A 144,179-nucleotide genomic window follows, 5' to 3' on the forward strand; every position below is an offset into this window, starting at 1 on the left:
CTGCAGCTTGTCACTGATTCACATGACCTCAGAGTGGCTGTTGCAGCGGGTGTTCGTCTATGAAAAGTTACAGTCACTTCTAAATGTCACGCGGCTCAGTGCTTCTTATTCTCTGCAGAGGTGGGTCTGTCCCGAGCACTTCAACGTGAGGCAGGGTTGTAGTTATGTTCAAAGATGGAGCCTTCTGTTTTATTACTTCTGTAATAATTCTCTCTGCTGAACATGTACATGTACATAAACACTGAACACACAGGACAGGCACATTTATAGATATACAGGTAAGCTCGGACGTTGTGTGAAACGTTCTAAAATTTCCAGAAATTGGCGTCCTGTTTTCATATTTTTCATAATTTTAGCAAAATAACATTGACCAGATTCTCCCCAGTGGGTTAGTCGGATAAAACCCTGTTGAAATACAACTCATAAATACAGAGTTGTGTTTTTAGGCCTCTGAAAACCTGACATTTCCATGACAGTGAAGGTGTGTTCGCCTTTGATATCCAAACAGGCATCAACACACACAGTGCGCCTGTTTCTGACTGCATTCATCACCCTGAAAGCGTGTCTCCACCATCCTGCAGTCAGCTTTCACCTCTGCAGCCCGAGTCAAGACGGATGTTATTACCTTATCAAAGGTGGAGGTGTCTGCAGCTCCGGGGGAAAGGAAAGAGAGACCAGGAGAGGGGAGGAGGGAGGGGTAGATGCTTTGCTTTGACTGGCTGGCAGCCGACGGGACACCGGGCGTATTTATCCCTCGCCGCCGGCTTATCAGCGGGGCCTGTAAATCTACCTGACAGGTCTTTACAGGTGCCGTTAATCCCGCTGATTCAATTCATTTTGCTAACTGCTCGATGCGGCCTCTCTCCGCGGGGAAGATCAAACCCTCGCTGCATTCTCGCCGAGGTAGTTTGTGTTGTCCTCGTGATGGAAAGCCAAATCCACTCTCTCTAACGTGGAGATGAAAGGTGTAATGCGGCCTCCGTGGCCGTCAGATTATTCCTCCGAACATGTTTGTGCTGCTTTATTTGCTGCACACTGGGTTTGGCTTCTTCTAACTGTTATTTACAGAGGAGAGATTTGCTGTGCAGGTATGCAGTTTCTCAGCGAAGCCCTGCTGCACTCTCGCATTTATTTGTACCTCGGAGCTGCTCCGTTACACTGCAGCCTTGTGCTAAAGATTTCTTTTCCTCCTACAAGGCTCTTTGGCTTGGCTTAGTTGTTGCCAATGAGCACACAGGAGAATTATATTATATTATAACCTTCAAGCTAAAGATGATTCCAGTCGCTTGAGATTTAGTGTCCATTCAGAGGTCGGCTTCTGCTGCCTGTCTGCCCGAAGAAAGTGACTGTTTTTATAAAAGTGACGACAAAACCTCTGTCACCTTTCAGTTTTCTTTGCTGTTAATTATAGAAATTGAATTTGTAACAGCTGGTCGGAGCATCATCAAACTTTGCTGTCATTGCTACGCTGGACTGGACTTGTTAGATATTTAGTTCTAGTCTGACACTTGACTGATCGCCAAAGCAGAATTTCCCCTCACGTGTCCCACTTTAAGAAAGGACAGAGGTCATGCACAGCTGCAGAACAGCAACCTTGCAGCTGTCCGGGTCAAGGACGCCTCAGTAGAAAAGAGAGAGAAGGCTTGGAAGTGACAGTAGAGGCTGCGGAGCTTCACCTCGGCTCACTCTGCGAGCGTTTGCTGAGCTCAGTAGCCGTCAGTGTTACGCTGAAGTAATAACCTTTGTCTGCCCATCGCACGGTTTTCTCACTTCCTTCCTAAATGCAGCTCCAAGCTTCCAGTCACTGATTCTCCAAGGCCCTTTTTTCTCATCTTGAGAAGGCCACAGGCGAGGAAAAACAAGAGCAGATTGAATCTTGGCAGGTTTGCGTGTTTAAACGGAGCGGTCACCTCCGCCCGGCTTCCTGCTGCAAACGTTAAGCACCAACCTTATCGTTTCCTCGCGGTGATTAGGCCGCTTCCTGGTGACTGCGTCGCAGGTTCAAGTTCATTTATGTTCGCTGCGCTCTCTTGATCAGCGTTTCTCAACCTGTTGGCGAGTCATACGGTGATGCCTGCTCAGAAGAAAAAGATCAAGAAGATGACCTCTACAAGTAAACATGACTTTAATTGGCTCCTTCCTTCCCACAATTCATAATCTTTTACATCTGTCTGCAAAGCCAGAAGTTCGTGGTTAATGTTTATGCAGCATGCAATTGTTCGCGTTTGATTTTATGATTTTTACAGCTTACACTTTTCTTTTACCCATGCTGCATCTCTTCTGCCACCTTGGCTTAAATGTCTGCATACAGATTATTTTACAACCTCCCTGAAAGTTTGTTTTGAAGGCGAGAAGAAGCAAGTTTAATGGCAACTTCTGCCAGAAATAATGATAATAAGATGAAAACCTGGATGTCTGGAGCGTTTGGCTTATTTTATTTGTCCTTTGGGACATTACGGTTAAGAGGATGTATTGGTTTCTGTCTTTGTGGTTTTAATAAGAGTCCCATCCAGTGCTGGGCTTTCAACCTGCAACCTTGCGCTCGCAGACCCGTGTGTCTAACCCCCCCGTCCGTCGCTGCCCCCTCAGAGAGCTGTTTTCCTGTGCTGTCTCCCCGTCTCTGATGGGACGTCCTCTCGCCGGCTCAGAGCTGCGCGGGGCGTTTATCTCTGACCCGCAGGTTCGGCCCTGCTGTCTCAGCTGCCAAAACAGTCCCATTCAACATTGTGCTGAGTTCATCAATGCTGCGCTGACACACACACACACACACACACACACACACGGAAAATGCATACACACAGATGCACACTGTAAAATGTTAATCTGTGAGAGTCTTGTTTTTTTATTATTTTCCTCGCTGCTTCATTATCACTTGTCATTGAATCATTATGAGCTGATGGCGTCTTCTGTCTCGGCTTTTCTGTCAGCAGCTTCTGTAGGTGGCGCTCTTTTCTCTGAACCAGACATTTGAAATGTGTTGACTGAGAATAGCAAAGTGGATATTAGACATAGTTAAATCCCACAGATGAGATATTTCTGTTCCACAAAAATAATAAATATAAAGATAAAAAGTTTCAAAACAAGATTACTTAAATGATTAAAAAACTAATTATTGTCATTATTGATAAATCAGTTATTTTTTCTGTTGAATTTACTAATTGTTTAATCAGTTTCACCTTAATTTGAGGCCCTAACCCTAACCCTTGTTTTGTCTGAGCAACGCACCGAAACCCAAATACATTTTTTACACTAATATAAAACAGAGAAAAGCAGCAGATCTTCATCACTCAGAAGCTGAAACCAGTTGTTTTCAACAGCAACACTCATTGAGTTTTCTGATATCAGAGCTTGATATTAAAGATAAATGACTTGGCAAAGCAGATATTTCTTGTAGTGTCCACAGAAAACACACACACATAAATCCCGGGCAGGAAAGACCAGGACAACCTCAGTCCTCTTGGCTGGATATCTGGGGACCTCTGTGACAACTCCCACCCCCTCCATCGCCTAGTGCCTATCAACCTCCGACAGGTCAGGTCCTCGCGCACATACGCAGAGGTCCCCCAACCCGCGACCTCTCCCCTGTCACAACTGTCACTTGACTTGAACGAGCAGAAACCCCTTTTATCAGAGAACCTGAAGCGCTGCTCTGACAAAGCTGAGGAACTGCCAGAAACTGACCCCCGTGTATATTTAGCAGCAGCTTGGCAGTCGCCCATCCCAACTGTCGAGGCTGTCAGAGCCTCACATGCACACCAGCCCCCCCCCCCTCTCCCCCTACCACCACCACCACCACCTCAGTTTCATTATGCAGAATCACATGGGGCGCTTCCAGTGTTCATTTAATCGTGTGCTTTCAGGTAAAGTCCAGTTAACACCTGGCTAATGTTTTCAGCTGTAAGAGCAACACTGCTCTTAGAAAGGCCCAGATCGTGTTGCATCATACATTTAAAGAGCCATCTCACAGATTATAGACTCAGTTAGTTCTCACCAACTCTTCTTCACCAGCTTCTCTCACCCTCAGCTGTTCTGTCCAAACCAGATTCAAGGTTTTTGTCTCTCTCTGACGTTTAAGGGTCTGCGACACCCAGAGTTTGGTCCAGAATCGCCCCAATCTTACATATGAACTGCTCACAGGTCATGAAAGGCAGTGGTACCAATAGGGCAGCCGGACCAGAACCCTAACACAACCAGAACCCTAACCCTGACGATTTAGTGCTGTTATTATTCCTGAAGGATTTCTCTGCCTCGAGGTTTTCATCATTGTTTGAATATATAAATGTATGCCAGAGTTTTGCTCATCCAGGATCACACGTCCTGTTAAACAGCACGAAACATTTTATTCATATTAGCGTCCCATAATTGCCTTAAATATTCTTTCAGAAGCCGCTCCGCTGTGTTAGTGATACAGTTCAGAGGAAGACATTGAAGAAGCTGTCATGGTTACCTTGGAAAAGTTAAAACTGGAAGGACCTACATCCTTTTATATCTGTTGTGTGTGTGACGTTAAAGCGTCTTTAAAGCTCGTGCAGTGCGTCTGAGCCCCGATGAAAAACAGCAAATGCTGTTTAAAATGACTGAATTTCAGCGTGTGATTTTGGGAGAGCACTGCAGATGTCACCTCCTCTCAGAACGTGCATATCTGACCATTTCATCTTTTACAACCCTCATAACCCTGCAGTCTTTTGATGAAGTAGGCCAGAGGAAAGTATCTAACTCAGACATTCAATGCAAAATGAACGAGGGACCCTTTGCACTCTGAAGCGTCGGCTGACTTGTAAAGATGTGATATCAAAAAGTCTGCACTTTGTGCTTCTTGCACTTATTTCTGGAGCAGAACATGGAGCCGAGCGTTACCGTGGAGGAATCTTTTGTCTTTTTGATGTTTCAGACTGCGTCTTACCTCGTTTTTTTTCTCTCTCTCTCTCCATGTTGATACGGCCTCATGCACCTGCTGCCAAATAGACTAAAACACTGAGTCGATGCAAAATGAGGAAGACGAGAAACCTTTGCTTTTCTAAAACCCCAAATGGGCCGCTTATCGCTCAAATTCAGCATTATCCTCCAGCTCTGCGGATGAATCAGGACCGTGTGTCATCTACCCGGCCGATGAGTCAGCGCTCGGCTTGTTGTTGCTCAGCCGGGTGCGTTAGCATACGAGCCTACCTTTGTTTGCCCTCTTGCATTTTTCTGTGTCAAATCGATGCCGTGTGACATGTGACTTTTGTAGTGTAAGAAAACGCATGAGGTCTCCCCGGCTTACCTTCGTCTCTGTAACCTTAATGCGATGAGCAGTGGTGCAAACTTTGAGCTTTAGATATGATGTTTGAACTCGTAGGCACACATCCTGCAGCAAAGAGATGCTGTGAATTATTACGGAGCGAGAGATGTCACCTTCTTCATCTTCCTTCTTCTTCACGTTTTAGCCCAGAATGAGGTCTGACGGATAATTGTATTTAGTTTCTGTTAATTTAATCTGCAAATTCTTGATTCTACTTATTATAAAATATACTGTTTATGTCATAAAGATTGAAATTATACGTACAATTGGCACATTTTACAAAGAAAGTGACTTTGGGATCCTGCTTCCTTTAATGTACCGCAGACAACAGAAACTTGTCGGAAATCATTTTTTAATAAACGGAAGCGGAGGCACGTCCTGATGATTTGCTGCTGCGCTCAGTGTGATGAGTTACCTTTCAGGCCTGGGTTAAGTTCACACACACATGAATTTCAGCGCTCGCTCTGGCTGAGTGCCATGCGCTGCTTAGCGGGAATCTCAAATTGAACCTAATCGGTTCTCCAGTCACCGTGTTTAAATGGTCTTTTCGCCAGGTTAATGGGATTTCCGCTGAAAGGTCTGCACTCGACGTCTAAAGTGTTTCAGACAATCGCAATGAGCTCTGAGTCAAGTGTGATTAACCCGCTGACCCGCCTGTAGCCATCGCGCCTCTGCTCCCTCGCAGCTCGACTGGAGCTGTGTTCAAGTCAAGTCAGATTTACTTATCGGGATGTAAACAAGGACGTGGGGAAACGAAGAGTAATGAGGACAACAGATAGAAGAGGTACATCCCACATCTCAGAGAAGGTGTGTGTGTGTGAGCAGTTATATGTCTTTAATCCACTGAGCTGTCTGTGTGCAGCAGTTATTGGGCTTAAAGGATAATTCCACTTCATAACAAGTCTTATTTCGTCTCCGTCTCCGATCAGAAACAATAACATTGTACCTATCTGTGTGTTTGCTGCTGAGTTCATTGGCTAAAAACGAAGATCAGACGGGTCGTAAACAAACCAGGTTAGCCGAAGAACTATCACAAAAACATCCGGCGCAGTTTACACACCAACTTCCTGTTTCTAGAGTCCCCACGCAAACAACTTTAAAGGATTTAGCTTTAAATAATTTTACTTCCACAAGCGTGTTTCAAGTCCTCCTCCACCCTGCGAGGAATAAAAACTATTCCTTACTTTTTGTTGGCCTGAAAGTATTCAGTAAAAATGCTGAAACTCAAATAAACACAATGCAAACCTTCTCAGGTAACTAAGACAGCGCCGTCCATACTTGCAGTGGATTTGGGCGCTCAGTTTTCCCGAACAATGTGGAACTTTTACCAACATGTAAGACCCAAGTTGATAGACACCAGACTCGTCCTCTAATTACCTTCCTCAAAGCCTTTTCGTTTCCTTTGTCTTTTCCAGACAGACTCCTCAACACTTTCTACTCAGTTCATTAACGTTTCTGTTTCTTATGTCATTGTCTGTGATGTTTCCCCGCTCGGCGGCTACGACACCGACTGCTACGATCTTGTTACTTAACGCAGAGTATGTTGTCTGACTACCCGACCCTGATAATGGAGCAAATTGTTCCGCATCGATCCACGCAGCTCCGTCGTGGTGGTAATCATCCGTTTGTGTGGGTCAGTGTCTGTAATGATTTTCTCTTCTTCTGCCCTCTGACCTGCATGTAGTGTATAAGTGTGTGTGTGTAGTGGTGTATTATTGTTGAGCATTAGCCAATGAACCGTCTTTTCACATGTCACGGAGGCAGAAACGAACGGTGTTATCACCTCTGATGGCTTCCTCTCTCTGAGTGTTCACTTCTCTCTGATTCAGCCTGTCAGTGAAGCTTTGCTGCCTCTGCACGCTCTCTCTTTTTTTACCTTTATTTGTCTGGTGAAGTCATGTGTCGAGTTTAATAAACTCTCTTGACACGTCAAAATACTTCAGCATCTACTAGAAACGCATGGCACATATGATCGCAGACAATTGGCAAGAGACATTTCGTCATTAATTACATTTGAAAGTGAGCAGAAGAGCCCCAGCGTTGCTCACTTTGAGGCGGTCGAACTGGATCAAAGTGTAGAAATGTTCCTTCCTTCTTGTCTCCCGTCGTCCAGAGGTGCGGAGGTTGAAGGCCGGTTCACCAGAGGTCACTGAACTTAGAGTTTTATCAAATAACAACCTGCTTTGTGTACATACCAGCAGGAAGATATCAGGTAACATCTCCAAAGCCCCGAAGCATCTCAAACATTTTGTCAGCCAAAGAGTTAAGACACACCTACTTTGCGTGGAAAATTGCCATCATTTGTTTTAATTTGGTGCTTTTTGATGTGGCTTCAGTTGTCAGTGGATATCTCGTTTGGGAGGAAATCTTCACATGTTCACTTCAAACGCTCCAGGCGAAGGATTTCTCCTCCCTTTTTGTCAAAAGTAGCTTGCTTTAGAAATTAGGGTTGATTCTGTGACAGCTACAGTACACGTGTGAGAACTAGGTCACATAGTATTTAGAATACTTACTTACCAGTGCTTAAAGAGGCTACTCATGCCCACCTCGTGTGTTAGGAGAGTGTTTTTAATTGCATCTTATTAGTTGTTCCAGCGACTGTAACTGTAACTGAAGGCTTTTATTCAGAAGAAGACAGACAATCACAACATGATGACTGAAGTCAAACGTTGTGGGTTTCATGTTAAGAAAGCTTTAGGAATGAAACCCCTCCAAACTAAACTCAAACTGTTCAGCAACGTCCTCTCGAAATTTAATCATTTTTTGCGTAACATTTCTGATGACCTGACATTATATCAAAGCTGCAGACGCTCTTTTTGGCGGCCATGTTTGAAGTCTTTAGGTCAAATAACTCATCAGTAAGCTCTTCGTAGGAGTCAAGTGTCGTGCTCTCTGAATCCATTCTTCAAACGCGAGCTCTCGTTACCTTGACAGAAATGTTGAACTCTTTACGTTTTGCCTTCGTCCAGGTCTTCCTCGCCGGGGCATTGCTGGAAGTTTGTATTCCACTGTAGTTCTGGACCGAATCTGTTTAATTCTCCACAGCTGAAGTCAGCCGAGCAGCTTAAGTGGAGAAAAGGATTTCAAATATAACTCCCGAGCCAAGTCTGCTGTATTCAGTTACTAATGTTTGCGTTAACGGTCCTGGCTCAGAGCGGGTGACATAATATTTGACATGAGATGCCAAGTGTGAGGAGCTCTGTGTGTAAGTGTGTGTGTGTTTTGTTCTCCTCAGGGTGTGAAGGTATTAAACCAACTGGCAGGATCGGTTGAGCCCGTCGACTGATGGGCCAGAACAGATGCACAGGTACACACACACACACACATACACATTCACAGTCCACATGCATATTATATTGTTGCTCATCCATTTCTTGTGTTTTCTTTAGTGTAATTTTATATGTTAGATTTTAAGGATCTGTTGGAAAGCGTCGCCTTTAAAAGGACTTTTTATTTTTAAACGTAACCAAAACTACAGATTCTTTTCCCTCTTAAAGGGACTGTTGTAGCCACGGCCTTCCTTTCCTTTCTGGGGAGTTGGACGCATTTCTATTAACTTGTGCAAAAACAAAATAACTTTAAAAACGTTTTAAAAAAAAGTTTTAAGAAAATGTGAATAGTTAAGAAAAAAACTGTTAAGAAAGCCCATTCGTTTTAGGACTGTAAAACATCAAAGCCAACTGTTATTCGAGAATATTTAAACGTGTATAAAACTATATTGAAGTGCTCTGTAACGCAGCCCTGAAGTGACAATGAGCTAAAATGTCATCACTTGCAGCGATTGTCCTTAAAATTCCTGTGAGCCAAGACTGAGGGCTCAAAAGCAAGAACACACACACACTATTTCCCAACAGGTGCAGAAGGAGATCAAGTTGCAACACCCCCCCCCCCCCCCCACCTTCCTCTTCTCCTTCCCGCCTCTCTCTTTCTCAAATTAATGCCAGCATGAGCGGCTTTAGACATTTCTGACGTGCATGTATGTGTATGTGTGTGTGTGAGGGGGGGGTCGCTAATAACCAGGCAAGGTACACTAATCTCCGATGGCAACATTTGGTTTACCTTAAGCTGGAGGGACAGCTGTATTAAAAGCAGGAATTATCCTAATCAGTTCAAACTCCATCCTCCTCCCTCCCCTCCTCCCTGCTTCACCTCTCTGCATATAAAACTTCCACATTAGGCTTAAGAGTACAACGGCTTAGCCGCTGTTCGCCCTACATCTGTCTTCTCTCTGCGACGACCAATCAGAAAGGTGGATGGAGGGATGAAGGGAGGGAGGAGGAAAAACAGGAAGGTGGTTCAAGGAGTGGAAGGGAGATGTGGGGGGGGGGGCGGTAAGAAAAGGAAGGGGAGAGGAAGGAAAGACGGAAAAGGAAAGAACAAAGAGGGAGGTGACAGCTGAAAGTGAGGAGAGGAAAAGATAAAGTGCTGAGCGTGATGTACAGCACTTTGACATGTTATACTACGTTTTTACACACCTGTGTATTAAACATTCTGCATGTATTAAAGTACCTGACCTGAACAGGGTCCTGACAAAGGAGCACGTTAGCTGTTAGCTCTTCAGTTTAATTCATGTCAGGTTTGTTGTCAGGCTGTTTGCTGGATGTCCGAGCGTCTGCACACAAAGTTAGGAGCAGGTTTTTTGACGTGAAGTCGTTTCCAGGTGTGATCGATTTCCCAGGAAAAACTCACATGAACACACGTTTTCATTCATTCAGTGTATTTAGTTATTTATGTATTATTATTGCAGAGTGGGAATGAGATCTTAAACCTGTTTTTTCTGTAAATGAGGGGTTTATTTTTTCAGACCTGTTCTTCTGGCTACACAGCAAACAGCTTCTATCTGGCTTTTTTTTTTTTTTTTTTTTGCCTCTCTCCGAGGCCCTCGGCACCATAAATCCGACTGATTACTCCGCACCCCTTTTGCTTGACTGAACCTTCACAATCAGCCGTGGTCGCCAACAATGAGGCCCTGATGAATCAAACATCCATGGCATTAGTTTCACCTTGCTGCCCCTTTCCCATGCGCCGCCGCCTCTTTGTCAGGCCCCGGTTTGATGAGAAGGACTACTGACACTGGCTGCACCTATTGATAGACAATTCTGTAAAGACGGACCCCAACAACCCTACCAAACCCCAAACGCTCCTCCCTCTTCTTCCCCCCTTTGCCCCCAAAAATAGGCGACAAAATGTGATTGGAGCGCTGCACTAAAACCCCTGCTGTCTGGTTTGCAGGAGGCTTTGTGTTTAGTTTTTGGCTGTAGGGGTGCTTTTTTTTTTTTCAGTGTCTCAATATTTGCCAAAGAGGCTACTTTTATGAAAAGCTCCTTCCACACACACATTAAAAAAAACTCCTCTTTGAGATACTAAACACATCCAGACCAGGTCTCATGAAACCTTTAAGTGAGCACGATGTCATAAAATGAAAACACATACGTGTCCTCATTAGACGGACGACAGGTGACAAGAAACAGGAAGTAGTTTGACGGTGAAACACGAACTCGTTTCTACTTTCATTTTTAGAGAAAGGCTTTATGGTTTAGCTGCGAACAAACCATAAATCAAAGTGTTTTCATTTAAATGAATTGCCTAACGAGAGTGTTTTACGGTTCCGGTAGACGTTTGACAGACTAGTATGATGAAAAGTTCTGGGAATAAGAGCATGTTGTAAAAATAAATCCAGGTACAACGCTTGGCAGAGCATATAATATCAATTATATGGTGTCTCCCAACCTTTAAAGCAGTCGAGCAAACCCACAACGTAGCAAATCCTTAAAAACTCTTTGTGACTTCCACCAAAAGGCTTAAACCTGTCGTTTATATACCTGAGTTTCCTTCCAGTCCTTGTGGCGTGAATCTGTATTCGCCTCTGCCTGCAGCACCCAGGTGACTTCCTGCGGCCACTTCCACAGAGCGGAGCTGCGCCATCGCATCGCCATCGCATCGCCATCGCATCGCCAGCAGAAGATCAAACCCTAAATGTGCTGCGAAACTGTTTTGGGGGCCACGAACAACGAGCACACAAACGAAGGAGAGGGGAAAGTTGCTATCATGCTCAAGGCTGCTTATAATGAGAGAGAGAGAGAGAGAGAGAGAGACACTCAGCAGTGAAAGCTCATCCAACGTGCTACCCACAATGTTTTATTCATTGAGATATATTTGATTATATTTGAATTTAATTGACATTTGGAGATAAATGAAGAGTTTCATTCCAAAATGAGACATCCACTATTTAACAAAATTAACACCTCTTCTTAGAAAAGTGATGAATGGCATTAAAGTAAAATCACATTAAAGCTTCTCGTTGAAGTCGGATGTCTTCTTAATATCGGTCGTTGCCAAAAATAAGCTTCTGTGAATATTTGTCACCACTGAAGTGATAGTTTGGAGCAGGTTGAAACTAATATTAGCTACAAAAAAACATTTATTGTGTACTTATATCCAGTCGTGGTACAAGTACTGTACTAGTAATGAGGTACCTTTACTGCTGCAACATTAAAGTGACATTTCTTTTTATGCAGATTGGAGCTGCGATCTCACGTGCAGAGGGGAGGCGAGCAGGTACATATCCGGAGGGGGTGAATTGGACAAATATTTTACATATTTCAGAACATGTAAAGCCACCTTTCAGCTGTAATGAAGTGATTTTGCACCATTCATCAGGTGAGTCGTGCCCAGCCTCCATCATTACTCATTTGCCAGTGTTCCTCAATTTACTCGCCAATTTATTCTCCATTTATTGGGCCGAACTTTAAATTGTTTTTCGCAATGTTGCAGGAAATGTTTTTATCAAATGTTGTCATTTGTTCCTATTCAGATGCTCTAACTGGAGTGTGTGTGTGTGTGTGTGTGTGTGTGTGTGCTTGACAACATGTGCATATGTAGAAATAGAAATAGCACTACCGCTAAAACAAGAGAATTTCAGTTAATTTAGGTGAAGTGGAAAAGTTAACCTGCGTCCTGTTCTGTTGTCTCTCAGACCTCCGAGGTTGGATGGGAGCAAAATACTGCGACTCCCACGGATCACTTCGGTAAGAAACATCCAATCACAGAGCGTTAAACTCACGATGTTTTGATCCCTTTTGCAGCGACTGAGCGTTGACATACTTTAAAACTGAGGGCCGTAACAGACCAACTTAACGATTTGATTATTCTATCAAAAAACAACATGACCTTGTTTCTGTTCAAACACGTTAAATGTTCTGTGTAGAACCCTTTGCAGCAGCAGCACATGCTTACGCTCCAGCTTACAAGCAATGGGATTGTTTCTGTCGCACAAACACAGACGTTTGGAGTTTTTCCACGGAATAAAAAAAAGAAATCCCTCTTTGTTCGGGATGATGGCTTCCCTTCAGTCTCAACATGTGTCCGGCCCAGTGAGGTTTAAATCTGCCCACCTGTCCACACACTAATCCTCCCAGCCTTATTACAAAACTGTGCAATTAATTAAGGGCTCAATCGTTGGGATTAGTAACCTACATTCAATTTGATATTCATATCAGAAACTCAAGTGTTTGGAAAAAGTATGTTTTCCAAAATGAAGGAAAAACAAAACGCATATAAAAACATACAAATATAAAAAACTCTGGGTGTCAACTTTGAATTGTTTCCAGGAAAATAACACAGAAACAGTTTAGTGCAACAGCAGTGCTATTCCCGTTTACAGTGGCATTACAGAGATTAAGATTATCTCTGCTGTATGTTTACAGCATAATGAAACAGGCCTGATATAATGACCATCAAATCTGGATTAGGTCATTCACAGCAGAGCAGGGAATTTGTCCCAATGATTATTGTGAGCAGGCTGTGCCCCGCAACACAATCCCTGTCTTGGCTGACGTACGCCTGAACACCTATTCTCACACACACACACACGCACACACACACACACACCTATGCATACACACACGTGGCTGGGCTTGTGCACATTTGTATATATATATATTTATATTTGCATGTCTTCCTCTTCAGTTCTACTCTATTGTATGAATTTAGAAACACACACAGAGGCGCTGCTGTAAAAATGAAATAGCAGGAAAAAATGTGTGTGTGTGTATGTGTGTGTTTACATGCGTGTGTGTGTGTGTGTGCAGGGCCGTTACAAAAGCAGGTTACGGCAGCACAGAAATGACACGGTGCAACAGATGATGGGCATTATCCCATCAACCTGCTGTTTCTGTACACACTCTGTCCCCTCTGTGTTCTCTTTGAAAGGACAGCAGGAGTGTGTGTGTGTGTGTGTGAGTGAGATGGGGGGGGGGGGGGTCCTTTCACACACCCAAACACACACACTTTCATGCACACACACACTCTGCACCTGTCACAAACAGCCTGTCAGAGCAGGAGAAAAGAAACTTCAGCCATGAGGAAGAACTGAGGGTTGGGGTGTCTGTCGGAGCTCAGAGGAGGTTTTTAAGGCCATAACTGATTAAACGGAAGCCATGAAAGATATTTTGTTGTTTTTAAAGATGCAAACACTGAATGTTGCGGTCTCCGACCTGGCGTCACTACATTTCTAATAGCTCGTATGGCGGAGTTACACTAGTTTGAGGAAAGCTGATGGAGCGATCTGTTAGCTGCTGACTGACAGCTTTGACTTTGGTATAAACTGAAGCACAATCCTGCAACAGCGGTGCATTCAGGCGAAGGTTGAGGTTCAACTTTGTCGCCGCACATGTTTTTTTGCTTTGGCACCCCCCCCCCCCCCCCCCCCCCCCCCCCCCGCTGAGTTGCCGGACTCGCCCGATTCACGCGGGGGGAAAAAGTCGGCAATGGGTGATGTTTCCACTCATTCAGCCACTGAAAGTTGAAAATATGAAGCTTGTTTGGTAGAAATCGGGACTCCCCAGAAGAGGTCAGGACTATATGTGAGGGCTGTTAATAACCCCCTCCCAGCAGGAGGGGCGACGAGGCTCCATCACAGCCCTGACTGACAGATATCCAGGTTTTGATGAAAGAGAGCAACATCACGCGAGTGTATCAGCAAACACAAGAAGATCTACAGACATACAGGTGTAAAGCTTGTGTGTAATGCACCTCGGCAGAAGGTTAACTTCACTGCCTGTAAATTGCCGCGCCCCCCCCCCCCAACACCACCACCACCACCACCACCGGACAATAGGCTCAGCAGTGGCCTGGTGATTGCCTCTTTTCAAATGGAAATGCCGGTCGCCTCTCTTCTGCCAGGTTCCCCTAAGCAGTGTACAAATTACAGTTTACAAGGCATGGAGGAATAAAAAAAAAAAAAAAAAAGAAAGAGCAGATAGACAGAAAAAGAGAAGGTGGGAGGGAGGGCGAGCAAAAGCAGAATATCTTTTCTCTCGCTATTTTTTTTTTCTTTTTTTAATTCGGCAAAGTGACATGTAAATTAGCCTTTAAGTGCTCCACTCGGGGACTGTGATCGTGCCCTAATTGTCACAGTCAATTGTGGCCAACAGTCTCTTCAATCCAGGCAGCTTTTGACAACAAGCACGGCAGGATCAAAAGACGAATCATCGACTCCCCTCCCAACACACACACACACACACACACATGCACTCCCTTGTCTGTGTTTTTAGGCGGCTACAAAGAAAAATGGTGGGAAGCGAGAGGTGAGAGTGATAGCTTCACTCGCTAAGGATAGAAAGATGGTGGACACAACAGCAATTTGCTTCCTACGCCAGCTTATATCAACATTCCCCAAAATCCTTTGAGTGTCGAGATAACAAACGCCGCGGATGACAATGCAGGAAAGGATGGTACGTCTAAAATGAGCAGTGGAGGTATACAGCGCATCCAGCAGACCGTGAACTGACTTTCTCCAAGTCCTACAGGGCCATAAACTTTAGCGGAGGATGAAACAGATATGTTTGTCTGAGGCAGCGCTGAAAAATAATGCAAACATTTGAAACCGCAAACAAGCAAGCTGCAAACTCTGGAGTCTTATCGAAGAGGCCAAGGGTTCAAAGCTGACTTCTCTGCAAAGTTCTGCAACAGTAGGTAGAAAAAAAAAAAAAAACAGTCTGGTGTAGTTGATAGTAAGCGATGTGTTGGTCAGACACACAAACACACACACTCTTCTTTCGGACATGTTTGGAGGCAGTACATTGAGTGATAATAAGTTTGGGTCGATCGTAGGCGAAGTCTTGGAAGTTTGTTGTACTTTACTATGTGCTGATTATTTGTGTGGCATAATGTGAGAAGTCCATGTCATGTTTCAAAGCCAGGACGTTCCAGCCACCATGTCTCCTAATTTATTTAGTTTTGGTTGTATATAAAAGAATATGTTTGATAAGAAATGTAACGTCGCTAAAGACACATTTGCAATGAACATATCTGCACCCGGCAGCTAAACACATGATTAATGTGTTCATGGCTTTGCTGAGGCAACTCGAAGCACTTGGTTACGTTTAGGGAAAGATTGTGGTTGTGGTTAAATATTGAAAAAGTCTTGCCAGCGCAGACTTTTTCAATATTTAACCACAACCACAATCTTTCCCTAAACGTAACCAAGTGTTTCATTAATCTAAACCTAAAAAAAACACGGAGCACAGGTCACTAAACCCTGTCATGGTCTTCGTGTGACCGACCTGACCGCTTCCACATGCGCGGTAAAAGAAAAAACAAAAAACACTTCCTGGACTGGAAAAAGCTGCCAGTGAACATCCAAAATGCATTTGGCAAAGCAAATGAAAGTAAAGGAACCTCTTTTGCATCCTTCTGATTGCTAATAACGTTTGCAGATTGATCTTTGGGTTGAACTTCGACCCTCTCGGCTTTGTCTTCGCGTCCAAATGAAGTGTTCAGATAATCTGGCTAAACTGTTGGCTTGTTTACAACCTGGCTCAGCGATAATGCTGCACCGCCTGCTCTGGACTCGGTGAGTGAAATGTTATGATAAGTGATAGGAATGAGTCTCGCTTTACTGGCAGCGCTAACTTGGACTTCCTGAATACCTTTGGACATAAAACGTCCCCATGTTGTCTGCAGCACCTGAACTTTTAGTCCTTTCAGTCTTAAGTGAATCTTAAAGTGATTTCTGGATAATGAAGTCCTCAGAGTTCAGTTACCTGTTGCTGCCATCAGTGTGTGTGTGTGTGTCGCAGTGTCACATATGATTGCCGGTCTAACTCCAGTACGTTTATGAGCTCTTGTCCTCTCTCAGCAGCTGATGCAGGGTTCACGAGGAGAGATCTGACTGAGTGGAACATCTCTGAGAGCCGGACACGGTTTCTGCAGATGTAAGTTAGATCTTTTAATTCTATCTTTGTGTCCTGAGAGGATGTAAACTCATATACAGTGGCAGATATTAAGGGCATGCCGATATGCAAATGCCTGTCGAGATTAGAGCTGTAACAATTATTCAAATGTTTGATTAATTATTCATCGGAGACGCCGTCAATTATTCATTTCAGCGAGCGATAAGTCGTCTTTCTTTTTTTTTTTTTCCTCCTCTCAGAGTAAAAAGTTTTCTTGTGGGATCTATCAGAATCCCAATCAAAACCATTTTATATGTCAAGTACAGTAAATGTGCAGCATTTGTTTTGGTGGCGCTGGCACAGAGACGGCGGCGGGCTCAGGGGCAGACGGTTAGACTGTACATATCACGTTACATATATGTACACGCTCCCTTACTGTCCGTTTCAAAGGCTTCAACTGATATTTAAGCAGCTGATTCTGAATCTCATCAAGGATCTTATTGGTGTCCTCGTCGCCTAGTGGTTTAAAATGCATGCTAAATAAAGTCTTATTAACAGAGACCTAACAGCATTAATTAAGATTTAACAAGTTGTTAAAAGTTAGACGTCATCCTGTAGAAACAGTTGGAATATTAAGTTTCTCTGCATCCATATAAAGCCGTTCAACACCATCACCGGCTCCGAAATATGACAGTTAAGTTGAATCAACACCTAACATCAGCTTCAGCCAGCTGGACTGAGAAAACAGCTGAAGATGAATTCAGGTGATGTTTCAGCCTCTCACACTCTCTGAATACCTGCTTACACCTGTTCACATGTGATTTACTGCAGCACGTGTTGTACGCTCACATACATGTGGAGCAGGTGGAGTTCTTTGGGTGGAGCTCGCTCAGTTGTCATGCAGATATATTATTAATTGGTAACTTTTCACAGCACAAAAAATAAGCATTACTGGTAAAAAATATATATATATGTATAATATTTATTGAGCAATGGCAGAAATTAAAAGGATAAATCAAGTATTGGGTAGAATAAAAGTTCTCACTTGTGGGTTTTGTTTTCAGTTGACCTCTTTCTCCAGGAGACGAGAAAAAGAAGGCTAACACGTGACATGTTTGTCTTTTTCTTTGTAAGTGTCTCCGTCATTTGCAGAAGCCTCTGCACAGTCTTCAGCTAACAAGAACAACATAAAAATCAATAGTTTTTCAGTGTAAGCATTTGTTTCTGCGGCAGTCTGCTATGCAGCAGTCTTGTTCTCTCTGCTAGCTTCCTTGTCCAACCGAGAGAGATCAGAAATGCTCAGAAAAAAGACTTTTTTTCCCCTCTCTCTCTCTCTCTCTCTCTTGCTTGTGGCAAATGTAAACTAAATTCATTTTGCATGTTTGAGGAGTTCTCGCAGATCACACGCCCGAGCCTTCGCCTCTCTGTCTCTAATTGTCCGTCAATCTCTGGAGTTGTTGTGGTGTCGAGGCTCTCGCGGTGGCTATCACAGAGCCAAACCCCGTCGAGAGATGTTGAGTTTGATGTTGCAGAGCTGGAAGAGCCACAAACAAGCGCAGAGAGGAGATGTGATCTCGGATACTACGGCTTCTCTGTCACGCCGACGACAACCGTTATTTTAATTAAAAAGAGGCAAAACTAAAGCACAAACTGTGCGCTGAGGGTTTCACACTCCAGAGGCCGAGCTGCAGTCACTTGACAGCTGTTTTGAATTGTAGAAGTGAATTTTCTAAATGTCCCTCCTCTTTTGTGAGACCCACTTTCTGGTCAAGCCAAGCTTTGTTTGATTTCTGCATGAAGTGGCTGTAATTGTATTTACACCGACTCCCTCTTCCTCTCTGCGCTCTATACTAATTAGTAAAACATAAATATATCATTTTATAAAGTCACTCAACATCTACTGGACAGATCAATAGAGATATTACTTCAGTTGGTGCTGATGATCTGTGCTGTGGGCAAATCTGAATCATCGTGATGACGCACTTTCCCCCAAAATAAAGAGAAAAGTCCCCTCTTACTTCACGTCTGAGAGATGTCGCATGTCAGAAGCATGCATGATGCAACCGCTGAGAGAAGCATCACCACCCAGCACATGAGGACACGCTGCTGCAGGACTGCGCCGTGTTAACTGTCAGGCTTTATGAGGAGCTACAGCTACACCAGGTCTGATATGTTACAGCTGACAATAGATTTTACAACATATTATCGCTGAATGTACAGAGTTGAACTGAAACTACAGCTGTTGTCTGTTAGAAAGTCCCTTTATATGAATGCAACGTTTTGATCCGACTCGGTACGTTTTATTCTTATTGATAGTCACGTTTGCGTTGAGTGACAAACCACCTTGAATTACTACAAATCTTATTTTTCGTGCTGCTCAGAATTCAGTTCATCCCGATAAAAATCAAAACTGTGGAGGAAAAGCTGAATCATTGTTTTGTTTGGAAAAGTGTCAGATTTGTTTGCCAATAATTAAAGTATTAACTGTTGGCACAATATATCAGCTCTCTGCAGCTTCAAGCCAAACACATCAGTGTCGGTGTTATATAACTTGCAGCCACATCAGTCCAGCTCTGTGTCACTTTGACCTTTGACCTCCTCACGACTGGTTGTGTGCAATGTTGACAGGAGCTCAAAGAGCTCACACTTCACTGCCCTTGAAACAGTAAAACCACATCCACGTAATCCTTGAAAATCCTTGAGGAAGCGTCTCCCGCAGCCCCCGCGCTCTGACGACGACCTGCAGCAGGAAACACCTCCACCTTCATGTCCGGAGAAAGAAAACCCTGTTTTAACAAGACTTGTTGACAAGAGTAACAAAGATGGGTCTGATGAATGTCATATCTCATTCAGTCTCTTAGTTTCCTGAAGCAAGGCCTTAAAAGTAATTAAAAAGTCTGGAATTCAATGTCACAAGTCATTGAGCACAAGTGAAGAGACGAATATTCTTCATATTGGAACAGGTTTGTTGGAGCTGCTGGGTGTTTCTTTTTCTCGAGAGCGAGACTGGGCAGAGATTCATCACCGGACGCACCACGATGTCATGTGACGCTCGGATCTAAATTAGGCCAATGATCAGAGACGCCTGGCGGCTGAGTTGTTGAATGCACGACATATACATGCGGCTGTGTTTGAGTCCCGAGGCGTGCTCTGCTGCGGCTCGTCTTCTCTAACTGTACACCAGCGAAAACATTTATTATAGATCCTCACTGGCTGTCTTTCATGTCGCTGTTCTCTTTATGAAACATCACATATGAGATGGTCAGCGGTGCCGACTGCACACATGATACGCCACTCCGGGTTTCAGCTTTCAGTCTGTGTTTTACGCTGATCTGAGGTCTGTTTTAGGGAACGAAGAGACACATGGAGGAAACAATAAAAATGTCAAGTCTTTACGGTGGTGTTGCAGTGACCTCTGACCTCCTGACTGTTGGTGGTGTTGAACTGAAAGCTCGCACATGAATATGATCGGCTGAGTGACTCACTGTGAAAGGATTGTAATTATTCAGCCGGCCAAAATGGGGATCTTTGTTGTTGCGTAAACTCTGAAGGCTGGTGAGACATTCAGCCGTGGAACAGCAGCTGACGAACATACAAGACAGTAGTGAGAGTGTTTGGCTGCAACTCGACGACTCTGTACGAACAGAAGTCTGACAGATTCTCTAAATACTATGAAACATTCCTACAACCCCACTGCACCACTGTGTGTTTACACTGTCAGAAAACTAAAAGTGGGCCTATCCTCTCCCTCTCTCACACACACACACACACACACACACACACACACACACACTGAGGCAGAGAGGGGGAGAAAATTAGGATTATAATCTTGGTAATCAGCAGTCATGCCTGAGGCAGACAGCTGCAGAACTGCAGAGCTCCAATTTAGGTGTTGGACATTAAAAACCATTAAACCCAAGTGAATTTCCACTTATTGATTTTTCTGGGGCAACAATTCAACTTCACAAAATAAGCCACGGCGGATAATGTGCTGCGAAAAGCTTCACATTTTTATTTAGAGAAATAAAAATAAAAATACAAACAGAGAGGAGAGATCAACATCGAGAGAAATACAGATCAATTATTTGTAAATAATTAAAAATGTGTGAGCCTGCTTTAGCTGACACTTAATCACCTCAGAAATTACAATTTCCCCAAAACATAAACAATCAGATTTTCTCATAATTCGTCACATTTTGCACTTTTAATCTGAAATTAACAATCAAACAAATCGAGTACAAAATTATGAATTCATGCATATGTTGTTCTTGGTGCCCCCCTCCCCTCATTTAAATCAATATATTCATTAAGCACAAGGTCCCCCTATAGGTCACACACCGACTGTAATCCGGTTTCACGGTGAATATGCGGCCCCACGTCGGAGAGCCTGTGTGCGTAAAAAAAGGCGAGAGGTGCCACTCCAGGCTCGCTCCGATGAATGGGACGCAGAGCTGGAGCTACGGTTCAAGTGTGTGTGTGTGTGTGTGTGTGTGTGTGTGTGTGAGTGGGAGAGAGTGTGTATGTGTGTGTGAGAGAGAGGGAGAGAGAGAGAGAGAGAGAGAGAGAGAGGGTGCTGGACTGCTTAGTTTACATGCAAGCACCGTGGCACTAAATTACGCATGGCAATTATTCACCCAGGACTGGATCCACTTTCGACCCGAGAAAAACGGGAGGCAAAGCTGCCTCACCCCGCTGCTGCCCTCCTCCTCCTCCTCCTCCTCCTCTTTGTTGTTCGATAAGAGGAAGAAAGAAATGACACATTTCATGATGGAAATGATTAAAAGACTGAAGAGAATGAGGTGAACTTACCAAAAAACTCAATTTGGCGTTTGAGTCCTTGGCTGAGAGCTCCGGTCCACAAGTTGGAGGGAAACAAAAGTTGATACGATATTTATATAATAATAATAATAATAAATATGTTATTATATGAATATTAAAAAATAATAACATTATACGAGTATTATTGTTATTATACAACAAGTGATATTCCTCAAAAAACAGCAGAGTAAAACTGTTTATATACAAAATTCCTCAAAGCTGAGAGTCTGTTGGTCTGATTTCTTTTTGCTGCTTCTGATTGGGTTTTTTTTTTTTAGGGATGTGTTGTGGAGGGGGGGGGGGTAGTATAAGGGGGGGGGGGCATAAACCAGTTCAGCCCCTTGATTGATGATTTAATTAGCCATACAGTGGCGAACTGCAGGAGGACAGGACACAAAATAATACTTTATTTACATAACCAATCACGGCGCTGCAAAGGTGGAGCTTCCTCTCTCTCCCTGTCTCTCTGCCCCCCCCCCCCCCTGTCAGACATGGCTGAGATGGTTGACTTCTTTAATAAATGCGAGATTCATCCTGTTAAGTGGCGTCCAGAACGAAAAATCACTGTAATAATCCTGAAACGTCCCTGTGATATTCCTCTAATGTTCCTGCGGGGAGTCGCGGTGCGGCTGCGGCTCTCTGTAGTGACTTTACACTCACTTTATTGTACTTTATGGTATTTTTCTCAGCTCCTTTAGTATCATCAGAATATTCCTACAGAGGCTGCCGTCGTCTCTGTCACTGCAGCCGTTGCTGCTGAATGCCCCTCACTTATTTTGGATTCATTTTGGCTCATTTTCGTTAGGGGGTGCAATTGGAAAAAAAAGACTTGTGCAAATGAGCAGAAGCAAAAAACAAAAAGCAAATGACCCCCCCCTCAGAGTGTAACTGTATGTGGAGTTTACATGCAGTCCTATTGTACAAACACAGGCAGTGATGAACCTGCAGCGCGTTGGTGTCTTCGTCAGGCAATAAAACAACAATTATTTACTGTTTTTCTACAACAACAAAAAGTCCCTCTGCAGAGATCTAATCCGGGTTTATTTTTGTTACCTTTGCAGTCTTATTTCCCCCCTAAAATTAAGACACACATTCTGCTGCAGGCGCCGAGGAACTCCACTTGTTCCCAAAACATTTTCACTGTCCTCCAATAATTTACTGAAAACACGTGAAATCATAACAAATCAAATGACCCCCCCCCCGACATGAAGTAAACGACGCTCAGCAACCAGAAAACGTTCATTTCTAAATGGAACAAGTGGAAGGACGCAGCAGCACACGTGCAGACTATTTAACAGAAAACACTGTTTTACACCAAATGATGTCCTGAAGGACATTTCTTGCAGCGGAGATAAAAGCCGAACATCCCCAAACCTTTTGCAGTCGCAGCCAATTACAATAATGAAGAATATGTGGAGCTGCCTCCCCACCCCGGCTCCTGCATGCTGCCGCACCAAGACCTCCATTTCTGCAAATTAAACGGGGTGGAAATAGAAATAAAGAAAAAAATCCTTACATGATTGCGGCCGGCGTGGACGCGTTCCAAGTTTCTCCCCCCTTCTACACTAACACACACTCTCACACACACACACACACACACACACTCACGAAGAAAGGAGGAAAAAAAACACACTGTCGCCTGTTCTTTGCTCCGCGTCGAAGCCCGACATAGTTGGTTTCACTCAAAAAGAGAAGAGATGGAGAAAGAGAGAGGAGAGTGAGGGAAAGAAAAGAGGAGGAAGAGGGAGGGAGGGGGGAAAAAACTTCACGTTCAACCCAGAAGATGCTCACGTTTGACTCTCCTCAATTATCCCCTCCCGTGAAGATAGGTGGCGTGCGTTTCAGGGGGCTTCTCCTCTGTGTTACACGGCAAAGAAAAGGAGGTGGAAAGAAAAAAAATGTCATTAGAAGAGGCGTAACACGTCAGTCCCTACCCAGGTTTGTTTCCTGGAGTGGGTGTAAGACATCAGTTGTAAACCTGCCCTAGCAGGAATAGCGGTCCCTCCCTCCTCCCAACTATTTCTAAGGCTTTATTTCTAAGGCTTTATTATCACCGGTGGAAAAGGATCCGCTCACCGACGCGCTCCGATATCATCCCTCCTCGCAGCTCCTATCCACGAGACCCCTCTTCCCACCCCCTAAAAACAGGTACGTGCCTCCTCACTTTTCATTTATTGCGTTTTTTCGGAGAAAGCTTGGACGATAAACTTCCACGCGCCCGCGTCGGAGTTGGGGCTCAACTTCGCCTTACCTGCACAGGTGGAAATAGGTGCGTTTGTTCTGCTGTTTTTCCTCTTTTTTTTAACCTCCGTGGCGCAGAGGCGTCCTGCAGGTTCCTGACAGCCGGGGAAAGTGTGCTGTTTGCGGGGCGTTTGGCGCTGTACCACTCCGCTATCCTTGGGAGGAAAAAAGGGCGACAGTGCATCCCGAGTCTCTCCAGCTCGTCTTATATTAGTGTCTGTTTGTGTGGCCACAACAAACACCACCTCTTGTCAATAGTCACTTCTCCTAATAACGGTATTTGCGCTGATAAATTAGCTGGCGAACCGAACATCCCACACAGGCGATCTGAATCTTATCGCTTTTGTTTATGCGCGAGTTGTGCCTTAAAGGTTTTCCTCCCAGTCCGGAGTCATTTGGCACATTTCAACAATTACTGCCCATCTGTTATTTATTAACTGTTGACGGGAGGCTTTGGATTTAGTTTATTAAACCTCCAAGTGTAATTTTCTCAAGTGTTTATTGAAGTTATAAGACTTTTAATCAGCCCACACAGTCAGGGCTCAGTCCAGGATCAGGCTCGGTCTCGCTTTTGCCGTCTATAACGTGTAAACTCTGGATTTGACCCTAAAATTTGATTTATTAACCTGCTTCGCCTTCTGTGCCAAATCCGGACTGAAGGCGCAAATGGGAACAAAATCCTGGCAGTTTTAATTAAAATCAGTAAATGATTTATTTTTCTTAAAAGTGAAGAAAAATACAAACCGGATGGGGAAACTTTTCTGAATGAAATAACTGGAAGTGTCATGTTTTCGCTGCAGTCCTCGCTGGCGGAGTGAATTGTGGTTTTCCTAATAAGAGAAATTACAATTCCCTTCTTCCTGCTGCAGTTTGCTGTGCTGTTAATGCCACAAAGCTGAGAGCCGATCAGCTGAAATCTAAATTAGATGGGCACGGATCCCCTCGCGCTGCTTCCCATACTTTCACCCACGGCTGTTTTTTCTTTTTTACAATCTGCTCCTCCATCCAACTCACATTTGCAGTTTCTTGTCGCGCGTCCGGCGCAAGTGGATCTCCACGCTAATACCCACATTGTTGGTGCTGCTGTGTGTGTGTGTGTGTGTGTGTGTGTGTTTCCCGTCAGATATCAAGCTGAAATCAAGGAATCGAGTCCATGCGAGCTGCCATCTGATCCCACACACACTTATCAATGAAGCAAGAGATCATGGCGGATGGCCCGAGGTGTAAGAGGCGAAAACAAGCCAACCCGAGACGGAAAAACGGTAAGAAAATCACGGGGGAGACAAACCAAGCAGTCGGGGGGGGGGGGGTATCTTTGCATGTAAGCCTGGTTTGAAGGTTTCCACTGCGGTTCCGGGGTGTGTGAGGGTCCGCGGCTGGTGCGCATTTCTGCTGTCTCCTTTTACGCAGGGATAAAGGGACCGCTACCCGGGGAGAAACTGTGCGTAAATGCGTCCGTGTTGCAGCCCCTCTCGAGCCTTTGGAATGCTAAAAAAATGCGGGTTTAAAATGTGTGTTTTCGGGGGAATATTTGGGGAAGGTTGCAGAGAGGTTAGTTGGAAACTTGTGGATGTAGGAAAGTTGGAGCGTAGCGGTGCCGGCTCGTTTCTCGCCGGGACAAAATCCGCCATGGGGGGACTGTGTAACGGTCCCTCACACCGTCGCTGGCTGGAGCAGACTCGCTGCTCGGTGTAAAAGTCCAATCTTGTGACTTGAGTTGTGATTTGCTTTAATCCACGCGCTGGCGTGCGTGAGCCGTGATGTTTCTGTCTCATACAGGCCTTTACGTCTCCTGCACGAGACCCATTTTCAAGTGATTTACCTCCAAAGTGTCGCCGCTGTGCGGGACGAGCAGAGCGGGGGAGGAATTCACAGGAGCTGGCAGTTGATTGTTGTTGTGTTTTTTAATCTGGTGCCTTTTTGTTTACCTTCATCGCGAAGTTTATTGTGTATATAAATAGGACGACATGTCCGATAAATGCTGGACATTAATTGGGTCCGGACTGGAGCGCAGGAGGTGGAGATTTGTTGGTTTTCTTTCTCCATTTGACTGCACAGTTTCCCACAAGAGGCAAATCTGCAGTGACATTTCCTGGCCCCGTTATTCCTGATTATTCCATATAGGCTCCAAACACACTGGCGAAGTGAGGCAGTGTGTGTAAAACATGGAGGCTGTGATTCAGCTGCTCAGATGAGGCTTTTATTTGCTTTCTCCACCACAGTTTTTAAATCTCTGCCCCCACAGGTTATTTATCTAGATCAGATTTCATTTATTGATTTCATCCGATCGATAGCAGACAAGCATTTTGTTCCACATTAAATAGCACAGGAGCAAAACAGTGGAGCTGGAGATTTCCAATATATGTGTACATTTGCAGAATTCATACTTAAAAGAAAAATGGAATAATAACACACGTTTGGAGACATGACAGCCTGTTTAGCTGTGGCCACCTGTTTTGTAAAGGGGGGGGGGGGGCGAGAGGGAGAAAACCAGCCTTGGCTTTTGGACCAAATGCAGCATTTGATAAAATAATGTTAGCAAAGCGAATATAATTTTCACACCCTTAAACCTGACGAGAGACGGCCGAGCTTTGGCAGAGTGTGTGGAGAATATTTTTAGCTCCTTCATCCAGGAGAGTGTACATTTAAAAATATAGATTTCATATCAGCCGAGTTTGAAAATGTGAAATGTCCCCTTTTTCTTTTTTTTCTGCCATAACAACTAGCTCTGTCTGATGACCCCCCCCCCCTCCCCCTCCCCTCCTTCCCTCCCCTCCCCTCCTCACCCCCTATCCTCCCCCCTGGGAATGCAGAGGCTTATTGAGGCTTGGCCACTCTCCTCTCTCTGTCTCCCTGCCTGTCTCTCTGTCCTCTTCCTGCCTGGCTCTGTGGAGGGATGGCAGGGCAGGGCGAAGCGTGTGACGGCCGGCAGGACAGACTCTGACTCCTCCAGCAGGAACTAACAAAAACGCCTCGAATGCACCAAAAAATGCAGCGTGCACAGACACACAGAGAGGGTTTTTCTAAATGTCTTACCAGATGGAGAGCGGATGCCCCCAGACTGCCTCTTTCTTCCCTTAACCAACAAATCAGATGAATATACACAAATGTGAAATATGTACAATTACAGCTAATTCTGCTGAACGCCTTTTGGAGGTGGTGCTGTACAAGCCAGCGTGTTTTGATGTAAATTATAATTTGCATGCCACCTGTAATTACTTTGCTTTGAAAAATAGTTTTACATCTGGTTCAGTTTTTCTGTTTTAATGAAGCGACTGAGGCTCGTTAGATTCTGATCCGATATTCAAAGCTTCCTCACAGACAGAAGAACTGGAATTGTTTGGATTATTTCACTGCTTTTTCAAAATGGAAGGGGCATTTCAGCATTCTTGCCAATTAGTATTAATGAGGCATTTGCTCACTAAGTTGTCTAACCAATGACATTCTCATCCAGATGACTGTTGGCCTTCAGGGTTGGAGGTGCTACAGTAGCTTTACTCACTCACTGCCCAGCCTGTCATGTGGTATTTAACCACAGTTCATGACTTATCCCCTCCTCATCCAAACCTCCTGCACGCCGCTGTGAAGCCTCTGTCTCACAGCTGATAGACTCTGAAATGGCAGCAATATTTAAAAGCAGCGAAACCTGAGAAATGACATTTTTCCCACCGTCCTGTTCCCTACTGTTCCACCGCTCTGAAACCCTTCTCCTCTCCTGGTGTGAAACTTGATCTCGGCAGCGTGAAGTGTTTGAGAGTTTGGCCCTCGCCAGGTGTTGCTTGTCACATCCAGCTGTGAGCGCCCAACAGAAAAGCACTCACACACCTGTCCTTATTTTCTTATTACTCAACCGGCACAAGCATCAAAAACATGGCTCCTTTTTTTTTTTCTTTTTTTTTTAGAAAAAAAAAAAACGTTCTGCTTTGTGATCACGTTGTTTTTGATTTGAACGTCACGGAGACTCTTTGCATCTTTTGTCTGAGAGGAAAAAAAAGATGAAAGAGGCGATACAGATGTTGCATTATTTTTCTCTGATTCCCCGTCACCAGTTTATGAACCGTTTTTAATTTTTCTCCGCGTCCCAGATGACATTTCATGTCGGGACATACCCTCGGAAATGCACTGATTACATAATCTGAAGCAGAAAGACGAGGCCTCTCTCTCCCTTTCCCTCTCTGGCTGCTGGAGTTTGATATAATAGTCTGAATGTGGTCATTAAAGCTATCACACATTCACGTTTAAGGTGGAGAAGAAATAGGGTGTGTGTGTGTGTGTGTGTGTGTAGGAGGGGGATAGCCTTGCTTTCAGACCCAGACAATGCCAGATTTCTGCCAGTCTAAACAATTTGTCCATCTCTATTATTCCTCTGCCTTTTTAAAGTTGTGTTCGCAGCTCACGCAGTAGAAAATAGGGGGGTGGGGGGGGGGTAAGACAAGGTGCTCCCTTTCTTCCTCTTCTTTTTCTTCTTCTCTCACCCCCCCTCGTTTTTCCTGCCATGTCCCATCCACCTCCCTCCCTCCCTCCCTCCCTCCCTCCTCCTCCTTCTCCCAGATTTTCCCTCCTCAAGGTAGGGGCAGCTTTTTGCCATCGTCACTGAGCAAAGGGGGGGTAAGAAGAAGAAAAAGAGGGGAGGAGGAGGGCAGGTTTCGCAGGGCGCTCGCGGACAATTGATTGTCAGTGGTAATGTGTTTCATTTACATGTTTATACCGTCAATAGTGGCGGGGGGTTGTCCACCGCGCCATTCACTGCTGCCATTCCCATACGGGTTGGCAATTGTGTGGAGCAGCCACAGCAGACACCTCACACTCCTGATGGCTTTTCTTTTTTTCTTTTTTTTTTTCTCTGCAGGAAGAAGCAGAGAAAAAGTGTTTTGCAGTGCATTCATGTTGAGGGAAATAAGGGATTATTTTGTTTAAGCAAGTGAAATAATTACTGTGAGATATTACAGGGGCCGGCAGGAATCAGTCTGCAGCAAAAAAAAAGGGGGGGGGGGGCAGGCGGGGGGGGCCCCGTTGTGCTCAGAGTGTCGTGGTGCACAGACCCGCAGATAGCCGGGGATGAATCTCACTGGAGTATTTTTATAACGTCGGCCTTGTGGTTGAATCAAAATAGACACATTCCAATTACCCCATGTAAAACGGCTAGCAGGTTTCCCTCAATGCCGGCTAATAAGGAGCCATATTTGTCCTGTCACAACTGCACATTGCACTTTGGCGTGCTGCGTGAGGCCTTATTATTTTCCGGAGCGTACGGTAGCTTTTTTGCATCACTTGATTTTTTTTTTTTTTTTTTCCCTCCCTCTCCCTCGGCTGCAGTCGTCACGAGCTAAATATATCCATCTGCTCAAAGTGTGTGAGTCAAGTGTATATAGCCAAGCACATAAAAATGAATGGACTTCCCTTACGAGAGCATTGTGATCTCAAGCATAGCGTTGGTATATAGGAGCAAAAGGATGTTCCCTTTGGGTAACAGTGTCATTTCTGAGAGGGAAGGGAAACATTTTATTTTTTTTCACGGGCCCGGAGTATTTACAGTTATTGTTATTCACATGATTTTATTTTATTTTATTGCACGTGTGTGTCGCAGAGAGACAGAGATTCAGTCGTCGCAGTGTGATATCTTCGGCTTTCAAGCTGATATGTTATTCAACAAATCCTCTAATATGTGCTTTCCACAAGGAATTAAATCAGGAATGTAGCTCAGCAACAGCAGCTCCACACACACACACACACACACACACACACACAACAGCAACACACATGCACAGGGTTTTTTTTTTTTCACGCTTTGATAAGGCAGATAAAAGCAAATAGCATGGCTTGTGGCTGTACACCCCCCCCCCCCTCAACCAACACACACACACACACACACCCAAAAAAAAAAAAAAAAAAAGAAAACTAATGATCATCTCAACTCCATCCTGGACACTGGACAGAAAACTTTCATGCATCCCTCCTCCTCTCCCCCCCAAAAAAATAGCCAAAAAACATTTTTGACACATTTTCTCCTTTTTTTTTTATTATTATTATTATTATTATTATTATTCAGTTGTTTTTTTTTCTACATTCTTCCTCCGTCGACCGCCCTGCTTGTGTGAAGATATTTTTCGCCTGGCGGCCAGAGAACACACACTTGCAGAGGCACCGCGAGCCCAGACCCCTGACACCGCGGGTCTTTGGAATGCCTTAGGTACGATTTCACTTTCGCTCACATCAATGCTGACCTGAATGCCTTTCATATCTGATCCGCCGTGTCTCTCCTGGTAAACATCCCCCGGGGGGAGAACAAAGAAAGGAGCTCCTCTTCTTCTTCTTCTCCCTCTTAATCACAATTCAGCCCCTTTCGCCGCCAGCAGCAGGGCTACACATTTGCATTCAGCATCAGAAAAAGGGCCTGAGATGAAAAGGGGGGCGAAAAAAAAAAAAAAAAAAAAAAGGAGAGCAAGAGAGAAGAGGAGGAAAAAAAGAAGAGGAGGAAGGGAAAAATAGGGAGAGAGGCAGAAAAGGGTGGGTGGGTGGTGGAGAGAAATAACTAGGGTGTTTGTGGTTGTTTGTTGGTCGTCCCCTGGTTACAAGCCTTTTATAGCCTCCCTACTCTAGCAGGGACCCAGGCCCCTCCTGACAGACAGATAGTGTTACGAGATGGCATGCCCACACTATTCGTGGCAACTCATACTTAAGAAGAAGAAGAAGCAGAAGAAGAAGAAAATCCTCGCTTAAAGACGGCGATAAGAGTCGGGAGCAGGTGTCCTCCCCTCGTCTTCCAAAACTTCTTTGTAGCTTTGAATGTCAAAAAATAAATTTGCACTTTTGTGGTGCTCTTTTTTTTTTTTTTTTTTTTTGAGAGGGGTGGGGGGAGGGGGGGGGGGCAGGTGTTTTTGTGGCCTTTCCTGAATTCTTTTATACACGAATGAGGAAAAACAATTACGTTACATCCCCTTATGTAAACATACACATCAAAATGATTAGCAAGACGTCTTTATCACCCGATTCCCAGGCTGGATGTATGCAAATCTTAAGCAAAGATGGGGAGATGGGGGGGGGGGGTACCTCAGCTCTTTAAATGGCATCATGTGATATGGATTCCAGTTTTCTTTCTTCCCCTTTCTCTTTCTTTTCCTCACCCAGAACTTTTTTTTTTTCTTTTTGGTTAAGAAGAAGGATTATCAGTACACCTTCCCTCCCTCCTCCTCCTCCTCCTCCTCCTCCTCCTCCTCCTGGCCAAGCTGCGCAGGATTTAGGCAGATTTACTTCAGCAAACACCTTTGGACACTGGGGGAAAGTAGGAGTCTGTTTGCAAAAGGGGCCTTTTGTTCCGAGAGGTTCTGGATAATGCCTTACCAGGCAGCCATGATATTAACCCGTGCTTTGGAGAAATCGGGTGGAGGTGGTGGTGGTGTTGGGGGGGTTAACTCTTTGTATGACAACTCTTTGCTGTTTGTGGCCATCCCTCCTTCTCTCCCCTTTTATAAAAGCTACTTTCAGCTGCACTGCTTGGTTTTGCGTGTGATTTTTTTCGTGATGGGACATATTGGTTTGGAAAAGCAAAGCTGCAGAAGTTACAGTGTATTTGGGGCGATGCACACACACACACACACACACACACAAACACACACTCGCACACACAGAGCAACTGCCACTGCCAAGAACGATGAAAGCGAGAGCGGTGGCTGGGATCCGTTGCCTGACTAACACCGAGGCATGAATCAGCCAATAGTGAGCCAACTCTGCCCCTGTGACTTCCCTTTATGTTTAAACGGCAATAATGATGTATCGTCTAAAACAATGTGGTGACACAGGCAGCGACGTGGCATTCCCTGCGTGCTTTTGGCCTTAATCTTTTGCATTTTGTTTACGCATCATAAAAGAGGAGGCAGCCTCACATGCAGCCAGAGCAGAAGTCAGTTTTTACTGCATGGCAGCTGAACTGTTGCTGAACTTCTGCTTCTTCCCCAGAAGGAATTGCCTCAGAAAAATCAGGTTTTGCTCGCCACGTGAAACTACAGCGAGAGCTCTGCCGTATCATCTTGAGACATTAAAGTCGGGAGTTAAATTGAGCTAATTTGGCCGCGATGTGAAACAGGCGAGGACGAGTGTAGCTCGGGTCCGTCGCTCGGGTCGCTCGGACGCCGACGACTCAGGACGGTGTGAAAGAAGCAGAGATGGAGAGTGATGGAGCAAAGGTGACAGACTTAAAGGTGTTTCTGGCGGCGGCGTTCTGCCTGTCAAGCTCTGACCCACCTCCCTCCATCCCGTTCTTTTTCTCTCTCTCAGGATTTGACAGGTCGTATCAAATCCCCCCCTTCGCTGTGATGAATGCCTGCTCTGCGACACGCTAGTCTAAGTAAAGTTGCAATGCAGTCAGATGTCTTTCTCCTGCTTCCTTGACTTTATTTCATGCCTTCTTGCTTGCCTTCCCTTTTTTTTTTCTTCTTCCTCTCGTCCCCTTGTTTTCTCTGTTTTCTCCTTTCGCTCCCTGCAATTTTGACAAAAAAGCAAACACAGAAATTGAAACTTCAGTGGTCCGGCAAATAATTGCATGCATTTGGGCTTTTCATTTACGTGTGTACACTCTTTACCCTAAGCCGGCATGTTTTATGCATCGCATAGGAGGAAAATGCATTTTGAAATATCATGCCTCATTTGAGTCTTTCTCAAGTGAAAATGCAAAGTCTTTATTTGGCCCATCCGTTCCGTCTCGTCCTGCTGTTTGCACTTATTCAGTTGTTGCGCCGCGTCTCGCCTGTGATTTTCGACATTTTCCACGCGTCGACTTTTCCCATTTGCGAGGGAGTCTGGGCGCGACAGACGACAGGTTGCTGAGCAGGTGTAAACTAACATTCAGATTTCCAAATCAAATGGCAGGGGGGCGAAAAACAACTTTAAAAACACCTTCTTTTTCCGAACAATGATATATGTGTGCATGTGCATCCTCGCCTGGATGCACGAGAGGAGTTTGGATGGCAACCGTTCCACCAAATTAAATGTAGTTTCCTCATGTTTTAATCCAAGTGTATCATGCAGATTTACTCCTCTAGGACGGATATTCTCAACATTTCTCTGGGCTTAGTTCAGGTTACCAGACATTTATGTTTTCTGGAAGGATTTGTGTAAGATGTCGCACCTTTTTTCTGCATCACTCGCGTGTTATTTGTCGTGTCCTCTGCAGTCCAGAAAATTCAGTAATATTGATCACAACGCGGAGCGACCTGTCGAGTCAGATCTGTTTTTAAAGTGCTTTTAACAAACAGGATCGTGTCTTTATGGAGCAACAAAGGAACATATATAGATTAAATCAAAGAAACACATCACAGCTGCTGTGTGTGTGTGTGTGTGTGTGTGTGTGTGTGTGTGTGTGTGTGTGTGACTTATCACTGCTGTCAACCATAAAAAAGGCCACAGCTTCATGACGTTTCTGTGGAAAAGGAGAAAAAAAAAGTAATCACCTCAATTGCCCATTAAAATGATTTTTCCCCCCATTTGTCCCTCTGCGGCAGCTGCTTCAGAGACGACACCTTTGTGCAAACAAGTGTTGAAAGCAGCCTCCAGTTTTCTGCTCTGATGTCGGCACCGCCGATCTGCAAGCGCCGCTTGCTGCCACATGTGCACACACACACACACACACACACACATTTAGGGAAAGGCACACACTCTTTGATGTATGTTTGATTGTCGGGTGGAAGAGCTCTTCTGGCAAGGTCACGGCCGCGTGGAACAATCAATAACAGATCACCAGATTAAGGCACGGTGACATCTGGAAATCTCGGCCTTTTCCACATACGACTTCACACATTTCGCAGCACGCCGTCCTACCTTTAATTCGGGATAATAGAACATGCTATTTGATCAGGGCTCGCTTTCTTACTGTAGTTCATTATTCAGAAGGTGTCCCGCTTCTCCGCCACCTAAGTGCACCCCTCTCGTTACCTTCTTTTTTTTTTTTTTCTTAACGAGGACTTCGTTCGAGCTCCGGTTTCCCCCCCGTCTCGCGTGGAAGTAAATTCAGATGTGTTATCTCAATTTAATTGCAGCCGATTGCCAAGCGAGATTAGGACAAAATTAGGTCATTTTGCGGTTGCACAAATTTCACTCACTTCCACGCTTTCATCTCGGCGTTGATCAAGCACCTTCTTAACCGGAGGTTGCAGCGAAAGAGGAAATGGTCAGAAATTACACTCTGGCCTCCTTGTTATTCAAACATACATTTAACCTTTGGCAAGAGTGAGTCAAGGAGAGCTGAAACACGGAGGAGGGGGGGGAGCACATCTTCCCCTTTAAATGTCATCTGTGGTGCAGTCAGTGGACATGTGTAGCAAGGTCGACCATGTTAAAAACTCTGAGAGGTGAATTCACGTGTTAATGAGTTCTGACTGGAGAGGGAGCCCCCTCTCCTGAACGCCTCGTGTCCCGCCGCTGTCAAACGCGAATGTCAAACAAACACCTCCTCAGGTAGCGGGGGGATAATCACACCGACAGGCCTGTCCTCAGCCTTTCTGACATGCAGGACAAACAGGGGCTGAGGCTGCAGCGGAGAGACGCTCTCCGTGGTTTCGGGCTGCAGTTTGGCTCTGGATTTTTGGGCGCGGTGGTCAAGCAGGAGGTCAAGGATTTAAGGGAAGCGTGTGAATTAAAGATTGTGAGGACTGCAGGTTGGAATCTGACGGGGGCCGAGCTCTTTGGGGTTGTGGTTGCAGTTTTGGTTTGGGTGACAAAGCAAGAATCCAGGATTTGGTTTTGGTTTGGACAAGGCAGTGAAGCTGAATTTCGGGGGGGTAGATGCATGTGATTATTGTCATTATCTGCTTTTTAGTCATGATGAAGTGATAAAAGTGAGGTTCGTGTGGTTGCAGCTGTAGTTTGCTATTGATGCCTCGTTTTTTTTGGCTGACTGATGTGAGTTATGGCTGAATTTGGTTTCAAGCTGGATTGCGGGAGCAGAAGCCTGGCTGCGGAGGGCTGGATGGGTATTTCCTGACCTAGAAACCTTGTGGGAGACGACTAAGATTGGGTCAGATACGGAGACTCCAGTTCAGATTTGGCCTTGTGACTCAGACGCAGCCTGGTCTCTGGTTTAGGTCAAGGCTTTATGACTCCTGAGCTTGTTGTTTGTTTGTTTTTTCATCACTAAGGTTTAAATGTTTCATATATTCTCAGTGATTTTGGTCGTGGCCTTACGACCTTTTTAAAGTCAAGGATGTGACTCTGCTTTTGTTTTGTAAGACTTGCAGATTTAGTTCTGTTGCACCATCGAGCTGTTAGTTAGAGGCCCTAAAATGTGAGTAACCAGAGGGAGGGGTGTTGTAGTTTAGCCAGAAGTCCATGCTGACATATTTTAGAAAATCTAAAATCCTTCTTGGACCTCTCTGCCTTGAAACTCTGCCTTTGGTGTGGCCCTCCAGTCCATTTCCCCACCTCTACCTCCATCTCTCCCACCAGTCATCTAACCAGCCAGCCCACTCTAATTACTTCTCCCCCACCCAAGGGAAGCTACTTCCTTATCGCCCGGCCGTCTTGCTCCGGCATTCCTGAGATAAATTCTCCACCACTTTGTTATTCTTACTACTTAGGGGTATTGGAATTAGCATGTCCATCAAAGCAGACCTTGTACTCTGCCTTTTTTCTCACACCCCCCCTTACGACCTTATCAGTGGTCATACATTACAGCTGGGCATGAGATGTGCCCACGGGCTGCAGAGGTGAATAACGGACAAAGGTATTGAGCCGTGTGTCTGACATCAAAGACTGAGGGATGATGAAGCGATGCAAATGCGCAGCTTGTGGCGCTTCACTGTAATCTGGCCTTTTGGAGGCGCAGGTACTTCAGGGCTGCGCGCTGAAGGATTCCTCAAATTGCACTTTGCGGTCCAGGTAGCTGTAGCACGCGTCCTTTCATATTCTGTGTTTGTATTCATCGGAAAACGGTGTATTAGAGAGCTCCCCGTGTTGCCGAAGAGCTGTCATTTCCACGCCGAGTGAGTTTCACAACCTTGTCGCCCCTTCATACCTGTTAAAACCTTCACTTGGCAATTTCAAACACGCGCTTGCATCCCTGGGTAAATAATCAGAGCTCCATTCATCCCCGCAAACCCCACTTTTTTTGCAGATGTGTGGGTTTGATGGAGACCGAGCCCTCGCTTCCTTCCTTCCTTCCGCTCCTCGCCGTATGTTTCCCAACATGGTTTATACCTCAACAGCAAGCAGACGCCGCCTTATAAACTGGCAATCACAGTATCCCTAATGTTATTACTTTTCATAATTAGTTACAGCAACACTCATTCCACGACTGGCGGAAAGGAGTATTCCTTAGTAATTAAGGTAATGAAATATTCATTTATGCTACCTTTTCAGCAGTCTCACAAATGAGCCAGCCATGCTTAATGTCCGCCCTGCCTCTGATTTTATTATGATGGCAGACTGGCACATCTGCAATTAGTACTCGCACTGACAGTTAGCGTTTTGCGCGGGGCGGTAAGCAGAGGGAGGTGAGGTGAAGCGGCAGAGGGTGGGTGCACCCTGGTGCGATTACACGGCGCCTCCGCCACCCCCCCCCTAGACCCCACCCTCCTCCTCCAGCACCCTCTACTCCACTAACCTTGTCTTTTTTTGCTCTTTTTTTTGTTACCTTCATCTCCTCCTCCCCCACCATCTCCTCCCCGACGGAGAGGTTACCTTTTCCCAACGGTGCAAAATCGACTTGACATAACTGTTCATCAGCCCCCCCCCCCCCCCCGCCTTTCTCTCCTTGCAACCCCCCCCCCCCCCCCCCCCTCACACCGAGGTAGTTTGCATCAAATCAGGCCCAGTCAAGCTTCAAGTAGAAATTGGCAGGCCAGAACCTGACAGTGGAGGAGAGGAGGAGGGAAAAGGCGAGTCACAGCTCTAGATGCCTGAACTACATCCAAGATGGTGGCCGTCAGGTCAAGCTGCGGGGCTAAGTGCTAATAAGTCCATTTAAAGTCAACCCTAATTGAACTGGAGAAGATACGGGCTGCTTTTTGTCCCGCGCACCCTGAATAAGACTGACAGTGTCATGTTTTATTGCCTGCTAACAACTGTGGATTGCTTGACCATGTTTGCAATTTAGAGGCCAAATCGCAAACTGCCATGAAATCCCACAATTTCTTTGATACTCATCATCATAACCACGATGAGGCTGACGAGAGCAGTTTTTCCCCTCAGTGTGAGTTTGGAAAAAAAAAAAACCCCATGCAGCATTAGTGAGGAGTCATGACGTGCAACTTTCTGCTCACCAGAAAAATATTTTTAAGATTTCAGAAAAAAAAAAAAAAAAAGGCATTCTGAAGATTGTGATCAGCCAAACGTCTGTTATTAGAACATTTCCATGAATATTAATTACCAGCTGGGGAAAAAAAGTCAGCCTGCTTTTATTTTGGAGTTTGCGTCATATCTTTCGCGAGCCATTAATTTTTCTTGAGGGCGTCGGACGGTGGAAGGAGCCGGGTCACGAGCAAACGATTTGAAAATGGCTGACACTTGCAAACAGTCACACATGTTCGCCAGGCAAGTTCACATCTGCACACACACACACACACACATAACCCTATATATATCACACACAGATGTACACACACTTCACACACACTCGCACACATGCTAATTGGCAGACAGACAGGTCACAGCAGACGCAGATGTGCCGTTTCTTTCTTTTCTCTTTTTTCCTTCTCCTCCTGAACCTCACTGTGGCCCTCAGAGGGAAGCAGATAAGGACTTTGTGATGAAACTTTTAGTGAATCTCGCTGCTCCAGTTCTGTCGCCGCCACGTCACAAAGCTCAAAACGCTGCCCCCCCCCACCCTCCCTCCTCCCTCCTCACAGCTGCCTATATATTCTTATTAAGGTGGAGTGGGAGAGGTGAGTATTATTGTGTTTTTATTCATTTCTTTTCCCCCTCTGACCGTCCACAAGTGCATATTTCGTCTGTTTTGGCCCCTTTGAATCCTTGAAGGATTTTGACACTCAAGTCTCTTTTTCTTCACTTCCATGTCTCTTTTCTGTCCCTGCTTCCATCGTCTGCCTTCCCTTTTTTCTGCTTTTTTGCTTCTTGGCACTTTCCTTGCCACCTTCTTCTTTTTCCCTGCTTCTGTCTTAATCTTTCTGTCCCCTCCCACCTCTCCCCACCCTCATATTTTTCTCCCTTTCCCCCTGTCTTACTCCTCTTCTCCTCCCTCTCCTCCCTCCCTGCCTGTCCTGAGCTTTGCATGTGCTCTGATGGGCTGATGGCCGTTTCGACAGGGCAGCATTGAGGTAAAACGGTGTGACGGCAGAGTTTTGTTAAGCCGAGAACAAAGGCTCAGAGATGCCGGGCCAAGCCATTGTCCCGCGCCCATATTGGCCTTGCCACAGTTTTGCAGGATTTAATGCTCTGTTTACCTCCAGCCAATCGCCACTAATATTCAAAGAGGAGCTTCTTCCTTTTAGACGCACATCAGGATGATTTAAGATAGATCCATAAAAAACTGCAGCTTTGCTCGTCGAGGAGCGATTCAGAGAGAGTGAGAGTGACGAAGCTGCACTTTGTGAGAACACACTTTTCTTTCTGTGCCGTTAAAAAAAATCGTAATCTGAGTTTGTAGTTCAGTATCTTTGAAATAAAATGCCCACCAAGGCCTGAAGTTATATCGTTTTGTTATAGCATACGTGTCGCATCCAACATTTATCTCATTTTCTTTTTAAATCATCACTAATTCACTAATCTGGATCAGAATGACTCCAAAGACTTCAGTTGACCCTCTCTCCCCCACGCTTACGTTAAAGATGACCAGACCAGTTTTAGACTGCAAAGCCCCCTCAGTAAGTGTGTGTCGCTGTGACTGGGAGAGAGATATGAAGCAAGTGTGTGTGTGTAACACACAGAGAGAGGGAAAGAGTGTGTGTGTGTGTGTGTGTGTCTGGTCCGTTGGAGTTCCCCTGCATGGTCTTTGGGCAAACTGAAAGCAGCGCTCAGTGGGATTAGAGAATGAGTGTTGCTGGGGGTGGCAGAGGGCGGAGGACAGAACACAGGAGGATTCTGGGAGTTTTGTTCTGGCCTATAGCAGGCCCTTTGCAGTGGTCTCCATAGGTCTCCTATAGAGGAAGCCCACTCAAAGCAACACTGACTCTTTTACTGTTTCCAAAAGGGTGCGTATGTACAGAACTCCTCAAAATACTTGAAATAAATTTTTAACCTGCGATATTCCCAGTTCAACATTTAACTTTAAATTCTGCTGAAGACGTCTGACTGACACGCAGATCCTCAATCCTCCACATTAACAGGGAAGCTCTCGGAGTAAAAGCTGCGACTCAACGCCAACGTAAGCTTTTTACGTAAAAACTTCTCCCAATAACAGCTAAAGACGGCGGCAGTATTTTAAGGAAGTGCGCCACAGCGGTGTGTTTTTGTTTTTACTGCAACAGTCACTCTGACATTAACATAAAAGCGAAGTTTCAGAGAACAAGGGGCAATAAACACAGTCGAAAGCGCCGTCATCGAACCCAATGATATTTTCACGAGCACATAAAGATTATGAGTCCATTCCAGTAGCACCCATCTGTGCTTTCATTTGCAACTATATGCTCAGTAGTTAAAGGGGAGGCTGAGGAAAGAGAGGGGATGACTTTCATTTGGTTAAATAGTTTGTTAAGGTCAAAAGAGGGGAGTGTAATCCCCCCTCCCCCCAACAGCAAGCCCTAAAACCTTGGGATGATTGACAAGCGAGGAGGACGACAGTTGTTTTGGGGGAAAGAAAGCAAATAAGACACTTCCTGACAAATCCTCTCCATGCTGCTCCGGCGATTAACGGGTTAACTAAATGAAACAATTTGTCAACAGACAAACTCAGTCTATCCAAACCCTTTCTGCTGCTGCTTCCCCTTTTTTTCTTTTTTTTTTTGCAAAACAATTACAAAATTACAGTAGATAAAAATTGAACGGCGCCAGTATTTATGCAATCAACATAACGAAGAAACAAAACAATTTAATGTGGAAAAATCATCATTCATCTGCATTATAATTGCTTCTCTTTCACATCTACGGGGATGGTTAATTAAAATTGTGATTAAATGCGCCTGCACTGCCTAAGATGTCTTCTCCCTAAACAGGTGCTACAGAATTTAAAAGTAAAGAGAAAAAGCTAATTAGCATTGGAAATTGAGAAATTGCCTGCAAGAATCAGTGTTAATTTCAGTCACTGATGAGGTAATTTATAAAGGGGGAGCGCCGAGGAGTCTGTGCAACACGAGAGATTGCAACACAGACCTCCCCTCCCTTCACCCCCCCTCCACATCCTTGCTTCCTCAGCGTGCAGGTGAAGCTGTTTGGAAAATATTGAAGCTATTTGGTATTCCGTCTTCGTTAGCGTCGCTTTCGGAGTTCATCTGTACCACAACAGCTAGAATAAACACCCGAGACTACATAATGATATATAAGGGCATTACACACACACACACACACACACACCTTTCCCTTCGCTCAGATACAAACAGTCATTTGCGAGCGCCAACACGAGGAGTAAAGAAATGCCTGTAGATCATTAAAAGCGGAGGTTTATCCAGGTGTAAAAACATACACGTCGCCGCTGTCGATGCATCTTCTGCTGTTGTTGGAGAGACGCCACACATCTGCGAGAAGAAGAATAATAATAATAAAGGGACTCACTTCCTCATCGACAGCCTCGCAGTAGTAGTTTGGGTTGTGGCAGCTTTCAGGGTCGAGCAGCAAACGACAGTTTTAAACTTTTCAATTCAAGTTAGGGAAAACACAACATCAAAATTGCGGTGCGGTGGTTTTTTCCTATTGGACTGCGATCGGAGCGGAACCCGCCGCTCAGGATGTTGGCCGCCGTCTTCTGTCCCGCTCAGAGTTTCCAGAAACTCAACAGATACTGCTGATCTCCAGCTCTCATGTGTGCTCCCCCTAGTAATTACCTGTCATTGTCCATCATTAAAGATGGCCTTGGAGAAACGTCAGGCCTGGAACAAGACTCGGCCAAACTGTTCCATCGTGTTCTGGACTTGGCCGCAACTGTGGTGCCACTCTCCCTGAATTCCCCCCCAAGACAGATAGGTCATCTATCTATCTTGAAATGTGATGGTCGAGCTGATTTGTCATCTACGTTGATTTTGGAAAAACTTTATAGAGGACTTGACACAGACGGCGGCGGCCAAAGTTGTCACAGAAATTGGTGTTCTTGAGCCACGAGGGGGGGGGGGGGGGTTGGGTTGGGTTGGGGTTGGACAGGTGGGAGAAAGGGTTGAGCTAGCAGGCCGGAGGTCATTAGGCCTCCATGCAGCTGAAGCGTCAGCCAGCACGAGGTTAAAAAGGAAAGCCAATTTGCTGAGACATACTCTGTCGACCTTTCATCATAACTGGGGCCTTTTTCTTTTAGATTAAGTCCAGTGAGCAGAACTCAGCCGCCTGTCAGCCCCTTAAGCCCAACACCCCCAACCCCCCCCCTCTTCCTCCTCCTCTTCACTTTTTAACAATCGCCTCTCTCACTCGGCCTCAAAGCTCCCTCAACTTTCTACGGCGGCTATGTGACAAATCATGTACTTTACCCCCCCCCCACTCACTTCTGACATCCAAGCTGCTTGTTGCGATGCTGCATTCGTTGGTTTACATGGTTTGGAGGGGAATGTCAGCCCCCACCCCACTTCCTCCGTGAATTTGGATGAAAAAGCGTCCAAAGAAATCAGGTTGCGTTTGACGATAAGTGTGTTAGACTTCACTCCACATCCTGTAACCTCGTGAACCCCACCGACCCGCCCATGGGTCGGCCATTACAAACTCGTGCTGCGCAGCCAAGCATTGTTCAGAGCCACTGAGCTTTATTTTAGAACGGAGATCCAAAAGTGTCCAAAGATACCGAACGAGTCAGGAGGAATTTGTATGAAATGAGGCACAAATGAGGCTCGAGTGTTTCCATTTGATAGTCTTGGATTTGAATATTTCATTGTGTGTGAGCATCTTGTAGCTTTCTGAAGAGTTCAAACAACGTGATGCATGGAGATATTTTCATATAGGATTTTTCCAGCTCCTAAATAAAAAAGGAAAAACTGGACTAAACGTCTTACAAATGTGTCACTGGTTTACAGCAACAAACAAGAATAAGAACATAAAGGAATTCGTCTGAACTCTTTCATGCACATCACCCACAGCAGAGCTCCTTCATGATTATTTTATTTTATGATCCCCCCTCCCTCCCCTCTCCTCTACATCCTTCTCCTTCCTCTCCCTCTTCTTTTTCCTCCTCCGAGTCACTCGGCTGAACAGGTCAGGCAGTAAGTGACAAGGTATTTCGTCGTTTTGTGAACCTTTGCCAGACTGATTGTTCGGTGCAAGTGTAGTGTAACTGAGCCGCTTGTAGCTCGCCGGAGTGTGGAAAATAAGATCGAGGACTGATTTTTTTTTTCCTCCCTCCCCCTCCCTCCCTCCCTCCCTCTCTGTCTCTCACTTGGTTTTACAACAATGTGAGATAGTAAAATAGATATCTAGTGGCTCAGCGAGAGCGCCCGTGCGCCAGCGTTGCTGTCGCTCTTCATACATTTCCGTTCCACCTGACAGCTCGCTGTATTGCTCCAACATTTACACTCGCACCAGTTTGACCCGTGACCACTTGTATGCTATTACCGGCCGGGCTGTAGCCGTACTGACTCCTGTGTTTTCACCCAGGTTATGAATGTGAGCCATCCCTGCACCGCCAGCGCCGTTCAGACACTCTTTAAGTTGTCGACACGTTTCTGCACCAGCGACACCGAGACAAATTCTAGTTCTGTTTCTGCTTATTCCCTGAAATCAACTGGTGATTCTGGCCATTTTATAGACTCCACTAAATCATGAGTGCGTGCTGAGGAAATCACTGTAGATGCTGAAGAGTTGACTCACCATGTCAGGCTAAAGAAATGACTGTTTCCAATAAAAATCTACTTGTTTCAAGTATTTTCTGAAGTTCATTTCTTCTTGATTCTAGGGCTCATTTCTGGAAACAGTTTAAAGTTTTAATGTTGTGGCAGAATCTTTTCCTCGTTGTAAGAAAGTACAAATTTTGGGACACATTTATAGACATAGTTGACCTTTGGGAAGCGAACCCCCAACCTCTAGCAGAGTTAGTGCCTTGCTGCTCTGCTCAGAGCCATGAAACAGTGTTTATCTTGCAGCAGATGAAGGAAACCTCTCGTGTGTCGTCCTGCAGAGTCTGCATTGTTTATTACTTAAGGCATCGTTGGGAGATGAGGGAGTATTTGTCAAAGAAAACCATCCTGTAGCTTGCAACTGTCTGTCTGTGATTGAAGAGGTGAAGAGGATCCTTAACACGGATATGATGTGATGTTTGGGTTGATGTAGCGGCGGTAGAGGAGTAAAAGGGATTTCTACAACTTCAAAAACAAGCCAGAGAGAAACAGAGGAAAGACCTCCCTAAGACCCTCCGGGAGAGACTCATACAACGACACCGGGGGGGAGAAAACAATCGCTAATATTAGGAGGGGAGGAGGGGGGAGAAGACACACACACACACACAAATAAACAAAAAAAAAACCTCCAGTTTGTTTATGTGCACATAATGCGAGTCTGTGCGCCCGGTGAAGCGCTGCAAATGGGAGAAGTATGCGTGGGTTTCTCAGGTAACAGGATTACGTGGGCACATAATTGATCCATTTGGGGGAAAAATGACAGGGCTCTAAAGAGGCCTCGGCTTTGGAAATGGAGTTTATGAAACAGGCATTCGTAAATTCAAAGGAATCAATATGTCAATTTTATTACATCTCCGGGCCAGATGGGCATTAAAGGCACAGCTCATCCCTCTGCTTCTCACCCTCTCTCTCTCTCTGCTCTGTCATCTCGTTCTCGGGGTCTCTCTATCACTGTCTTCCTCTCGCTGTCTTTTTCATTTTTTTCCTGCATCTTTCTCGCTCTTATTGTTCCCCCTTTTTCTCTGCAAATGTCTCTCTTTCTGTCTCATCCGTCCGTCCTCTACGTCCACACTGAGTGCATCCACCTCAGTGTTTTCAGGTTAATTTGCATGAAGATCTGCGTCCACGCTGAAACAAAAACAACCTGTGTTTGACAGGTTAGAAGCTTCCCGACTCGGCCGCCACACGAGCCCTGACCAGGCGTACGTCATCGTTGTCCAGATGCTCAGTTTTTCATGAAAACATGAGATTCGTCCGATCTGGAGACAGTTTTCATTAAGCTCTGAAAACATCATCTTTGCGTTCGCGTGTCGACTTAGTCTTGCTTACTTTTCTCCTCTCTAACCCTCACTTCCTCTCCCTGTCCTTCTGTCTTTTTTTCCCTCTTGTTATCTCTGTTACTATCATTTACTATCAAGGTCTCTCTCTCTCTCTCTCTCTCTCTCTCTCTCTCTGTGAGGCAAAGGTCCTCAGTGGCCATTTTGTCTGTGTGTGTTTGCATCCATACATGTGCATGTCCACACACATTTATGTCTCTACATTTGTGTGTGTGTGTGTGGAGGAGGAAGCTTGGTGTGTGTGTGTGTGTGTGTGTGTGTGTCTCAGAGGTATCAAATATCCCTGCACAGGCAAATGCATCAGCTGAAATATGTTTGTCAATGCAGCTGTTGACTCAACACTATTATTCTTGAGAAGAAGCCGTTTAAAACGAGCGGCGGGCACAATAAACAGTTTCAAAGCTCGGCCAATAGTCGAGCTTTTAAAAGGCAAAAACAGGCAGAGAGAGTGGGTGGGGGGGCAGATTAAGCATTCTGCATTTCCCTCGCTAAAATATTCACGTTTCATTTAAATACAACGGCATCCCAGGCAAGATTTAATTACCATCCAGCGCTATAATGCAAATGAATAATGCAGCAAAGACTGATGCAAACGGATAGAAATATAAGACTCCAGCACTCGATACGTCCAGGGGAATGGGAGAGAAGAAAGTGTAGGGGGGGGGGGGTTAAAAAAATACCTCTTGATGCTCCCGACTTAGTTGGGTTTCTGAAAGAGAGAAAGAGACGGACAGGAAGGAGGAGAGAAGAAGGGGAGGAAGAGGAAGAGAGGGAGTTAAGGAGGGAGGCAGCAGCACAATTACAGGCCCAGCTTCCCCGCCGTTTGCCAGGATTTTCCTTCTCCCATTCCAGTAGTTCATTTTTGGAGTAAGTAAATAATAAGAAGTTGGTGATGCTTGCATTTTTAATTCCACCCCCTCCCCTCCCTGCACTTTTTTTTTTGTTCAGTTCACTGACTGACATCTGCTATCAATGCTAAGCAGGTGTTCCCGTGCAAACAGACGTGCCCCTGTTTGTGTTTCGCCATCCCCGCCACCGTGCACCCAAATGAGCAACGTGATTAAGAATCCTGTAAATTTTTGAAAGGAAACGGATGGCTGCCCGGCTAGAACGTAATTACACCGCCGCCGACATCCGCAGCTCACCGCTGCAGCAGCCAGAGCCAAAGCAACAGCAGAGAATTAATAATATATAATGGCATCTTTCCTTGTAATTCATAAATGAAATAAAATGAAGGAGGAGTAACTGCTGATAAGTTTTTTTTCTTTCTTTCTTTTCCCTCTCTCTCTCTCTCGGGGGGTGAAGGGGAGGGGAGGGGGGGATGCAGCAGCAGTGGCAATTTTCAGAAATTGAGTCGAGACGATCGTCTTCCACGATGCGTTAACTCAGTGTGTGTGTTCGGGGAGCTCTTTCTTTCTTTCTTTTACTTTCTTCTGGTTCTTCTTTTTTTCATTTTTTAGCTCATTTATTTATTAAACGAGGCCTCTGCGTATGTTCCCGCACTCTTTCACTCTCCCTGTTTTGTCATTATCCGCTTTCACTTTGCTGTATGATCATACATGCCTTCGCAATGGACAATTAGCTATGATATCTCAAGTGGCAGCCAACTTCCTTCCCTTGAACTTCAAAGGCAGTCGGCACATTAAGTTTGCAGTTTCTTCCATTTTTTTTTTTTGTGTTGGAAAACGGGCGCAGTGTGTGTCTTTCACCTTCGCTGATGTTTTCAAACGTGAACCTGAAGGAAAAAAAAGTTGGAAGATGGTTCATTTAATCAAAAACTGATTCGAAAATAAGTCGAGAAACAGGAGAGGACAAAGTACTAGATGAGGCTGAAATGTGCTGAGGAGGAGGAGAAGGGGGGGGGTGCAGATGGTAACCTCTTGGGAGGAGAAATGAGGTGAAGGGAGTGAAGCAGGAGGAGGAAAGAGGAAGGTAGCGTGACACACAGGCCAACTAAAAACCTCTGACAAGACCAATTTTGACAGAATCCGTTTCTCCTTCCTCATGTGAGAGAAAGATGATTATTTTTTCTGTTACCTCCGTCCAAAGATTATAATCACTGGAGCTGCCAGGTACAACATAATCTGGCCTTATACAGTCTGACGCGCCGATACACCGTAGAAACCTGGTGTAAGTGCAAAGGGGGACGTTGTGAGACATGTTCTGGGATGACGGCCGCTCCGCTCCACCTCCACACAGGGATTTGTGGAGTTACCAGAGCCTTGTAATGCACTTTTCACCCAATTTATATCCATTTCTCAGTCTGCATCGCGGCCCAGGCACCTTGGCTACTGTTTCCTCCCACGGCAGCTATTGATAGCGGCTGACAGACATTGTTTGGACAGTGAAAGGTGCGCCTCCCCGTAAACGCTGGCTTGCAGAAGGGAGGCGACACTCCTCTCCTGTCCCCTCTAATCAGAGCCAGAGATGGTTGCATCCTCCCTTTCGGATACACGATAATTACCCTTCTCTGTGAACGCTGGGGCTTCACTCTGAGACGGGGAGGGACAGACTCTGACAATTATATTAGGGATGTGTGTGTTTGTTTCCCTGTGTGTGTGTGTGTGTGTAAATCCCTGTGCACTGCCTCGTAGCTATCTTTCCCCTTGCCACAGCTGAAAGAGTTAGTCCGCAGCTCATGATATGAAATAATAAGGTGTAGTTATGTGTGCGGCTCCTGACTGTAGCAGGACAAACATTGTTTCTGTCTGTTTGCTATCTCTATAAAGAAGTGCTGTGGCAGAGATCAGTGGGTTTACTCTATGTGTTGCTCAGTGGGAAGAACAAGGCTCTGACACAGCTGGGGTGAGAGAGTTCAGGTCTATTTGGGAGAACAATGCTGAAGATGTGAACATTTTTACATAAATTTATTGCGGCAAGTGACGAGATCCGTCCTTTAGAAGTTCAACTCTCTGTACTCTAACTGTGCAGCAGCCCCGCGTATCGAGACGCCAACAGACTCGAAGTATTATCTCGTATTATCACTTGTCTGAAGCCGGTGACCCCGTGGTTAGGACAGCTTCAGCAGCTGGATGAAGTTAGCTTTGTTAGCTGTTAGCTGAGGACTGTGTCCATCAGATAGTACTATATAGTGTGTACTGTAGTAGTATGGTACAGAATAGTATAGTGTAGGACACTGCAACATATATTATCGAATAGCATGCTAGTATATTATGGTTTTGTATACAGTACACTCTTAGCCTGCTGTAGTATTAGTACAGTGTATTATTGTGAGTAAAGTACTGTTGCAGTAGCAAGCTTTATAAACCAGTTTACTAATCTGAAGTGTAGTATAGTATCCAGTACCTTTTGTAGTACATTGTGTAGTAGTGTTGTAGGCTGCATGTGTGACAGCAGTGTTAATGGGGGGCCGGGGGAGGGGGGTACACAGAGTCCTGCTGTACCTATAGAAAGCCTGTACAATAGCAGTGACAGTCTGAGCAGTGTTGTTGGAGGACAGAGACAGGACAAGTCTGTCTCAGCTATCTCTCTCTGTGGTTGTCATCGAATGCAGACGATGTTTTCCTCCTCCAGCTGCTGGGAGATGATTCGGGTCACCGCGGGCTGCTGGGGGGTGGAGGGGGGGTGGAGGGCAAACTGACGAATCAAGGGGGCAATTGTGTCTGGTGCCAGTCAGTCGTAATTAAGAGCAGGATCAGGGGTTGGACGCGCTCATGCACGCCGAGACACATGCACGCTGATAGACCTCGGGACGTGAAATCACATAAATACACACATGCACGTAGACACATACATGGACGCTCACACACATGCTTAAGCCGGGCCCTCTATACAGAGCAGCTCACCTGAAAATAATCGCTCCGAGGGGCAGCAGGGGATGCAAATGAGGCCGGAGGTTAGCGTGGGAAAAGTGGAGCAGCGTAGCCTGGGACTAGGTGATCCTCCGGGCAGGGGGCCGGCCTCAGGAGGGGCCTTTGTTTCCAGCCTCCGTTTAAAAATGCCCAGCGTGCACCTCCTCCTCCTCCTCTTCATCCCCCACCCCTCTATCACCTCCCCGGCCCTCCCAGTCCGGGCCAAGCAGATAGAGAAAAGCAGTGATATATGGTTTGTTTAACAAAGGGAGGTGTGTGTGTGTGTGTGTGTGTGTGTGTGTGTGTGTGTGTGTGTGTGTGTGTTCACATTCATTCAGGTTATTTTCATCTGAAGTGACAGATTTGTTTTAGCAGTCAGACGTGGAAATATGGAGACAGAGACTCACGTTCTCAGACTCAAACTACAGATTTTAAATATTTCGTTGTTTAAAAAAAAGACATTCATTCAGCAGAATTTACTCACAACAATCAGGGGTTCCCAACCTAGGGTTAGGGACCCTCCAAGGGGTCGCAAGACAAATATTAGGGGTCGAAAAATGATTGACAAGTTAGGAAAGAAGGCCTTTTTTTTCCCCCTTGTCTTGTAAAATATATTCGTAAAAGATTTTGCCTTTTAAAAACTATTCAAATGAAGTAAATCACTGTTTGGTTCGAATGGCTCAATGTTTTGGAGTCACCGGTCTAAAGAAAACTCATTTATTAAGTTCATTTATTAACGGTTTTCCTTTTTTCTCTTCTTCTTCTCGGTACCAATCCGCCTCCACCTGATCCTCTTCACTCCAAAGCAGGTAAGCACTTAAACTCCAGCCCTCCATGCATGCATGCTACATTATGTAAACAGCACCTGCATTACCTCCTCACACGCGGCAATCATCGCAGGAACCCATCATTTCACATAATACACGCGCGGATGTCGGCGCGCATTCAAACCTGGCCATGTAGCCAGAGCCCCGGTGAATTCTAAGCTATAACGAAGAGGGAAATATTGCTTTGTGAACAACACGTTCTCATAAATATTCAAAGAGGTGAATACGAGTGGAGCTGTAAAAACGTGTGTATGAGGAGAAAAAAAACTCTCCAAACAAGATGCTCGGCGGCGGCGTAAATGTAAGAGCGCGGTTGCAACCTGTTTGAGGGCGCCGCAGTGGATGCTGTTCACACCGTCCTCCAGACACCCGGCCGCTGTAATACCTCTCTCTCTTAATTATTATTTATTGGCAGTACCTCTGGCTCTGCTCGCCTCTCCTCTCGCCTCCTCTGTCCCCTTTATCGCCTTTCTAAATAATTTCTACAAATGAGGAGGTTTTCTCTGCTGCATGCATGCGCGCCCGCACGCATGCATGTACGCAGCGCTCAGCTTTCACTCATCAAAGTTTAATCGAAGCCCGCGTTTTAGTTTTTTCGAATAAAGCACACTTAAAAAATTTAGATGCAAATTATTTTGCATTATTCATGCATTCTCCCAGTCCTTGTAGATTTAAACATTTCCGAGGCCACCTTGATTCAAGTAATTACCTATGCCTCGGCAGGCTCCGTCATGAATAAGGTATTTCCTACAAGCAGAGTATGCGCCTGATGAGCTTTTAAAGTGGCTGTACACCGAACTTGTGTATTGCTTCTCCTGCTTGAGTGACTAGAACATGCATCGCAATTGCTCTCAGGTGGGGCGGGGTGGCCGGGAGGGTGGGGGCAGGGGCGGCCGAGAGTGACAGCACTCTCACTTTCACGCACTGGGGGCCTTCAAGTCTCTATCTGTCGTCTTCCTTTGTCTCCGAGTCCTCCTCAGTCCCTCCCTCTGCTCCTCCTGGTGTCACCGGCCTCATGGTCTCTGGTTGCACACAATGCAAGAAGATCTCCATCTTAGCAAGTCATTTCTTTCTGCAAGGGAGTCTCGAAAACCTCATTTTAGTTTCCGATAAAAATGTAGTTGCTGCAGAATAGTCAAGACGAGTGAAACTTGCAGTTGAACATGTAGACTTCTTTGTGATTTTCCACTTTTGTCGTCTCAGTTTAAGATGACGTTTTTTCTTCACCACCAATATTCACTTGGTCCAGATCAGAACCAAAAACCTGCAACTTATTGCACCTTTGTGCCGCTCACTCTGATTAGAAAACACCAGGGAAACCATCAGATTTGCAGCACATCAGCTGCAGCCTGTCTCTCTGTCCCCCCCTCCCCTCCCCGCCCTCGGCTCTTTGTATCTTTATCCATTTCAGTCTGAAGGATCCCAAAGTGTTTCAGATCTGAGCAGGCTAATACCTACCTTTAAGCCGGCAGCTTTGAAATCTCTTTTTGACATAACAAGGGAACTTAGCTTCCCCCCACTTTACCTGAGTGCCGGTGAAGATCCGTCTAAATCGCACCTGGCTTTGTTGGGCAAACACTCCCCCCCCCCCTCCTCTCTTCCTCAGTAACACCACTGATGTATGAGGAGCTTCATTTCAAAATGAGATCCCTTTTATTGCAAATTGCTGCATGGAAGTAGACGTTATCAGCGATCTTGAACCATTTACATAAGACGTATTAACATTTTACAGAATGTTATCTCAAGAGCTAAGAATGTAGAAATGAGCATCAGGTGATAATTACTTTCTGAAATTTATTCATAGTGTTTTTGGAGTGAACCCTCTTCATGTCCGCTCTTTGAAATGACAGTCACCTTGACAAAAAGCACCTTTTAGCCGCCCTGAGCAGCTCTATCTCAATAGGAGGCTTTTACATCAAGTGCATGTTGTTATACCTTTAACTGTCAGCGGCTCAGAGCTCTTGAAATCTGACCTCACCTTCGGTCAAGACAAAGACGCAGAGTATTGATTCTCAGATCAACGCCGGTCAGATGGCACGTTATACCCTTCGGATTCTTCCTGTAATATCACGTGCTGAACAATATTTTGTTTAAACCTGAAAAATGAAGAACTGTAACCAGAATCTGAAGAGTGGCCCGAAGAGCGAAGAGGAAAGTGTGTTTTTCTGCAGGAATGAGGAACAAAGCGAGGTTAGATGGGAAAAATAATGCAGCTGTGGCCCACAAGCAGGGGGAGGAAAAACAAAGTAGTTGACTCTGCGACTCCATCATCTTTACTACCCGGCAGAAGAATTAATATTTAAACATTCTAATAATGTAGCTCGCCTTGCATGCACTTTTAAGCAAAGCAACAATATTTTTCACCTGGGGTAACACAATGATTTTTCTTCCCGCTGTGCACAATTTCCCTTTCTGATGATCTCCTCCAAGCTTCCCACCTCCACGCTGCAGCCAGGCACGCATCCCCCAAACCCGTTTTGTGATTTCCACCCCACAAGAAAAAAAAAAAAAAGAAGAGGAGGAAAAATATTCATGGAGATAAATATTGAAATGAATTTTCCCTGTATATGAGCGGAGACGGCCGAGGCTGTGGCTCTAGGAATGCACAATGCGTTCCCTTGAGGAGCAAGCAGTGATTCATAAAATCGAACCTGTTTGAAGGAGGAACTCGGTGTGAGGAGAGAATAGAGAAACAGCAGCATAATGGAGGACAAACTTGTGGTTTCCACATGTTTTGTTTATTTTTTACATCTGCTGTTGTGTTTGCCCTTTCATACGAGGAGCTGTGAGCTTCAGCTAACTCAACTCCTGGTGTTTATCAGCTGTAAATTGCACATGTTTCCTCCGGATTGTTCTTCTTGTCGGGATAAACCTCTTTAAAAACAGTGTTTAGACCTTCGCTGGGCAACATCACGAAAACCACGACACATGAAGCGCTGTTTGTGTTTGCAGCTCTTCAAGAAACTACAGTTTTTTTCTGCAGCTGCACCCAAAGAACTTGACCACGCGATATTTTAAGTACATGCTTAATACGTTGAATAAGACGTCAGCGTGGGCCTAATATATCAGCCTGAGTGCCAGATCAAACAAAAAAGGTCAAAGTGAGGTCAAAAGACGAAAGGTCAGGATTTGGAAAAGCCATTAAATCTGACACCAACAGAGAAAAACGTTTGCTTCTTTCATCCAAGCTCTAATTTAGTCATTGATTATTGGGTTTATTCATTTGTAGGGTTATTCCTTTCCATCTGTTACTCTGGTGTTTACCACTTCATTCCCTAATATTGGTTATCTGGCAGTTAAAGCTTATTTTGACTGTAAGTTTCTTAGGATACGACCTTTGTTTCAGTTTGATTTAGCTCTGGGAGTGAAATATAGAAAATGTTATTATGCTGTAATAGCAAACCCTTTTCCCAGCATCTTTCCCCGGTTGCATCTCCAGCTCTCCACCACACAAATGTCTCCTTTGCAGCCTGTTTAACATCAGCGCAGTAAGCTGCAGACACACCTCGCACAACTGTGCCAGTTCAACACAACACAAAGCCTGCTATTAGCATCAAAGGTGTAGGTAACTGTTGGCTCCCGGGGGATAAATACAAACAAATACACTCTGAAAAGGAGGAAAATTAGCCAATTCAACGTATTCTCAAAGGCGCTGGGGTTGAATATTTTACAGCAGTGTGTTTGAGCGAGCATCTGTGAACGCGCCCTGCCAAGCCCAATGCATTACAGATGCCTTAAGGTTTTGTAATTGATCATGAAAATGAATTGCCGAGCGGCCGGGGCTAAATTGAATGACATAAATAAGAGTTATGCATTGAGCTTCACTGCCTGGATTTGTTTACGTGTATCTGAGCGCTGACGGCTCGTGATCGGGAGGTGAGGAGGATGTTCATCTTTCATGGATCACAATGGCGTTTATTCTGTTCCTGCGCATCTCGCAGTGCACACACCTTGTCTGAAACCTGCACACAAGAGCGAGCTTTCTTAAAAGATCATGTCGTAAGCTGATTTCGACATCTTATGCAAGGTGCCTCGCAGAGGAAAGAATAGTTTGTCTGGCGCCTCGGGGCGGAGATTAAAGTCGATGCTAAGGTGTAGAAGCACCTTTGTGTCGGTAAAGACTCTTTCCCTTTGATACATGGTGTAACCGAGTGAAATCCAACAAGCTTGCCGCTAAACGGTGCAGAACGAGGCTAAAACCCTTCCCACCCTTTCCCACAGGTTTGGAAGTTTTGGTGGCGAGCGATAGAGTGATATCAGATGCGAGTTTTAATGAACACAACGCAGTCTGAAAGGACCAGAGGGCAATTTGGAAAGCGGCTAGTGGTTTTAAATGGAGGGTGACAGGGTGAACCAGAGTTCATCGGGAATCCGAGTGGAAGAACTGAGTAGAAAATAGTTGTTTTAGCACCAGAGAAGTCCGAGCCAAATCAACTCAGCTGCTTTGAGTTTTAGATTTGAATTATCTCTGCTTTCAAAATGGATCCATGTCTTCTCCTAGAGCCACTTTCTGTTCAAAGTAGCGGTGTCAGAAGTTCAGAATCACGCAGGAAAGTAGTCGTCATAATTTTAGGCTCTATGTTTTACTCACATGTTTGGCTGCCTACACAAAAATCCCCAAAACTCCTCTAGAGAGAAGACCGGCACATCAAGGAAGCTGTGTTGAAGGAGGTGGGAGAGGAAGAAAGAACAGAAAGATGAGATGGAGGAGAAACGGGAGGCGGAGGGAGAGAAATTATACTTTCAACAGGTTTCAAAGGTCCAAGAGTCAATCGACACTAAAACAACCATGTAAACTTTCAAATCAGGCACGACGGCTCCGCCAAATTCGCAGTTATGTGGTTTGCTTACGACAATGGTGCCATTGAGGTGTGTGATTATGTGTGTGTGTGTGGTTTCTATTTAAACCCCATGGGACCTCCCCTCCCTCCCTACCTCCCTCCCTCCACCTCCAGCCTCCCCCTTCCCCTCTTCCCTCCCAGGAATAAAGCCAGACACTACGTCCAGGAATCACCTTTTTAAACCTTAATTGATTCCCTTAAAAAGAGGCCTGCGCTGCCACCCCGCATTAAAGCCCGAGAGACGGGCCTCATGTCAGATTGGCCTGCCGCTCTGCATTTGTCCCCCCACCACCACTGCTGCCGCCGCCGGCCCGGGACATTAGCGCAGGACCGTCAAGAATTCAGTCTAGACTGGAGAGCGGGGGGATTTAGCACGGTGAAGGTTGGAGCAGATGACTTTCACCAATTAGATTAAATCCCTGGCTAATTTAAGGTACCTCCCCGGCCATCTCAACTGCCACAGGATTAAGTAACTTGTTATTTTGGTACACACGCTCAGTGGAACTTTAAAGAACAGTTAGATGAAGACTTCTGCGTTGTTTTTACGTGTTGTTTATAGTGATAACCGAGCTAACAAGTGTTGGCATGTCTGTTGGCAGGTGGAATGACAGATTTTTGGAGTGTATCTGGGATGAAACCTCCTCCTCTAATATGTGTTTTTTCTGACTTCTCTGATAAACCAACAACATGAATATCAAACTGGATTTAAGGCCTCCCTCACAGGGAACTCGTAGATCCTCCGTCTCTGCCATGAAGTGCACAATTCGTTCCTGAGGAATGCAGCGAGACGTGGAGCTATTTCGGTCGCAGTGCAGCAACGTGTTGGGACACCCATCTGGTCTGAATCAATCAGACTCGTCCCCACGCCAGCGTCTCCCCGGGTCTCCCAGCTGTAATAATATGTCCCGGCTTCATCAAGAGCCCACCTCGGACAAGGGTCAGTCCCGCGCAGATGACCCGACACCTGAAGGCACTGACTTCCACGTCGTCGTCTCTCAGAGAAAAGAATCAACATTTAGACCAGAGATAGCCCTCTTACAACTAAACCCAGACCCGTTGGTGAATACTGTACTCTGGACTTCACAGTCAGTCAAAATAGCAAACCGTGACGGTGATTTGAGAATGAAATGAGAGCATGTCTCACCCAGTTTACCAACAAGCTAAAAATACAGCCTGTTTGATGTTGAAACTAGATCAATGCATCAGCTGGCCTCGTCCAGCCTTAAGGAGCTGCTAACTTCTCTTTAGTCTGGCTTCCAGTCCAGACTCTGACTGGGTTTCTCACCCTGACAAGAATAAAACAACCCAGAACTTTTTGGGCTGTTTTTGCATGAAAAGGCTCCAGATACAAAACGCAGTCAAACTTTTTTGAAACCGGCTTCAGCTCTGCGTCTCTCAACGAACCCGCAAGGACGCGACCAGAGAGTCGACCCGCTCGCTGACCGTCACGGCCGTCTCCGAGTCCCAGCGGCGGGGACTCGAGGGCGGCGACTTGGTTGCTTTTTCTCGGAGGTGTTGGAGGCAGAGGAGCAGGGGGGAGGTTGTTTTTTCTGCTCTCTGAGTGAAGGAGGAGGAGGAGGAGGGAGGAGGAGGAGGAGGGAGGGAACACTCTGCATGACAATACCTACATCTGTCTGCCGTTTTGTTCTTTGTCATATCAGGGGCTGTCTTTGTGGCAGAGCGCTGTCGTGGTAACAGGAGGTTAGAGGTACGGGGTAGCGGGGGAAGAGGTGGGTGGCTTGTCGAAGGGAGACTTGTGACTCAAACGCCCCTGTGACACAGCTTTTGTTGTGCTTCGATATTTGATCCTCTTAGCAGTTTGCCATGCCTCCGCCCCCTTACTACCCTCCACCACCAGTATTACTACTACTATTAACACACACACACACACACACTCTCCCACTTTCATTCGCTGTTTGTCTACCTCTGTCCCCCCCACTGTAATCTCTTTTGTTGAGCATTTCTCACTTTCTCTTGTCACCTGTTTAACTGTTAGCAAATCATTCAGGGCGTTTGTTTTAAGCTCTGTTAGCTGCCAGATGGGTGGGGTCTCCCACAAACTTAAAACCTCTCATTTTTGCAACAAGATAAGCACTTTTCCTCCCGGCCCTTTATCTCATAAATCTTACTTCTCCCTTCCTTGGTGGCGCCCGTGCTGCCATCAATTTGCACAGTTGGTTAAAGAGCAGGAAAAGTTTATAACCTGAGTTTTTTCCTCTGCCTTCTTCCCCTCTTCTCACACATTCAGGAGAAACAAAGTTGAGGCAGCAGGCCTCTGGAGAGGCCATTACAGGCCCTTTATTGTTTCAAAGCTGAGGTCATCCTTCTGCGCAGCGTAGTCGAAACAAAGGCCAAGGGTTTATTACAGGCTCAACTGTGTGAAAGGAAACGCACTCCAACATTGTTTGATTCTCGGAGATAGTAGACAGGCATTCCTGCTGCTTCCTTTGGATGGTATAGACCCATGTTATTACTATCAAGCAGCTTTGCATCTGGGCTGAAGGATGGAGGTTTGCTTCTTTTTATGTGTTCACATATTTTGCTTGACTTTTTGTTCAAAGCGCTTCGTGCCCGCGAGTGCCCCAGCCGAGGTGTCGAGCGTGACAGTTTGCTCGTGTTGGGATGTCATCCCCGTTTTTCCTGACATGTTGACGGGCATCAGAGGCAGGGAGGGAAAAAAAGGGGGCGGGTGAAGGGCAGCCGAAGTCAAAAGCATACAGCAGAAGATGTCGTGGTCTTTTTTTTGTACTTTTTTATCCAAATGAAACCAGGATTTTGAGGCGTGTTGTCAGTTTAGACCTCCATCAAATCAGTTAAGGATCCTCCGATTAACAAAATCCCTTCGAGTGGCATCTTCTCTGTGTGTTTGTATTCAGACATGTCAAACACACCTAATTCATATAAAACGTGACCTTTTATCTGCATTCATGGCTGTAATGTTTACAGTATCGCCACACTTATGATCCGGCTAAATAATAAAGGCTCATCAGGCTCCGTCGCTGTGGTCACAATGTCAGCCCCCTTTTGTTTTTGATGCGGTGACCTTGATAATTGTGATGGTAATTACAATAAGTGGCCATTATATTTCAAGGTGCAGCGACCTTCATTATCCAAATCAATTTGAGTCACTATCAATTTGATAATACCCTAAATGCGTGGCTGCATGGAAGATGCACACTCGGCACGGCTGTCTTCTGCCATATAATGGAATGCTGTTATTGAGATTGAGCCGCCCCTCTCTCGTCCGCGGTGGCAATCAATATTAACAGCTTGTAAAAAGTACAGCAAAGGATTACCCCCGCCCGCCCCCCCCCCACAACCCCAACAAATGGAAAGAGATACTTAAACAAAGTGCAGCGGATCGGGACCTCAGATAGAAACTCAACAATTCCTCTCTGCGATGTTTGTCTCCTGCGAAAGTTGCCCTGGTGATTTGTGGGTTTTCAGGAAGCCGCGCTGAAACTGATATGTTTGCTTTGAGGCTGCAGAAGGATGTTTCCTATAAAATGGCATCTTGGCCCTCATCTAATCCTTAAAAACCCCATTTTTAGTATAGATATATTACTGTTTACACTTCACACACGTCCGTCTTAACAAGTCTTTTCTGCCTGTAATGGAGTTCTATCCTCAAATGACCCAAAATACAGACAACAATGACTTTTGCTGTGTAAAAACTTGAACCTAACCTGTCAAACCATCAAGCAGTAGATTGGATTTATTGGCATTTAGCTCCTAAACCTCCCTTTGATTAACTCATGCTTGTCTTGATCCCCTTCAGTGAAACAATCTGCCAGACAAGCGAAGAGAACAACCTATTTTAAAACGATGTTTTGTTCTTCTTGCTCGTCCGAGATGAAGGCCCTCGTCTTTCTAAACACTTCCGTTAACTCTCTCGAGTTGCTACGATGGAGGTCCTGGTGAAGGCCTGTCCCCTGTCTCGACAGATCGGGGCCTCTGTGCAGCCTGACACATTATGACATTTTACAAGCCTCTTTATGCTTCAGGAAAACGCACCCCGCCGAGTGCAGGGCTGTTAAATTCTGCACCTGTATTGTGTTGCAGAAAAAAGTGCAAGCCAGGCACTTCTCCTGGCCTTGTCCAGCAGCAATATTCAGAGCTTATTAATAAAAAACAGACAATTGTTTGGCAGTTCTTTTGATGTATGTGCCTATTCGCCGGGTAAACCCCCCACCCCACCCCCACCCCCCATGTCTGACAATGCAGGAGAGAGATTGTTTTCCTGAAACAGACCTCCCCCCGCCATCCTCCAGCTGAAGCAACTCAGCCGGCCCAAGGCGTGATTTGCGAGGTACCTGACATAATTTACTGTCCGGGCGACTCATATTTCAAAAAATGAGGACAAACAGTATTGAATGAACTGCCAATGTAATTAATGGCAATCATGATCATGCGGAAATTGTTTGCCCCCTTACCCCATTCATGCATTTAACAGATGCAAAATACAGATCTGGCTTTGTGTTCAGGGTTACAAAACAAGCTCGCAGAATTACAAGATCTCCTCGAGTCATTCTTTTTCCTGTTGTTTACTTAAAATACGTCTTTTAGGACTCCACGTGATAACGGCATGATGGAGATATAAACAGTCCTGCTGCTCCTTGAGAACAGGCCATAGCAGGTAAAACATGTCGTTCTACAACAGTGAATGTGTGTTAATTCGTAGATGCTGAATTATTTTGGGTAAACTGCATGTTCAGAGGGGCACCGCAGCAAAGCAGCATCCTTAAGCCGTCGTTCTCACTTATTTGTACAGTGTGGAGTCAGAAAAAGACAAAAAAACAGCAATTATTTCAGTGACCTCATTGTCATCCGCTGGAAAATGTGTAATTAGCGCGTGTTTACAAGTCTGGCACACCTGCAGCTCATCTTTCGCTGTAATGTTTGCCTTCAAGAAGCCGGGCGGCTGCCAGCCACTGTCACTGGCTGTCACCGAGACGAGGGAGGAAAAAAAGAAAGAGACGAGGCAGCGAGAGGGGTGAAGTCGAAAAAAGAGCACCACTGTGTGTGCCATTCTTCCAGAAATCTCTGACTGGCTTAATGCCGTCGTTGCTGTGCATGTGAAGAAATGGGCATTTACATGGGTATACAATAGAGACTACATTACTTACACAGTAGCCTCATTATATCCCTGACGCCTACCTTCTGCCCCGCACTGGTTTACTCACTCCTAGCTCTTATTGTTGGGGTATAATGGCGCTTGGGCATTTCTGAAATTCCCTCATTATTCAGCTTATTAAGGCTGCACCAACTCGATAATCGTGCCGCATTTCGTGTCAAAGGGGGCGACTGTGCTGATTTGCCACATTTGAAGGCTAGACAAGGCTCCGAGCTCAATCCTCCACGCATGCAGGCGGGATGAAATTGCTCTGTAAATACAGGCGACGTGTAATGCTTTTTTTTCTTGTTGTTGTTGCTGCTCCGGCTGACACAATGCGCGCTCCTCCCGGGAGTCAAACCCAAGGCGAAGTGCACCTGACAGATAACCCTCCCGATTTGGATGTCATTACAGCGGGGCCGCGAACACACGGCGCAATCCGTCAGAAAAGAGAAAGAGAAAACACGGCAACACAACAGGCAGCTGTTAGGGAACGCGACAGAGCACCAACAGCGTCTGATGAGCGAGGGGGGGGGGGGGGGGGGGGTGACACGGCCTTGCCATTTGCGTCCTTTTTTCTGACGCCAAATGCTCCGTAGTTTCCAGGCTCGAACCTGAGGGGCTGAGAGGCAGAACGTCCTCAGAAGAGATCTGAGTGGACGCGTGTCGCACTTTGTGATCGAGGGGTGATCGTCCTACATTTACTTTGAGGCAAAATAGGTGTGTCACTTCTGCTAATGGCGCTGACGGCGTCCGTGAGCCGCAAACAGCCGCGTTGGCGGAGAATATACAGATTTTAAACCGCCACCGTGGCGAGCCGCTCTGTACATTAAAGGGAGCGCACACTCTCAGAGCTTTGTGGCCTCGGAAACAGAAAATGGGTCACAAAGAAACAATTGCCAGCCGTCGCACAAAGAATGTTTTTTCTTCTTCTCTTCTTTCTGTCTTCACATGCATTGAGTTTAATTATTGTGTGAGGCGCTTAAGCTCTCTTTGGGTTGAAGCATCCTGTCTCTTTTTGAAGAATATTCAGAGGCGGTTCAGGATGCCAAGAATATGTGGCCGCCTAGGGCTGGCCGAGGCTGCATTTTGCTATGTGACATGTTGTCATATACAGGGGGGAGAAAAATCAATTGGCAATTAAATGATACACCTTGTGAAGATGACAAGAGGCATTTGGTTGCACAGGAAGAAGTGGGTAGTGAGGGGCTTTGTAATGAAGGCCTAATGACTATTCATAAGCGATTTTCAGTCCGCTGATCCACTCGACTGGGAAGCTCTGCCCTGGAGAGTCGACGCTGTCACTTTCCCTCACCTCAAAAAGGCGCCGCAATCGACGGTGTAGGATGTGAGCGAGAAATTACCCAGAATCCTGCCCCGGGCCTGTCTCAGGTCACATGCAGGAGGATGGGAGTCGGGGTGTGGGGGGGGGGGGGGGGGGGGACACACACATCTGGCACACTATAGGTGCCACCGGGGGACAAAAAACTCAGAACCAGGAAGCTGCGAATACACAGGATTGACAGCGGTGGATACCTTTTCACACAAGAGCGAGTTCGGGGCTTTGTTCTTCTTCTCTGCCCGTATCCTGTTCGTATTATCGAGCTGACAGAGCTTTGAGGTGGCCATCTGCGGGGGCTACAGCGGGGATTTATGACCTTGCCGTGAACTATGGTCAATAGGTGATAAATTTGAGAGGCCCTCTTTGCAATAGAGCGGCGCTTTAAATGCGAGATCTCCGGGGAAGGATGCAGCAGGCCAGCTGAAGTAAAAGGACTCATTGATGACCTTTTACCCCCAGCGTCAGATCATCAGGTCACTTCCTGCCAAAATGCCTGACCGCCACCCTGCCCCCCCCCACTGGAAATATCATTTGGCAATTAGAATGCCCGCTGACCCCTCCTCTCATTACTGACGCTTCAGCCTTCTCCACATTTACAACACAGTTCCTCTGATTTGCGGCTGAAGCTGTAAGCGTTCCTGTCTGATCCTCTGGTATCACATTCCTCGTTCAACCAGCCGCCGTGTTTTGATACAACTGACAAATACCAAAAGACCCTCTGTGTGTACACATCCACTGTTCAGACATGACGTTATCTGGCTCTTATCGCCTCGTGGGCTCACCTTATCTAAGGTAAATACAATAATGTGCTCATTAGGCTCTGCTTCATGGCTACTTGGCAGGCGTGTTTGCTCAGTAATAAGAGCTTGTCAGAGGCAGGCCAGGTCAGCGAAGTGGGGGAGTGTGTGTGTAAATGGAGGAGGCTAAAACCCAGAAATTATGCTTCCAGTGCAGCTCTGTGGCGTAGTAATTGAATAAGTCCTGAGTACCTGAGCAAGTCGGCGGCCCTCGTGGCTTTTACCCTCGTCTTCAAGCCAAGAGTCTATCGCTTCTTTTCTTTTCTTTTTTTCCCTCCGCTGCACATGGCGCACCGCCAAAACGACTATTACATAATTAATCTGCATTGATCATCTGGTTAGCACATGAATCAAATGGCGGAATAATTGAGTCATGAAGTTTTGAGGACCCAGCTTGCTCTGGATGGTGAAATGCGGAGCTGTAGCAGCAGAAGTTCACCGGACAATGGTTTAACATTTTGAACTCGAGGTGAGAAGTCAGTCTCAGGCCTTAACAAGGTTACAAGTCTACTCTTTAAATTAAGGGAAGCTCAGAAGAATCAGATTGCTCCCCGGAGCATCGTAAAGATTTAACTTTTCTGCATCTATTTTCTTCTTGTAAATTGTCTCAAGACCCCGTGCGAAAACTAGGTCAGGTTTCCTCTCTTTATGTTGATTGTTAGGAGCTTTCACCACGCGCAATAAAAGTCATACATCCCAGTTTAAAAATGGTAACATATATTGTCTCATTACCTTTTATCACCCTTTTATTAGAATAACTGGTGGAACATGAGGTCAAAAGCGAGAAATTTCCTCTTTGTGTCACCCGGGTTGAAGCAGGGACCTGGATCGCACGTTACTGAGTGAATCACAGCTCAAATAGTGCTTGGCAAAGCAAGTCCTGCGTGGCGATCGGACCTCATCAGCAGAAAAACTAGAGCCGCGTTCACTGCTGCAGAATTTAGCAGGAAATTTACAAATAGGTGCAGTGGAGTACAGGCGTCAACGGCTGGAAAAGGTAGTTTGTACTGCAATGGAGGGGGGAGAGGGAGTGAAACTGAGACGTGTAAATCAATGCCTGGTCTATCTCATCCAGACCAGGCCTGTGTGTGTGTGTGTGTGTGTGTGTGTGTGTGTGTGAAATACAAAGGCAGAAACAGAGAGTGAGAGCCCTGCAAACAATGTCCATCTAATCAAGTCATTTCTGCCTGTTTTGGGACTAAACTTCAACCTGTAGTAACCCGACCTCTAGAAAGCTTTAAAGAGGACAGAATAAAGAGCAGAAACTGACTTCTCTCAAGATACTGGGACTGAAAATAGACAGAATAAGGCTGAAAAATGCACTAGAATTAGAAAAATGTCAAATTGTGCCAAGCTGTTTGACTTAAGAACTCAATAATAGACAACAGTGGCGCGATGAAAGGAGGATTTTCCGGTGGAAGAGGGCGGCGGAGCTCACCTCTCCCCGGCTGAGTCGGGGTCAGCAGCTGTAGTAGCTAAGTAGTTTTAATTGAAGTAGCAGTGCCATCATTAACATTGCTATCATTATTACAAAGCGAGCGGTTCGGATGATACTTCTGTCCCCAGCCGCCGCCGCCGCCGTTCCTCCTGCCTCCCATCCCCACCCCCAGACACCCGCACATCATTATGCAGTGGCATCTATCAGATACTGGCTTAATTAGGGCCTGTACAGCACATTAAGCAAGGGGAGTAGCCAAGCTCAAATATTTATAAGGTTGAGTATATTTATGATCTGTGTCATAATCCCTTATTGGAAGATTTCAGTGGAGGTTTTACAAAGCAGACCCCCGCTCCTCCCCCTCCCTCCTCTCCCTCCTCTGTTTTACATTTAATGTAATGAACTGATGCTTTCATCCAGAGCAACTTAGAGCAAATTTAGAGCAAATCATTTCCTAAACCAGCAACTGTAGAAGCTCCTGAGGACAAAGTGTTGAGGAAAGTGTGCGACAAGATGCAACAAATGTCCCTAAACAAGATTAGGATGTTAACTAATCAGCGAAGAAGTGAACTTTTACCTGTTGAAGCTTGTTATTTTGTCTGATACATTCTATCTACAGGCGGCACACTGTGCTCTGAGCTGCATGTGCAGTTCAAGCATTTATCTGATAGTCAACCAAACACAACTCTGGGATAAAGTTAATTTGTCATCTACTGAGCGTCACGAGGTTCACTTCCTGCTATTTTTAGTCCACGCAGAGAGAGCAGGTCTAAGTGAATGCCACTTCTGCCTCACCGAGAGCCCCCCCCCACCACCACCACCACCACCCCTCCAATCTCCTCTGCGATAACTCCTCTTGTCTCTTTTTGTTCAGGCGAAGGTATCGTTTTTAAGAGCCCTTCCCTTTCTCTCTCACTCCGGCATGCCTCGCCTTGGGAGAAACCACAAGGGTCATGTTTATTTAAAAATACAAAAACACACTTCTGTCCTTGTCCTTAAAAAACACGCCTCCCCCCTCTCTCTTCTGTGTGTGCGGGTGGGGCGGGGGGGGCAGGTAAGAGTGGAAGGGCGCTGTAATTAGGCATCCTGCTCCTGGTTGCTGGTGTACCATACTTCAGTCAAAAAACAGTGAAAATCTTTGGTAAACTTTCTGCAGCTAAACACACACCAATCTCCTCTTCTCTGCTCACAAAGGAGCCATGAGAGGATCATATAGAGGTCTCCAGCGTAACCTCCACCTACATCCATATAACTACCCCCCAATGCCGCGTCGAGGGCAGTAGCTGTGACCCCTATACCAGCCAGTCGTGATGAGGTCTCAGCGTGGGCGGGCCTCTGCTGGAGTATCCAAGGGATTCTCTCGTTGCTGGCGTAGCTTATCCAGAGCCAAAACCTGTCAGGAGGGGGGGGAAGGAAGGAAAATACTCCCCGGTCACTAAAGCCCATCCTTTAAGACGCTTTAATACAGATTGCGAGGCAGGAATGAACCGCGAGGCTTCAGCCGCAGTTTCTGCTGACCTCAACCGCAATAGTCTTTCCTCTCCCCGGGTAAGTGGAGTCGAGGAGTGCAGAATAGCACTGCTCTTAAGAGTTCGGCTCGCTGTTGTTCGCCAATCACTCAGGTGGGGAAGTGAAACGGTGTTCACCTCTGGGTGTAATTGAGATTAAGTCGCCCTCATATTGTGTGGGAGGAAACAAGTGCTCTCTTTACAGGGTGCAGCAGCATTTTAAGGCGAGCCACAGTTGGAGTGCATTAGGGGTTTTTATGTAGTTTTGCCATATGTTGCCAGAGCAAGAGAGAGGAGGGGGTGTTGTGTCATATTTTCATTTTAGTCATTCAGCTGATGTTGTTATCCAGAGAAGCTCATAAATGATGTCAGACAGGAATACACTGGAATGGCCGGTGGGACAGGATTTCTAGCTAAAATTCCTGTTTTACTGGAGTCGCCATGTGCGATACGAAGCATGCTGGAGGACGCAAGAGCCACGGAAAGAGGAAAGAACACTCTTAAGCCGAGAGTTCAAAGCTTTTATTTCATGGTTTGCTCATCTTTAAATCAGCTCCAGCTGGCTTTCCTTTCAACAGAAACGTTGAGATGGAGGTTTTTCTATCCGATTAAAGATGTGTTAACAAGGGAAGTCAGCGGTTGTAGTATTTGGTTGGACTGGAAGCATTTAGGGTCAGAATGGTGGTAAAAAACCTGCTGCACTGAACAAAATGTCCCTCTAAAAACAAGGAAAATATCATTTAATCTGGAGAAATCTGCCAGTGGGGTTAGCAGAGAAGACCTGAGGAGATTTCTTGAAAGTAGCATAAAAATCAGGCCCCTAAAAAACACTATCAGACCTGAGAAAGAAACTTCGGAAGTTCAAGACTTAAGTTGGTTAAGAGAACTGTTACGGCAGCTTCTGCAGTGCGGTTCGGCAAAGTGCTTCTGGTTTGGTGTTTTATTTGTTAGAAGTTAGGAAGACAGCAGGTCAGTTTGTGTTTTCTAGTATTTGACTATTATCACGACCAGCGGCAGATTTCTACAGGGTCCTCAGAAGTTTGTTATCGCAGCGCTCAAGTAAAAAGCTAGATTTGTTTTTTGATATTTGAGTAAACCGCCCGAAACTCCCGTTCGCTTCACCCACCTTTCATTTTCAGAGTGGAGTTCACGCAGCACCACCCACACGATTAGATTGCCAAGTGATCTCAGGGAAATGTAGAATGGCTGAAAATACCTCAGCGATGACCGCTCGCCACCAAAGATGGATGCAAAGTTTAAAAAAAGAAAGATTTCGGCTTTAAATACCTCACATCTCACAGTAGGTAGTAACGGTGGTGGTGATAGTGGCCAACTGCTCTGTGCCTCTTTGCCCTCCTGCCCCAACACCTGAACAACACAGCCAGCCCACGGGTAACACTGTGGGAGGAGCCCAGCTGCTCCTCAGGCCTCCTGTGCCCTGCCCCCCCCCCCCCCCCCCCCCTCTCCCCGGCCTCCTCCTCCTTGCTCTGCTCTGCTAAGGCTAGCGTAGGAAGGAAAAAGCTAGGAGGGAAAGGAGCTGCAACAGCGCGTATGAAAACCGCCAGCCTTTGGCCAGGTGGTTGGTGGTGGGGTCTCGCTTTTATTGATTTTCGTTACTTTTCTGACAAACATCCTCCTTCTTTGTTTGGACATCGAGGGCAGAGAGAGGAGCGAGCAGCGTGGGGTGTTCGGAGTTTGAGAGAAAGACGAGGAACCGACAGCGTTGCCTGGCCTGGGAAACCTTTGCCTCTTCATCCTGCTCTCTCCGTTCTCTGCGCTCCCACCGGAGAGCTCACACATTATTATGCATTTTGCTTTATTTTACTGCATCGATTTAAAGTAATTTGAAGGTTCTGCAGGGACGAGTACCTGGGTTCTCTCTCAGATAGCTCAGTGTGTGCTTGTGTGTTAAAACAGCAGGGCCTCTGCTAGATGCAGGGTCTATTTATCCCAGAGGGAAATTTAAGTGTCAGCAAGAAGCAGCAAGAAGGTGGGACACAATGAATTTGTTATATCTCTGAAACACAGATGATCCGTGCCGAGTCTTACTTACTGCCCTCGTGTTTCCTCTGGGTTAACTTTTTAAATCACGTACGTTACAAGACAAAAGTCTTCAGTTAGGGTTTCGTATTTCCGCAAATTCTGCACATCCAGTGTTGATCTCTGTTCCCAATATCATCCATTCCCCTTTCATATATGCTCAGGAGCCGCCACTTCAGGAGACCCACCAAGGTGTCCGCTCGCTCACGGTTCCAGCCCTTCAACCTGTCAGACACACTTTTGTGACGCCAAATCCCTCTATTCATTTTTCTCCTCTTCGGCACAAATATATTTTCCTTTTTTTTCCCCTCTTTTATCAAGGGCAAACCTGAACTCCATGGAAAACACACACACACACACACACATCCAGGGCAGGGAGATCTCCAGGGCCTGTCATTTTACATTTACATTTTAGCCATTTAGCTGACGCTCTCATCCGGAGTGACTTGCAAAGAGTGCGACGGCAGACTGAACCTGAATGTTCAGATGTAGGTGAAAACATGCAAGCGGAGGAGAAAAGGTCGGGTTTTTATGTCTGTATTTTGATTGGGCGAGTGCGTTTTGTGATCTTTCTTCACAATTAAATTTCATATGATGTCAGAGAGGATGCATCATTTCAGACAACCCACGCTTTGTTTAAGCAACACAACATCTCCGCTGCGGTTTGGCCCCCCTATCTTTACACCTATTTTAATCTTTCATGAAGCAATTTTGAATAAGAAGCCAGCTCTTTTTACTTTGCGGAAAAAAATAGCAGCAAGTATTCTGAGACTCTCCACCTGGCCGTCTGAATTATTCAAACGTGCAGGAAGTGAAGCCCACCCTGCTCTCGCAGGTTGTAAAGGCCAAAATTGCTTCATCATGCCCAAGTGAAAGTATGCATACATTATTTAGTTAAACCTGAGAAAAATCAGACGTCTCCCTCGGTATTTGTGCCGGCGCATAAAAAAATGCGGGGGGGAAATGCCTGGTCTTGAATTTCTCAGCGGTGGACATTTTCTTCACCCACCACTCTTCTTCGTCTTCCTCCATGATAGCTACATCCATTTATTGATGGAGCATTTTCCAAATACTACCTTGAGATTGAAAAAAAATAAAAGAAAGTTTGTAGGAAGCGATCAATTTTCCACATTTCTTCGCCGCTCGTCTCTTTGATACAACCTGTAACCTGGTTTTATGGCAAAACTCTCCATATCTATCACACACACACACACACACACACACTTAAAGCTGCACCTCAACAATCTATACTCAGTCCTGGAAGCTTTTCTCTGATTGTTTCTCTCTTCTATCGACCGCCTTATTCATCCTCTCTTCCCCATAATGAGAGATTTGTCGCCTCACACCGTCAAGCACCTTTCTCATTTGTCTTGCACGCTAACACACTCATATATATATATATATCTGTGTACAAACACACATCCTCCCCCCACTCTCTGACACATAAGACACATCCACACACACACACACACACACACAGCACTGGGCCTAAGGCCTACTGTATGGCGCTCTTATCTTCAACACACAGACTTAGCATTATGCCATTAACAAGCTAGTGTCTCCCAGACACCACCGTCGCACTGATCTCCTCTCAGGTTGGACTTCTTCTCCTCTTCCTAAATTGCCGTTAATTTAGCATTGCTAATCTAATAGGACGGCGCCTTTTTTAAAAACATCACCAAATTCGTTCGATGTCAGAGGTCCTTTTCCACACTGGCAATATTGTCTGTCTTTCCTTTTAATTCGCTATTCATGTATGTTATGAATATCCCCACACCGTGCATAATGTAATTAAGTATGGCCAATGCAGTGTGGGCAGCCATCCCAGAGCCAGTCAGTTCACTAACTCAGAATGTGAAACCTTCTGAACTGCCACTGCTTCGCTTTGCCGTCATTCAGCTCTTGTGGCGGTAATGCGCCGAGCAACATCGTGCTGAAAAGCTCCGAGGGCTGCTGCAGTTGTGACGTTTCAGATCAATCTCATTACTTTTGAGACGGAGTTATTGTTCCAATTTAATTTGGCTGCTTTGGCATCTACCTGATGTGTTGTAATGGCTTCTCTGCGACCAGTTTTTACTGTAGTTTTTTCTAAAGGTGGCAACCTTTCGGAGAGGACAAAGAGAATTGTCATTTTTATTGAAAGCCAACACAAAGTTCAGCAAAAAGGGGAAGCTGCCTACAGCAGCGGAGAATACAGAGATCAGCATTTTTGCTGATGAAATGGCTTTTATTGCTCAAGAACGAGAGAAAGGGTGCAAATTTCAAAACAGAGGACGAGGCTAAAGTTCACCGGGAAACTGTAAGAGGCTGTTAGCTCTGTCAAGGGAAAACTGGAGTTGAGACATGTTCAACTGCTTGTTGAGACAAAGAAAGAAAGGTGTAGATAAACGTGATCGCAGCCTGATCTGGGTTCAGTGTTGTGTTCATCGGTTATGTAAGCCCTGTTGGACCAGAGCATTTCCTGAATGTCTTGAATGTCACATTTTGCGAATTATTCATCATCATCAAGGAACTTTTAGTTTGTGAACGTGTTTGGGGCCCCCGCAGAAGTTGTAACTGCTCAGCTCCGGGGCCCGGCTGTTGGACGCTGTTCCCTCCAAATACTCGTCTAACAGAGAAAGCAGAGAGAGTGTCACCGTGTAACAACTCAAGGAATCCCGAAAGGAAACAGCTGCATGGACAGGCTGCAGCGTGTGTGTGTGTGTGTGTGTGTGTTTTACACAGGCCTGTATGCATGTATTTGCCAACATGTGTTTTCCCAGAGTTTCCCAAAGCTCCTGTGTGATTATGTGTTCTTGTATTTCTGGACCACATGTTCTCACAAGGTTTGAAAAAAACAAAACAAAGATTCCTCCATACATGTTAGCTTATTTCTGCCTTTTTGTGGCCCAAGTCTGGGGTTGAAGCTGACATTAGGGGCTGGTCTTGGGTCAGATTTGGGGAAATGAATCTTTTTAATGAACGTCCTCACAAGTATAGTAATAGAAACACGTGTAGTTGCATATGTATGTGTGTGTTTGGGGAAAGACAGTCATTTCCAATCTTGTCAGCTGTTGTTCTGTTGTTCCAAATGGGGCTCAGGAGAGATTTGGGGGTGGGGAGTTGAGGGGGGGGAAAGCATGGCCGAATGTAATTTCTTGCCATCCTGACAGCGCCACGGAATAAAGTGGCGCTCTCTTCCCGGGTGATTGGAGGGAATTGCTTCTCGAGGTGACAAATGATTAGCTGTTATCTTGGACAGGATTTGATTCCCACAAGCAGACGGCAAGTCAGCCAACCGGCCGGCCAGTCAGCCGCCCGGCCGACTGGCTGCCTGCGCTGAGTCAGGTAACTCCACGGGAGGATACAAGGGCGTATTCGCAGGAAATTAAGTCGCCAGCCCCGGTGTACCACCTCCTTCCCCCTGTGAGGCCCCCCCCAGGACAAAGCCTAATCCGCTCTGTCAGGGCCAGATTACGACTTTGTTTAATTGGAGATGGGCTTCGCTGACAATCGGGCCTGTTGTCGCCCAGTGGTGCAGGTGTTTTGTTTGTGCTCTTCATCGTGACGACGCATCCGCCGACGTTTCAGCGCCTTTTGTAATGGTGCATTGAATAACGAATAAATATGTCATAACATATATAATTTTTTTTATCATTTACAGCCTGTGAAACCACATTTTGAGCAGGCTGTAAAGAATTAAAATGGATGGTACAGACGTTGGCAGAAAGGAAGTCTGTCTCGTTCCTTAGCAAGCCCTAATGAAGAGGGTTGATTCCTGTGTATCACACGAGGATTTTGACACATTAATCCCTGGGTAGACTTCAAGCCTTTGTCCGTCTAATGGCTCTTTGGCACCTTGGATTCCTGTTGGAAGCCAATTTGTAGTACTGACATCGAGGCGGATGAGGCGGGTGAGGCAGCTCAGCGGCGGCGGCCACATTCGGAGAGAAGAGTCAAGGTGTTAAAGCCTGATTGGTTCCTCTCTGCAGTGCAAGGGGCGGCCGGTTGTCACCCCACGAACACATGCTTCTTAAATGGGGAAAATGTGTAGACATTGGCCCCCTTCGCACCTTACCGTGCCCTGTACAGATAAGAGAATTTGAGAGTTATAGTCACATTAGAGGAAGGCTTGAGAGGCAGGAGAAAAATGTCTGAGCTGAAATATCCCTCTGTCGCAAGAGTAAATAAGTTCTCCCCATGCCAGCGAAACCCCATGGGATCAATTAGCTGCCCATTACCATAGATACAGAGTTTCTTACGCAACAGCTTGCTTCGAAATTTGAGTGGAGGGAGGGAGAAGAAGAGAGGGGGAGAGTGTTTAAGGATCTTGTCAAACTTCACCTCTGTCTTGAACAAGCGTTGCGGGAGGCTCTGGCATGTCGTCCGGGTCACGAAAACAACATGAAAACGTCTCTGTCAGCCGCTCTGTTTTCATTACCTGAAACAACAAACAGCGGCGAAAAAAAAGGAGACGAGGAAGGAAAGAGTGAGTGCTCCCCTGGGGCGCCATTTACTTCCTGTGCAGATGAGAAGATAGGTGAAAAAGGAGTACTCGGCTCCTGAGATCGAGTTCAGGTTTTCTCTCGTCTCTGTGCTCTTTGGGAATGTGAGACAGCCTTTTTGGTCCCTTCGCCTCAATGTTAAAGTCATAGTTACGTTTTGAGGGTTTCGGTGTTCTGCATTGGAGCTAACACTGCCAGGGTTAAAGCTTCAATTCCACATAAGCAAGTCTGCCAGGCTGGTAGTCCAGGTCCCAGTGGGATCACCCGTGCTAAAACTGTATGCAGCATCGGCGCTTTGGATAAAAATGTCCACCAACTGGCTCAAGCTATGTTAACTACACTTGAGGGAATTGTCCCGCAATAACAACCACCCACCAGAGGTTCTGCATGAATCCTTCTCCTCTCCTACCACAGGGAAGAGGCCATTGTTTGGCAGTCCCGCCCTCGCTGGCTTGAGGTTGCTGATATTTTAACTAAGGTGATGATAGCCTTGGTTGTTTTGCTCTGAGGGGCGTTTCACCCCCGTCTGCTACCTCTCTCCCTCCGTGGGAGCTCGACTTTTTCAACTTCTTCTCTGTGATTTATGACCCCTCCATCAGATACATCCCATGGGTCCTCCCCCCGGCGCTCACAGCCTTGCCACAGTGACTCCTGACTAAAATGGATTAGGTGCAGTTATCCGCAAATGGATCCTCGTCTACCTCTGTCCTGTTAACTCGCTAGCTAAGACGTCGCCCGGTTTGATTGCAAAGGTGGAGTGGGCCTGAGCGGCTCGCTCTGATCCGTGGCGTCTCTGTTTGCCCGCCGTAATTACCTGTTTTGAATGAGTTAATAGCCATAGGAAACCAGCTTGCCGGGGATAAAAGGGACAGTATCTGGCGTTCAAAGCGATGAGAGGGTTTTAACTGCACTGGGATGTGTGTATATGTGTGTGGGAGGGGGATACTTTTCCTTTATGCACTCTCGAAAGGGAAGAAAAAAACTTTCCTTATCAGGTATGTACTTAAAAGGATCCCACTGCTGGAAGCGCACTGTCTTGGGGGAAAGCGGAGAGAAAGATGAAAGGCTTTTGTTAAAAGTGACGCTTGGCCCAGGTTTCCTGTGCCTTGCCTAGACTCCCCTGTCCCTCCCCGCCTGAGTGCTCGGCTCTCTTCCTCCCACTTTTGCCTTCTCCGCCTTGCAAAGCTGTCTTTGAGGGGGGAAAAGTAAACCCTTCTTGCAGCCTGCCGGTGTTAGATTAAATACCGAGATGGCGACAGGAAAAAGGCAGGGAGGAAAAACAAAAAAAAAAAAAGTGCCTGCCTGCGTTAGCTGGCTGGCTTGCTGGCTGGGCCGGGGTGAGGGATGTTGGAGGAGAGTTATCAGGTTGGCGACGGAAACTGCCAGTTAGTCAGCAAGACTCCCAATCTGGTGTAGTCCAAACATGCCGCCCCGGGTTTTCGATGACACGGTAATCTGTCCCAGGGAGTTCAGGGTTGATCTAAAAAAGAGAACTCATCTTTTCTCTTCCTTATCATACCGACATAGCAAACTCGAGGTGCCTAAGGCCACTAACGCAATAACAAGAGAATAAAATGATCTTCTTGGGGGAGGCTGTATTGAGTGCATTTTTCATGGCTGAACTATGTCCTGGTGGGCTTTAATTCATTGGTTAACACAGAGTTAACAGCATTATTGGACATCTTGCAGAACACATTTCCTTTCATTTACACTGTGCAAATCATTTGCCCCTTGCACGGGAAAATAGCAATGATACGACTTCCGGGAGCTGTGAAAATTGGAGATCTGTGAAGCCATTTGGGGGCTTCTTGAACCGTTGAGACGAGGTTTCTAAGGGATGTGAAGGAAGTATCAAGAAACAATGAGTGTAAGACTTTATGTCTTGGCTTAGTTCCCCTATCTCTCTCTTTTTCTGCTCCCTCTCTGCCCTGCCTGCCTGACTAATCAGGACTGCTATGAAAAATGGTAATAGCTTGCATGCAGTGACAGTGCCCTGGCAGGTTTGTAAGCGCTCCACCAGGGAGAGAAAAAAAGCAGCCAGCGCCATGCATCCTAGAAATGAGACTCAATAAGCACAATAATGTGTTTAACTTGTAAACTAGTGTGGGTGACAGATTACGGGCGGTCCAGCAGTGTGGCAAGGAGCCGACGTCTCAGCCGTTCACCTTTTGCCTCTACATCTGTCCTGCTAATGGGCTCCACTTCCACTTCTCTGCCAGCGCGATAGAAACCCAGCTCCTAAAATCCTCAGGCGAAGCTCTCATTCCTCCCCTCATTCTATTTCCCAATTAGACGAGAGGGCATGATTAGTTTATTAGCAGTAGCAAAAGCTCCGGCGAATGTGTTTGCGGATTCTTAGCCGTTAATGAGCAAATTCAAACCCTATTGAACGGTTGCGGGTGGGAGGGGGAGGTTATTCGCGTGCGCGCTCGGCTAATAATAGCGTCCCAAAGACAAAAGATGGAGGAAATAGCATTATAGGAGGGGGGGGCAGAACAATGGAAGCCTACCGGCGCTCTTAATGGCATGCTCTTTCATTTTTTAAATTGTTTCCCTTTTGGAATTATGTATGCTCGCCATCCTCTCCTTCAGGGTTTGGCAAAGCGTATACACACATACTCTTCTTCCACAGCCAGCCTTGCTAACACCAGGGAATAGAGGCAGGTCTTGAAGCACAGGAGACAGTAGTTCCACCTGTGGGAAATGAACTCCAGCGCAACCCGCTCTTTGTTTTCCCTCTTCCTTGGCAGGCTTAACCACCTCCTTTACAAGCCAGGTAAATTGTTCATTAGGGCTGAGGTAAAAGAGGGGTGGGAGGTGCCGAGGAGAGGGATTTTTTTTTTTTTTTTTTTCCTCGCACGGAGGCTGAGAAGTGCGAAGAACAAACAAGTCAGAGCATTTGTTCAACGGTGTAATCTACACATCAATTATCCTGCCGAGCTAATTAGCACCTCGGCGTACCCCAGGTACCTGAGCACTCACACATGCTCGACTCTTTCAAGCCACTGATCAAAAAAAGGAGAGGATTGACAGAAAGACGGGGAGGCAGAACCCAAGGGTAGGTGGGGGGGAAAAGCCTTAGATCAAAATTTCCTTTTTACTTACAGTATATGGAGACTACAGAGTGTGTGAGTGTGTGTGTGTGTGTGTGTTGCAGCCATTCACGTCATGCCAGAGGAGTTGCTCAAGTATGTAAGCAGCACAGATACATCTAAGCTGATTGGAAGAAACTGAAATCTTGTTAAAGCTGCTCTTATCTACTCGGTGCTGCAAATGACTCCAGAGTACATTATGCCCAAATAAATGCGCACAACAAGGCATCAAAAGGTCGTATTCCTCCGCTCTTTACTCCATCGTAGTGGTCGCTTGTAGTTTCTGTGATCTAGGAGTTTATGGTTAATGTTGCTCTGGGTAACTTCATCCAAAAATGACCAAAAACAGTCGCAGATTCTTTGACTTAATTTCTAGATTTTGCTGTTAAAGACCAAACTAATCACATTAAGGGATACATTTAAGGTGGCGCCTGTGAACATCGAGGTGGTTGCTGCGTTGACCTTTTCCAGTTAAGGTCTTAGCTTTCTTATTAAGGTGTAGCACAGTATGTGAGAGAGCCCTAGGTATCCGCATCCCCCACTGCTCCCCCCTCTTGCTCCCACCCTCAACTCCCACCATGTAATTAAAAGTGTAGTTTTCGCCCTCCTGCGGCTAGATAAGAAAGACAGGTACAAGATGAAAAAAATGCAACTGGCAAGAGGGAAAAAAGGAAACAAAATGCCTCGGTCTGCTCCTGTTTACTCCCTCCCACGTCATGTATAAGTCATGGGCTCTGGGGCCTCCGACTGCAGCGCTGCCTGTTTGTGCCGTTTACCGAGATCGAGAGAGAGGTTAAGTTGTGTCATCTCGCTGCTGTCTTACACCTGGCGTACCTTGCCGCTAGCGCTGTCTAACACACACACACACACACACACATGCACGCAAGATGTTGTGGTAAATAAGAAGGTGTGCGAAATCTCACATCCAGTCTGTGGTCACAGTGAGGCCGCGAATGTGAACTAAGATCGATTCGGAAAAGCAGTGATATACGTTTACATCCTCTAAATACACTTTCTTCTTATAGCGCGCAGCATTGTGTTATGTACAATGAAGCTGCTTCCCTGAAAAGGTGAGAAAACATGACTGTAAACAACTCCATACCTATAACACGACTATTTATGAACTGAGACGGATATAGAAGCCAGTTAGCCGGCTAATATGGAGAAACACTGCAGTGAGAAATCAAGTCCGCGTGAAGAAAGGGAGCTTCCAGGAGATGGTTTTGGACACTCAGGTCGTTGCCGTGACAATAAGCTATGCCACCTATCTGTCCAAACTCCACCCCCCCTCTCATCCCCTTTTAACCCCCCACCCCCCCTCTGGCTGGCTGGTAGCTAATTGGGAACTTGGTAACAGTGTCAGAGAGAGTCTCCTTTCTCCAGAGGGCTCTCCCTCTCTGTGAGGGCCCAGGCCACCTCTCCAGTGTGTGTGTGTGTGTGTGTGTGTGTGTGTGTGTGTGTGTGCGCTTTACTGATTGGAGAGCCCAGTTTGCCGGTTGCCTGCTGGGGACGAGGCACACACACACACACACACACACACACACACCATTTCCTGGTGCTTGTTTGATACCTGGTGGGGATGCTATTCAGGTGACAAAGATCTGCGCTCTGTGTGTGTGTGTGTGTGTGTGCGTGTGTGTGTGTGTGTGTGTGTGTGTGTGTGTGTGTGTGTGTGTGTTGGTGGGGGTAACAGATGTGATTTTACACTCTCATTACCATGTGAATGAGGCCCCGGGCCCCCAGATTGGCTCGGACTAGAGAGGAAGAAGAGAGCTCAACCCTCCTCATGCCCCCCTCCTCACCCTCCTGTGGTCCCTCACCTGGATCCCCCACCCCCCCGGTTCATCCTGTCTGATCTCTTTAGTCCATCTGAGGTCCCTGCTTGACTCCCCCCCCCCCGAACACACACACACACACACTGATCGACCTTTAAACAGCTGGTGACTGGCAGAGTTTTATGGCGGCGAGAGGTCTCACTCCCGCCTGTTTTTTCTTGTCATTGTCAGCCTCAGTTCAAGACGTTTTACTACTCTTATGTTAAAGACAGACAAAAAAACAAGAAACACTAGTGGTCATCCCCTTATCACAAAGGAACATAACAACCAGACGTTTCATTAGGAATATTTCCAAAGTCACACAAACTCCCCTTTGTTGCTTTTGAGGAGCGCTGAGGCCGGTGGTGAGTGGCGGCGGTGAGAAACGGTTGTTTTAGCTCTCAGGTGCTGTTTTGCTGAGATAAACGCGGCCATGGCCCCCGTCGCTGTGGACAAGAATGCAAAACAACCTTGGCCAGATCAAACCGGTTGTTTTCGCTGCTATCTGGCGGCCTGCTCGACAGTTTCGGCGTCTGAGGAAAAAAGGTGAAAGAGTCTGGAATACGTGCCCGCAACCTCTCTGACGTCTCTATAGCAACTGCAGGGTGAAAGAAAAGATGATTTCAGCTACTTTTAGTAGAGGAAAATGAAGCAGGCGTTGATCTCGTGTTGTGTTTTTGGGACGTGTGTGGGGGTGTTTCGGGTTGCCCTGGCAGTGTTGACGCTTTGCTCAACTCACAGACCAGATGAGGAAACGTTTCTAATTCATGTCCTCAGTCCCCCAAAGTGAAACATCCCAGCCGGGATGAAAGATGAACTTCAAGCGGTGATTAATTCTTTTTTTTTTCCAAAATAGATGCATAGCGTTGGAGAGGAGGAGCCTCCATTTGTTTCTTTTCACCGGCTGGATCTCGTCCTCTCTCCTCTTGGTGAAGGAAATCAGCATCAAAAGCTCCTGTTAGCTGGTAATTACAGCTCAGGTTCTGCTTAACTGTTATTAACAAAAAAGTACAGTAATCTGGCCTGGCAGTGCAATATGTTACCGTAGCTTTCTAATTAATCTTACAGGGAGCGTAATAAATTTACAATATCAGATTGCCGCAATACTGTATATAGATTTATTAAAGCTTTTAATCAGTTCTGGCAAAATTAATTTTGCAATGATTGCTTACATTTGAATTTGCATATACTTAGTGCAAGTAATTTATTTTTATAGATTCTTTTTTATTAAAACGAGGCACGTGGGGGCCGTCAGGGATGAAGAATTGCTGGATTTTGCCTCCCTGTGCTGCGAGGGAAAGAGTTTCCTCACAGGTGACGCACCACCTGTCCGACGTTTAGTTAGAACTTATTTTGTTGAGTCGACTTTTGAAAAGTTGTTGCATTTTGTAGTTTTTATCATTTGGACCTAAAACTGATTATCAGAGCCTGTAACAAGCGATTAATCCGACTGACCTGATATTTATGTCTTTAAAGCAATCTGTTGTAGCTTCACACAGATTTTTGGTCTCTGTTAGAAACACGTCACTGAACTGTTTTGCAGTAAAAACTTGAAAAATGTAGAAAATCTAAATGAAGTCAGGTACGCGTTGTTCCTCCTCCTCGTCTCCCTGTTTTCCTCCCTTGTAAATACTCACAATGACACAAGCCTGCAGAGGAACACACACACTGAGGTACACAGGAACACAGATGTACACTCCCACACACTCACACTTACACACACTCACACACACACACACACACACACACACACACAGGAGTGGTGTAGCACTTCTCGGGCAGATAAGAGTGATTCATAAACAGATGAACCCAAAGCAGATGTGTTATCATGGTGGCGCTGCGCACAAAGTACTGCAAGGCCACACCGGCTCTCATGGGGCCTTCAAACACACACACACACACACACACGAGGCCAGGTTCCAATATTAAACAGTCAGACCTGATAACAAAAGGCTGTGACTATCAATTTGGCGCCCCCTCGTCGCTCCGCCTCAAAATCTAACCTGATACGAGGTCGCGTCAGCAGATTCCACCACCTGAGTGTGTGTGTGTGTGTGTGTGTGTGTGTGTGTGTAGGTGGTGTGTGTTTGTTTGTGTGTCTCCGCAAGCAAGCGTGTTTTTTACATGTGTGAAAGTGTACGTTTCTATTTATAAAGCTGTTCCACAGCCGGCTTCGTCATGTGTGTTTGTCTATTTTTATGAATGCATGTTGCTGCTGCGTCCTACATGTAGGTGTGTGTGTGTGTGTGTGTGTGTGTGTGTGTGTGTGTGTGTGTTGTTGTGCATGTAGGCCAGGGCGTGGACTCATGGCATTGAGCCACGGTGTCCCTTTGAGACTGGGCAGGAGGAGGAGGAGGAGTGGAAACGAAGAGAGAGAGAGCGACTCTGCAGAGAAAGAGGAACGATTTAGATAACAGTCTCAGCTTTGACACACACACACACACACACACACACACACACACACACACTCGCTGCTATTGGAAACACATTATTATTGGAGAGAGCTGACCACAGGAGAACCCTGGCAAGCACCCTGAGATAGGCGCTTATATTTTTCTCCCTCCCCAGGGAAGAATTCATGAATTAAATCTTTCTATTAAAGGTAACCCGTCCCTCCTCCCACAAGAATACAAACAGAAGAGAGAGTTTCTTCATTTCAGGGCCGCAACTAGTGGCCACTCTCATGATCGATGGCCTCTTGATGGTTATTGTTGAACGCTTTAGTCTTTAAAATGTCAGAAGAGTTCAAAATGTCCGTTTTAAGCAGCCAGAGCTCGAAGTGACGCCTTTACAAACAGCCCGAAATTACAAGATAATTCATTCACAATGACGTTAAATGGAAAAAGCAGCAAATTCTCACGTTTGAGAAGCCGGTTAATGTTTCAAACTTGTGACTATTCATCCTGTTTGCTCCCAAAATGACTTGAACGATCTTATTTGTTGATCTTTAAATTATGAAACAGAATTGGACACATGATGTCTGGAGTTTACGTTAAATTTACAACTTGTGATTTATTTATTCTGAAATGTGTATTGTAAAATATATTCTTATTTGTGAGCACTTATTCCCTTTTGTGTGAGTATATATATATATATGTATATATATATATGCGTGTTTATGGCATCAGTATTCAGGTGCACACAGGCTTTATTATGGCCAGGCAGATTCCACACGTCTGCGTTATTAGCTGTGTTTTCTGCTCGATGTTAACGTGCAGGTGCTCTTGTCCCTGTAGTCGCTGCTGCTGCTGCTTCTTCTTCTTTACAATTTACATTTTATACACCGGCGCACACACAAAGCGCCGCAAATTTCAAATAGTTTAAACTGTTTGCTGCATTCATTCAGCTCGGAGCATAAAAAGGGCCTTTATAGTGGAGGGGAAATTAGCGATGGTCTCTCTTATGTGTGTGAGAAGCACCGCTCTGCCTGCGACGACTCCAAAACTGGAAGCAGTTCACCCGGCAAACGTTTTCTTTTTTCCCTCAGAGTGTGTGTGTGTGTGTGTGTGTGTGTGTGTGTGTGTGTGTGTGTGTGTGTGTGTGTGTGTGTATTTGGTTAGTTACAGTAATTACGGCCCAATAACTGACAGCCAAAACCAGGCAGGAGAAAGTAGAAGGGGGCTGTTTTTCCTCAGCCGCGCGCAGTCTTGCTGCCGAACATCTGCTGAGAGATTTGCATATTAATTAACCCATATTAACTCTAATTATTCGGGGAAATTATCAAATAAATTAAATTTTCTAATTTTAACCGTTTTTTTCCCCCCTCTTCCCGTTGCTTGACGTGTGTCAGGGTAACATCAGGAGGCAAGGGGAAGCTCACCTGAGCTGGAATAAAAAATATATATTCTCCAACCCCCCCTCCACACACACAGTCGCCCCCCCCTCTCCTCCCCACCAACATTTCCCTCCTCTGTTCTTCTTCTCTGAATCCTCCCTCCCACTCCCCTGGCCTGAGAGTCCTGAGGGCAGCCAGGGGAAGCTTTTGTGTGTCTTTTTTATTCTTCTTCTTTGGCTTGTGTGACGAGGAGGGGGAGGAGTGTTGGGGAGGGAGGGGGGGGGTTACTTCGAACATTTGTTGGAGGCAGGAACATGTGTGAACTGGGGGAGGAGGAGGAGGAGGAAGGGGGGGTGGGGGGGCACAGATGGTGAATCCATGCAGGACCCAGCAAAGGTGGGACCTCTGAGCTGTTGAGCAAACCTCGAAGCTTTCTCTGCCCCCCCCCCCCCCCCCCCAGCCTGTTGCTCGGGCCTCCTCTGCAAATAAATGGGACTTTAATTGAATTAGAGTCAGTGCTGCTGCGAGGGTCTCCTCGCGGACAAAACCCAGCGGCGATGTGACGGATGCGTGTCGACGTGCTGGAAGTTTGGACACAAAATGTTTCTCAATCTTTTTACATTTTAAGATATTTAGGCCCCCCCCCCAAAAAAAAGACGCAGCGGACGGCCATAAAGTTTTAGTTTTAGTGTCATATGACCAACAAGAAATAGAGCTGTACAGGTGGAGGCTGCATTTTAATTCTGTTTCTGAGGTTTTTATAACCTTATTGGAACTGAATTCCTGGAAAAACGTTTGTTTTTTTGTGGTTTTTATTGTTAATGTTAACTGTTGATGGACGATAAGTCTGCAGGATCCAACTACTTTTGTTTTCTGTCTGAGGTTTTTACACCCTGACATAAGAAAAATGCTGGTTCCTTAGTTTAAGGGGCTTAAAAATAGCGAGGTGTTGATTTAATACTACGTGCTTTAACGTTAATTTTCTGAAACTTAATTTAAAGAAAGCATCTCTTAAACACGTAGATTGTGTAGATTGTGTTGTCCTCAACAACTCATATCAGTCAAACACACACTCACTTCGCTTGTCAACGACACCCCTCCCCCTCTCTATAGACACACACACACACACACACACACACTGCCCAGACAGACACACATACACTCCCAGGTTGCGTTTACACTTCACTGAGTTTTCACCATTCATCGTCTCTCCCAAGTCGCCCCCCTCCCCTCCCCGGCCCTCACCCCTCACTCTCTCTCTGTCTCTTTTCAGAGCTTTTGTTTGCCCTCTGCCACCGTCCTTTCACCGACTTGGCCCTGATTTGCCCCTTGTGCTCGATCGCACCATTATACTGAGACAAGATAGCACAAAATATCCAAACATGTCGGCTCTTCTTTTGTCTGGCGTGACTTGGGTTTGAGTTCACTCCTGAACGGCTCTCGTAGACCCCGTTTGAGGGGAAATCACTACCTGAGGATACGTCGTTTTGAACAATCGAAGGCATTTAATCTATAAAAGTTACTTGAGGTTAACTGCAATCTTTTAATTCAGTTATTTCAACGGTCAGATCTGAATTTTATTCTCTTATAAAAGAGGGTTTCACTTCTTCATGGAGGCAAATGCAAGAATATAGAAAGAAAAATGTGATTAAAACTAAACTTGGTTACAAAAAGCAAAAGAAAAACCAAAAAGCAATCAGGACTACGTAAGAAGTAGTTGCTAAAGTCAGAATGAGGTAACTGTAGTGAGAAAGTGGTGCGAGGTTTCCACCACACAGGAGGAAGACTTACCCGAGGAAGTGCTTAAACTGTTGCAGACAGGAACAATGGCAGACAAAAGGTCATGATGAGAATCCGCAACCGCCGGCCGTAGCCACAAGGCAGCGACCTCGCTTCCACCTTAATGCCCTCCTACACACACACACACACACACACACAGAGTAACAGAGCTCTCCTGCTTCCCCATCTCCCTCGCAGCCATCCAGGTGATCCGCTTGGCTCACATTCATGAGACAGGGAGCGAGCGTGAGCAGTTATCGTCCAATAGGGAGAATGTCCCGGCTCATTATCGGCGTAGGAGGCCGAGCGTGTCACCTGGAGCTAAGCCTCGACACTCGACTAAAAAGTCAGCCGGGGTTAGCGTGAGAGCGCGAATGTGGGTGTTAGTCATTCTCCCCGCAGCGATCACCTCCACCGCTGGCCTGCCGAACAGAAAGAGATCTCTTTCTCTCGGAGACTCCGGCAGGAAGGGCTTTTAGTGCAGCCTCCTCTGGGCGCTGGACGGCTACTTTGGGATCGTTAAATAAATGTGATTATACTTGTTAGCATTGTGAAACGCTTCTCCTCAGCAGAGTGCAGGTGTAGCACCTCTGAGCTCGGCTTTCACGGCTGCAGAAGGGCAGACGTTCGAGTTAAAATACGCTGCAAATAGGAGAAAAAGTTTTAGGTATTGGAGAGAAATCTTGATGCCAGATACCTGAAACTCTCCTGATGATGTTGCATTACAGTGAATGTGAACATTTTATGCACACATGCCACACATACAGCTGGTTTTCTTTTTAATAAACAGACGCATGAGGTCAACATCAAAGGCACAAGTTGGTGGCCACGTATCCCTCCGAGTGACTTTGGGTGTCTTTGAATGCAGCATGCGCTCAGACAACTGTTGTCGAACGCGCACACGAAGTGAGTTATCTCTGGGTTTCGCAGGAGTCGATTATTAAAGGCGTTTTTGATCACTGGAGCCATTTGTTCACTGTCAAACCTGACGCTTTGTAAATATAATCATTTTAGATTTGGAGTTTGTTTCCCTGCACTAAATTAATTCCACCGGCTTCTCGGTATCTGCAGAATACAACTGTCACAGCTGAAGTATTGCCTGCGCCATTGTTTTTTTTCTTCTTTATTTATCTTCATCAAAGAAATGATGAGATTTTAATAAGACTTTCTCCCCTTGCTCTCTGGTTCTCTCTCAGGCTGTCACTGCTGATGCTTCTAGCCGTCCTAATCAATATACAATATTCCTCTCCCCTCTGTACTTTTTTTGGTGAGTGACAGAATAATGCCAGGCCTGTGAAAGGGTTATGTCAGATAGTTTAAAACCCGATATTAAACAAGAATTGCGTTGTTACATGTGTCATTTTAATTATCTGAACAACTCAAGTCAAAGAGGCTCCCTTTATTTACCTTAAATGGTGGGAGAAATAAGAACGAGAGGAGAGAAGAAAGCAATATCAAACAGGTAGCAGGAGTTTGTAAAACGTCAGCCGTAATTGCTTTTGTCGAGGATGACACTTAAGGTAAGAAAGGGAGAGCAGAGGAGAGGCATTTGAGAAGTAAACATTATCTTTTCTTTGTCTTTCTCTCTCCTCGGCGGCACAAAAGGCTGATTAAGAGCGAGGTTCGGGAGGGAGGGGGGGGCGGGCGAAATAACTGCCTGCAAAATATTAGTAGGTTAGAATTACTTTGTTGCGTGACACAATACCAATAGATGCTTCATGCTCGGAGAGGGAGAGGCTCTTGTCAGCGGTGGCACCTAAACAATGGCGTCTTTCTTGACGTTAATACTACGCGTTTGACTTGACGAGCGCCCCACTGTCATTTTGCCTTCTTGGAGGTATACGTTGAATGCGGAGGAGACAGCTGACGTTCGGAGAAGATTGCGTCTACAGTAGCTTTCAGAGACAGTTCGACGCCCCCACGCTTAAGATTTGTTCAGAAACTTGAGAACAAGACGTCACGAGAGATGAGGAGAAAAAAAAATAATAAAACCAGCAGGAGACAGAAACTGGCGACAGAAATAAAGACGAGAGCTCCACTTTGCTTCTCCAGGATTTACTTTGAAGACCTAAATTCTCAGTCGTGCCCTGAAAAGTTTGTTGCAGAAGGTCCACAATGCTGCGTTCCCTATGTGGGAGTATTGAAGTCAGAATGGTGCGCGTTGCTGCGGTGGATGTGTTGCTAAACAAAAAGAAGCTCCCTCGCTCCTTTTATTGGGGAAGAATAGGCCCTTTAAAACCTGTCCAGCCTTAGATAATTTCATTCAGCCGCCATCATTGAATCTGCATCCAGAGATCAGGTTCACAGCGACGGGTTGATAGCTTCCCAAGCCTCTTGGCCTTTTGTTCTACCAGCCTCGTGCGGCTGCCCCCTCCTCTGGAAGTTGGGGGACACAGAGCTGATGGGACGTTGCTGAGAAAAGTTCAAAACCTCAGGGGTGACGGGGCAGAGAGGTGAAATCCAAAATTAGAATTTTGTTGCTTTGAAGGGACGTCAAGTCGTAATTCTGACAAACTTTTAAGTGATTCAAACATCGAGATGTGAAGTTAAGCAGGTAAAAGCTTTTCCCTTCAAATAAATATACAACTTCCAGATGAAGGCACAATATCAATTGTACCAAGGTAGACGTGGACCACCCAGGAATTCCTAACGTCTCTCTCCAGTCCTGGGTCTCCAGCCTCGGTTGCCTTTTTTGTCATCTGCAAGGAGCATTACTGAGTCTGAACTTGCCTAAACCCTTGTGATCACACCTCTTGAAAAGGTTTTGTTTCTTCTGTCGATTGGTATTCGAGGCAGGTCACCGCACTCCCACCCTCCTTCTCCTCCCCCCTCCTGCCTGCCTGCCACCCCCCCTGCCTCCCCTCCCACGTTTGAAAGCCCTGTTTTCATTTTAATTTGCACCTGTTGTGCAGTTGTTCGCTGAAGGCAAGTGCAGACCAGTCAATCGTAGGGAGACGTGTTAGGAGGAGATGTGGGGAGGCTTATCTTTTCATATGTATAATGTCCTCAGAAATGTCATGCGTGGACTTCATCTGGTCGGCGCTCCGGATTCTGGGAAAGTTCAAGAGTCGGGGACTCTCGGGCCTCAAAATATGGCACATAAAACGGCACAATTAAGCTTGTCGATTCCTAACGTGGTCGCGATGTGAGGCGCTTTGCATATTACACACTCGTTACGTACGAATGTAACATGACATCTCAAAGCTATTAGATATAAATCTGTGGATTTTCACCAGACTTATGAGCTCGCTGCAGCTTTTTTTATTACTCAGAAGCATAAATTCAACTAAAGCACATTAAAAACAGCCTCCACCTCTTCACTATGGCGGCTCAAACTCGGGGCCCTCCCATGATTGGCTCCCGCCGCAGAACATTCTTGTACAAGCTGCCAATGAGGTGTGTCCCCATGTGATGCCATGCTTCTGGCTCGCCTAGCGCTCCATCTGCACTCCTCCAATACGTCTTCTGATGTCCTTTTCTGCCACAATTTACGCTGTGGCGAGAACGCGCTGAGAACCTGCCGACGGCGGTGACTAATTTGCACGCGAGCCACCTATGATTGAGTTCACAGCCCTTATTTACAGGCCGTCTATTTTAAGAAAAGCAGGCATATGTCTGGGACCTGAGTGTTGTGGAACCGGGCGGGCCCTGCTGATGCTGCTCTGGAGTTTTGAGTGTGTGTGTGTGTGTGTGTGTGGTATGTATATCAGCCTACCTCCCTGAATGTGTGCTCTCAATAGGGCTCGAGGCCCCGCCATGTCTCTATATTTTCATGTTAGGAAACATTTATATTTATGTTCATGGTTCACTGGCGATGCAAATGTGAAGACGTCCGAGGGCGACACGAGATGAATAATCTAAATGACTATAGGTTAAGCCTTTTGTGTGCACAGCCACAGCATTTGTAATATTGTATGTGCTATGCGGAGCATCTCAAACGTGACGGGTATGCTCCGCAGCAGAGCCGTCCTGAAAGGTGCAGCTCGTTGGCATCCGAGGCATGTGAGCAGGACTGAAAATTAGTGGCTATTTTGGCTCGCATCTCCTCGACAGCTGTCTGCCCACCGCTGTGGTTCAGTCACAGATTCCAGTCGCGGATGCTGTAATTGGGGTGTAACCCACAAAAAAGAAAAAAAGAAAAGGCGCCTACGCCTTGGAGCGAGCAGTGATGTGGGGTGACCTTTTTAATCTGGGAATAAACCTCAATTTCCAAAACAAGTCAAAATCCCTTTTCGGATTCTTCCTCTGTCATTTATGTGTACGGTGTAATCACTCAGCTGACACTCGGACGTCGTACACGCCCACGCTCCTCGATCAATAACATCGCGAGCTGCCAGAAATAACTGGCAGGACCAAGACGTTTAGAAATAAAAGAAATGTGAAACTTAACTCGAGAAGTAAGACGGTTATTTCTCCTTCAGTGGCTGATCATAAGGATCATTGCACCGCATTATTTTAAACTCTCCCGTTCTGACCAAACTCGTCCTCGTCTCTCTTTCTGTCACAGCTCTGAACTACGAGAATGTGGTGGAGACGGGCTCAGAGACGGAGGAGGAGGACAAGCTGCCGGTGTCCGAGGAAGACCCCCTGATCAACGGCACGGGCAGCCCGGCCAGCCTCACCAACCCCGAGGTCTCGCCGCGCGCCGAGAGCCACGGCCTGCTGACCAAGGAGGAGGAGGACGACGAGATGCGGGACAGCGGCGTGGAGCACATCTGGCCCGACAACGACATGCTGAGCGCCTCCGTCGACGGTACTGGTGAGTGTCTCGGATCGGAGGGTCGACCTCATTGGTCGAGGTGTAGCTCAGATTTCAAAACTATAAGTTAAAATGCGGCTTTTTGAGGGTTTTGAGAGTTGTGGTTCCGCCCAGTGAGGTTCTTCTTGCCTGGTCTGAAATGACAGAGAACATATGGAGAGGTTTGTTCCAAAAGGAGGTATCTGGAATATGAGAAACGTGACCTGCGCTCCTAAAAAGCAAGTTAAGGTTTCATAAAATGATAAAAAAAAGATTATTTTTTCAATAATTCTTCCAGATCTGGCTCAAGAAATGCATAAAAACAACACTTCTAGCTTTTGTTCTGTCTGCTTTACCAGATGTGTGGGGTTCAGGTGAGCTGTCAATCAAAACAACGACCACTAAGCTGACTTCCAGACACTTTATAGTGAATGTGTGCACATCCTGCCACTCGTGGTATCGTCTTATGCCGTAAACCCCACCCATCTGGTGCCCGAGTAGACTTAAACAAACCCCACGAAGCGTCTCGCAAACACTGCTTGAGCCAGGTCTGACAGCGAAGCCCCAGTGATGCTCCCTCAGCAGACAGACACGATAAACAGTTTCTTTGTGAGTGGCAGAGACCATTTGGTTCACGCTTAGAGAAAAGTCCTGCTCTGAGCCAAACAACAAAAAATATTTACAGTAATGTATAACCTCGCAAAAAAAAAAAAGAAAAAAAAAAAAAGAAGCCTGTGAGCTGCAGAAAATGAAAAGCTCGGGAGGCGGCTGATACGACTCAGTCTGCAGGACTGTATCAGTGTTTCAACAACCTCCTCCTCCCTAACAAGCTGCCTAATCCCCGGCAGGTGATACCTTCCCAAACTTGACTGACTTATTGTCTTTTGTTGAGCAACTCCGATTGCGGGGGCCCCGGTCACGGATGCTTGAAAGATAAATACTTTTAATTAGGGGGCAGGGTATAATCATTAAAGGAAGCCAGACTGCTGCAAAAAGTCATTAACAATCTTAAATGAAATTTTTATTTTTATGATAGCCATTTACATGTATAATAAGAGTCAATGATTCTTGGAAGCATGTGACAGGAACAGAGTATGGCGAGAAGTCATGTAAGACAGCCAATTTAAATGAGCTGGGCCTCGCTATTCATTTCTGCTAATGAACTAGCTGCGCACGGCGCCGAAAAACGGAGGAACATTCAGCAGTCTTAAATTTTAATATGGGGGAAAATTGCACATTTATTAGGGATGAAAAAAACTTAGTGGGTATCAACATTTGCTTCTAAATAACAGTTCATATCGGCTCCTTTAGGGGGGAGCGGAGGGGCGGGGGGGTGGTGGAGAAAGACGGTTTGGTAAATAAATCAAGATAAAGGATAAACAAGCTGTCGTTGCATACGGTAATTGTTTATTTGATAAAGACCTGCGGTGCCATAATGTCTGTAATTCAACTATGTTGCAATTCCCAGATAATATGCTTCTCGTGTGATAAAGTGTCTGACATATTTCAGAGAGCAAGTCAAGTTCATTAGAGCGTTTGGGAGTCTCTTTCCCAATCTTGCGGGTGCTGTGTTTCCCAGCCTGTTTTTTTTTTTTTTCTTCCTCGGTGCCTAAGTGTCTACAGTGATACCTCAGCACATAACTCAGGCCTGAGATAAGTTAGCAACCCCCCCCCCTAACCCAACCCCTCCTTTCTCTCTCGGACTGATTTGGTCGTCACTCCCCTATCAGGAGTTTCTCCACAGGTCTTGAAAGTGTGAATGTAACAGATTATAGGTCTGTCAGAAGTTTGGGGATTGCAGTGAGTGCGTGCAAACAAGACCGTGAGGATTCATTGAACGTATCTCGATGCTTTAAACTCGTCTTCACGCGGAGACATAACGGCCGCGCGTAAGAAAGAAAGCGAGAGTTTATCGCCGAGGCTCTTCTGATTCCAGGGCACAATCGGAGGCTTGTGTCTGGCGTTGTCCTTGACATTCCTTCATCCCACAGCGAGGCTGGACGCGATGTGCTGGAAAGCATGACATCATTATCACTGACAGACATTTTCAAATAAATCACCTGCGTTCTCCCTTTGCCCTTTTTAAACTCTTCTCAAGGGCGTCGGGAGGATTTCTGACCGAACATCGCAGCCATCGCAGGCCGTCGAGATCCCACTTTTGTTTCCTCACGTTTGCTGCTTTCGCTTCGTTCTCCAGACACATTATTTGAATTTCTTTCCCTGTTTTATGACATTTTGGCCACGTTTGGCCTTCTGTTTTTAATAAAACAGTGCTCCTTGTTTTCTTTGCACATTTATCAAGTTTTGGAGTCATTCGTTTGTCATTTAAACACCTCCTGCATCCAGGAGTTCCCCATGTTTTTCAATAAGTGCAGTGTTTCAGATGCTTTTCCATCCTGCCAAGAATCAAATTCAGAGGAGAACACTATTTTTTGGCTGTGAAACGCTCAAATTTGAAGGGATGGAACAAAATATCTGCTATTGACAACTTGAGTCTAAAAATATCAGAGAGGACATCAGCTTTTAAAAGCCCGTTTTAATCACATCTTGTTTTGCGTCTGAGACTCGGAGGCCATTGTGTGCACGCTGGACAGATTCAGGATAAATGAGGCTAAACGCACAAAGGCGGGACTTTAAAGCGCCTGCGACTGCGGTGACCGGCCATAAAAATAGGAATGTTTTCAAAATAAACAGCATCAGAGCTGCTATGAAAATAGGTGGAATTATGGTCAGGCCAAGGTATTCTGGACTCCTCGTGAGTCTGGAGTCGGCTCTCAAACCTCAACATCGCTCTTCAAGGAGGTGTGTACCTTACCGCCTCAGGTCGCCTGTGATTTACTACTGACAAAACACACTTTTCCTGCATTCAGCGGACAGTTTCATCCGAACGGCTTTCCACTACCTAAAATAAGCACATATTTGTGGCATAAATGACTGCAGAAGAAATCATATCCCTCTTTTTTTTCCCCTTGTTTTTTACTTCTTAAATCTTTCATATGTTGTGATATAAAGACATAAAGCCATGAAATTGGTCATTACAAGGAGGCTCTGCAGCAGCAACATTAGTGCCTCTTCTTACTATAGAACGAGCAGGCACCAAGTCATTACAATGACACTTTGTCCCATTTGAATGTGGCCCAGGACTGGCATGGATTTATGCACGCATGTGTGCCAGAGCAGCAGTGAGGTGTTCGTGGTATTAGCCTACCTCCTACTGGAAGCAGCCGTCCCTCCCTTCAGACCACAGATAACAAAAGTTTTCCAAGGTAAATAGGGGAGAGTGGTGGGCCAGCAAATCCCACTGGTCATCCCCCTTGCGTCAGACCAAAAGTATGCAGCCAAATTTGATTACCCAAAGCAAACACGGTGCCTACGAGGACACAGAAATGTGAGGGAGTTTTGACCGTGTTCAGCGCGAAAGAGGGGAGGTTTTCATACGTGCTGATATCTGATACGTGTGGGTACATTTTTAATCTTTTTTTTTTTTTAATCTGTTTTGTTTGGTCATAGCTTAATTTATGCTGTTTGAAACCCATTTATTTTCTCAAAGTGCAACTGTGGTTTCGATGCCGTTTGGCAGACGTGCAATCAAATGTACAGGAGAGAAAAAAGAGGGAGAAAAAAAAAAAAAACCCAGCAAGGGGAAAGTTAAACTAGGACATACCCCTCCAGAAGAGTCTGTCATTATTCTCTGAAGCCATTGACAGGGGTATTTATCATTTCACCGCAGAAGCCAAATCTTTCATTTCAAGAAAACTCTGAATTGTGAGCCACAGAAAGCATTCCACAACTATTAAGCCCATTGTTTTCAAGCAAAAATAAAACTGTGTTTTGTTTCTGGCTTTTGTGTCGCGTAATGTAAGCAGGATAACATTATTATCAACAACACACCCACCACCTTTCCTGTCATATCTCAGCCAGGTTTCTCTAATGTAGGCGCTCATCCTGGTTTAATAGCCATGGGAGAGTCAGATACATCAGATCCTGCTGTGGGGGGGGGGGGGATCACAATGCAACACTTGTAAAGTCCTTGCAGGAGCAGCAGAGCAACAACAGATGCGTGTAAAGCACACAATGCAGGTTTTCTGTTCCTTTTTTTTTTTTTTTTTTTAAACACAAAGCCCCCATGTTCTCGGAAGCACCTTGATTTAATTTTTACCGACGAGGCAGGAAGGAGGGACCAGGGACTGCTTAAGCTGATTGTCCAGTCAGTGTCCTCCTGTCGACCGTGGAGGGATTAATTTGTCAGAAGAGGGTTTGTTTATGAGCCTGTCAATCCGCCGCTTATTTACAGCCGCCTCACCTGTGCCAGGACAGACCGGGTGCCATTATCCTGATAGGCAGTAAGAACCAGCTCTGTTTGAACCAGAGGCCCCCGGAGGGTTAGTTACTCAAACAGGGTTTCTCTGGGAGGCACAAACAACCTGATTGGCTGATGTAAATCTCAGTGGGTGGAACCAAAAAGCCAGAGCCCACAAACTTAAATGTTGAAACAGCTCAAATGAACCCAGGAAGTAGACTCTGCTTTGCCTTGCAGTGGATTATTTCCACAATAATCCAAAAGGTGAGAGCCTAATCCATCAGTACATACATAACATGTTTGTTTTCATAGTACCAGAAGTCCATCAAAGTTACCAAATCAGAGCCTGCCGGGTGCAAACAAGCGATTTCATCTTATTACGGTTCAAGTGTCACAAGTGTGAGGCTCTGAAATAATAGCTTCCTCCTGTTTGAAATGTTTCAGTCTCAACATACTTTACCAGAGAACATGACTTCTTTGTCTCCACCCACCTGAGGTTTACCCCAACCAATGAGGTTATTTCTGCCTCCAGAGCAGCTCTGCCCCTGAGAAATGTTTGTGCAACTAAAACTCTTAATTTGTGGTTAAGGCTTGTATTCTTTTTAGTTAGCAGCGAGGCACCGACTCTCTGCTGGGGGGGTTTGTGGCAAAATCAAAAAAACGTGTGCGCTCACAAAACTCCTTTCGGATAAAAGCGTCCACCAAATGACATGTGATAAAACAAGCGTGATCCTGCATGCGGAGGATTGCAGCGGCGTCACAGCCAGGGAGTAATAAGCTCAGCCTGCATGTTGGCTGGAGCTCTATGATTGCTCAGGTGGATGTGCTCCGTGTTGTATTTAATCGCTCTGTTTGGCGATTGAAGCTTTCTTTGCCTCCCCCGCCGCTTGTTGTCATGTTAAAGGTAAATAAGTCACTGTCTGGCCCAGATGATAGCATTCATTAAGCATGCCGAACAAAGCCGCGGCGCGCTGCGATGCACAGCGGTGCCTTTATTGCTTTCTCCATACCTTCTTCTTAAAGGCCTCATTGTCAGCGTTTGTCGGTTTGGATGGTACACCGAGGTACTCACCCCTCCTCCTCCTCCCCCCTCACACCCTCTTTTCTTCTTCTTCTCTGTTCCTGTGCAGATGAAATAAAAGATGATTTTGACACCCTGGGGCCTGATGCCGCTCTGCAGGCAGTTGGAAACGGTACAGGTGAGTTGACTGAAGATGTTGAATGTTTTTATAGTTGTGTGCTGCTCTTTCCCCTCGCAGTCTGATCGACTTTCTGTCGCTGTACGTTCGAAGCAGTCCAGCCTTGTAATAAATCTTGGAACACTTTACATTCATTTAAATGAATCCCTGTATGTTTCTAGGCGGATGAAGTGATTCTACGTTTTTAAAATCCTTCATTACGCGTGTTTTCAGTGAGGTTTAGTGTGTGTTTGTGTCTCCTGGTGGAACCGAACCCTACCTGCCATTTTTCATTAAGCCACCACAGCTGATTTGCAGCCACACACACCCCTCCCTTCCATGATATCATCCTGGCCACCCTGACGATTGGCCCTGGACGCTGTTATGGTGAACCAAACTCGCCCCACAGAACGCCACGCAGCCCTGCCTCAAAAACGCTCCCTTCAGCTTTAATTACGATGACTTTCTGCTCGTCGTGGTGTTTTCTTCTTCGCTCTTTTCTCTCTCTCTCTTTCTCTCTCTCAAGCACGGCAAATGTTTTCCATTTTGTCTGCTTAAAGGAGTTTTTGGAAACAATACTGTGGAAGCTCCCCGCCACTAAGATCACATGTGATTTCGTTTAAAGACATGAGCAGTTCGATCACGTCCCGGTGCCAAAGCACACTTTGATCCAGGTGATTTCCTCCTTCACTGGGAGGAAAGTCGCTTGTTTCTCCTTAAAGAAACATTTTACTTTATATTTTTCACCCAGAATGACTCAAGAGAAGCTAACGTGGAGAAGAAGTTTATCCTTGGTAGGTTGCTTTGACTGAAAGTAAAACATAAAATAAACATTTCATTACCATGAAGGTTTTTAGGTTTAGATCCAGACACTGATTGCACCCGGCCGCGCCCGGTCAGTCATCCGTCAATCTTAACAACACGATCATCACAACATTCAGTCTCTCACAATTAGCTTAGCCGCCTTCAAACGCCACAAAGAATCATCTAATGAGAGCGCTGTATATTTTGCGATCACAGTTATCAAAAGCGATCCATTGGCACCGATGACATTTCTGTGCCATTTTTGACGACCAAATATCTACTACCTTGACCTTTCACAAATTGGCCCGCAAAGTCATCACGGCCTAACAAATCGCTCTTTAAACCTCACCTTGGCTCGCAGTCTAAAAGCCTAATTAACAGGGGATGAAGTCTGATGAGACGTCACTCTTTTTTTTTTTCTTTTTTTTTGGTTCGACGAAGCCAAACAGCCTCCAGAATTTCTTCAGGTTGTAAACAGTGTGTGTGTGTGTGTGTGTGTGTTTTGAAAGTCGGCCATCCCCTTGACTAATGAAGGCTGCTGATTTCTCTTAGCTCCGGTTTGTTTTTGGAGGCAGCTATCTCCACACTGCAGCTTAAGAGTTTCCCTGAAGAGAAGGGACTGGGAAATAATTTGAGAAAACGCATTGTGTGGCCTCAGCACTTTGGCTGGCTTAAGATACATTCTGCTCAGCTACTACGACGAGGCATGTCTCCCTTTTTTTCCTCTTCTTTTTTGCGCTGGTTTGTGGTTTGGCCCTGGTAATCTGTTCAACACAGAATCAACAAAAGCCACAGTCTCTTGATTGACCTTATATGTGAAAGTCGATACAAAGAGACGTGGCTCTGCTGCTGATTAAGCCTGCGTCTGTCTGTATGTATGTGTGTACGAGAGTGTTCTCCTTTTTTTTTATTTCACAGTCCTAAATTCAAAATCTGATTTTATGTCGTGAGTAAATTAGGTCAGGGAACTTTTTTTTGCACGTCGTTCCTCAGCAGCTCATGGTAGCGCGTTTATCTCCGACTTTTGGCCGGATTAAGTTACAATTCTTATTTTAGCCGGCATGGCGTGACAAGCAAACCCAGTAATTTAGATGTATTCTCCCCAAAGCACGGCTGTAATGTTTTAGGGTGGCTGTCTTCATCGCATTTCCACCAAGATGTTCCCAATATCCTCCTGTAAGACATTTCTCTGGGGAAGAAATGAATCCAATTTATTCCTCCCCCTCTCCCTCTATTGGTCTCCTCCTTCACCCTCTCTCTTCCTCCCCTTCAGTCAAGAGCGTCGATTGCACTTCAGAGTTCGAGGATTTCTTCGCCAAGCGGAAGCTGGACGACGGCGACAGTCACGTGGTGAGCATCGCCGAGTACCTGCAGCGGGGCGACACCGCCATCATCTACCCGGAAGCCCCGGAGGAGCTGTCCCGCCTGGGCACGCCGGAGGCCACCGGTCCAGAGGAGAACGGTACGAATCCTGTCAGGGGTTGGTGGGAGGGGTCAGAGGTGAAAGGATAAAGACTGCTGGTGTTGAGATATCTGTCTAAAGTTAGCTTATGTTGGCTAGCATTGTTTGTCTCATTAGTCTCATTTAAACTAATTGACGGCAGTATTGACACTTTTCAAACAACGCCACGGAGAGATTCAGGTTTTGTGCTCTGCCTCTAATATAGTGCTTCAAAATATTGCAGCAAGTTGCAGTCACACAGCATGCTTGCTCAGCCTTAAGTTAAAAAAAAAAAAAGAAAGAAAAGGAGTCTGGACGGAGCAGCAGCCCCCCCCCCCTGCTGACACGGCCGGGCAGCTGTTGGTCCCACAGATTCACCGGATGCCTTGGTGTTTACCTACAGTCTTAAGCAACAGCTGGGCAGGGGCTTGAAATCAGATAGTGCACCTCTGAAGCTCCCCGGAGGGAAAGAACTGGAGGGGTGTGTGTGTGTGGGGGGGGGGGGGTTGAATTGGAATGGGCTCATGATTCCTGCTGCAGACATTATGGCACACACGTGATTTTGTGTATGTGTCTGTGTGTGTTTGTTACCATGTTAAGGAAATGGAGTGTAAGTCTGCTGTCTGTAAACCAGTACAAGTGTAAGTGTAAGTGTGTGTGTGTGTGTGTGTGTGTGTGTGTGTGTGTGTGTGTGTGTGTGAGGAGTCGGGAGGAGGTCGTGGTGCAGCGGATGCCAGCCTGACACTGTGGCTCTCATGTGGAGCAGATTGCAGAGATAACTCCCATACCACTCCCGGGCAGCCCGCCCGTTAGCTGCCATTGATTCGCTGACCTTTTGGCCCGCTTTCCCTTCCCCTCCCTCCCTCCTCCTCCTCCTCCTCCCCTCCCTCCTCCTCCTCCTCCTCCCCCCGCTGTCTCCCGTGCAGACCTGCCACCTGGAACGCCAGATGCCTTCGCCCAACTGTTGACCTGCCCCTACTGCGACCGGGGCTACAAGCGTTTGACATCGCTGAAGGAGCACATCAAGTACCGCCATGAGAAGAACGAGGAGAACTTCGCCTGCCCCCTGTGCAACTACACGTTTGCTTACCGCACTCAGCTTGAGCGGCATATGGCCACACACAAGCCTGCACGGGATCAGGTTAGCGGGATTTTCATCCGTCTCCTCTCTTCTGTCCCCTATCTCATCTCTAATGTGCTCTGATCCCTCCGAGAGGGGAGATCATTTTTTCTGATTGGCAATCATTATTAATTTTTCATGGCATTTTGAAGATGCAGATCCTTTAATGGTAATAACTTTAATTGAGGCCCTAAATGGTTTTTTGATGGCCCTCCCTGATATGATTTTCCAGTCTCGTGTTCACGATCGAATGATTGTGTGAATTTCCAATTTGGAAATTTTTATCAGCTCCTTAACTTCACTTCACTCCTGGCCTTTAATGTTCTTCTGGTGCAGCCTGCAGTCGTAGCACTCCATCAAACCGCCACCCCTCCCCCCACTTCTAATTTCATGCACTGCATAAACATCTGTGTATACTTGAATTTTCTCGAGCGATTTATATCCTATATGTCTGAAATATAATGTGAATCTGCTGGCAGTTAGCATGAATCACCTTAAAGTCCTGTGAGGTGAAAACACATCCAGCAGTCACGGGTGTTTAACTCGCTTGTCAGCTTCAAGTTGAAGATGTGGGGTGAGATAGATTACGGCAAAGAAAAAAAAAAAATTGCACGCTTTTGGAGTTTTCGTACATTGGGGGATAATTATAACTTCTGAGTGAACTAAAATTGGAGCAGTAAATTTTAAAGTAGATGGAGTCTGTGTTTGTGCTTCGAAAGATGATTATAAGTGAGGAATTTGTTTAAAATAAGGCAGGTGATTCAGTCACACACTGACATGTGATATTCTCTTGTGTAGTAGCTAAGAGCAAAATTAGGTTTAGAAATTTAAATGAAAATGGACTCTTTGTTTGTTGGATGACTTTCTGACTGCAGGTTCTTACAGAATAACTACAGCGCAGCGATTAGCCTTTAAAAAAGGAGGAAAATAATTCAATCATTTGTGTTTCTTGGATAATTTCCTTCCTCCTCTAGAAAAAGCCGGTCATGTACAGTAGCGTTATAAAAATCAGCCACTCAGCCGATCACAGATGATATCAGGCACCCTGGTGCTTTGCGGTGTTCAGTCCCAGGTCGTGGGTGTTGTGTTGTGCTCTCTGAAGCGAGAATGACAGGCTCAGACGGTGGCTGATTTGATCAGATGTCAGCAGCCAGCACTTTCACCTGATCTACCAGCTGGGTGTAAACGTGAGCAGATGGGCCGGGCCGAGCGAGCCGCTGTCCCAATCCTCATATTACAATGCTGTTGCTGCTCCCCTCCAGAGTCAAGTCAGTGGCCAAAGACTCCCATTCAAGCGCTGCAGGTCCTTCCACAAAGCCGGTTATCTTGATTTGTAAATTAGCTGAATTGTTTAAGAGGTAATCCTCAAGACGAGACTGAAGTGATGTCTCACTCGTTTGCTTTTTCTGTGGATGCAGTTTCTGCAGGTGGCGCTCTTTTCTTTGTCCTTCCAGCCACGGCAGCCATCGCTGCTGGTGCTAAGCACCGAACACGTGCTCATGTGAAAATGCACATTTGGCAATTAACAACTAAGTCAGGAGCAATCAGATTAACATAAAGAATAACGTCCTGATAGGTAAACATGCGCTGCGCTGCTCTGCCTCGTATGTTTACAAGCCTTAATACTCCTCCTCCTCTTAACCAATTAGCCAAAATATGACTAATTAGAGGTTATACATATGCAAACATCCAGTCGGGTCCCCGCCCACAAGCAGCAGTGGTGGCGTTCACACCGACAACGAGCCATGAAGGAGAGATGGAGCATTTTGCCGGTGCCATTCACAATTAAGAGCGCAGAGCGATTGTGCCTTATTAGCAGTGGTGGCGAGACTAAACTTTACCGGGCAGGGGTCCTCAGGGGGGAAGTAAAGGGATGGTGGTGGTGGGGGCGGAGGCACCGAAGCAGCTGTTGCTGTTTGTTTATGCAACTCAGCAACATACGAGCGGTGGGGTCCCTCTCCGGCGCTTGGCGGGGCCCCCGACTCTCCCTGCTTGATCTTTGAAGGTTGGGGCTGTTTGAACAATTCCTCCCAGTCCTCCCAGTGTCCTGCGCGCCACCATCTGTCTCCCCAGGAATGTGGGTAGAGTCAGCACACACCCCAGCATTTGTCAAGGCTGAACTGGGAGGAGGGAGTCGCTGTGTTTCTCCCCCCAGAGAGCTCAGAGAAAATGTGTCTTTTTTTTTATTTACTAGCCGTTTAACGTCCTCAACTCCCACTTGGAAATAAGTGTTTGGAGAGTGACGAGCCAGGTTTACACACCCAGTGCTGCTGTTGTTGTTGTCGCCGGGTATCATATTTAGTTTTTTTTCTTCTTTTCGGGGAACGGGCTTTGTTTGAATTGCAAATTTGATGGATTGCAACTGATGTTTACCTTTGAACAGTGAATCAAGGCAGGGCCTATACGCTGTGTTCTGCATCCTCAGATTATTAAAGAAACATTCAAAGTTGAAAGAAAAGACCCAGCTACTATAGGAGACTTGTTGTGAAGAAGTACAAAGTGTAATTCAGATGGTGTGAATACAGGTACGCAGGGTGAACGAGCCCACAGACGATTCTGAATACCTCTCACACTGATTAGGCCCAAATTAATGAAAAGTAGATCAGATCGGCGGTTCTAATGAAGGGGAAACTCTTTTCATTTATTCTTTTTTCTGGGCTGCCAAATTCTAAAGGCATGCCTCCTCTGGCCGAGCAGCCAGGAAATTAAAAGGTATGTGATTCTCTCTGTTATCGCCGCCGCTGCCTGTAGTCGCTCGGCGGCGGTGGGAGTAGAAAGCCAAGATGCTTCGCTGGCGACTGGGGCCTTTTGGCTTGTTGCTTGTTGCCATGCCGACCGATTGTGATTATTTACTGAACTCTCACCCCCACGATGTTTGTGCAGTTTTTCAACGTGAGTCTCTCTCTCTCTCTCTCTCTCTCTCTCACAGCACCAACTGCTCAACCAAGCGGCCGGCAACCGCAAGTTCAAATGCACCGAGTGTGGCAAGGCCTTCAAATACAAGCACCATCTGAAGGAACACCTCCGGATTCATAGCGGTGAGTCGCTGGAGGAATGCTGCCCCGCTCTTTGAATATTCATAACCGTGATTTAAGAACGCCGTGAATCTGCAGAAATTCCTTCGGGTTTATTTTGGACCCTCGCTGCTGTTGACGGACGCTGAACTCTGCTGTGTTCAGAGTCAGTCCAGTTGCCAAGTACAATATTTGTCTAGAAATGCGTATCTGTGTGAAGCGTATCAGCAAATTTCATTTATTAGTTTATTTGTCAGGGACAATGTCCGTTGATCAACAGAAAAACTAAATGAGGCAGAGCTAGCTCAAAAGGCTAATCTTCATCTGCTGTTGAAATGACGTTGTTGTACGTAATGACATAAAACAACTCCAGGAACATGCGATACTTCACCTACTGGAGATGTTTTAATTACATAAGTTGCTTAAATTGTATTTCTGCACGTATTTTCCTGCATCTTTGATTGCTTATTTTTCTCTACCAAACTTTTTATTACGGCACTGCATTCCTTGAATATTATTTTATTTTGTTTTACTTTTATTGTGTTTTTTAATACCTTTGTTTACCTTCTGTGAAGCCTTCATGTGAAACGTGCAATGCAAATAATCTTTTGCACATTTTATCCTCTAAATAAGCAAATAAACAAGCCTCTAATTTGATGATATATTTTTTGTTTCAGGTGAAAAACCGTATGAGTGCCCCAACTGCAAGAAGCGCTTCTCCCACTCTGGCTCCTACAGTTCCCACATAAGCAGCAAAAAGTGCATCGGCCTGATCGCCGTCAACGGCAGGATGCGCAGCAGCATGAAGACGGGCTCCTCCCCCACCTCTGCCTCCTCCTCGCCCACCAACTCCGCCATCACCCAGCTGCGGCAGAAGCTGGAGAACGGCAAGCCGCTCGGCCTCGCCGAACACAACAACCACCTGAACATCAAGACGGAGCCGCTCGACTTCAACGACTACAAGCTGATGATGGCGTCTCATGGATTCGGCGCTCCTGGACCGTTCATGAATGGCGGCATGGGAGGGAACAGCCCACTGGGAGTCCACCATAACTCTACAGCCCAGAGCCCCTTGCAGCACCTGGGGATGGCCGGGCTGGAGTCGCAGCTCCTGTGCTACCCGGGGCCGCTGGGGAACAACCTGAGCGAGGTGCAGAAGGTTCTCCAGATCGTGGACAACACTGTGTGCAGGCAGAAAATGGACTGCAAGCCGGAGGAGCTCTCCAAGCTCAAGGCCTACATGAAGGAGCTGGGGTCCCAGGTCGAAGAGCAGAAACAGGTGCTGGCACAAGCGGGGCATCAGATCGGTCTTCCACTTGTCAATCACAACGGCGCCACCAAAAGCATCATCGACTACACGTTAGAAAAAGTGAACGAAGCCAAAGCCTGCCTCCAGAGCTTGACAACAGACTCAAAGAGACAGATTAGCAATATCAAACGAGAGAAATCCAACCACATGCTTGAAGGAGGTGTGGATGAGAAGGTGCAGGAAAATAACATGTTTACACCTTATGCTTGCCAATATTGCAAAGAGACCTTCCCCGGGCCAATACCTTTGCATCAGCACGAACGCTACCTGTGCAAAATGAACGAGGAGATCAAAGCCGTGCTGCAGCCCAGTGAGAATTTGATGCCCAACAAACCAGGGATATTCATGGAGAAGAACACCCACTTATCCTCCTCCATGTTGTCTGAGAAGGTGCTCACTGGGCCCCTTAACCCTTACAGGGACCACATGTCCGTGCTGAAGGCGTATTTCGCCATGAACATGGAGCCCAACTCGGAGGAGCTGCTCAAGATTTCCATAGCGGTCGGCCTTCCTCAGGAATTTGTCAAGGAGTGGTTCGAGCAGCGGAAGATGTACCAGTACGGCGCGGTCCGAACCCCACCGCTAGAGCACAGGAACAACATGGACATGGTTGTCGGAACAAATAACCACCACACTCCACCAAAAGACTCTATGGCAGCTAGGTCACCTGTGTCTCTCATGAAACCCACCGACCGCATCACGTCCCCCTCCATAGCCGAGCTCCATAACAACGTGAACAACTGTGACAACCCGCTCAGACATTTGAAAAACCACCAGTTCAGCGGCAGCGCCAAACCCACAGGTGAAAAGTTGGACCACTCCCGCAGCAACACCCCCTCCCCGCTAAATCTGTCCTCCACATCCTCCAAAAACTCTCACAGCAGCTCCTACACTCCAAACAGCTTGACTTCAGAAGACCTGCAGGCCGAGCCGCTGGACCTCTCTCTGCCGAGACTAATGAAGGAACCCAAGCATGCACTGACTGTCAAAAGCAGACCTAAAGTCAACAGCATTACCATTGACCATAACAGCGTCCCCTCTCCACGAGAGCACTTCGAAGAGCCTTTGAACTTGGCCTATCTCAAGAAGGATTTCTCAGGCTCCACCAACAACGGAAACCTTGAAAAAAGCACTAGCCCCATCTTTGGCATTAACCCATTTGCTGCCAAACCCCTGTACACCTCACTTCCACCTCAGAGCGCTTTTCCACCTGCCACATTCATGCCCCCGATGCAGGCCAGCATACCAGGTCTTAGGCCCTATCCGGGCATGGATCAAATGGGCTTCCTACCACACATGGCCTACACTTACGCAGCAGGGGCAGCTACCTTTGCCGAGATGCAGCAGAGGAGAAAGTACCAGCGGAAACCAGGTTTCCAGGTAAATAAGCCACCTGTGGTTTTGTAAAAGCCCAAGGCTCGCTCAGATTCCCTAAAATGATCTGAACTAATTTCTGTACTAATTAAAAAGGACTTCAGGCTCAGGAGAGACAAACGCTCACCTGACGTAGACTGAACGGGCGAAGGCGGTGGAGATAAACAGCTGTGACACCACCCCGGCGTAGAAAAGAGAGAGGCGTAGAGTGAGGGGAGTCCTGGAGGAAAGGTTCAGATGTATACAGAGCCAGACAGATGTATTAGTAATGATAATTCAACTAATAGCAGTCAATAAAGGAGGCGATGAGGCCATTAGTTGTACTTTTGTTTGTTTTCTTTTGTGCTAAAAGTTGATGAACAATCAAATCACTGCAGTTTGTAGATGCAACATTGGACTGGAAGCTTTTTTCTGTTAAGATGATCTACAGTTTAATGGAGGATGAAAATAATCATTAGATGTGTTCCTATTTGTTTTTGTCTTTTTTACAGCTGTCAGATTGTGAAACTTTAAAGCCACCTGCCTCCTCCCATAATGAGCCTCCAACCCTGGAGTTTGACTTTTAGATTTAGTTTCCACACTAAACTTGAACCCTGAATATCTGTAGTTTCTTTTTTTGATTTGTCCCCTCGAAAAGGTCCAACAGCATCAGGTTCAGATAAATAACAGGAACGATATCGGCCCTAAAATGTCCTCTCAGTGAAGCTGTAATTGTTACCACTCTCCACTTTAAATTTTACCCTCTGCTGCGTGTGGAATACATTAACGCTCGTGACTCCAGTCGGCTTCCAGCGCTGGCCTGAACTCAAGATATTTTGTTATTAAATATGGGTGAAAGGCCTTTGTAAAAATGACAAAGGTGAGCCCCGGAGCCGTGCACTTCTCTGAAATTTCCAATCGCAACTTTGCTGCATTTTAAAGAGCGCCACAGCCAAAATGAGCTTCTACATGTGGATTAATAATGCACAGTCTCCATGTTCATTACCACTGAATGCTGAAGGCTGTTTAACATAGAGGGAACCATTTTGATGAAAAAAAGTATTAATAATGTTTCCTATTCTAAGTTATTAAATTAGATTTTAAAAATACAGCTACAGGCGTTTAGTTCAAATTGATTGCAGAGTGATAGTGGTCCCTTCTTAAAACACAGTGCAGAGCTGTCGCCACATTATCACACACATATTCATTAAAGGAAGCTTTGGTGGCTCAATATCGGCCGTTAAGGTGCACCTTCTGATTTTAATCATTATATGAGTTTGCAATTTCAAGAATGGCTCACTGCGCCTCCTTAATGTTGTAATATTGTTCTCCATCAATTCACGTTTAAGACTAATCTTCATCATAAAAGAGGAATTTAAAGGAATGTGCAGAATTAGACCACACTGAATACACACCATTATGGCCGCGTTTCATAATGGGGAGCGTGTCAGTTATAGATGGGTGATATTACTCCGGAGCTGGAAGTTTTATAAGAGATCAACGCTGGTGTGTGCTGCTAATTAAACATGCATGAGAACATGCAGCAGTGTGATTGTTTGGGAGGTGCACTTTGCGCTTTATCTCGTGATTTCTTTTGACATTAAGTTGCTTTTATTTAAATAGAAAAAACAATATTTGCACACTAACGCATCATGTAATCGCACTGTTCTGACATAAGTGTCAAACGTCTTGAGTCTGTGTATAGAAATCAACAGATTATAAAGACAAAATCTACCAAAACGAAGACGTCTAGAATAACGTCACTAGCTTCAGTTAATGCAACACATAGAAGCGATTCATCTGTTTTTAATTCAGCACAAACAGTCAAACAGTGTCAGCTCTTTATTCTCAGATTATTCCAAACAATCAGTAAATATCCTGCCTCCAAATTCATTGTGATTTTTCTCTCTCTCTTTCTCTCTCTCTTTTTTTGTTTTCTGTGTTTTAAGGGGGACCTGCTCGACGGTACACCAGATTACATGTCAGGGCTGGACGACATGACAGACCCCGACTCCTGTCTGTCGCGGAAGAAGATTAAGAAGACCGAAAGTGGTATGTACGCGTGTGACTTGTGCGACAAAACATTCCAGAAGAGCAGTTCCCTTCTAAGACACAAATATGAACACACAGGTATATACTGTTCTAGACCCTTATTTTAAACCCCATGCTTTTTTATGTTTTAAATGTTTGTGTTTCCAAATCCTATCAGTATGAAGTATATATTTTATGTTACCCCCTTTTTTCTTCTTCTTTCTTTCTCTGTTTGACCCTTCAGTTGTTTCTGTAAACCAACACCTAACGTGCTTCTTCATTGACAGGATGCCAGCGAACGAGTAGAAAAGTTTGACTTTTGCTTGCGTGCGACGCGTTTAAAGCTTTGTGTGTTCTCTCCCGTAATATTAAGAGGTGTGAAAAGTGTAATCTGTAATTAATGCAGGTAGGCGAGCAAAGGGAGACTCCAGCTATCTTCTCAAGCGATTGTGCTCTTTATTTTCCAATCGCATCCTGCTGTATTAACCATTTTGCTATCTCAAAAGACACACATCAATTCACCTAGATGTATAAAGCCAGCGAAAGGCCCTAATGCCTTTATCGGCCCCATTATTGGTGATAGATCACATCAGCGGAGTAGTGCTCAGAAGCTTCAGAGCCCTGATAACAAGTCTTTCATTATAGTTATTATACAGAGATCCTCTTTCACTAGGTTGCATCATTTATTTTATCCGCTATCTGTAGCAGAGCGCTCAGTGCTTTATGCAGCCTTCATGTTATCTGGTCGGACATAAAAGGGAGGGAGGGTGCACCGTCGGAACAGTGAACTCTTTAAAAAAGGGTGCGTTATCTCCAGAACGCCCCTGCTGCTCGCTCAGGACGAGGCGCTTTCATGTTCGCGTCGCTATGTGTTGTTTTTAACAGTGTCGTGAGGCTCAGAAGTGCAGTGAAGTGCGGTAGAACTGGCCAGATGTGGGACAGAAGTGCAGCTTGAAAGCCCCGTTGGCTGGTGGACTGGAGTGTCAGAAGGGAGTCATGTGATTTGTGCGAGGCAGGCAGCCATATTTCCACACGTGCTGAGCAGCAGTGAACGAGAGAAAAAGAAGCGTTTCGGGCCAAAATGAGATGTTTGGAAAGTTATTAGCAGCTTTTAAAAAGCTGCAGGTAACTTTAGGTCTTAGAAGGAATCCAGAGGGAAGAAGTTTGAAGTGTTTTGGAATAAACTCTAAGTAAGTAACTGCAGCCGTGTGGCCACAAAACAAGCCGGAGGACATTTATTTAGCCAGACAGTTTATGGCCCCGTGTCATAAAACTATCTCACCCTGCCCTTGTGGCCAGCTCGGGTTTCTCATTTCTGCCTTGGCATCCGAAGCGTCCCGTCACATTTGGTCGACGGAGGAGCCCCAGCCCAAAACCTAACGGAGGGCCAGGCGTCACCATGAACTTGAATTGTGTCGGGAGATAAGCAGAGTCACCCTCCCCTCGGAGCCGGCCCATCTCGGCTTTGTTTACTCCTTTGTCGCGCCTTCTTTGTTTGTTTGCTTTGCAGTCGTTTATTTATGTTGCATTCATCAGCGTGGCACGCAGGTCTAAAATAAGTAGTTGTGGTTGAGTTTCTCCATGCTTTAACCACGGGAGGGAATTTCCATAATGTAGGCCCATGAATGCGAGCGCACTTTCTCATCGTGCTCGCAATTTGAATAAACAAATAGCCCTAAGTCGTATGTCAAAGTTGGATTTAATGCTCCGTGATGTCATTTTGCTCCATGCCATCCAATTCATCAGAGTTTTTCCTCAACGTTTTGCTTTCTTCTGACTTGTGTGTGATTTGTTGTAGCAGCAGGACGAGCGAGGCAGCCGACTCACGTCCCCCTTCTCTGTTTTGTGTCTCCGCAGGCAAGAGGCCGCACCAGTGCCAGATCTGCAAGAAGGCCTTCAAACACAAACACCATCTCATCGAGCACTCCAGACTGCACTCGGGGGAGAAGCCTTACCAGTGCGACAAGTGCGGGAAGAGGTTCTCCCACTCGGGCTCCTACTCGCAGCACATGAACCACCGCTACTCCTACTGCAAGCGGGAGGCCGAGGAGCGGGAGGCGGCCGAGAGGGAGGCCCGCGAGAAGGGCCACATGGAGCCCACGGAGCTGCTGATGAGCCGGGCGTACTTGCAGGGCATGACTCCTCAGGGTTACCCGGAGCTGGCGGAGCGCGAGGCCATCCTGAGGCACGACGCCGTGAACGGAGGGATCAGAGAGGGACGGAAGGAAGTGGACGGAACGTACGCGAAGATGGGACGGAGGGACGACGAGTTTGAGGAGGAGGAGGAGGAAAGCAAGAGCATGGACACGGACCCGGACACGTTGAGGGACGAGGAGGAGAACGGAGAGCATTCGATGGACGATAGCTCGCTGGACGGCAAAACGGAAACCAAATCGGATCACGAGGACACGATGGAGGATGGCATGTAACCGGCGGCGACGTTTCAAAAGCTTCCCATCTTAAAGAGTTTTAAGTTTCTCTCTTTCGGTTCAGTATTCTTACCTGCTCGGTTTAAAACACCGTGTTTTAAGCCGTACGTGCACGTGCCTGAAGCTTCCGGGAAGCTTTCTTTGACAGACTCCTCGAAGGGGGGTGGGGGGGTGGGGGGGGGGGAGATGTCTGCCGAACAAGACATGGACTCAAAAATCAATCTGGAGGAGGCGTTGAGGGAAGGGAGGCATGGGTTTGTGAAATAAGCTGCATTATGCAAACCGAACAATGAATAAATGAATACATTTCAAAAAATGTACAGTACTAAGGCCTAAAAATATGTGTGGTGCTAACCTCCTCAAATAAACCCCCTGTGTTCCATAGTATTTATAGCACAACTAGTGACTTGTACAAATTGCACTCCGCTTCTATAATCATGAACAAAAATAATAAAAAGTATTGCCTATGTATATATTTATACAGTGTTGGAAAAAGAGCAGTAGTGTCTGCACTACAGTCCTTCAGTATTACCTTTGTTGTCACCTACCTACCTACGGTGTCGTCTTTAGTTTTGCCATGTTGCCCGGCTACTAACATCTCCAGCCACACTATTTTAGGCCTCTTGAATCAACTTCAAATTAAGGAATTTAAACAAAAGACTGTATGAAGGAGCTTTGAGGATTTTTTTAAGAGGATGAAGTTTTAAAGAGACCTTCGTTTTAAGGGGAAATACAGTTTATGGACAGATGGTATGGGGGGGAAAAAAAAGAAGGAGGAAGCCTTTGTAAGGTGTTTTTGATAAGAAAAAAGAAGCCTTATATGCAAACCTTTTAACCTGTGTGTTTTCTGCAAGTGCCACCCTCGTATTGTGTAAAAGGAAGGTTAATTTTTTTCACCAGCTTCAGTATTATGAAATGGTTCACCGTTGTTCTTTGAAGCATCCGTGTCAGTATTAAGACTTATAGGCAGCAGTTCCTTAGTTTACATTATGTTGTGCAATGTTTTCTTTTCTTTTAACTTTGTCAGTATTACACCAAACCATTTTTTTTTTTTTTTTTTTTTTTTTTTGGAAACAACAAATTGCATTCATTTTATTTGTAGGTTGAAAAAAAAAAAAAAAAACATTATTTATGTGGCCCATTTTATATTTCCTAATTTTATTTATTTCATACTGTTGTGTACAGTACTATAGTTCTTCAATATATAGATATATTTTAGTAAAAAGGAACATGGTGTCGATCATAGGGGCAAATTTTACGTAAAGAGAGCATTTATTGTGTTTTGAAACATTGTGAAATGCGAAGTTTAATCTTATTTTATTTTATTTCCTTTTATTTTCCAGTTACTGGAAAATTCCAAATTTGGGAACTTTTATACAATTGTGAAAACACTGTATTTTCAACTGAAAAATTCCACTTTCTTCATCTTTGTTTCTTTTTTTAAGCTAAAAAAAAATGAAGAGGGACTGTTAAATACTATGTATGATATCATGACTGAAGAAGAATCTTTCCTGAAATGTCTTTGTAAAAGTATTATTGAATTCTTAATTTGTAATTTCTCTTGAAAATGACCCTGCTCGAATAAAAGTAGCCAAATTACAGAGTACCAAACCCTCGGCGCTTCATGTTTATTCACAGAGAACAAACTGTGAGGTTTGCTTGGCAGCGTCGGGCTCAAGTCACTCGCAATCCTCTCCAAAGAGAGAAAAAACTGGAACTCTCTCTCTTCTCGTATCCAGTTTGTACAGAAACCACTGCTTCTCATTATTATGTTAATTACATACAGTTTGAATTCACGTTTTCCAATGGATCAGAGTGAGTTGACCCCGGCCCTGCTGCTTATTATCGTCTCATTTAGACGATAAAGTAAAACCAAACATGTATTCCACATCTTTCCACTGTTTAACCACAATAACGTCAAGTATTTAAGGAATAAGGCCAGACGGATTCTATGTTACATGTGATCCTATCAACAAGTCAGTCCCACAAACACCATCAATACTGACCAGAGCACCAGACGTGTTAATCCGCCACTGAAAATAGTCCCCAACAAATGCACCAGTTGTGCCCTGAAATACTTCTTACAGTGCGACAACATTGTTTCCTGAGTGGGAATTAGTCGACTGATATATTAGCTTTTCTTTGTTTTATATCATTTTAAACTGAAGATCTTTGGGTTTTGGACTGTTGGTCAGACAAAACAAGACATCTGAATGCATCACCTTGGACTCTTCTCTATTTTATAGACAAAATGAATAATGAAATGCTAGTTGCAGCTCTTAAGAATAGACTTTTGCTCGCTGAATCAAACGGGATCTATTCGTTCCTCCGGTCTCCTTTTCCAAATCTCGTTGTGAAACTTCACCGAGGCCTGACAGGTGGACTCCAGCAGCGGAGTCCTCTCCAGTGAAGGAGACGCTCGACTCCATTAGCCACTCGCGCTGCGTTATGCAGATTAAAAGCAACATCAAAAGGCCGAGATGAAAGCGCTAAAGGTTGAGCGATGCCAAACATCAGAACGCGCTTTGCATATTCCGATTTTCCTATCGATCGGCGCGCAATCAGATCATTCGCAGACCATCTCGCAGATAAAAGAGGGGGTCTTAAATGATTAGCTGATGAATTTGATAATGTGCTGTGAACCGTCTCAACAATTACGCATGCGGAAAAATGAGCGCGCACGTCAAGGCGAGCGAGGAGGGAATCCTCCGGAGGATATCGCTATCATGGAGAGAGGAATGTTCACCCTTCCTCTGCTTTTACATTTTACATCTATTAGACTTGCATAAAAGCTTGAGTTCACCGGCCTCCGACTTCACAAGCAACTAATAGGAAGGTCAAAGGTCGGGATGTGATGAAATATTCCTGCAACCCTGGAGGAGATGGAGGCAGAGAGGGAAATGCTGAATTAGGAAACAGGAAAAGTAAAGGGGGGGGAGGGGGGGGCTGGAAGACAAGGACTAACTAAATATTTTTTACCACGAGGGCCGACTCATTAAGCTCCTCAGCTCGGGATAAGACCGCGAATAACTCTCCCGCCGTCCTTTTGTTCTTCTCTGTTGTCTGTATGAATTCCAGTTGTCACTCTGTGAATATTGGCTGATACTGATGTTGATCCAATCTAGTCTTACATTCACGGATCAATACTGTCTCAGACTATTAGCCCGGGCTCAAAGGAGGACGGCTTTTAATTGCAATCAGGCCGCTTGGCGGTGCCCTGAATTGATTTTTTTTCCTGTATTTAATACTTTAATTTTCTACATAAATATGTTCTGACTGAAGTTTAATTTTAAAATGCATGCAGACACAAATTAACTTAAGCAACTATCAGATACTGAAAACTGATTCTCGTCTCAGTTTTTGAACTTTCTAGTCCTCATTCGAACCAAACTCAATGAATAATTTGCAGCATTTAATCCCAGGATCTAGACGTTGAGAACAAATACGTTATTTGACACATTTGTACAATTTTATGAAAAGAAAATAGAAATTAAGATGTTAAAATACATCAGACATGTGATCCGAATGATGTGTAAAATGTTTGAACCTGATCAGACCTGTTTCGTCTCTGTTCTCGGAGCGTCAGTGCCGTGATTCTGATGCGCTCTGATGTAAAACGGTGTTGCGAGTGTTTCCCGGCTCACAGAACATTTAAAAGGGAGGAAAAAACAACAACACGAGCGTGTAGTAGTAATTCATACGAGTGTCATGCAGCCATATGCCTGGGCCAGATTGGTGGTGTATTTTGGACAGCTGAGCTCTAATGATTCACTGCTGGGCCTTGTATAGACCAAAGCTAAGTGTACATTTTGCCTCAGGCTACTCTGCTGCCTCCACAGATACACTTAGTAGTAAAATCGACTGGTTTGCATTGAAAACGCTCCTCTGTCTTGTTTTATTCATCTTCTTCTTCAGTCGTACTCCTTTACCTGCAGCTCTCATCTTTCAGTGTGGCTCTCGTTCGTCAAGTCAACTTTATTTATCCAGCGCTTTAAAAATGCAAAACCAGCGCGTGAATGTGCTTTAAGAAACGGGAGAGTTACAATATGGAAAAAGGGAGGCAGAGCATGGAACATCAGCGGCAGAATGAAGACGTAAGGGGAAAAAAAGATCACGCTTTAATGCACAAAATAAGAGCGATAGAGCATGACAGAACACGTCGGAGGCCAGTGAACGAAATTAGGTCTGAGGTTTGGTTGCAACTGAGGATTTGAAGTGTATTTTTTCCATGTTGAAGTCAGTCGGCGCTGCACTGGAGAACAGATCAGTCCCTGAAATACAAAACAAACCAAAAAAAAAAGTGAGTTTTACCTCTGACGAAGAGATGAACCAGTGGAACACTGCTGGGCAGCTAAAGCCTGCAGGTATGAAGGTAAAAGGACTCATCACACATCAAATCATCATCAATCTAAAAGTTCTCGTCCCTTTCGTCTCCATCACAGATTGGTCATTAAGAGCTCTTCGCTATTTGTTGAAACATATTTACATATATCCATAAGTGCTGTCCGGTGTGCTGATCCTGGAGCTGTCCAGGGTGCTCGCCGTCGTTTCAACAAAAAAAAAACAAAAAAAACAATTTCTTCCTCAACAGATGGAGTTTGCTCCGTTGTCATGGAAACTTATAAGACCACCTGCTAACATGTGACCTAAGTTCAGGTCACGTGACGACCGCAGAGCTGTCCCCACCTCCTAACCTTGCTGAATCTTTGCTACCAAACCTGGCAACCTCACTGTGACATTGATGCTGCACACGGTCACTACACCCAGGCTAGCCGTTTCCCCCTGTTTCCAGTCTTTGCGCTAAGCTAAGCTAATCACAGCCTGGCTCCAGTCGATGATGAACTATTCCTTTAAATGCTGCTGCTCGGAGACTTCACAGTTACGTCATGTGAGGACAGTTTTGTCCCATCAGATTCTGTCACATCAGAGGTGGATGACACTGGGCCATAAAGGTCCATACTGGACCCATATATCGCGAGCATGAACCTTCTTGTATTATCCATTGATGCCATGGAAGGAGGGTTTGGATGAGGGGAAAGTAGAGGAGACTCTCACACTTTTGACCTCATTAAATTATTTACATATCCCCATATGCCACCCGGACCATTCGCAGGGCACATGAAGGACAGGCCTGGGCAGAGACGAGAGAGGGAGAGAGAGCACTCCTCGGACCTGGCATTCGGCGAGAGAAAGTTCAATGACATGCAGGGAGGAAAAAGCGCAAGTGACCAGCAGGGATTAGCCAATCAGAGCGTCAGAAGAGAAGCCAGCTGTTCATTCTGGCCGGAGCGAAAAGAGCCCCAGAGCAGGTGGTGCAGCCCGGTGCCAGCGGTGCTACAGAGGAGGAGAAAAAGGAGAGGAAGAAGAAGAAGAAGATGACGATAAAAGAAGCCCATCCTCGCCTAATGTGGGGATGTTACTGCATTACTTTTGGACTCTGCGTCCTCTTTTTTTTCCCTGCCTGGCACTTATTGCTTTGCATTATTATGCATAAATATTCCAGGCACACGAGAATATCTGCGTTTTCCTCTAAAATGAGCTGCCCATCCCTTGAAAGAAGAGCCTCGGTCTTTATTTGTGTGCCATTTTCTCAAACACATCCAAAGTGCCTCACAAAGCGTGAACGGAAAAGCAATTAGCCGCAGGTAGGAAAGTTAAAGCGAGGCGGGAATCATACAAAGAAGGTCAAAGGTCATTGTATAAAAGAGAATTATTAAGATGAGTTTTGAAGCACAATTTCATCCTCAAATGCTCTTTTTCAGGAGTTACTTTGAAATGAAATCATGTAATGATGTTCTCCTCTTGATTGAGTGACTTCCTACATTTCCCAGAATGCTCTCTGCAAGCTGCACTGTGCATTTAAGTGAAGAATCTTAAAGAAACGTCTCCATCCGGATCATCACGTGAACCCGACGGGGACATAGTCCACGTTTAAACGTAAATCTATATGTTTCTGACCTTCGCAGTGTGTTTTGTACAGACTGGCATGTGAACTGGAGGTGACAGTGTGAGTCTGAGTGCCATCGCTGCTTCTTCCAGTGAATGCAGCAGCTGCAGAGCGTCACAAAGACAACAATGCTCTCACCATCTGAGGGGGTTTGGTGCACCGTGGCGATGTTGGACAGCTCTGCAAAGACCCCCGCGTGGAATTTTATTAATTTGCATTTATGGTTTTATGCTCACGCTCCCACCGAAACACCACGTTTGGCACAGCGGAGTCATGGTATGGCGATGGTAGACCAGACTCAAAGAGAGAAACGGCTACTTCAGGAAACGTTTATGGGCTCATTTTAAATGGGCCCAAAGTAAAGTAACAAAACAACGAACCAAAGCAAAGATAGGAGTTCATTCAAGAATGCATTTGAGCTTTTAATGTAAGAAAGTTTGATTCAGTTTTCGTATAAATTGAGCAGAAAAAGAATCTCATTAATCACACACTTCCTGTTGATGAGCCCCCTGTTGGCTGTTGGTAGTATTTTGATCATTTAAATAAAGTTTTTTTTCAATGGACTCTTGTCCGGTCTGTCAACATGATCTCTGGGAGAGACATCCACCGGCATCCCGGAGGCTGAATCCAGTAGAAACCTCAACAGCTGTGAGTATAAAGAACACGGCATCACTGACAAGAAGATGTTAGCACTTTCTCGGAGAACAGTTTGTGTATTCTCATCAAAGTGTCATGATGAAGGTCATCCAGATTAAAGTCCATGATCCCAGTTGTTTTAAGGGTGTAATGAAGATAAAATACAAAGTAAAGGTCTGTCTTGAGGGTGTGTTGAAGACCAGGAAGTGATTTTTGTTGAAACCTGCTTCTTCAGCAGCTGAACACTCGGACTTCTTCATTCAACACGTTTCAGACCCAAAACATTTCTGCAGATTCCTCCTTCGCTCTGATCATCTGTGCTGAGGAAATCTATCTCTGTGTGGAAACAGCTTGATCAAAACAACAACTGTAATATTACAACCTTAAAACTGAGATGAAGGAACAGCAACATTTAAAACATTAAAGCACTGCATCTGTATTGACGAGTGTTTTTTGAAACTGCAGAACTTGATGAGCTCAGTGGTCATTTTTGCGTGTTTTCTCAGCTCAGCTCGGAGCCGAAACCTCGTCTTTTATTTTGATCATTTCTGTGCTTCCTGCGCGTTACGTCTGACTGTCGTCCCGCTCGGCTCGCAGAGAAGCGCCGAGCCCTTCAATTAAACACACGGCCGATGCTAGTTGCAAGCTCGTCACGTGACGACAGCGATTTCCTTCAACACTCAAAGGAAATGATCTCTGTCAGGCTGTCCGTCGTTCATCCAGCCTCCCCCTTCTCTCTCTGAGGGGTAAGTGATTATGTGTTTTGCCAATGTGTTTGTGGAAATCTTTTGATATGCACAAACACAGATTCTAATGCGCCGGCAACAGCGGCTTTTTTGGCTGACGGCTGATTAGGATGCCGGCTCATGGCTGAGTCCGCGGGGCCCCAGCTGGGTGCAGGGAACATCGCTCATTACACATTTTCTAGAGGGTGGGGGGGCTAATTCACACCGCAGCGCAGCATGCCGGTGTAGGTGTAATCATATCATTCTAAATCACCGGTCAGTTACGCGCCGGCGAAGCCTCGGCTCGTGCCAGAGGGCCGGCTGGAGCCTGATTAAAGCTCGGCCAAAGACAAAGTGACACGTCCTTAACCTCATCAGAGGAGACGTTAAGCAAACCATCACTTACCCGTCAAGGTGCGAGGTTCACCCCGCCGAGACCCTCAGCCCTGAATGAATTTCCATCCTCTTCCTCTGCTTTTTTTTTTTTTTTCTTTTTGTAAATTAGAGCTTTCTTCTCGGGGAGCTGCATGCATTTTTTATGAAGGCATCATGGCCGATGGTGGATGGCTGCCTGGGCGTTCCCATCCCTAATACGCCACTGTCCTCTTGATTTAATTAGACGTTGGCCCCCACTATTTTCGACAAGGAAATATCTGATCTAATTAAGCGGTATACTTCACCAGAGAATGAACAGACAGTGCAATTCAATGCAGGGTTAATGTGGTCATAAAAAATCCATGATTTCTTGCCCTTTGCCCTCCTTTTTTTTTTGGCATTTTTCCCCAAATTCTCAAGTAAATGAACTTCAAATGTGTCCTTTGTCTCTGTGTGTTTTTGTCTTCTGAACAGGCCAATTACTTTTTTTGGTTGGTTTTATGATTATTCATGCTAGAGAGACTCCCAGCCGTTAATGGACTTAGCACTGTTTTGTACTCTCTCACTGGAAATAGATAATTACTCCACTGAGGAGGCGAACCTTTGCAGTCCAACCTTCCTGTTGAAAAGGAATGAATGTAGCGTTACATGTATGTAATTTCTTAAAGGAAGCATTGCCTCTGTAGCCTGCAGGGATTAGGCCTAATGACAGAAGTTAATTATATTAAGAGTAATTTTCAAAAACAGTTCATGAACTGCAAATTATACTTAAAATTGCTCCTTAATGCTCTTAACTGTAATTAAATTGCCTAATATCTTAAGAAAATGAACATGTGGGACAGGAGTGATGGGTTATGGGAACTTTTAGGGGTTCAGCGGTTAATGGTGCACGAGTGAAATCAGTAATGTGATATTCAGATGGTGTTTTTTTAAATTCTTTATAAAGAATTCAGGAACAGTTGCCATGGATTTGTTTGACCATTTAATACGAGAATCACACAGGTGAGTTAAGGGCAGGTGTTGAGCGCTACAACTCCCGCCCAGGTTCTCCGGTTCTCCATAAGTGTCCCACTACAGACCTCGTGTCCCCCAGGTGAAAGGTGCGTCACTTCCTTTGCTTTCACAAACGTATAAAAGCAAATAGGTTAACTTTCACTGCGATTTTATATTCAAGATGAGAAGAAGCGAAATGCAATTAATGCAAACGTTAAGCTTTATTTGGCTGACGTTGTTAAATATTAGCTTGTTCTACATAAGAAAATATGAGTTTAGGCACCGACAACGTCAACAGGGGTTTATGTTTTCAGTGTTTTATTACAGGATGTTGTTCTCTAACCTGTGGAAGAGCAGCAGAGGAGGGTCTCCTCTTCCAGGACGGACGGACGGACAAGCAGTAGATGTGCGACATTGTAAAATAACAGTACGGACAATCAGGATGAAAAGTATGTCGATAGATTGTAAACACACCATCGACACAGAGAGGAAACAAGCTCGCCGGTCGACCCTCCTCTCTTCGTACTCTCTTGTAGCTTCCTGTGACAGCATGTACCCATAATGAGACGCCAGTAGTAGATTCATAAATGCATGAGGAGATGAGTCGGCCATGCCACACTGCAGCGAGTCTCACCGTCTGTGTTGCAAAGACTCGGGTTGTGCCACTTTTCCGAACGCCTCCACGCGCTCGACTGCAACTCCTGTCCTCTGTGGAATTAGTTTTTGACATTTCTTTCCCTCCTCTTCAAGCCGGTGAAACCTCGACACGTAAAGTGAAAAGTGCTTGAGCTGTTGTGCGTTTTAATCCCCCAAACGGTTGACGACGTGCATTTTTCAAGCATTTCTGAGCTCTACAGGAGGGGGGAGGGGGGGGCAGGAGAATTATGTGCATTTGTCCGCCCGTAATTAGGTGTATTTCTTCCCTGAGTTTTTATTTAATGATTGGCTTTTACAGCGAGGGCCAGTACGTCTGAAGTGTAATGATTCTCCTCTCAGGCGACTTAAAAGTTGGAGGGAAAAAGGGGGATAAAAAAAAAACAGAAACTGCCGTCATTCTGCGGCTTTGAACAACCCTTAATCTGTGTAAAATTTAGGTTGGCCTTGCTTTTTTCTTGAGATCAAAGACTCACGAGAAAGTATTATTCAATCAGAAGTGGTATGTTAAACCAGCAAAATGCCATTGTTAAAGTACTTACAGGAGGTTTTTCACCTCAGAAGGAGAGCGATGGAAGCTTTCCGAGTCATGCCATTTGTGCAACTGTGCATATTAAATCTACTTGGGATTTCATGTTGCTGGGACTGTATGTTCTGTGTGGCTGAAGTGCACGTGTATGTATGTGTGGGGGTCTTTTTCTCTCTCTCACACACTCGCATGCAAAACTATGCATGCACAAAAACACACACTCGCGGTGTCTTCCATCTCCGCTGTGAAGCCAGACCCCCCTCGGCTTTTCTCACTTGTAATCATGTCCAAATTTGCACAGGAAGGCAGGGGGAAGGGGAGAGCAATGTGAACTTGTGTGGGTGTTTTCTGTTTTTTTTTTTCCTTTGCAAAACCCGCTTCTGATTACCGCCGATCTCCGACGCCCGAGATCCAAATCACCTTCTGAAGCCTTTCAAATGCCGAGCTCGAAAACATTTTCCTCTCCGTCCTTTTTCAACTAAAAGTGAAATTTGGCTCACTGAGGGAGAAACACTATATCTGCCAAGTAACAAGTACATGAAATATAAATGTAAAGAATGCAGAGAGAAGTCCTCGCTGCTAGAAAGCCTCGAAGGTAATTGGTAAACAACAAGTTGAACAACTTACAGGAAGTCGTGGTCACAGAAAAGCTCCAGAAATATTGAATGAATGAATCCGCCTGTTTACCTTTTCCTGGATTCATCTTTCCAGTTTTTTACCTCTTACATTGAACATCTGAAGGTGTGTGAGTCAAACTTTCAGCATTTGTGATGTTTCAGCGCTCCATGAGGCCGATTGACGTCTTACAAAATGCAAAAAAAAAAAGGCAAGTTCGCTCATTAAAATGTCAACTTGCACATTTAAAAGATGTCTGACTTCAAATTCTGTAGTTCGATGTTTTCAGTTTGTACCACTTTAACTCTTGTATTCTCCGTTTTATCTCCATCTCCTGGTCCAGATCGTATCTCTGTGGACCAATTACATTGTTATGTTCTTTCTAAAAGATTAATTACCTTGTATTGAGTTGCTTTGGCAGTATTTGTTCTTTTACATCCGTGCCTGTAAAGCTTATTAGACCTGAGCTGATAATTGAAATGTGTTCTGTCGTTCCTTAAACCTTGAAAACGTCCGAAGGTTTGGCGCCAAATGAATTAACTGCTTCAATACCTGCATGCTTTTGTGAAATCAGAACCGAAATCAGGCTCACATGTTCAAAATGATTTAAAATTAGTATTGAAATATTACATTTGACCATGACATCACGTTGTTCTTGTTAGGGTCGACATGTACTTGGCTTCCTGCTGCACATCTCCATTCAGTCCTTGTGTGCTCGCGGGCAGCTTGGAGGAGTTTGTGGCACTCTGTGAAAGTGTGTGAAAGTGTGTGTTAGCGTGTGTGTGTTCGGGCCCACCTTGGCAGGGGCACTAGCTATCAGCAGGGCCCAGCCGGCGTGCTAGCAGTGAGACCGTAGTGTTGGTAACAAAGCCGGTCTGACTGTAACGATTCACATTTGTCCCCTGGGCGAAGCGAGGTGGAACCATCCAGGAAAGAGGCTCCACATGGATCTGTGGGGGGCGGCGGCGAGGGGCGAGGGTGGGCAGCGAGGCAGCGCAGCCCGCCGCCATGTGTGCTGAGGAAGTCGGCACGCCACTCGGACCCCGCTCGCGACACGCAGCCAGGACGACCGGCCAACGTGTCGCACGAGACACGACAATGAGACGGAGGACGACTTCGCTCCATTTCTCTCTCGTCTGCGGTTTCTTTCTCTTTCTTGACATTTATTCTCAAAGCTGCCCATCATGTTCGTTCATTCACAACCGTACAAACAAACAAAAGGCATATTTTGTGTGTCGGGCACCTTGGTTTCTTGATGATTCCTCTCCACTTGATCCTCAGTTACACAGAGACGTTAATCGCAGCTGATGCCCGTTGCTGACCATCTTGCCTAAAACACAAGTTTGCCAGAGAAGTTTCCTTCATTACACTGATCTGTTCCTCATAAACAGCCCGCCGCCTCATTTGCGTGATCTCTCCGAGCATCAATCTGCTGTCGGTGACGATGTTGCTGAACGGGCCGCTGCCTCTGATCGGGTATGAAGGCTTTAAATAGCCGCCCGGCTCAGATTGCAGGGTGTCAGGGCCTATCGGCTGAGGCAGGGAGGATGATGACGATGATGATGATGGTGGTGGTGGTGGAGTAGTGGTTGGACTGGGTGAAGTGGGTCAGGTCCGAAGTGAGTGGACATGCGAGTGACACCGGCGTGTGATGTGACCCATTAGCGGACTCGGGGCGGCTCTCGTCCTGTCTGTCTCGGCCGATGCAGGACGCCGGTAGCCACGGGGCAAACAAATCAGAGGAAGTCAGAGTGACGCTGGCTGAGAAGTTTACTGCTCTGCACTTCGCTGCACTTCGCGTCCACTCTCAGAGCTGCTTCCTCACAGGGCTCGAGAAGTTTCAGTTCATCTGATCAGGTCCTTTTCTCTTGTCTCTCGTGAGAGCAGCAGTTGATTTAGCCTCTTTTTGGTTATCAGGTTAATTTAAGTTTCTTTCTTTCTTTTGTCCTTTTTTAAGGTTCGTTCTTTCTTTCTTTCCAGTTTGGAGTTTAGTCTCTTGACATTTAGAGCTCGACTCCAGGTCCGCTCACTTTGTTTTCCAGAGCTTTCAGCCACGTTTCTTCACTCCTCATTCAGTCCATCAATATCTATAATTTCCTCCATCTGATTCATCATATCAGCAGATTTATGAGGTCCTGTCTTGCAGCTTCAGCATGTAGAGCTTGCTTGCATCCAATTCCACATCACCTGCCTTTTACAAATTTACAAAACAGAACACACCTCACGTCTGCGTCAGTTCAGGATCGATTTATTCTAAATACGCCTAAATCTGCGTTGTGGGTTTAGCACAGAACCACAGAGCTGGAAGTCTCTGACCATGATATTAGCTGGTGTCTTCTTCTCTCTGCCTAAACAGGGCGTTTGTAGCCGCGGGGCAGCTGCATATCAGAGGTGATCAGCGTGATGCAGGCTGAGAGGACACACGTACACACTCGCAGCTCCACTTTGTGTTTGTTTGCAGGGTTGGAGTCAAATCCTGTTAAAATTCCTTCAAACATCCACAACCTCAGGAAACAGTAAAAGCACCTCTGTCTCACGTAAAAATATGCCCTAACCCGTTACACCGAACGCAGTTTATATTTCATCTCGAAGGAAAAATCTTTACACTGTGAGATCTCATCAATCTGTCAACAGTGATTTACACGTTATTCCATTATGACATGATAGCATTCACTCCTCGGATGAGTCCAACTTCCAACGTTTCCCAGAATGCTTTTTTTCCCGATTTACTCAAAATGCTTTACCAGTTACCATTATCTAAAGGATTTACCAGTTGCAGTTTCTTTTTGTTCACTGGTGTGGCCTTTTTGGTGCCATAGTTAACGTTATTAACTGCACCTGTGTCTTTCCGACGACAACACGTCAGTTTCCTTCTCATGTCGGTGTCGGTTGAGACCTCTGCTCTCCTTTTGTCTTCCTCTGTCTCCTTTGTTAGAGGAAACGAAGGTGAACAGCAAAGTTATTTTCAGCTTTAATCCACCATTTGTTCCCAAATCTCAGCCATCATAGCTGATAGAAATGATAGCTAAAGCTACGACGGGAAAGTTGTAATGTAGGAATGTAATGTGGAAAACCCGGCCCAACAGACGCCGACGGCTCCCAGGAACAACCGACCGAGCTCCAGCAAAACCCAACAATAACAAACTTGAGAAGATTTCTGCTAATTTGCGGACATTTCCTTTGCTGTCTTTGAAGGCCGAACCCAAAAAGACTTTGGGATTCCAGTCAGAGTTGAGCGATGATTAGATTGCTTCACCCAATTCTTCTATCATCTGTCTCCCGGTGCCTTTAATATGCAAATTATAGGTATGCAAAGCTCTGATGCTTTTATTTAAAAGACATGTCCTCAGGCGATAGCAGTGGGCTTCCAGGGAGAGCTCTGTTTTAGCATGAAATAAATAGTTGTTAAAAGGATCACACAAGTTCGCATCTTCGAAGATGAAAAGCTAATTGACATGAATAATTTATTTGTATTGCAGTATCTTAAAGATATCAAATAGCGGTGGATAAATAAAACTTGAGTTCAAACATGATATGGAGCGTCGACGGGGCCTTCCGAGGATTCAGAGGGAATTACATCTTTCAGACTTGGCGTCATCCTTTAAACTCATAATGGCATTTGTCCTAAGGTCACTCCACTGCAATTATCAAATATTACCAGAATACTCAGAGGTATTAAGAATAATGATCTGAATATGAATCATTATGTTCCTCCTCCTCAGATTCAGGATGGTAATGCCGGCTTTTTGGGGAGGAGGCGCGAGCTTGTCATGAGGTGTACAGGAGGGGGTCTGACAAAGTGATGGGGTCCTTTACCTCATAAAAAAGCTCTCATAAAATGGGATTATATTTGCCTGCTCTGAATTAGAAAGGTCAAAGGTCAACATCAGATGCACAACAACACCGTGGGGACAGGAGGGGATTTCCTGTCTTGCTGCAGGACACTTTAAAAGTCCTTTTTTTTCCAGTTTTTAGGACTTTTTATTGACTGACTGTTTCCCGATTAAGCGTTTGCTGTATAAACTGTCAGAAAATAGTGAGAAAACTTCATAAATGTGATCACTTACTACTCAAATAGCTTATAAAAAAAGTTTTTGCCAAGAATTTACGATTCTGTTTCTGCCGACTGAGCAGTCGCTGGAGAAGTTGCATCACTCCAGCTGTGAGTCCAGCCTGCTGTGGTGGTTTTATTTGCTTGCACTCACGTCTGAAGATGAATATGATGATTTATCGTCGTCAAAATGAGACATAAAGCGCTTTTTGAGTTCTGTTTAGGAGAAAGTTGCTCCTCTTAGATAATGACTGAATCAGCTCTCACTTTTGGGAATAACATGTGAGAAACTGTGTGCTCGTTCCCCCTGAGTTCAGCCTCAGATCCAATAAAATCACTTTCTTTGACCGACTGACATTTTCCCAAAATGACGAAGCCCGCCCCCACCGAGGCCCTCCACCCAGGCTAAAAGCGAGCGCTCAAAGTGTTTTAAAATTGCAGTTTGACCCCAGCATAGAGGAGGTCCACACACTCCGAGTTTAATCCTACTCCATATCTCTGTTGGCATAGTTAGAATTCAGAAGTGCTCCTCTCTAACTGGAAGGCCCTTCTGATTAGAGAAAACCCACAATGCCCTCTATTGTTGTTATGAACTTTTGACTGCGTGGGCTGGGCCTCGACAGCGGCGAGCTGCGCTGAGGAGTCGGCAGCGGGCGGAATATTTGACATTTCTCCGTGATGACAAGCCTCGTTACTACTCTCGTTTCGTACTGTATGCATCCTGTGTGGACCCACGTCTCCCGTGGCAACACAAAATGTGATTTGGATGACAAATGCTCTCCGGCTCTGGAGTGTGGACCGTTTTGGCAAAACCCCACCCAGCTCGTACTCAAATTGAGGCCTGAGCAGTTATTTTCAAGGGCTGTTTGACACACGATGGGCGTGAATTTATTCTTCAGGGACACAGTGAACTTGGTTAGAATGAAGTATCGGAAGCGCTTTTCCAGTACACACAAGTGGTGCAGGAACAACAAGACCTCAGAGAATAAATGTCATGTATCACCCTTTATTTCACTGTTGTCATATGAATACCTCACTCCAGTTTGGTTATTTGAAACCCTTCAAATTACCTCAGATGAAGTGTGAAACACTGTACACAGTGGTCCAACAAGGCTGTTATCCAGAAAGGCTGACATTTTGGAGCTGTGATACAGTGTCATTGTGGTTCAACTGGATCAGTGTACCATGTGGTATCTGTGCGGAAAGAAATGAGATGCAGGACTGCTACTACCGGTACCACTACTATTAGTACTGCACCTACTACTGCACTCTCTGCTGGTACTGTTATGTGTTGTCCCGTTAGCGATCAAGTTAATGTAAGATGAGATTTAGTTTTGTGGGAAGATTTACTTTGGTTTAATGAGATATTGGCATAATTTGATAATAACCGCATGTATTGTATTCTGTTCTGTTCAAAACTGAAATGATGTATCACGTATGGTTGTGAGTGTTCAGTTGTCCTACGTTGGGGGCGAACTATTAATAAGTAATTATTAAGTTTAGTTAACGCTGAGGGTAACCAGCGTTACACTAATGAACATGCCAGACAGTTGACAGTACTCTTTCTATCTAATCTATTTGTAAATTCAATTCAGTTCAATTCAAAGGGGCTTTATTGGCATGGAAAATAGACAAATAGCCAAAGCAAGTATGAAATAAGAGAAAATATATTATGTATAAGTAAAAAAAATAAAATAATATCTATCTAATTACGGGGAGCTTTTATTTTGTGTATTTTATTTTGTGTATCATGTGACCTTTGACCTCGTTTCCTGTGTGATGCGACGCTGCAGTCGTCAGTTAGCGGAGGTCACGCTGATCAGAGGTGAGTCGTCGCTCGTCCTCCTGTCAATTAAGAGTTCAAACCTGGGGGAAAAAACGCTGAGCAGACGTGTAAATCTTACTTTCTGGACGAGCCGGACTTTGTAAAGCTGCTGCGTTGACTCGTTAATCTTGAGAAAGTGTTTTTGGTCGAATACAGCGCTTAATTGCAATATGCTAATTAGCTGTTACCTGGTAGCTAGCTAGCTTTAGCATGCAGGTGGCGCCTAACGCCCCTGTCTCCTTCCTCTTCTTCTTGTCCCCTGTCTCTCTGTTGAAGGTGTTGCTGGCAGACGTCCTCTCATATGAAGCTACCGACGTTATTTCATTTGATTCAGGTGTGTTAGCTCCAGCTGTTTGTTTTGTGCTCCTGTTGGAAGTTAATTTACTGGTTATAAAATACTAAGTAGTCACTCTTAAGACGTTTTGCTGTTGAGGTAAGGCAGACTTTATTGGACTGTACTGACTTTATTTAATTTCTTTTGGCATTAGAGCAGAAGTCCTCATCATCTTCAACTTCACGCCACACAGATGAAGATGAAGATGAAGCTCTTTGTGAGGTAAGATGAGGCTGTAACGTCACACCAACGAAGGTAAAATGTTTTCATGCGAATACGCATGTAGTCAGTACTACTAATACTGTGTAATACCATATCTACTACTGCTGCTACTATAATACAGCTAGTACTCCTGAACAGCTGCTGTCGCTTATTCTACTTCTACAATAGTACTACTACATTAGTACCCAATATCACATAGTACTGTACTTAAATAATGCTACTTTATACTTCCACTCCGCTTAATTTCAGGGGGAAATATTGTACTTTTTACTTAGGTGTGATATGCATCAATAATTATACACCATTTGTATAATACAATGTTCTGCATAATGAGTACTTTTACCAGCAGTACTTCATGCATGTAGTTCTGTAGTTTTGCTTAAGTTAATACATGAATGCAGGACTTATTCCTTCACTGCGGTATTGCTACTTCTATTTTAGTAAAAGTACTCGCTACTAATACATCAACTGACTGCTACTAGTCCTCCTCCTCCTGTTGCCTTGTGTCACCGTTTAACTCCCGAACGTTCACACGTAATATTATATCTTTAATATCCACTTTATTTAACGTCGGCTCCGACCCAGAGGACCGTCGCACTGATTCATGTGTATTTGTAAGGATCTCCTCTCTGCTTTTTACTTCAAAACAAATGCGATCACACAACCTCTCTGCTGTTAAATCACGCTCCGAGCCCTAAAATATCCTTGAAGTCATGCAGTGCACAAATGAAACCCAGCGTGGTAATATGAAGCAGTATATGTAACCTCACAGCTCCTCTGGACCGAATAGCAAGTGTTAAATGAGAGAAGAGTGGAGTCTTTGAATAAAGAAATACATTCTTATTGGGGAGGTGAGGGGCTGACAATGAACCCCCTCGCTCCTAGTTGAGCCTGCGAGAGGCCGACTTGTTCATCCCTTGTTATGCCGCTAATGTGTATGATTTAAGGGGGAATTATGCACATCTCAATGTGCCTATAAATGACATTATTCATGCACAGGTGCTGCACTAAGCAGCTCCTGAATGATAATTAAGATAATCTTTCTCTTTTTTTCTTCCTTCACGCTCGCTCTCTCCCTTTTCTCACGGATCCACTTTGTTCAGGCAATATCTCCTGTGTCAATACCTCGCTAGACTGCAGCCCCTCTCCCCTCAGCCATTGTCTGATCCTTATTCAGCACTAAAACCCGCACTAACAAGTGAGACCACGTCTATGTTTCTCCCCCGAGCCCGACGGTATTTCTGAGAAATAACGTGCCAAGTTGAATTAAAGTGAGAGAATAAAAAAAAAAAAAAAAAAAAAAAAACTTTTGCAAGGCAGAAACTTGGCTGCGGCGTTCCCGAGGGAATTCACCGCGCAATGAATTTCTCAAACGAGAATATGAAGACATTGATGTCGAGCACTTTGCATATGATAAGCTCTTTTTCCATAAAGAGAAATGATTAGTTTTGGAATGGTTAGGAAATGTTGCTGGGGAAAAAGTGTTCCAGGCTCTCAGATATTAAGGACATTTAGAATACATTAAAAAAAAGAGACATTTTGTCATAGTTAGGAGGTAAGTTATGCCAAAATTATGGTTTAAACTCAGGTTTTCTGATAAAAATGCACTAAAGCTAAACTTTCTCTCTTTCTCTCAGAAAAGACACATAAATCTAATTTTTCCTGATCTGTTTGGACAGTAGGGAGACGCGCGGTGCTAAATCTTGGTGTAGAAATGCATCATCACAGAGATAGAGTTAGTGGATCCAGCTTCGTTTGTGTTATTGGGGAACCAGAGGCTTTTGGGGCTGGAACCCCTCTCCACTGCGGTAAACAGTGAGTGATGATTATCGTCGCTTACCGAGAGGAAATCCAGCTGTATTGTTTTAGCACGGCCACTTGTTTACAAGAACCTCTCTCCAGTGGATGGGCTGTGCTTGATTCAGTTTTCTTTTGTGTGCAAATCACTCGTTTTGTTTGTATTTTTTCGATTTTCTTGTTGTGTTATGCTCCGACTCGGCCCTCTCTCCGGCCCATGTTGTGAGGGAAGCCATCCAGTGTCTTTGCGGCCTGCAGCTGGGTTTCATTACCCGGCTTTTGCCACACCCTTTGATTTCAAATAAACACACTGGCTATGTATACCAAAGCAGGGACAAATAGGAGCTGCAAATAATTCATAGCATTTGTTTTAGGCCGCTCTGGTTGCCAGATGGGTGGAGTTTGTGTCATAACTGTTTGTGGAACCGTCAGGTGCCACAGGAAAGGTTACATATCAGAGATGGAGAGTTAATTCTGTGGGATTATCACCAACTCTGCATTCCCCCTCATTTCTGTGGATTTCAGCACTTTATTTTGTTTTTCTGCCCCAAAAAAACTCTAAATCTTGTTTCCATTTGCAGCCGGCAGCTGTTTTCTGCAAACAAGTTCTAATAAACCCACCTTAAGCCCAGCACCAAATGGCAGACAGACAAAGTTAGCGGGCTATCTGGTGAACATGTTTGAGCCAGAACTGAACTAAAATGAGAGTAAATATTGGAGTTAAATGTTGGTTAAGTAATACAAGTGCCCTTTTCAAAGCCAAGTTAGGATTAAAGCATAATAAGAAAATCTAAATCAAGAGCATAATTTGAATTAAGTGCAGTTACACAGTAATTAGTGACACTTTACAGGCTCGACAGCAGCTCTTCCTGTACTGCTGAAGAAAAACCTTGGACCACAGACTACATTTGTCACCGCTGCAGTCGCAAAAGGCAGAATTAACTTCCTCTAAAACCCAGATTTCCTCTGCAAATGACACTGAATCATATATATTTGAACCGTGCCTCCTGGCTACAGCGTGTCCTGAAATGTCTTTAATAAGGATGAGGATGTTAAGGGGCTGGTATAGCTCCAGTTTTAAATTAGAAATAACCCGGCAGAACGCTTGACTTACAGAAAAGGTTAGGTTTAAACACAACACATTAATCTCTGCTTCTCGTTTGCACATTTATGGATCTGAGTGTGTGTTTCTGTGTGTGTGTGTTTTCTGGACAGAAACACCCGCTGCCATTAACCAAAATATGAAAAAGCAATTACAGAAATGAGTGTGTGCGGGGAGACGGGAGAATCCTGACTAAAACATGAAAAAGCAGATTTTTAAATCAGTGGTTCTGTGGAGGGAGGTTTGTCCAGCTTAATCTAAATATGATAAGGCAAAGATGAAAATCAATAATTATTTGGAACATAATATACTCTGCGGAAGCTGCTCTGTGCAGCCCTGCAGTGTATCAGCACTCCCAGCAGCAGCAGGAATGTGTGCACAGGCCTCACAATTTCCACCTGATTACAACGATAGAGGCTCATGTCTGTTTTCACCGGCTGTGCGTCTTTATTCCTTTTTTTTTGTGTGTTAGAAATTGCAGCTTTTACTGATGACGGGCAATTTGAAAGTGCCCTTGTTGAATAGTCACAGGTGCCATGTTGTTTGAATCAAGCAGACTAGCTGCAAATAGCTCAAGTGTTTTCTATTTTTTCCAGTGTGCAGGAAGAGAGCGCACAACCGTCTGCTCAGATTGAAATGCTGTTTTATGTGGCCATTAGCAGATTGGAGTTTTAGTGACACAAATATTTTACAGGGGCAGCAATAGTTTTATTGGCTGAGTTAAACCGCACAGGGGGGAAGCTAAGAACTACAATTTCTTGTCTTGGAGTGCAGCTTAAAGGTGTCCTGTGGAGATTTTGACCACTCGAGGCGCTGTGGAGCAATGATTTTATGAGCAGGTTGTGTTTGTAGCGCAAGCAACAGTTAGCTTGAATGTTTTTTTAAAGAAGAAAATGCTTTCAACATAACTTTGTTAGTTGAAAACTTCACTGGTTTTATCTTTTAAAACTGAATAACAAATAATTGAATGTCCTTAGGCTAACTTAGCTTACCTAGAGGCTAGCTACAGGCCACTATAGCTGTAAATGGAACTTGGAAGGCTAACAAGGCTAATTGGCTTACTTTCAAAACTTTAGCTTCCTCGTTTGGCTTTTGTGTTGTTACTATTACTAATAGTTTGCACTATTGGTTAAAAATGACCTTTTAGGGGACATGATATGGGGCTGCAGCTCCCAGTTATTTACATTCATAATTTATGTCGTTGTGTTTTAGAAATGAATTGCTTAGTTCATAAAAGATTCCCCATAGCGCAACCTTTATGTTTGGTATTTCTGCTTATAATTCATAATTGAATTCCTTGATCAGTTATTAATCGATTGACAAACCGTTTGCTCTCTATTTATGTTAGCTTAGCTTTTTTTAAATCACCAGAAAGTATTTTTCGTGTTCTTGACTGCTGCCGTATATCAGAAGCACTGAGTTTATGGATTATGGAAACACATCAGATGATCTTTGAACCAAACAAACGTGTTGCTTATCATTTTGAATGATAAGTTTTAGCCTGCCACGAATGTTGAACACGTCCAAAGAGATCGTCTCCGTCTCAAAGACTGTAACAGCATCTGGAATCAGCTGTTTAGCAACAAATTTATGTGTTTTGTCGCCTTCAAGCGCTCAGTTGCCGTTTCCTGAATCTGTGCAAAATGCTCAGGTTTCTGTCTGTCTGTGTGTGTTTGTGTCATATCATTTTCAATATCCCCATCTCTAAGATCACACACAACAGAATCAAGCAAACATAGGAAGGAGAGATGTGTGCAGGGGGGTGGGGGGTGAAACATCTTTGTTCCCTCTCCTCTTTAGAAAGCTTTAGCCGGCCCGTCTTCACTGAAGCGTACAGGATGTGCCTGATGTTTCCTTGGCAAAGGAAAAGGTAAAAATAGAGAAGATTCATCTGGTTTGAGTTCTGCGGCACCACATTACTTTAGGGGTGATTTTTTTTTCCCTGCTCTTTTTTTGTTCGGCGGTCCTGGGCCCTTTTGTGTGATTGAAGCTCAAACGGACCAGGAAATGCAAATAATCCCAGTTCTGAAGACGTCCAGTGACGTGATTGTTGGGACGGTACGAGGAGGCTGGCCAGCTCGCCACATTAAAGGCAGAGTTTGAGCGAGAGATGAGTGGAGACTGGGTTAAGTTAAGCGAGAGGAGAGGACTTCAAAGCCTGCTAGGTTTGCCTGCCATATTGAGAGTGACGAGATGTGTCTTTTATTAATAGCATTCGCCAGAGTTTCTTGTTTCTGCTCTCAACTTGTTCCATTGTTCTACAATCACCGCAATGTGGGGACCGAATGAAAGGAGTCGTTTCACAGCTGCAGAGCAAATTACACCTTGATTACACGTGCGGGAGGCCGCTGAAGGATTTACTGTTTAGGATTGTTTGGCATGTCTTGTTTTTGTCTGCTTTCAGGCCCTGTACCACATTGTAAAAAGCACTTTACATGGAACTCTGCTTCCAAGGTGTCCTTATTGCAAGGGCTCATAGTTAGCTTTGAATTCATCATTTCTTATTGGCAAATTAATAAAAAATGAAGAGAAGAACAAATAGAGTGGCATAATTCTCTCTATATTCCTAAGAAGTCACATACTGTCCTTTGTCTTCCTCAGGTCCACTGATTCACTACTTATACTCAAAGGGACAATATGGTGAATCAGAGTCTTTTGGGGGAAAATCACTTTCACACTTCAGTGACACAAGCAGATATTCTTTCATTGTAAGGGGTCACAAGACAGAAAGGTTTGAAATCACAGACATAGACTCTATTTCACTTGTAATTTGAGGCTTTTAATACTTGATTTTTAATTAATAGTGTTGTTTAGATAAATAGACCGGAGATTTGGGAGGAGGAAATCGACATTTCTTTGCATTTTAGTTTTTAAGCTGATCCAAAAAGAATCCAGGTTGAGTTGAGATTGAGTTTGATAGAGTTTGGTCTTTGATATGAACAGTGCAGAGGTAATCTGGCAGCTCCCTGAAATGCGATCAGCATGTGCTGATGAACTTATGTCTTGAGCCATTTGTTGTATGGAGCATTTCTAGTGATTGTTCTGCATCTCATCAGCCCTAAAAAGTTTGTCAGGATGAGAGGATCACTGTGGTGGGGTGGGGGGGGTTGTGTTGGGGGGAGTTACTTTATTTTGCTTCTGACACAAAACACAAGTTGTGCCTCCAAAAACTCCTCAATTATCATAATAATTTAGCACCAGTGGTCTTCATTCATATCCACTGCTGTACAGAAGTGCATCAGACGCTATTTCAGAGCTGATTTGCATATTATGATGCGAGCACTGCCCATCATCCCTTCTCCTCATTAAACATCCGGTATCTTGCCTTCTTTTCGTCTGTTTTAGAAAAAGGAAAAGAAAAAAAAAAATCTTGATTCAGCCGCTTTAATTCTCCTCAGCGGACTTGTAATTGGTGTTTACGTGATTGGCTTTTACTCCGTTCGCTGCTTCCCCCCATAAATCCTTGTCAATCTAAAGTCATCCTCGCATGTTATCAAGCGAACAGAAACAAATAACGGCACAAAACACCACAGTAAACATTCCATAATTGACTGTTTAGGAGCGCGATCATCAGTTAGGGTTTGATTCGAGGATGTAATCTGCTTTTGCGTATGCCAGGCCATCCAACCAACATGGACACGAGAGTTAATGCAGCTCTAACCTCTGAGCCATTTATGCTCGTTGAATGTACTTGTAATGATTAAGTTTGAAAGAGCCATGTTTTATCATTGGCCAACACAAGAGTTGACAATCTTAAGACCTTCACTAGAAATAATTAGGATCTATTTGAATGCTGAGTGTGGTGCACAGCGCTGAGACAAGAGCTAAGCTTGTTAACGAATGTGGTGGCAATTAAATGGCTCATCCCCCCCCCCTACTGTTTATGTTTTTTTATCACCTGAAAATTGATTATAATTCTCAGCATTGCTTGACCATAAAGTTTCAAAATCTCTGCCAGCATAATTGAAAATGCCCGTTCTAATGCTGCGACTGAGCATTGTTTTTGTGAGGTTTTAAATTGTTTCCCCACAAAAGACCAAAAGTATTTTTAGTTCCCGCAGATCCCACATGAAACCTGAGCTGGCGACATGGTTGAAATTAGTCCGTGCTGCTTATTTGAATGTTTTTCCCCCCTTCCTCCTCCTCTTTAATTTCTCCACATAGTTTAACATTAAAAATCAGGTCAACCTTTAAGATTTATGAGCAGAGAGGAGAAAAAAAGAATTAATGGTATGCTATTTTTATTCAGTCAGTCGTCTGTTAATTTGGTATGACCTTAGTCAAAGGCGGTGAAATAACAAACTCTACTTACTTCTTCTTAAGACCAAACCCCTGGTCTCCCATGTTGCTTTGCTGAGGATGTGAGAAGAGAAGGGCCCGCTGCCAGCCTGTGTTTCTTTAACTCTTATCTGCAAAACTCAACACACAGGATTTTCAGGACATCAGTGGCACTGAGAAACTAATACGCTTTCATCTCATTTCATAGCGTATTGTTTCAATTAAGCATTTTTTTATTAGTCGATTGAAAATCTGTTTTTGAAACAATAAAAAGGCTCTTCAAGCTGCATTTTAGACACATTTAGAAAATAAATCCTGACAGCCAAATGAGGCTGCTCATCATCCGATGATGTCAAAGAGAAACGGTGACCATAAAGGTTGCCGCGTCGTCTCTGAGCGTCTTTGTCCGCGAGCCGAAGCAGAGGTGCGTCACCTCCTTTATTTGCCACCTTTCTCTCGCTGATGAGTTCCCAGTGTGACTCTCCTCATGACAGCATCCAAACTTTGCTGCCTCAGAGGACTGAGCGCTCACAGGCCCCCATTGAAGCATCCCTGCAGGGGTTTTCTTCACAGAGAGGCTAGAGGGGAGGGGGTGAAGGTGAAAGTTTGCCACCGAGCGACAGATCTCCAACAGCAGAGGCCTTTGTTGCCAGGTTGCTCGCACTCGGCGGCGTGATCGAGCCAGGTGGCCTCTGACCTGACCTCTACTCCGAGGGAACCGGTGGGCAGAGAGGCTGGAATAAAAAATGAAAGGAACGGGCAAACTTGGTTGGAAGAAAGGATCGAAATGGAGGAAGGGGAGATTGTGGGGGGACGGCATGAAACAAAGTGTTCAGAAATAGGTCAACCAGTATCTCATTTTTCTTGCTAAGCTTGTAATCACCCTTGACAGGCACACTGTGGAACAGGCTATTCAGTTGGAATTCAGGGCTCATCGCTGAATTACGGCCCCTAACCATCCGTCTCATGATGTAAAGGAACATTTAGAAGATGGAAGTTCTTTGTTCTTTCTTTATTTTGCTGACGAGGACGAGTCGCCCGTGTTAATCTGCGTTGGTTGTGATTGTCTTTTTGGTTGAGCCAACGTGATGTTTTTAGTTTCTCCACAAGAAGAGAAAAGGAGGTTGTGTTGATGTTCTGCTCACCTTTTTAGAGAAGAAAAGACCTGTCCTACCATCTTCCACCTCTTTCACGAGAAAAACACGTTTTCGAAAAAGATGCAGATAGTTTTGGTTTTATTTGACCAGGTTTTGAGATGAATCGTTTTTCCTCGGTAGAAAGTAGTTCCACTGAAAACTGTTCATATTGGACTCGATGGATTATCCAGAGTAACCAGGACACTGTTACTGGAAAGACGCACTGCTATTGAATTTCATAATTGTCATTTTCAATGCTGTTAGAGCCAAAAAGGAAATCGCAAAAAACATGGGAAAATAAAACCAAAACTATCTGCCTGCCTTGTTGCTACGAAAGCTAGATTAGAAAACTCACCCTTAAACCTTTTTATACATATTTTCACCAGAAAATCAGTTAGATCTTTGTGAATTCCTCACAAATCTAGATCAGAAATTGAAGCAGCCTGGAAATAATTGTGTCCCGCTGATGAATGTTCATCAGGAAGCGATTCCCCATCTCGCCACGGATTTAAATGTGATCTTGTTAAGCCACCAAGGGACTGAATCTCGCCCATGGGTGGCCAAAGGATACTCTGTCGCTAATGAGGTGTGCACAGGCCCCGTGGGTAATGGCAGTGTCACAGCGAAGCTTTTTGACACCTCGGGGCAGCCGTACAGTACGGCCCAGGCCTCGGCTGTCGGCTGGCATTCATTTGACGCTGAAACAATGAAACACATCGACCATAAAACTGTGTTTTCATTGGTAGTTTTGATCCCTTCCACTCTAAATACCCATTTTAATATGCACTTTACCCATTATGTCTGTGTTAATAAGAAGTCTCTTTGAGAATGTGCCCATTGTTGAGTGAGTCTGTTAATTATGACAGCTCAAAGTGCTGCTGTATTCTACTGACTCTTCCTCATAAGAAGCATGATTATTCATCACCACGATAAGAATTAATATGCAGCAAGGCATGCTCCCAGAGAAATATTGTTGTTTTTTCTCTCCCACCAAATTTGAATGCTCCAAATTACACATTCAATCCATCTTTGTTTGTGTATTTAACCCTGTTAAACATGGCAGCACTTTGTGACTTTTAAAGACCCGTGGCTTATTGGACTTGGAGCTTGCATCGCTAAGTGACAATTTGGATTGTGTTTGCTATCAAATAAACACTTAATGTATCTGGGGATGTAAACAAATGTTCATTCTCCGCCATGCATCTGCTGGAAATAAAGCCGAGCTTCAGAAAAGCGCTCTAGCGCTTTCAACCAAAATGACACCCGTTCTGATTCACACCCGCCGTAGTTTTTGTATCACGTATACAACACGCTGTAGTCATTTTCTGATGATATAATAGGTCGGCCTTTGCTGAAGAAGGTCAGAAAGGGAGCAGCACAATGTAAGCTCTGAAAACTATAATGGTGGAGGGATCAGAAACCCCCGCTGTTTGTGTCCAGAGCAGTTAATCAAACTGGCATTAGTTCAGCACTGGAGCTAAAACTTTGCTTACCTCCCAATCCCGTCCGGGAACTTCATATTGTTGACAGTAGCTCTGAATTCAACCGAAGACTCAGCAAGTAAAAGGATAAGATGGGCTTAAAGAGCTTTTTATAACCTGGCTATTCACCCTGATACACTGTCAGTCCAAAGGACACACTGACTCCCAACACCTGTCTGAGAGTCCAGGACGCTCCCAGCCGGGACCAAGGAGACATTTCACATTCATTAATATGCAGATTTCTGAATTGTTTTTATTTTACCATCATGTGACCAATGAAATGAAACCATTTAATACATGAACGGGTGATGCTAGGCTCTGTGACGTGGCCGATATCAGCATTAAGCAGCCATAATTTTTAATATCGGGTTGCCATCATCATCATCATCATCATGTATGCTCATTCCAGTCCAAGAATCAGGGCTCTCCAATATATCTTGATAAAATTGCAGGTGTGGTCGCTGGAGAAGTGGGACTACATGGTGTTCATTGTCGTGTGTTCGTTCTGCCTTGAACTGGGATTTAGTGTCACCTGACAGCTATGTCGCATTAAGTTCCTGTTGTGGTTTTTGTTTGCAGGTTTGAGTCTGCTGACTTTCCAGCGTGTCATCGTCACTCTATCCAGTTTGCTCTGTCAACATCCACCATTTATACTCGTTTATAATGTTGCAGAAATGCCTTCAAACAATCACAACATCAGCAACCAGAAAATAAAGCCGAAGCAGCATCTGACTGGCTGAAAACCAATTTCAACTAGATGCAGCAATAAGACAAACCTTCCATCAGATCAGAGCATTCATATGATGTCCCTGCAGCCAGTTCAGAGGCTGCACAGAGCGGCGTTTCTTTGTGCATGTTTGTCAGCATTTGTGTGTATGTATGAGTAGTTACGTATCTGCAGTAATATAACTGCGAATCATGATGCAAGCTTTTCGCCCAGAGTGTTTTTGAGCTCATTTTCAAATGGTAATTTGCCTTATCCGAAGCAAACTCACTGAGTGTAAGTAAGTGATTATTTGCATGGCTGACAATCATTCGGCACGCCTGCGGTCTTTTTCCAAACTGCTCCAGTTTGTCCAGTCTTTGAAAAAAGAAAAAAAAAAAAAAAAACTACTCAGGGAGGGCCAGTTCTCTTTGAAATATCCTTTCATTTACCTTATCATTAGACACAAATGTGGCATAGTTAACAATGACTGAAAAAAGAAGAAACAAAGTGAGCCAGTGCTTCTTCATAAGGCTGATGAAGGCTTTGCAGCCAAAAACTCTTCTTTGTGACTGCTGAATAAAGACACTGCTAATCATTTTCAACAGCTACTTTTCCACTTTTTGCTTTAACTTTCTTGGGTTTTTTGGTGTGAGCACCTCAGGCTTTGGGTTTTTATGAAGTTTCTGTGCTCCTGTGTAATTGGTTATTATCCCATTAGAAGCATCATGTTGGCCGGTAAAGTGCAGTAACGACAGGACGCACCGACAGCAGAACAATGCAGTGATTTAGTATCTGCACTCCCCCTCAATCCCACTCAAATGTCAGCCACAGACTCATCAATGCCCCTAACCCCGAGCACACCCCTGAGACACACACACTCTCACACACAGCCCACATGACTACACACCAGCCCGACATCAGGGCATGCAGAAAACAAGGCACGAGGGTACAGTTGAAGATGGATTTTCCAGAACTCCCTTTGTCTGTTTTGGTCAAAATCAAACACGTAGCAGTCGACGTAACTGTTGATGAATAGTCTCATTTTTTCCGATTTCAGCTCCGTTCCTTTCAAGCAGCCATTCAAAAGTTTATAACGAGCAAAAATGTAGATTTCTTTCAGAAAGTTGGTCGGAGTTGAGTTTTGTAAAGCGGTTTTTCAGTGCACTTCTGCAACTCTTGTAGGGTTCACGTTTGTTTACATGTGTTGCCTGTACTTCTACATGCTTTGGCAAAGGTCAGTCATTGAAAAGGTAATGACTGGCAGGCAGTGGTTCTTTGGGGGTGAGGCTGCAGCTTTGTGCTGTAAAATGGTAAAAAAAAGGGGCCTATTGAGCTCAAAGAAAAAACTAAAAATATGTACCCTTTTGCTTTTAGAGAGCCATTGGTCTATTTTAGAGGGACATTTGTGACATGTACATCTGTAGAAATGATCCAGTAAGGTTAGAAAATGGGCAAACCCTGTTGAGGAAAATGAAACGGTAACAAAACCACCAAGAACAATTCAGGAAGAAAGCCACCAGCCTGCATTCAATACTTGTCAATAACAATCTGGTGTAGGTTTCCCCCTCGCACTGAGAAAACTGGGAGGGGGAAACAAAAGTCATAGGAGTCCTTCATTTGCCACGCTCATCCATCAATCAGCATTTAGGACATTGGCAAGTGGTAATTTAATAACCAGTGACCTGGGCTGGCAGGAAGCCGGCATGACAGACAATACAAACTCATTTATCATGGGGGAGCGACGGTGCTGTGCTGTGCTGCTGCTGCTGTGGATCCTCTCGCTCTGATCCTGTGATTGTCGCTGCAGGAGTCACCGTCGGCGAAACACTGAGGGGGGTTAGCACACATGAAGCTCAGCTCAGAGATAATACATTTAAGTACAGCTGGATATGTGGATGTTGTGAGAAAAGCTGCACTGAGTCTCAAGACTGTCTCGGGTTACAGTATTACGATTGGAAGTCAATGTGAGATTTTAACCCTGATTTTCACCTTTAATTAAGCTTTAAAGGTAGTAGAAACCCCCTTTTTCCCCCCAGAGTGTACGTCAGCGGGACATATACAGTCTGTATCTGCTTGTTCCAGCCTTTCATTACAGCTATATGATGATGATTCCATGATTTTCTTTTTATAGCTTCACCATTACATCAGATGGAAATGTTCTAGATGTCAAAATTAGTCGGACATGTTTAGTATCCGTGGAAACGTTGTGTTCTCGACTAAAATGCGTTCTAAATAAGAGTCAATTTGAACAAGAAATGTACTTTTAATGCAGTCGGGTGGAGAACTCTGCAATGAAGTGTTCTTATTAACTCTGAACCTGACAGGCCTGCCTCTTGATTTTAACCAGAATGCCTCTTGTCTTGCTGCTGCATTGCATTCTGGTCCAGGTGTTGCTCCTGTGGGTGTGGTCATTGGTCTCTTGAGTCACTTTTCCAACTGATTTCACCCTTTATAAATTATTTCAAACCGATAATATTTATATTTCTGAAACATTTTCTGCTGCACTATGAGAATTACACCACTTAACAAACATAGAAACTGGTCGGTTTTTCCTTGAATTTGTTAAATACTTTTGAGAATTATTAATATTATTTTAATGTTTACTTTCTAGGCGTAGAAACAGTTCTTCCCCCACATGTTGCAACCTTTCCTCGTTGATCTCCGGAGAACGTGCAGAACGAGAGGAGGTTATTTCAGAGTGACTGCGTTTTCACGTCTTTGCTGGCAGGCCAGGGTCGGTTCAGGATGCACGCTTCGCCCTCGTTTGGCTTCAGCGCTCAGTTTTGTCGAGCCGATCTGTGTTTGCCCACATACAGTAACATCATATACCTCTGTGAGCTTCTGATCGCGTTGCTGCCAAATTGCAATCAGTGGGCAGGCGTCCACATGAGCTGTCATTAGGCCACGGTGCGGCGAGTTAGCAGGCCTGCCGATGACTCACCCAGCGAGCCTGACTCCTGAGGAGGCAGTACAAGCTGTAATGTGGATTTTAATGTGCTCTAATGATCTTTTTGTTTGTCGTGGGTGCTTTCCTTCCGGCCGAGCATCATTTGGACTCGTGTTACAGAGTCGGGGTGTCGTCTTCCAGCGGCATCACCTGTAAAAGTGAGCACGCTAATGAGGATGGTGATGGTGTTGATGATGTTTTGAAGTGACAGGCTGCTGCATAATAATGCCCTCGATAACCTGGTAACCTCATTTATCAACTCGGGTGGGGTTAGTTATGTCAGCATGATCATATAGAGCGTGATTTTATGAGATAACATGCAGTACTTAAAGTGGCAGCAGTTTTATTATCATCACACTTTTTACTCACTAAAGTAGAAGAAAGAATGAGTGAGAGGCTCAAATCTCAACATGCGATGTCCTCTGCAATGTGTCGTTTAGAGCCACCATGAGGTTGACATTATTTGTTTCTTGTGAAATAGCTCAACAACTATTGGATGGATTGTCCTGAAATTTGGTACAGCCATTGATGGTGCCCAGAGGATGAATCCTAATGACTTTGATGATTGCTTGACTTTCCGTTTCGTGCCACCAGCAGGTCAAAATACTTAAATTGGCACAAAATTCATGATTCTCAGAGGATGAATCTTACCAGCTTTGGTGATCCTGGCCCTGACTTTTACTCCAGCGCCACCAGCAGGTTGACATTTGTCCACTACTTATTTACTATGAGCATTACAGCCTCGCAGAGCTGCTTAGCGTGGCTGTAAACTCTTGGTCTTGTTTAAAGATGAAACTATGCCATTTATTAAGAGTTACATCTCCAGTACGAACAATTACGCTTGGGGCTATATGACACCGGCCTTATCCTTTTAACACTGACTACTGAAGTCACTCAGCTGAGGCCGCCTTTCTCTCAGTCCTCCAGTCCAGATCAATGGGATTCTGATTAGTGCGGGCCAACGGAGACTCGTGATTATTACCAATAAAGGGAATTAGATCAATGATTTTTTTTTTTTCTTTTTTTTTGGTTAGGGGACTTTAAAACCTACAGCTTGATCAAATTTAAGATCAAGTCATCAGTGGGATTGCTGTTGATTTATAAATAAGATAATTGCCCTCCCCCTCCACCACCACCTCGCTCTGTGTTTCTGCTCTCGCTTGCAGTCCAACGCTTTTATTGCTTAGTCAAACCTCCTCCTTCCATTTTTAAATTGCCTATTGAATGGATATCTCTGCGGACTTGCCAGCCTACCATTAGAATCACCTTAGTGCAGCCTCTTTTCTTCGGTGAGGAAATGTTTAAGGTATTTACTCTGCGGAGCAAGCATCCCCATGTAATTTAATTGTCAAATGTTACAAATCATGGCCGTGTTTACATGCAGACACAGTTTCATTACCCAAGGCACATAAAAGCCATTCAAAGCCCATGATATGTCATAAACGCATCTCAACATGTATAAACGAATGCGTATTTTATGAATTTCAGGAAAATTTCGAATTTATTACAAAGATATAATAATAAGCCGTCAGAAGTTCAGTGTTCTCCTGTGGGGATCAAACCTGTGACAGAGAAAATACAGATCTATATCTCAAAGACTGACAGTCATGATGAATCTGGTTGTAGTCAGGTGCTTTTCCCCTGGTAGGATGAACAACTTCACTGCTGTCTGATTTTAAAAAGTGTTGTCATTTTTACATTTAATTTTCAAAGGTAGAAAAATACCTTTCAACACTTGTCACTCGAGAAAAGCAACAATTTGCCTGTTTGTGATTCGTAACCATGGCATTTTTCTCACCACGGCTCTTTGCAGGTGATAATTTGTCTCAGAGTCGTGTGTTTGATGTCAGCGTTGAATGAAACATCACCTCAGATTTTCCTCTTACGTTATATGATCTCATTACTTATTTCTAAGTGGCATCTGCAAAAAAATTAATGAGAAAATTTAAAGGGACCTTGCACAAAATCCCTTTTTTAACATCCATTTGTAAAAGAAATCAAGTTTTTTCCCTTGAATACGTCATCCAAAAAGATTGTTCTATTTTCGCACTTTCTTTGTTGCTTGTTTTTGCACTGAACTTCTAAGAAGCCATCTGTCAGTCAAATAATGTGGGTGGGGTGTGACATCTTTGTCTGGTTCCTCTTGTTTCTGAAAAGATGGCTGTGTTTTGATTTATGTATATATTGCCCTTTCAGTATAAAAGTAGATTGCTGAAAAAGATCCATTAATAAACAACGGTGGTACAGTCCACGTAAATATATCTAAATAAATAAATACTTTTGACAGGACAGCAGGTTAAATTCCAGTCCCTTACAGTACAACATATTTTAACGAAATGAATTTAAATGAAAGTCCTCACAGAAGTAAACCCAGACTGGCCGTCAGCAGCAGCTCCCCTAATTCAAATGTGCTAACCTGCTGAGTGGAGGCTTTCCAGTTTAGCTGCTGCAAACTGGCCTGATTGGATGCATTTCAGTCATTCTTTAGTGACTGGAGCCAATCAGGACCCAATCCAGCTGTGATGCATATCTTGGATTTTGTCCGAAAACTGCCTGGAAAGAAAGCAAACATTCAATTGTCCCTCTCAAGCACAATCAGATTTTACAACGCTCCCATTAAACCTCTGTTATCGTCTGTGTAAAGGGTCATTCTGCCATTTCTGTATGTTTTAGCCCACGCAGAAAATATATCATTTTATCTCAGTCAACCATCTTCCAAAGTGTTTAGATGGATTTCCCACCTTCCTGCCAGTGAAGTGAACTTTAATTTCTATCATAGTTAGTCAACTGAAGTCAACCGGAAATGATGGCTGTCTGAAAGTCAGGAAATCATTTTGTTAACAGCGGCCACTCAGGCCACAAGTGGTAATGACACCTTTATTTTTTTCCCCCCTAATTTTCCAAGATGTCAGTCAGTTGCTTTAAAGACATCATCTGATTGAGAGCCAGTTGAATGGGGCCTCAAGAAGACCGTTGAAGTGTGTATCTGTGACATGCTAACATTGCGTAATCCATCTAAACTTTGCTAACATTAGCAAACATTTGCCACCGTAAGCTACTTTTTCCCTCAGTTCTGGCTCATGCAGCTGCCTCTTGCCAGCCTTGCGAGGCAGAATAAATCGCCACCGGTGCAGCTACCTGCTCCTGCTCTGTGGTTTTCAGTTTCCTCTCCCTCCGCTCGGGGACTAGCTTCACCTCGCTAACAGCTGAGACCCCCCTCCCGGTGTTTATGTGTGTAAGTCACCTGGAAACCTCGTGTAGCTGAGGTATCAGCGGGGCGCAGGTTGCACTCTGAGCCCCGGGGAGCCAGAGTGTTGCGAGTGAGGGGGGGGGCAGCACATCCTCACGGCTCAGATGGGATTACAGGTTGCTAACACTTGATGACACAAGCTGTTTCCAACATCTCGCCCACCTTGTGTGCTGAACACACACGCCCACGTAAGCTGCCGTTCCCGTGCGCTGAACCCACACACGTGTGAACTCGCGCTTAAAATTGAAGTTGTGTGTGCATGCGTGCTGGCTTGACTTCTTACATGAATGCATGGACACACACACACACACACACACACACACACACACACACACACACACACACACACACACACACACACAGAGTGAATAGACAATTCGCCCATAAAATTGTATTTGTGTTGGATGGAAGAAAACAAGCAGGCAAGCATGAGTGAACAAGTGCAAGCTAACTGTCATACGCACACACACACACGCACAGGCAATCTTGTATGTAAAATTGTAGTGTTTACACGCATGGATGGTAAGCATGCATGCACAAATACATCCCTAGTTCCCCCACGTGCACACAGACACACACACACACACACACACTTCATACACAATCTAATAACCGCACAGCTCATCTCACAAATGGAATCAGTGTGTGACGTGACACTAATATCCACCACTGTGTCATTGTTCACGGCAGCATCAGTGTTTTTAATTGACCCTTTTTATGATCACTGAGCTTCGGATGATGTATGTTAGTGTGGGAAAGTTTGATATGAATTACATTTCAACATTTCATTTGTCCCAAAAAGACTTATAGTGTCCCATCTTGAGCTACGTTTCCTACACTACTGGTGTAAATAACTTATAGTAATGCAGCAAGTATTTTTTGTACAATGTATTTTCTGTTTTTGCTTTGCTGTTTGTTGTCCTAAGACGAGGAAATACAAGTTTTGAAAGAGACGTTGCTTGTGCTGACATTGCGACGCATGGTTTGACCCAACAGTGGTCCAAATCCGGCATGCCTGGTTACCAAATGACCCACCAGAATCAAAATCTAAGACCGGTCTGGTCCTAATGACACCGGCTCAAAGCTAGCCTAAGCTAAAAGTTAGCCTACTCACTAGAATAGATTGTCCGCACCCCAAAAACCTAAGCTGGCAGGCATATATCGCCCAGAATAGTGCCAAAACACAGCCGTGTAATAAATATGGCCTCAGTGGTTTTAATAGCATTTAATTCGAATATATATTTAGGATTATTTTATTGTATTTATAAAACTTTGCATAAAATCAGTAGCAACAAAGTTTAATGACCTGCGCTCACCTCAATCTGGCCAACACTGCAGGCCTCACTCGCAGGGTAAATTAATTTTCTCCTCTCTGTCTCTTTCTCTCTGTGCCCAAAGTTATTTAATATCCACTCAGATTCAGATTCATTATTACCTGCTCACCCCCCCCCCACCTTCTCGCTCCTCCCCAGCCCCTCCAGATATGACTTTGAAAGACCACCGTATCTCCGAGGCCTAATTAGAATTTAAAGTCTGCTCGTTTAGAATTGTCAACTCTCACCTCAAGCCTGGAAAACTTTGCCTTGAATTTCAAACATACCCCGTAACACTTACTTGGTGGTGTGAGATGCTGCACAGTGTATAACTTTGCGCCGTCCTGAGGTGAATGAACATTGATACACCAGTTTCTGTTTGTGTGTACGTGGTGAGTAAATGTGGATTAGGGACACCAGCTCTGAACAGCAGAGTCTCTTCTTCTGTACTTCCCTTTTTTAAAATGATACCGCGGAGGGTATTTTCCTAACTCAGCATGTGGCCGGTAAACATCACAATCCATCAGTCTGTTTTTTTTTGGGGGGGGTTTGAGAGTGGGGGGGTAGCAGGGGAAAAAAGACGGTTTGTTTTCACACTTAAGGAAGACATGAAATGGAGTGTCCTTAACTTAATCACCACCTTGTTTTACTACATTTGCATATATTTACATATTAATTGGACCACCGATTAAAATTGGTTTTGTAATTTTAATTAAGTGTCCACAAAGGTATATGATTAGCACTGTTTAAAATACAGCCTGACATAACTAGACGCAAAAAAAAGGCTCTTTGCTGCAGATTTTTTTCTTCTTCACCCGCCCCCCCCCCCTTCCAACACCTCTCTCCCCCCTTCTGCTTTCAGAGAGGAGGGGATTACTTACAGGGAAAGCCTGTTTCATGATAGCCATTTTTTAAATCTGCAGTAGATTAGGCTGCCATGGAGACTGAGGGGGCTGGTGGCAGGGGCGGGGGCTCCAAATCATTGAGGATGTTTGAGGATTCATATATTGTAAGAAAGTGTTTTAGTGGCAGTAGCTGGTAAAGAGCCCCTCTAAGTGACTTGTGAATTAGGCCTCGTTCACACTGCAGCTGAAATGTGGTCCCAGTGCATATTTTTAGTGTCACTCACACAAGATGCAATAATCATCCAACGTGTGGTGAAACGTGATGATGTTTCCAGGGGCCCACAGCTGGAACGGGCCAACAAAAATCCCAAAGGGGCTATTTTTGTCGAAAAGTCAAGATGATAACTTTATTTTTTCTGACTACGCCTCAGTGGTCCCGTAGTGTTAGCATGCAGCCTACTGTTGCTCGTTGTAGTGAAGGTATGAGGTGTCATCAAACTGTGTAGCTGTGCACGGAGCCTGTTACCATCCTCAAGTTCTGTTACTTATTTAACTTCTATTGAGATTTAATGTTGGAATATGATTGTTTGATATGTCCGAGCCTTTAGGAAATGTGAGAAAACCTAGTTGTACATGTTGTTGGCTATTTACTTTAGTTGTAACCCTTGTATGGCACAAATGCAGCATATATCACTTGACTGTGTGTATGCTTAAATATCAGCATGCTGAAGTGTTAGCATGAAAGACTGGAGCTGCGGACTTGTGGATGATTTTGGTGATACTGTACGTCTGCATGTTGTGCTCTTCTCTATATGCATACAAGCCTTCAGCTGGGAAAAATTTGAGAAGTTTTCTCTCCCACACTCTTAATGAGCGCAGCTTTTGCCAAGTCAAATGGCCTGACATGTAACAGAGAGAGACTCGCGCACCATTTTTTTCTGATGCAATTACAGCAGAGTCGGGGTATCATACTGGGGACTTTTCAGAAACGTAATATTACCTCATTTTGTCTTTGGTGTGGTCTGGAAGGTTTTTGAGAGACATTTGGAAGCATTTTACTCATAAAATACTTAACCATTTAAGTGATAGGATACTGTTTCCTGGGTTCTGTCCCTGCTGCCAACCACAAAAGATTGAAAACTGAGGGGGAAAAAGTACAGTAGGTTGGTACATTTTCCCCTGTCGTCTATTATGCCCCTTCTCTGCGTCTAAAGGCAACAGAAAATCTGTCTTTTTCCCTCCACAAGAGTCAACAATGCTTTGAAATTTATTGAAAACTGGAGCTCCGTATTGCCAAATATCACGTTTCCATCTGCATGTTTCAGGATTGGTTTCTTCATTCCGACTCTGAGCCGATGTTGCTTTCAACAGACAAAAGGAGGCCTCTTCTTCCCTGGGTGCAATCTGTCCATAATAATGCCTGGCATGGAGCAAGTCCTCTCATTACCAGCGCTCATACCCACCTCTGTGATGACGACGAGTCTTTCTGTCATCCAGTCCAATCCTCAAAGCTGTCTTTTGGGAGCCCTCAGAGTTAAGGCATTAGTTTTGCTTTCTTCCCCAATCCTCCCTCCTCCCTTCCCTTCTTTCGCTCTTAAATTGCCGCTTCTTGAGTTACTAAGCTGCCCTAATAGGTACAACCTGCGCCGACTCCCTGTCCTCAGATGGGACGGGACATACCTCTCCCGATTGCTGTTTTGCGCGCAGAGGATAAAGAGCTATCCCACGATGCACCCTGTCACACGCGATGCCGGGCTTGCGCGGTGATTTCGCCTGGCTCCTGAACGACGTCCTCAGCGCCAGAGACTTAAATGTGTTTCCTATTTCTTGCTTCGCTGTTGACATCAGAATGTTTCCAACCTCAGTGTTTTGTGTGTGCATGTACCCCCCCTCCCGAAACATCCAAAACACATACACATGAATGGGACACTTACATAATTGCACACAAATACGTGCATGCAAAACACACACAGGCATCTGCAAACACACTTACAGTCACAGTCAAATAAAGCCACATGCATGCAGAAACACATGCAGGCAGGATGATCATGATATTTTATTGAAACAGAAACCTTGCATGTTGCCAGCAGACACTGTGGACGCCATCGCATCCAACGGGTCCTGGAGCTGGTTTATAGGACCCTAATGAGCATGCCAACACTCTTTGTGAATGCCGACATACTGACTTGTCATAAAGGATAAGCAGCCATTGATTGCCAGGTGATATTGCCTTTCGTGTCTCATCTGGATTGGTTTGGTTTAAATTCCTTCATAAAACTAGAGCACATATGCATAACACCCTCCTTAAAATACAAAGAGACAGATGTGGTAACCGGGAGTAAGATGACATTGTTACCTCTGGCATCTCCTTGGGGAGTGTGGACCTCTTCCCACCACCCAGCGGCTAATCCAGGGATTGAGAGCAGAATGGCCCACAAGACGCATCAGTTTTCCAGGAACACTGTCACGCACACTTCAGGGTGATAGAAATTGCACTTCAAGTAAGTAGATGAATTCAGTGTCACTTTACTTTGAACTTTGCAGCAGAGACAGATGAGAACACGCCTTTCTGTTTGTCCCGTAAAACAAATCGCACTCCCCCTCTCTCCCTAACTAACAGCCCATTGGTCCCCCACTGCCTAATGTCTCCCCCCGTTGTGTTTCAACAGGAATTGCATCACATTCATGCTGTGGGTGGGGTTGTGACACCAGGATCGGTTTTGTTCTCATGAGTGAACGATTACCGACAGCCTGCTCTTGGAATCGTGTTGTAAACAATCAACGATTTGGTGTTAGAAGTTGATTATTCTGCATGTTTTTGCCTGTAAAAGGACGACGTCAGGGTGCAGCACTTTAGAGCCAAACGAGAAGGTTGAAACGCTGATCCGGGGTGCCACCTTTCACGTTCCCGCGGGCCCGTGGTGTGAAAATGATGCTGAGTGTTTTGTACAAATCACAGACGTCTGCCGCACACTGTCAGGCCACATAGGTGGCATGGGTGATGAATACGGCTTCCCTCCAATGCCTGAGCATTATCATAAATAAAATAGAGTACAAACACCAGCCTTTGCGCACTAATGGAATTTGTCAACATGAAAGAAGTGTTATTGAGCTTTGCCGCTCCCTCTCTTCTCTTTGCTGATGCCTTGCCAAATACTTATCCCCTCTCTGGTGAGCATTTAGCGTTAACTCGCGGCAGCTCCTGGGAATCGCACGGGCGTAATGAAATTACCTCGGCACAAACAAATAGGGTCAAACTCTCAAGGAGACGAGCATTAGGGCCGCATTTTGCTAATTACGTGGTGCGCTGTTGCCGGCGTCTCGCGGAAGCTGCACTGGATGGCCGGGATCTGCAGGACGCCGCCATGTCCAATGCTGAGTAAACACGCCACCAGGAGAAGAGTCGAGGAAATTAAACTAAGCTAAATGGGATTACAGTAAACAACACCTAATATTTTGTCGATTTGCGGTTGATAATTAAGCAAATTTCATGCTGATTTGCCGAAGGAGAGATGAGACATCGGCAGGATGAACACGAAGCTGGAAGTCTGTATGTTGTTTTGCAGTGGACAGAATGTCAATGCCGTCACTCAGCTTCTCTTTGTACCTGCGTGGAGAAGAGACAACATATGCATGAACACATGAGTCAATATCCCCCCCCCCCAGCAGCCGTGCTACCCTTGATTATAATGGCATTTCTTTACCATAACAATGCTATCAGATCTGTTTTCTGCAATTCGTCTCACCTGTGTTATCGCTGCCAGCAGAGCAAGATATGCCATTACCTACATGACCGTGACAGAGCGTTTTGTAATTATTGAGCATGCCTCTGTGGTAATTACTTCAGTTTACTGAATTATAAAAGCTGGAAGGAGGGGAGAGAAGAGCCACGGCCCTGAGCTGAGACAGAAATATTCTTCCGGAGGCTGAAGAGCTGAGAGACTTTCCTTGGCAGCGGTATTATCACATATACTCATCTGCCAGAGACTGTTGACAGAAAATATGCCCTATCAGCAGAAATAACCACTCTTTTTTTCTCTCTCTTTCATCCGCCGCCCCCCTCCTTTCGTCGCCACTGTGCGCCCTGACAGTCTGACGAAAGACAAAGCTCCCCAGTGAGGGATATCAATAAATCAGACAAACCAACAAGAGCGGAGACCACCTATTTCGCCTTCTACATCAGCCTCGCGCGAGACGCCGTCACAGGCGTTGTTGCATGTTTTTATGTTTCTCTGGCTTTTGTTGGCCACCTACTCTGGTGCTGGTGACAACAACTACCCAGT

General features: G+C 45.1%; 1 protein-coding gene across 1 annotated transcript; it reads left to right on the forward strand.

Annotated features, from left to right (window-relative positions):
• Nucleotides 1–23,331: 23,331 nt before the first annotated feature.
• zeb2b (zinc finger E-box binding homeobox 2b) lies at nt 23,332–104,185 on the forward strand. Its single transcript, XM_070930513.1, has 11 exons — nt 23,332–23,421; nt 24,638–24,776; nt 28,661–28,663; nt 84,926–85,177; nt 90,587–90,655; nt 92,712–92,900; nt 93,806–94,020; nt 96,929–97,037; nt 97,691–99,702; nt 101,625–101,805; nt 103,564–104,185. The coding sequence occupies exons 2-11, from the start codon at nt 24,704–24,706 to the stop codon at nt 104,133–104,135; spliced, it is 3,675 nt and encodes a 1,224-aa protein (XP_070786614.1). The 5' UTR covers nt 23,332–23,421; nt 24,638–24,703; the 3' UTR covers nt 104,136–104,185.
• The last annotated feature ends 39,994 nt before the right edge of the window (nt 104,186–144,179 follow it).

This window comes from Enoplosus armatus, chromosome 24 (genome assembly GCF_043641665.1).
Source record: "Enoplosus armatus isolate fEnoArm2 chromosome 24, fEnoArm2.hap1, whole genome shotgun sequence".
NCBI lineage: Eukaryota > Metazoa > Chordata > Actinopteri > Centrarchiformes > Enoplosidae > Enoplosus > Enoplosus armatus.

What these genes read in the sequence shown, in the direction of transcription:
- zeb2b (XM_070930513.1), top strand. Translation starts at nt 24,704, where the DNA reads ATGAAGCAAGAGATCATGGCGGATGGCCCGAGGTGTAAGAGGCGAAAA. An exon ending in CACCGGTCCAGAGGAGAACG is followed by an intron (nt 92,901 to 93,805) that starts GTACGAATCCTG and finishes TCTCCCGTGCAG; the next exon opens with ACCTGCCACCTGGAACGCCA. An exon ending in ACAAGCCTGCACGGGATCAG is followed by an intron (nt 94,021 to 96,928) that starts GTTAGCGGGATT and finishes TCTCTCTCACAG; the next exon opens with CACCAACTGCTCAACCAAGC.